Source organism: Anolis carolinensis, chromosome 4 (genome assembly GCF_035594765.1).
Source record: "Anolis carolinensis isolate JA03-04 chromosome 4, rAnoCar3.1.pri, whole genome shotgun sequence".
NCBI classification, from domain to species: Eukaryota; Metazoa; Chordata; class Lepidosauria; order Squamata; family Dactyloidae; genus Anolis; species Anolis carolinensis.
Window position 1 is genome coordinate 168,673,469 of NC_085844.1, and position 144,179 is coordinate 168,817,647.

The window sequence follows — 144,179 nt, forward strand, 5'->3', positions numbered from 1 at the left end:
AGAAATACCCCCCTTGGAAATTCCCTCCTGGAAGAGTTATCATGGAGAAAATGGGTTTCCATTGAGGCCCCTTCCACACAGCTGTATAAAATCCACATAGAACTGGATTATATGGTAGCGTGGACTCAGATAACCCAGCTCAGAGCAGATATTGTGGATTATCTGCCTTGATATTCTGGGTTATATGGCTGTGTGGAAGGGCCTGTCCTTATTTCCGCAACAAGCTAAATTTTTCAAAGACCAGTTATCACAGGGACAGAAAATAAGGTGAACTCTTCTGAACATGGGCACAGACAGCAAAACAAAAACCACAGGGGTGTTAACCCCTATGCTATCCAAAGCTAATATCTATATCAGTGATTCTCAACCTGAAGTCCCCAAATGTTTTTGGCCTACAACTCCCAGAAATCCCCGCCAGTTTACCAGCTGTTAGGATTTCTGGGAGTTAAAACCAAAATTATCTGGGGACCCCAGGCTGAGAACCACTGATCTATATCTATATGTAAGTCCCTGTCCCGAATTACATACAAATTCAGCTTAAGAACAAACCTCCAGAACCGATCTTATTCACAACTTGGGGACTGCCTGTACTTTATTTTCTCTTGACATAGGGACTCAAGGTGGCTAACAGCAAACATGACACAGTGTAATACAAATGAAAAACAAAGTAAAATGCATAGAAATAGGGTTATAAAAATGTCAAAACAACTAAATCTTTGGGGTGTATGTACAAATTAAACTACAATAACATCACGATTAACTTACAGTTAAAACCATATATCCCCCAAAATGTCACAGCATGATGAAATTCCATATCTTGAACCTGCAATTAAATTAAGATCCACCTAAAAACAAATCATGGCACAGCACATAAAAGGCCTCTTCTTCAGAACCTAGTTTGCTGCCCAAAGCTTTGCCCACTCAAATGTGACCTCAGAAGGGAGTTCCATATTTCTGGATCAGTTGCCATGAAGCCTTAGTGTCCCCACCAAACATACCATTTGAGGTGATAAAGGGAGTTAAAGGCCTCTGTGAGACTAATGAATTGTTGATGTGTGGCCTCAAGGTATTCCAGATTTACAACAACCCCATCATTGTATTTTCTCCACAATTTGGTTCAGTAAGCTTGCCTTTGCCTCCCTTTGAGGCTGAGATACAATGACCTACTCAAGGCTACCCAGTGGGATTCCTTGACCAAGCAGGATTTCAAACCCCAGTCTCCAGAGTTGTGGTCCAATGCTCAAACCAGTGCTTCCTTATCACACTAGAGCTGAAAGAGTAAGCAAAGAATGTGCAATCCATCTAAAATCATTGCTGCCTCCTGCAGAATTCTGGGACTTGTAGCTCAATGACACCCCAGATCTGCCTGCCTGAACATTTTAAAGGCATCTCCCCTAAACTACAAGTTCCCGAATTCTGCAGGAGGCAACCACAGAATTTCAGATGGGATGCATTCACTCTTTCAGCTCTAGTGTGACACTATGCTGGTCTTTTACTTTTGCACAAACAATGTTTGCACAATAACATTGCTTGTCTCCACACTATAACTCTTGCTGTGCTTTCTCATAAAGGTCCACTTGCACATCATATATTTTAAAAGGATACTCACTTCAAATATGAAAGATCTGTAAAGAAGTCTTGTAGCCAGGTTCCTATTTATTACAATCTAGCATAGACTTCTTTTTATAGAGGATTGTTAATAGAAGTCTTACGACATAGGCTTTGTATACCTAACCAAAAAAATCCACTGCATTTCCCTGGTCACTATTGATCCCACAATGAGTCCATTAACATCACACACATCATGATGTGATCACCATAATCAGGCATACATCTTTCTAGTAGTGAAAGGAGATGGACAACTATCTCCAATCTTTTGCACTTTTTTGGCCATATGGTTGCATATGCTCTGCATTCCCCCCTGTCATGCTTTCAAATATAGCTATATCCTGTTAGGTGGGATGTTCTTAATCATGTGTTTGCAGCTGCTGGTCAACCTCCACTCACTACTTCTACTCTCCTTCCATTTCATCCCAAAAGCATCAGCTCCTCACTTCATTTGCCACCACAAAACCTTTCACCTTCTACTGTCAGATTTTAACCCCCTTCCCCAAAGCTCCCTGTTCTCCGCATTCTGCTAAAGAATCTCATGTGGCCCAGGACAGCTCCCATCAACTTGTTTCACCCACTAGTAATTCCTCCACAGCAATACAGTGCAGCCTTGGAGGGCTGGCCACATACAAAATAATAATAATCTGTTTTTTCTGGGAACCTGTGAGGTAAAAAGCAATGGCTTTTTGAACTGAATTAAAGCCCAAAGAACTGCATTCTAAGACAATCACTATGAACATTGTGTGTCCAGATCACAGCAGCTGTGATATGATTACAATTTGGAATGAGGACATATGTTTACAAATTATGTATTACAAATTTATAACAAAAACAGGCTATGATGAGAATCAATGGCATGGATTCTAAATGTATCTCCCTCTGTGAATCATCTGGGGAGGCCCTGCTCTCGATCCCACCTCCTTTGCATGCACGACTGGTGGGAGCGAGACAGGGCCTTCTCAGCAGTGGCCGCATAGCTATGAAACTCCCTCCCCAGTGAAATTAGATCTGCTCCCTCCCTCCTGACCCTTAGAAAGAAAGTGAAGACATGGATATGGGACCAAGCCTTTGAACAGTCATACTCAGTGGAATAAGTAAGTATGAATAGTGCAGTTAACAACCGGAATGGCTCGTGGAATATGCTTTTGGATTGCATGGTTTTAATTAACTTGTCTTAAGATTGATACATTTTAATAAGTTTTTAATTATTTGGTTTTGATTATATAGTTGTTTTATTTTATGTATATGTTGGCATCAAATTGTACCTCTGTTGTGAGCTGCCCTGAGTCCCCTTCAGGGTCAGAAGGGCGGGATATAAATGAGGTAAATAAATAAATTGATTCCAAGTTATTACATAATATGCAAGGTTACAAAACAACATTCTTCCCAGCCCCTTTTAGCTGCATTCTTAGTGAGAGACTTTGATCAGTTTGATTGGGAATGATATCCACACAGAAAACAAGCAACCAAAACTGTAAGGCTGTATGGCAGAGCACTGATATAGTCAATGGCAAGTTCTCCTAAACCTCTGGGAAAATATATTAAGATAATTATTAGTATGGATGTTACAATAGTTGTTACAATATTTGTACAAATATTGATATGTAACATTTATGTAATGTCTATATGTAAAAAATATCAATATGTAAGGTGTCAGTATGTAATATTTATGATGTGAAATATAGGTAGTTGTATTAATTTGTTTTCCAGTTACTTGAGAGAAAATGTGGAAGGATGTTAAAGTGGTTGTTATCCATCAAATGATGGGTGCAAGAAGAAAAAACGGAAAAAAGCATGGTGTAGTGGTTTGAACATTGAACTATAACTCGAATCCCTATTCAGCTATGGAAACCCATTAGGTGATCTTTGGCAGATCACACTCTCTCAACCCCAGGCACAGGCAAGCTTCCTCTCAACAAATCTTACCAAGAAAATGTCATGACAGATTGACAGGGCTGGGAACTGACCTCTGATTCAATTTAGGACCCCTGCCAGTATTACTGCTGCCATCTGTCACCACTTCACCCTGCACCCCACCAAATAGCTCTACAGCTGTTATTTACTCATCACAGGGCGGGTGTATTTTTTCTTCAAAGCCTCATGGCCTTGCGGTGAAGTGGAAGAACGATTTCATCCTGGCAACAGCTGGTGAATGAAACAATAAAGCTCTCCTTCCTGGACACAGCAGTGTGAATAACAGTCTTTACCCCCTTCTGCACCCGTAGTTAATTAGGGGGGAAATGAAGCTGTAGCTGCATGGTACATATTCAATAGAATGTGCAGAATATCTCCTTCAATGAAAAAAGTTGAAAACCATCTTTGTTGCACTGTTCAACCTTGACTTCATATTGCAGTGCCATAAAAAAAAAAGTAAGACCTCTTAATTGTCAGAAGGAAAGCTCTCAGAACACCTCTAATATGTATCATAAAATGTGGCTTACAGAAATGCTTTAGTTCTGTATGCCCCTTACACTAGAATCCTATCCTCCAGCATGTCATAGGGATAAGATAAGCTATGTTTATGCTGGCACAAAGTCTTGACATTTCCTATAACTGCTTTGGTTTAGAATGGGGGAAATACAGACCAAAACACAGCAGTTTTAACAACCACGCTCTCAGCATGCAGACCATCATTTCCAGTGCCCCTCCAGCCATGGTCAGAGTAGCAAAGACATTGCAGATTAGACAGAAAGACACTAACAAACAATCTCAATGCACATTAAGCTTCAGATTTCCTTATACCAGTGTTTTTCAAACGATCTGATGTTGCTGAACTTGCAATTTTTCCTCTAGTATGCCTGTTAATCTCCAGTTAATCTCCTGCCACCCCACTTAGTCAGCTGAGTTTAAAATGTCCCATTTCCACCCTTCTCCTCCTCCACCCACTCCCCCCTTTTGTCTTCACCTTGCTTCTGTTGCTACAAACTGATTTTGAAGTGCAGAAGTAGTTTGCATTCAATAAACTCAATGGGGAGAGATGAGAGTTGGTGGAATCTTGCCCTTCCAGATTGAGACAAAAGCAAAGGACTGCACCCTTTCTTAGTTGTGTGTCCTTCCTCATTAATAGCTTTTGCCAACTTGACCACAACCTGATGTTACTTGGTCACATGTGTCCTGCAGACCCTCATAGACCATCACCAGTCTATGGACTACCTGACTGGTATTACCATGCATTGCTCACAAGTGTATTTGTATATTCCGACTTATTTAATAATGAACCTTTCTCTTAACATGAGACTAAAGACAGCTTACAGCACAGATAAAAAACTAACTTTAGCTACAGGCGTAATGATAAAGAAACCAAATTAGTTATTCTATAGGACCAGCACTAATTTATTTAAAAGGCATAACAGTAAGTTTTGCATGTATCGCATGCAAACATCATTAAAATACCCCTTTGCATGAATGAATGAATGTATTGGAGCTTGCAAGAGTAAAGGGACCTGTCTAAAACAGCTAATTTGGCAACCTGACAGAGGAACAGCTGGTCACTTGCTGCTGCTCATGTGCTGGGCTTTCATCATCATGGTCAGTAGAGAACAATGTGTAGACTGGACACATTTATTAAAATACAACCTGTGTGAGACAAAGACATTTTTCAGAGAGGATAACAAGCAATAGTCAGCCATTTGAAGGTCCCTGGGCATACAACAAGCATTTGTAAAGAACAGTCTAATTGCTCTGCCGGTGGCCATGTGTTGGGCTCAGGGCTCAACATAGGGAAAGGGGGTTGTAGTTCTGATATTACTTAGCCTCCTACATATGTGCTAAAAGGAAATGCTCAGTAACATCCATGCATTCAAGATGTGGTTGTGTAAAGTTAAACTGCATATGCAATTTTACATATGTGCTTTAGACAAGACACAGAGTAGACATCTGAAACAGTTGCAGTATGGTCACCCGCTTCCCTTGTTTAGGAAGCAGTACTTTATCCTTTCCTGCCAGGTTGCAGCAGCTTGAGTAGAATGTGATATTCCCACATTCTCTCCACGCCTTCACATTATTTCCATAATGCCATAATATATCATCTCCATCCGCTTTTTGTCTAAATGTGTTCAGCTGGCAATCTGTTTGAGGCAAAAGGTCCTTTTCTCCATAATTCCCATCTTCTGCATTCTGTCAGTGCATTACATGAAACCAACGAAATAAAGCCATATATGGTGAGTCCTCTCACCTGAATTATAGGCATCCTGTTATGCATATACAGCTCTACGTCCATTAAAGAAGAAAATATGCTCCTGGACATTCCTTCTTCAACAGGAATTTTGGTGCCAGAAGAATAAATAAAGGGGAAGAATAGTGGTAGATTCATATGGCACACAAATAGAAGAATAGTTCAACATGTTTCAATCAAGTGTTTATTTGAAAACTAACATCATAAATGCATGAAATAATACAACTACGTCACATAAGCTTTGCATAAGCTGACAAGAAACACTAGGCATTTAAAAAACCATACTGTGGGAGCTGATGAAGCAGGCTGATATGTCTGTTTTGGTGTTTACACATGCTTAGAAAGAGATTTGAAGCAGCTGCTGCTACTTTGCCTGTTGTAGGCAGACAGTCACAACTAGAGTAGGATTGATTGAGGAGCACGCCATTCTTTTCCCATTCAAACTTTGGACCTCATCTTACTTACTAAAATCAGCGTCCTAGGATGCTTCCACACCATCTTCAGGACGGAGCCCCACTCCAGCCATCACACAACGTTGTGTGACTTCCAGAACATGGGAGGATTCCTGTGTTGTGCTGACTCCAATAAAGCCTCTCCATGTGGTGGGAAAAGCGTTGCCACGAGGGAGTTGCGCATGGGCCGATGGATTCACTCCACTGCTTCTCTTCTTTTGTCACAGAGACCAGGTGAAGTGGGATGCTTTGCCTACCCTTTCTGATGAGGCCCTTTATTATATTGTTCAATATAGATATAAACAATATATACTGCATCTGAAAGTCTGTATTTCTCCAGTTCTTAGCCCACCTCCCAGTTTCTATGCTGTGAAGAAAGCTTCCAGCAAGAAAGACAGCAAGGAAGAGCTAGGTGGGTAAAAAGGCTTCATAAAAAGGAACTTCTCTGTTAACTGAAGTATGCCTGTATATGCAGGTGTTGAAGTACTGTGACTGAATGCAGAATTATGCTATGTCCCATATTCTATTATAATTAAATGGGAGGAGTAGAAGAAAATGGGGCAGTGATTCTTTCCCCTCTCTCTTCCCCATTAAATGGAACAGAAGAAATTTTCATTACACAAGTAGGATTTTAGTATCTCCAAAAAAAAAAACCAAACCTCTCTTACTAAAACAGCCTCACTGGCAATTGGTCTGCTTCTGGGCAGAATTAAAATGCTGTATAGTCACATATGGCTTAGCCCAGACTATCTGAAAGACCTTATCTCCTTATGAACCTACCTAGGTTATGAGAAGGGAATGCTATGCTTTTTAAAAAAAAATGAAGAATTTTGAACTTTCATTATTTATGTTTTTTCACAAAGATTTATTTGTGTTTTTTTTAAAAAATTAAATAATGACAGCTATTTTTAAGCCATACCCATATTGGAAGAAAGGTTTAAGATAAAGTAAGAGAAGGTCTGGGCATAAAGTGGCCTGGAATTTGATGTCTAATGCTTTCCAATTCTGTACATATTGTTCCCATCTCTCTTCTTTACTTTGCTAGTTGTAAAATTATAGCATAAAGAGCAGTACAATATAGTGTCTTGACATGCATGCAATTACATCAGCATATTTCATATGTCACCAACATGCACTCTACTACTGCCACAATTCCCCAGTGCCTTAGGAGTTGCATTTTGGTTAAATAATTTTGCTGTTTCATCAACTTAATCAAATGCAACTTTCTTCCATATAAATACAATAAATAAAACATACAGTTGCATGCACCAATGCTTTTAAAGGTCACAGTTCTTTTTCGGTTACTGTGGTTCTTTGATTTACCCCCATTAAGGTATAACTAATAAACATAATTATGTATTGAAAATTACCATCTGAATTACAGTACCTAAATGAATAGGTAACACCTTGTTATCAAAATGGGAATAGTAATCACTTTGACCTTTTCTGTTGGTATTAAAATAAGTGGGGTTTTTTCCACTAATCATCCGCAAACAACAATATTTTACAATCAATCTCTCCAAATGTCAGCCCAGGTAGATGCGATGGTCAGGAGTGCTTATTACCAGCTTCAGATGATACAACAGCTGCACCCATTCTTATATTTGGAGGACCTAAAATGAGCTGGGAACTTCAAGGTTTGACTTTTGCAATGCACTTTACATTGGATTACCTCTGCACCAAGTTCAAAAATTTCAGCTAGTTCAAAATATGGCAGCCAGATTGATTACTGGAGCATCTAGGAATGAGCATATTACACCTATGCTAACGTCATTCCACTGATTACAAATTTCTTTCTGGGCAAAGGTTGGTTTTGACCTTTAAAGCTCTATATCAGGGGTCCCCAAACTAAGGCCCGGGGGCCGGATGCGGCCCTCCAAGGTCATTTACCTGGCCCCCGCCCTCAGTTTTATAATATAATATATTGTATATACATATAATATTGATAATAATCTTATGTTATACAATATAATACTAATAGTAATACCATATAATAATATTAATTATATGTTATATATTACATATTATATAATAGTATAGTGGTATAATTCAATATAGTAATATATAATGCTAATATTGTGTTATGCTAATAATATAATATATTGTATGTACATACAGCTGCTCTAAGTCCCCTTCGGGGTGAGACGGGTGGGATATAAATGTAGTAAATAAATGCAATAAATAAATAATTAATTTTAGACTTAGGCTCGGCCAAAGTCTGACATGACTTGAAGGCACACAACAACAACAACAACAACAACAACAACAATCCTAATTAACTTGACTATCTCATTGGCCAGTAACAGGCCCACATTTTCCATTGAAATCCTAATAGGTTTATGTTGGTTAAAATTGTTTTCATTTTTAAATATTGTATTGTTTTTTTCTTGTTGTTGTTGTTGCACTACAAATAAGACATGTGCAGTATGCATAGGAATTTGTTTGTATTTTTTTTCAAATGATAATTCGGCCCCTCAACAGTCTGAAGGATTGTGGACTGGCCCTCTGCTTAAAAAGTTTGGGGACCCCTGCTCTATATGGTTTGGATCCAGGTTACCTACAGGATCATCTTCTCTCATATAATCCATCCTGAACTCTAAGATCCTCTGGGAGATGCTTACTCCAACCAGCATGAACCCAACCGTCATCCAGAGGACCTTTTCATCAGCTTCCCAAAGACTGGGGAATGACCTGTTGGAAGAGATGTGACAGTTAAATGAGCTGTCAGAATTCAAGATGCAACTAAAGATCTAACTCTTTACAAACAGGCCTACCCAGTCAATCCCACAGATCACCTATTACAATGCAGTCTGAGCCCTGCCACATGCACAATGGAGGACTTTCTTACAGCAACACCAGAGGCACTCCAAGTGGCCAGCTACTAGTCAAAGGACATTTAGTATAATGCCAAGTTTTTTTAAACTTTCTTTGTGTTTTCAAATACATTACAACTTGCGCCCTCGGTTCGCTTCTGACACAATAAATAAAATACCCAGTCAATCTTAACTTAAATTTTAACTTACATTTTATTGTTGTGGTCTTGTATTTATTTTAATAGTGTTGGGTTTTATAGCTCTGCTTTAACCCTGTTGTACCCCACATTGAGCAGGGGGGTGGATGATGATGATGATGATGATGATGATGATGATTGCTATTACAAATGTTATGTTAAAATGTTTGTAACATTCACAAGGTGGTAGTATATCCAAATGGAACACAAACAGTGATGTTTAAAAGGGCATTCAAGTGGCATGTCTCTGGTTTACTTGTTTGGAGACCTGCAGCTCATCTGATAGAGTACCTTGATGGAGACAGACCATTTTATGTATTGTCATGGATTTTATTTAAAAAAACATAAAGCAGGATGATGATGACAAAGTGAAAGTCACTGAACTAACTTGTTATCAAGACACAAAATATCCCTGTAAAAACTGTAATTGGAAGCTGTGAAGCAGACTCTCGCTAATTCTCCCAAATGAATTAGGAACCCTGCTGTGGATTTCCAGATTGTGCACATTACAGAATAAACAAACAAGCTGAATCGTAATTGCAATCCTGGAAGTCATGCTTCTGTGAAGAAGTGTATAATTATATTTTGTTTATAGATGATATGTGTATTTGATTTTGTGTAAACAGCCAGGTTTGGCTAAGTTAAAATGGTGAGTATTTGAATTGACATTATGTATGGGGGAAGGTAGCCATCTTAGAATGCTAGAGCAGGTTACCATAGCAACAGGGGCGGAGCCAACCGCCGCCTGGAAAGAAAAAGGGGGAATATTTTAAAACCCAAAAGCAGTTGGGGATTCTCTAGTCATAGAGAAGGATCTGATTCTTGTGTGGAGAATCAGGCTGGCTTAAATAGAGAGATTTGAGTCAGATTTAGGTTAGACCAGACTAGGCAAGTTAGGTGATTTGTCTAGGGTCAGTTATAGAGTCTGTGGATTAGGGAACATTAATCCCAGGGGATCCAGTAGGATCAGGGTTTAGTGTAATCCAGAGAAAGAAGTATTTTGAAAGTTTAACCACCTTATAACTGTTTGTAACCATTAAGCGAAGTGCCTTTACCAAGTTATCTGAAACCATCAAGCTCTGTACCTGCAATAAACTTGTTTTGATTTTATTCAAATCAAGCCTCTGTCATACTCTTAGATTAAATTAAGTAACATCAACACCTGAAGTAAAACATATAGAGAAAGCTTATAAGAGCCAGTACCATCTGCCTGACGTCTCTTGGTGGCAGCGAAGAAGATAATCAAATAAATCATTAATTAACATCATCTCTCATAAAACATCTTTATTAAGTGGTGGTATCTGTGTGTGCGTGTGTGGGATTCAAAAGGGGATTCCATCCTCCGCCACCTCAGCTCCTTACATTAATTGGTGGCAGCGGTGGGATTCAAAGAGGGATTCCATCCTCTGCCACATCAAGTCTCCACATAAATTGGTGGCAGCGGTGGGATTCAAAGGGGGATTCCATCCTCTGCCACATCAAGTCTCTACAGCTTCTAATTGCATTTTGTGCTCATTTAGGTTAGTGTAAGTTAGTGTTGACTATCAGTAAATGTATTTACAGGATATATTGGAATTTGTATAAGTAATGGATGTTTTAGAAAAATCTGACACCTACTTCCTGTTGTTTATGAAGGTAGGAATTTAATCTAAATACATAATCAAAAATATAAGAAGTCCCCAATAAGTTGAATCCAAAATAACTTAAAATGCAAAATTTGATACTAAGGGCAGAATACAGAATCTTGACAATCTGAGCATTTCTCAACATACAAAGGTAAGATTCCAGCCATGAAAGAAAATATGAAATTACTATTAGAGGTCTTCAAGTTAATGGTATGAATCAGAATTATTTCCAGTGGGCATCAGAACAAACAGCTTTGGTGGATGAATCTAAAGGTCCATCCAGTTCAGCATGTTGTTTTAACCAGGTATAGCTCCAGAGATGCCTCCGGAAATACAACCTGAATTTGAAAGCCTGAACCTGCAATTCCTTTTGACAGAAGTGTCTTTTATAAATATCTCTAATTTGTAGTTTTCGTGTTGTGCCCATCATCACATCTAGTAGCAGGTAACGTAATAAATTCATTAGGCACTGTATAGAGTAGGGTGGTATATTTTCTGTGCTGATTTTGCTTTCAATTTTAATTAGGTGATCTGATATTTACTCTTATAGAAGAACATGATAAATATCTCCCACCCCTTTCCTTCCTCTTTCTTAATTTCATGATATTGATCTTTCTTTGAGTTCTGAACACTTAGCATTTTGTCACCGAGAATGCGCTTTAGCCCATTGATCATTACCTTTTTTCCATCCTTCCTGATTTATGATAGAGTTTGATAGCCACAACAGGGGAATAATCCAAATGTGGGTGCACTATAAATTTGTACAAAAATGCAGTTAATAGCATTTTCAATTTTTTTCCAAGTCATCCCTAGCATGTAACTTTGTTTTTTCATACCCTTCACATACGGGGAGCATCTCTGGCTCTTGGACCTCTATGTAAATGGTTATGTACAATTAGCCAGCTTACTTAGACCTAAATTTCCCCTCATAGCTTTGTTGCTGGCATTCCCCTTGAAATCAGTTAGGTAAAGGTTTCTCCCTGACATTAAATCCAATCATGTCTGACTCTGGGGTTTGGTACTCATCTCAATTTCTAAGCCGAAGAGCCGGCATTGTCCATAGACACCTCCAAGGTCATGTGGCCGGCATTACTACATGGAGCGCCGTTACCTTCCCACTAGAGTGGTACCTATTGTCATGTATATGTACATTGTGATCTGCCCTGAGTCCCCTTCGGGGTGAGAAGGGCGGAATATAAATACTATAAATAAACAAATAAATGAATAAATAATGCAGAAGTACAAGATATCTTAGATGTCTCCACACTGATACACACACATATAGATTTTATGAAGGAGTGCTTTCTCAGAAGCTGCAACTTATTTTACTCCTTAGTTAAATATACATTAAAACACTCATCTGAACCAGCCAGAAGTTGCAATGCATATTTTTCCCTAAAAAATTCACAACCAGGCATGGATATGGTTGCAATCAATACTATAGCATTTATTTCATTTATTTATTGAATTTCTACACCAACTTTCTGCCATACTTAATTTAATTTGGAAATTTAACATAAGCATGGGCTTACCTGCAATTGGGTTGCAATCCTAACGCCCACTAGAAAGTAAGCCCTCTTGATCAATGGGATTTACTACTAAGTATGAATTCATAGGATCAGCCTTAACTGCCAGAGTGGAAATGAAATGCTGCATGTCCCTAGAGAATGTTTCCGCACTTACGTGGTCAAATCTACAGTTAGGCTCCAGTACTCCAGTCTGTGTGGTACATTATCCATCCTATTGATGAGTCAAAGAATATTTAAAAAATCTTCTGAATTTATATAATACCGTACATTATGGAATGCAGTGATTCTTGGTCTACATAGTATTTTTATGTAAATGTTTAGCATAGAAGTGAAAGATTCTAAGACGAGTCTTTTTGTTCCATCACTGATAGCGGTCTCTTTTTAATTATCTTAGCCAGGTAGGATTGTTGTAACATTTCAGGTAAATTGGCTATGGCATATATTAAACAGATCAAAGCTCTGGGACGGGGAGTACAACAGTGTCAAACTCAGCCAGGTCAACAGATTGAAAAAATCTTTAAAAACTAGTGGAAAATGCCAATCATTTTGACTTAATCAGGAACCGATAAACAGATTGGTAGCACAACACTATGTCAAAACATATATTTCAATTGCCAAAAGAAAGTGGAAAATGTGGGCTGCTGTGGATGGATTGTTTGCTTAAAGAAGACTTTTGTCACAACAAGCTGTTTTAAGAAAAAGCCAGTCTCTGATACTACAAATGCATACTTGAGGCCATATCATTTGCAGATTTTCCATGTTAATCTGAAGAGAAAATTGCTCAAGGAACATTTTGTGTGCACTGAAGTTATTATATAGCAAATGTGCCTTCATTCCTCAGAGTTCCACAAACTAGAAGAAGGGCAGAAGGCATGAAAGAAACTGATGGAGTGAAATTGAAACTGATAAGACTTAATGTGTCTTTCCCAATAAACTGACAATGATAAGATTAGGATTCAGCACTCAGACGTGCATCTCTGAGGTAGTGGTGGAGATGAAATGTAATAGGATATATAAATAAATATATACATATAAATATATAAATATATATATATAAATATATACACACGGAATATCTACATACATCTTGCATATTGCCTCAATTGCCCTTTAGTGTATGCAATTTTCCGGCATTATGGAGCATGGATGTAGATGTAAAGCTCTTGATGCAGCATGGTTAAACTTAGTGTTTTTCTTGATGACATTAAAATTGTTATTGCAAATAGAAAAACATTTTAGTCCTCAAGCCCAACCATGAGAGAAGAGGACTTCAGTTGGAAGCTCAACATTGCATTTCAGAACTAATTTTAATTGTTTGTTTTGGCAACATAAACATATTGTACAACATGAAGCATCTGTTCTGTTAAAACATTTTTCTTTTATGAATATGAATGGACTGGAATAGATGGTTTTATTGGTTTCTTTGTCTTTTGTGTAGAAGAAATAAAGGACTTCTGGATTAGAGCTTCCTTAGTTATGCTATGGCTAATCTGATCTCTTTTACTAATCTGATCTCTTTTTTCGATAGAGTTACGAGTTGGGTCGATACAGGGAATGCCGTGGATGTAGCATATCTAGATTTCAGTAAGGCCTTCGACAAAGTCCCCCACGACCTTCTGGCAAACAAACTAGTAAAATGTGGGCTAGACAAAACTACGGTTAGGTGGATCTGTAATTGGCTAAGTGAACGAACCCAAAGGGTGCTCACCAATGCGTCGTCTTCATCATGGAAAGAAGTGACAAGTGGAGTGCCGCAGGGCTCCGTCCTGGGCCCGGTTCTGTTCAACATCTTTATTAACGACTTAGACGAAGGGTTAGAAGGCACGATCATCAAGTTTGCAGATGACACCAAACTCGGAGGGATAGCTAACACTCCAGAAGACAGGAGCAGAATTCAAAACGATCTTGACAGACTAGAGAGATGGGCCGAAACTAACAAAATGAAGTTCAACAGGGACAAATGCAAGATACTTCACTTCGGCAGAAAAAATGGAAATCAAAGATACAGAATGGGGGACGCCTGGCTTGACAGCAGTGTGTGCGAAAAAGATCTTGGAGTCCTCGTGGACAACAAGTTAAACATGAGCCTACAATGTGATGCGGCAGCTAAAAAAGCCAATGGGATTTTGGCCTGCATCAATAGGGGAATAACGTCTAGATCCAGGGAAGTCATGCTCCCCCTCTATTCTGCCTTGGTCAGACCACACCTGGAATACTGTGTCCAGTTTTGGGCACCGCAGATGAAGGGAGATGCTGACAAGCTGGAAAGCGTCCAGAGGAGGGCAACTAAAATGATTAAGGGTCTGGAGAACAAGCCCTATGAGGAGAGGCTTAAAGAGCTGGGCATGTTTAGCCTGCAGAAGAGAAGGCTGAGAGGAGACATGATAGCCATGTACAAATATGTGAGGGGAAGTCATAGGGAGGAGGGAGCAAGCTTATTTTCTGCTGCCCTGCAGACTAGGACACGGAACAATGGCTTCAAACTACAGGAAAGGAGATTCCACCTGAACATCAGGAAGAACTTCCTCACTGTGAGGGCTGTTCGGCAGTGGAACTCTCTCCCCGGGGCCGTGGTGGAGGCTCCTTCTTTGGAGGCTTTTAAGCAGAGGCTGGATGGCCATCTGTCGGGGGTGCTTTGAATGCGATTTCCTGCTTCTTAGCAGGGGGTTGGACTAGATGGCCCTTGAGGTCTCTTCCAACTCTACTATTCTATGATTCTATGATTCTATGGCTATAAAAACTGTAACTTAGATTGACAAATGTGTCATGATTCACACTGTCTGTCTAGAGAAAATAGGATGGCAGCAGATGCACTAAAGAGGCAGCACAGTTAGAATGACTGTATGTTAAGACAGATTGTATAATGAGACAAATAGGGTTTGTCAGCAAAAGTGTTGAATTCAGCAAACTAGTGACAAATGATGACTCCCATCTTGGGGAGATACAGTTTGCTCCAATTGAAATCAGGAAGAGAAAGAAACAGAGAAATTTTTAAAAGAAGTTGAAAAAGTGGGAGGACCGAGGATTAATCAGGACTATTCTTGCCAAATCAGGACAGTTGGAAAGTTTGTCAATGGCTGGCTGAAGCCACCTAAGTATAAACTTTGTGGACAACCCAGATCAACACGTCTGTAGTAAAGAAAGTGGTCCAGATGAAGCAACATCAAGGTGTGAATAAAGAAAGTTATGCTTCCTGGTGTGTGATAATATCTAGATTATATGATTAACAAAATTCGTCCATAATGGACTTGGTAGCAATGCATCCAGGTTTTGGATGCTTCACATTTATCCATACATACAGTGCATAAAAGCACTCAGGCAAATACCAAATACTGTAGAGTACATTTCTAAAGTTTTCTGGAAACCATTGCAGTAGACATTTTGAAATTTCAATTATCAAGTATTTATAGATATTATCTATATAAATATATTTGTTTTTCCCCCCACACTTTTCGTAGGCAACACCAGTGTATACTACTGCCATACACTGCATTTGCTGTTAATTTCTTAATTATTTTCCTCCCATTTATTTAAATAAGTGTTCAGTTTTGTTTAAAGATTTCTAGAGAAGAGCTTACTATGCTTCGTACAGTAATATTCTTCCTAATGTTTAGGTGGAATTTATTTTCGTTTTATTTAAACCCATTAGTTTGTGTTCTTGTCTGTGGAGCAAGACAAAACAAGCTGACTCCATTTTCTATGTTACATCCCTTTGACATCTGAAGATGGTTATCATGCTACTTCTTAGACATCTTTTTTCAAGGCTAAACAAACCCAGCTTCCCAAGCATATTATCACTGCATAGTTTCCAGATTTTCAATAATTTGATGAGATATGTATGAAGTACAGCATGCATACATCTTACTCAAGCTCAGATATATACAAAGTACAATGCCCTTTCAGACATATGGATATTTTTAGTGTGGCACTAATTTGAACTGTATTTCAGCAAAATGTTGTCAGCAGCAACTCTTAAAGAAAAGCATATTTTGGAAAATTTGAGGTCATTTCTACCTCCACATTCTTTTGTTCTGAAAGAGTAGGGGATTTCTTTCTCGTACTATAAGTACAGATCCCTATACAACCATGCAGATTGTCCCAGTTTTCCACTTTCAGCAACAACCCATGCACCCTAAAGGTTAGAAATACATATGATATTAGGAGCAATTTCTCTGACAACTAGTATTTGTTAAAATTCATCAGTGGTGGAGACCTGTTTAAAAGAACATTTCAAGAGTGCCTGAAGCTATTCTGGCCCAAACATCTGTTTTTCTGAGGTTGCATTAACAGAGCCATAAGTGCATTAGACTGGAGCACCAAATTCAATAGAATTGAAGATAATGTTAGTGTTCCTTCAGAGATGATAGTTGAGAGGTAGAAAACTCAGTTAGCAGAATCACCACCAAATAGAAAAAAAACCCTAGGTTTTACTATATACAGTACTTTCCTTGATGCACAACTAACCAAAAGTATTACAAAGTAATCAAAACTTCTGTATCATAAAACAAATATTGTTATTTTAAGGTGCTACAGTAGTATCGGTTGTTTGTGGAACAACAGTAACTCTTCTGGAATTTATTTGACACATATCTGCTCAAGAGTAAGTCTCATAAACTTTATTCATTTAAATTTAATTCTGCCTTTCCTTAAATAAACTCAAGGTGGATTTTCATGGCATGCCCGTCCAGTCAGCCTAATATCAATACTAGGAACGATTCTGGAGCAGATAATTAAGAAGCTGGTCTGCAATCACTTAGAAAGGAATGCGGTGATTACTAAAAGTCAACATGCATTTCTCAAAAACAAGTCATGCCAGACTAATCTCATCTCTTTTTCTTCAATTAAGTTACAATCTTAGTAAATTCAGGGAATGCTGTGGATGGAGCATATTTTGATTTCGGTAAGGCTTGACCTTTTTCCAAACAAACTAGTCAAATGTGGGCTAGGCAGTGCTACTATTAGGTGGATCTGTGATTGGTTAAGCAACCAAACCCAAACGGTGTTCACCAATGGTTCCTATTCATCCTGAAAAGAAGTGACTAGTGGGGTGCTGCAGAGTTCGATCCTGGGTTCAGTACTATTCAACATCTTTATTAATGACTTGGATGAAGGTTTAGAGGGCATGCTTATCAAGTTTTCAGATAACACCAAATGAGAAGGGGTAGCTAATACTCCAGAGGACAGGGCACCAGAAAACAGGATCAGAATTCAAAATGACCATAATAGATTAGAGAGCTGGCCAAAACTAATAAAATGTATTTCAAGAAGGACAAATGTAAGATTCTACGCTTACACTTACACTTAGGCAAAAAAAAATGAATTGCAAAAATACAGGATGGGTGATGCCTGGCTCGACAAGAGTCTATGTGAAAAAGATCTTGGAGTTTTCATGGACAACCAGTTGAACATGAGCCAGCAGTGTGATGCAGCACCTAAAAAAACTAATGGGATTTTGGGTTGCATCAAGAGGAGTATAGTGTCTTTGTATTCCGTTTTGGTTAGACCTCACCTGGAATACCGTGCCCAATTCTGGGCACCACAATTCAAAAGAGATATGGACAAGCTGGAAGGTGTCCAGAGGAGGGTGACTAAAATGATCAAAGGTCTGGACACCATGCCCTATGAGGAGCATCTTAAAGAGTTGGGTCTGGTTAGCTTGCAGAAGAGAAGGTTGAGAGGAGACATGACAGCCATGTATAAATATGTGAAAGGGTGTCATAAGGAAGAGGGAGCAGACATGTTTTCTGCTGCCCTTGAAACTAGGACTAGGACCAATGGATTCAAATTACAGGAAAAGAGATTCCACCTGAACATTAGGAAGAACTTTCCGACCACACGTGCTCTCTGCCTCAGAGTGTGGTGAAAGCTCCTTCCTTGGAAACTTTTAAACAGAGGCTGGATGGCCATCTGTCAGGGATACTTGGATTGTGTTTTTCCTGCATGGCAGGGAATTGGACTAGGTTGCCCATGTGGTCTCTTCCAGCACTACTATTCTATAATTACATGATTCTATGCCGTACTATAACAATGTTTTGAGAAAAGTCAAGCTGAGACTTATCCAAGATCACCTAACATGTCTCATGGTTTACTTGAGCTAGAACTGGGACCTCCTTGTTTCTAATAGGATGCTTTCACCACCACATCATATATAATATTAAAAGTTTAGTGGGATATACTCCCACACAAGGGTTAATATTAGGATATTAAAAAGTATTTTATGAGTAATTCCTATGCCAAAGAATTAGCACAGTATAAATATCCACACACAGATATATATATTATGCCAGTACTATGAAATCCCCATGCATAACAGCAATGAGTTGCAGGACATATCAATGACTAGGTGTCACTGTGCAATACACAACTGCTACACTTCTTCTGTTATTGTGATCATAATACTTTTGGAATTCAACCAAAAGTCTGTAGTCCTCAGTGAGGAGCAGATAGATAAAATTAAGTTAGGCTGATAGAGTCCCACTCATTCCTGAATGTCTGTTGATGTGTCTGTTCTCTCTCACCCACTATCCTTTCTCTTCCTATCCTAATTGTTGGCATAGACAGAGTTTCTTCAGGATGTATGTTCCTTTGTCTTAAGATCCAAGAAGAAATTCCTCATGGTATTCATTCATTTATTCATTCTGTTCTTTTCAGTCTGTGTCTCTACCCAATTGTGTGTGAATGGGAAAATGTAGTCTTTAGAGATGTTTCCTTTTAAAGTAATGGAATTAGAGAGAAAACTCAGACCCAATCCTTTTCTGTCAAGAAATGCAGTTCATATCCTTTAATAAACCTTTCTGAAACTTATTAAGATTGAACTCTGTATCTCGTTTCCTTAAGCTCAAGAATTCTTTACAGCCTCACTATTGCTTTCCACTTGTTGTGAGCTAAAATGCTATACTGTTATTTTTGTTTTTTTAAATGCTTTTGTTGTTTTGGGGAAAAAAATATAACTAATACCTCCATTATGCTATTTATATTATTACTATAGCATAATGTCAGTAAAGCAACAGTCCTCAAACTTTTTAAATAAAGGGCCAGTTCACAGTGCCCCCAAATGTGTGTGGGTGGGTGGGTGGCAGACTATAGTTTGAAAAAACAATTCCTATGCCTTGGAGGGCCACATCTATGCTGCAGGCCGATGTTTGGGCGCCCTTCATTAAAAGAATGCTAGTCATTATTTGACTAAAGGTGACAGAGAAGTTGGAGGGGAACAGATGTGCTATTTTTAAAAAAACCAGGTGGGCCCATCCAGAGATAAGCAGAACCTTTGCTTTCTTCTGAGGCTGAGAGAGAGGGTGCCTTACGCAGTAGATTTCCATGGCCACATGAAGATTCAAACACTAGTCTCCAGAGTTCAGTGCTGAAGCCACTACATCAAATGGATATGATAGAGATAATTTTGAACACTGTTGCTTGCAATTCCTTAGCTAGATATACTGTTTTATACAAACTTGTAAATTAAAAAGCCATAGATGTGGGCGAAACGTCAGGAGAGAATACTTCTGGACAGAGCCGGCCCTAGGTATTTTTCAAGTGTAGGCGAACAGAATTTTGGCGCCCCCCCAAACCAATCACTGAAAAATAAAAGCATTGGATAAGCAAAAATGTTGGATAATAAGGAAGTATAAAGGAAAAGCCTATAAAACATCAAATTTCATTATGATTTTAAAAATTAAGCACCAAAACATCATGTTTTACAACAAATCAATAGAAAAAGCAGTTCAATACATGGTAATGTTATGTAGGAATTACTATATTTGCAAATTTAGCACTAAACATTGAACAGGGATATAGGGCAGTGTGGACTTAGATAACCCAAATAGCCCTCAGTATTAAAAAAAAACTCTAAAATCAGGACAATAAATAAAGAACAACACTCTGAAAACAGAAGAAATCCAGACAGTAAACAATCAGGGACAGCTAACTCCTCCCAAAAAAAGATTCTCCCAGGCAAGAAGAAGCCAGGCCTTGAAGCCACAGGGCCATTAAATGCTAATCAAGGTGATTAATTACAACATTCACACCTGCTTCAAAGAAAAGTTCTTTCTCCCACCCTGGACCTTCTACAGATATATAAACCCCGCATACCTAGCTTCCAAGTTCCTACAGACCTCACAATCTCTGAAGGCCCCAAAGGTGGGCTTGCGTGGTGCGAAGGTGGGTCTGCGCTGGCCGGAAGGCCCAGCGCGGCCGCTGGAAGGCCCGAAAGAGAAGGAGGTGGAGAGTGGTGCCCTCCTCCCAGGACGATGGTGCCCCCGGGACAATGGCGCCACAGGCAAATGCCTATTTCGCCTTATGGTTGGACCGCCTCTGCTTCTGGAACATGGCCACACAGCCCGAAAGACATACAACAACCCTGTGATCCCAGCCATGAAAGCCTTCGACAACACAAAAATAAATATTTACAATTCTCTGAAATGTCCTCAGAGCTTATGAGATGGATGTCTGTTTTTCCCATTGATAATTTTTTTCATCTTGACCATAAACAGAGGTTGCCTGGCCACATATGTCCTAATCTTCATCATTAAATTCTGGAGAGCATGCATAGGTCTCTCAAGGGCTGTCACTGTTTAATACATTTAACATTCAAAACCATCCTCACACTGCAATGATAGCTGAATTAAGGGTTCCTTCAGCAATACAGTCTGACACCATTTTAACTCCCTTGATTCCATAGCATTAAGTAAAGGTAAAAGTTTCCCCTTGACATTAAGTCGAGTTGAGTCTGACTCAGGGGGTTGGCGCTCATCTCCATTTCTAAGCCGAAGAGCCTGCACTGTCCACAGATGTCTCCAAGGTTATTTGGCCGGCATGACTGCATGGAGCGCCGCTATCTTCCCACCAAAGCGGTACCTATTGATCTACTCGCATTTGCATGTTTTCAAACTGCTAGGTTGGCAGAAGCTGGGGCTAGCAATGGGAGCTCACCCCGTCCTGCGGATTCAAACCACCAACCTTCCAGTCAGCAAGTTCTGCAACTTAGTGGTTTAACCCGCTGTGCCACCGCATTAAGCCATGGCAATTAAAGTGGTGTCAAGCTGCATTCATTATACAGTGTAGATGCATGCTATGTCTCTCTTACCTCATCTCAGAAACTTTTGGGATATTTGGAATTTTTTATTACATTGCCAGGTGGAGGCCCTTGCAAGTGATGCACACACCAAGTCATAAAAAAATTTCAAGGAACACCATAGGAAAGGTATGGATAAATAGTAAATATAGCTACCTACTTGACTACTTTGTCTTGTGTTAATGAACTGTCATTTTACATTCTGGGATGAATCATAACATCGGGCTAAATTTGAATCCATCACAAGTAATTAAATATTTACCCATAATTATGTTGTTTTCTATCCTAATCTCTTTCTCTCCACCCTTCTCCTTTGGCTGGATCTACACTGCCCTATATCCAAGGATCTGATCCCAGATTATCTTCTTATCCCAGGTTGTCTGGCAGTGTAGACTCATATAATCCAGTTCAAAGCAGATAATCCGAGATCAGATCCATACGGTAGTATAGATCCAACCTTTGTATATTTAAAAGATAACGCAAATGTCTTCCTTGGATTGCCCTCAGTCACTTACCTCTGCCACAAAGCATTCCAGCTTTCTGATGTCTTATTAACAGTGGAAGAGTTCAGCTTGGCTAGCCTTATCTAACACTGCCTTGCAAAGGAAACTAAAAGCAGGTTAATGAGTCAGGCAGATCGAGGCTCCCCAACGAGCTGTTTTCTTCTCTAGGAAGAAAATTGCGGCAGGTGATGCAGAGGAGGATGGGGAGGTGTTGATTCCAAGTCTTTTCCATTATGAGGCTTCTGTGAGTGGGTTATGAAACAAATGACTAATTTGGGCTGAGACTTCACAGGGCTAGTTATTCAAGAAATGCCATAATAGGTTTTTTAGTCCCCTTCCCCCTCTTTTCTTTTGTTGTCTCTCTTACAAATGACAGAATGTGGAGTTGCTTGGTGATTTTAGATGAAGAAGAACCAGATTTTGTTTAATTGTGCCAATTCGTTGTTTAAAATAGTTTTAAGGAAGTGTTGTCGAAGGCTTTCATGGCCGGGATCACAGGGTTGTTGTATGTCTTTCGGGCTGTGTGGCCATGTTCCAGAAGTATTCTCTCCTTCTGGAACATGGCCACACAGCCCGAAAGACATACAACAACCCTGTGATCCCGGCCATGAAAGCCTTCGACAACACATTGAACATCTCTACGGGGAGAAATTGTTCCAAGACACACGGAGATTGGAAAAACTAAGGACCAGGAAAGCACATCTGCTGTGCTCCCTGATCTTCCTTCTACGCTGCAGAGACACAGATACCATCCCACAATTTCTTGCGGCCAAAAGGACCTTCAAAACACCACAGGCTCATCGTATTTACAACCGCCTGGAACGCAACCTCTTAAGAGAGAGAATCCACACCATCCGTAAAGTTAGGAGAGAATACTTCTGGAACATGGCCACACAGCCCGAAAGACATACAACAACCCAGTTTTAAGGAAATTGCTGTATAGCGTTTATTTCATGCATCTATTGAACAATGCCTTTACACCAAGTGGGTCAACAAAGCTGCATCAATATTAAACATGGAGCATCAAAAGCATTACAGCTACTTTTAAAATAGCCGTAGGATTCTGTATGTTACTAAGTGAGGGTCCTGGCCGGCTTATATTCAGGTAGGTTTATACTTTAGCATATAGGTAACCAGAGTTGGACAGTCTTATCTTATTAAGGTCTTATTATCTTAAATTGCAGTTTTAGGTAAATATTCAAAACATTAAACCTACTGATGCCTCAATTAATGTAATTGTATTGGTATCTATTTTTATTTTTATTTTTGAAATTTACCAGTAACTGCTGCATTTCCCACCCTCGTCTTATATCCAACTCAATAAGTTTTCCCAGTTTTTTGGTAGTAAAATTAAGTGCCTTGGCTTATATTCAGGTCAGTTTATACTCGAGTATAAATGGTACATCTGTGCTTTAAACTCAGTTTGAAACAACTGAAGCATTTGATAAGGACAGGGTGACAGGAGAATGGCAGAATCTTTCCCAGAAGACTCGGGTAAAAGCAAACTGCTGCAGCACTTCTTAGCTTGTGCTTCTTTGTTTATTACTTTTACTATCTTGACCACACTCTTTTAATGGCTGACAATATGTGTCCTGCTTTTCATGTGTGAAATGCTGAAGGATATGCCAAATCAAGACGATTGGTGGGTATGTAACAGTAATGTATGGGATAGTCCTAATTGAAGTAGAACCATTCAACTATTGACTGTTGAATCAACACATAGGTAAATCCCACTAATTCTGGACCTACTTTGGTCAGGATTAATTTCAGCATTTAGGATATTATGTTGCTTTTCAGATGTAAAGCCTGAATGATAATCCCATGTCTCTATACCAGAGGTTTACAAACCTTTTCAGCCACAGGGCCCTTTTTGAAGCAAAAGTTTCTCATGGAGCCACAAGAAATGTTTATATATTATATACTATACTATCTATATATATAAAAGGCTTTTGGCATCACGGTGACTCACAAAACAACAAAACCCAACACCCCTCAAACTCTAAAATTGGCAACACAACCCATCATCCCTGCCTCCAGTAAGATACAACACAATCACACAAAAAACACAATCACAACACCAAAAAAGGCCAAAACCCACAACAGGCAATATACGCATGCGCGCGGAACTCAAAGTATTTTTCGGGACAGCATGGCTGCCCAGGATCAGCTCGCTCCCTCTCTCAGGTCCCCCATCCTTCTCTGTGAACACTTACCAGATGCCTCCTGGCCTTTTCCCGGCAGGCCCCGGCCCCTTCCTTCTGCCAATTCAGGCTGCACCCGGTCTCCTCCGGGACCTTGGGCCCCACACCTTCCTGCACCCATGGGCCTCCCTATTGTTCCTCCACCGCCGGACCTCCTGGCCCCACCCCTTCCATGGCTTTCCAACTCCCAGGGCCATACCGGCATCCATGGACTTTCCGGCCTTCCCTTCCAGGGACAGAAAAGGAAAAGCAAAAGGTAAGCAAGGGTCTCCCTCCTCCTCCTGCTCTCTCTCTTCCTTTGGAAGAATTACCGCTCCCCCTTCAGCCGCCCCATAGGGGCGAAGGAAGAAGAGGAAAAGGAGAACGAAGGGGAGGAAGAGGGAAGGGGAATGGGCTTCCCGAGCGGGAGGAGGGAAGGGAAGGGGGGGTCACACTCCCTCCCCCCTCCCTCCTCTCCAAACAAAATATAAACAAAGGCAAGGAAAGACCCGACAATAGGTTGGGAAACAATGAAAAACAGGACTAGGAATTACAGGAGGGGCTTTATTCGAGAGGGGGCTACCATGGGAGGGAACTTCTACTATTCTTATTCTTATTGCCATGCTTTCTATATTTTGTAATATATAAAATACAAAATAATAAATACAGCCAGACATTGGAGCTGCAAGGATACGCCACAGCAACGCGTGGCCGGGCACAGCTAGTATTGTATATAATGTATATATATCAGGCATGGGCAAACTTTTTGACACAAAACACCCAAACAGCCTTAATAATAATAATAATAATAATAATAATAATAATAATAATAATAATAATAATAATAGTCAGAAAAATTCTCAAAAGCAAGCTCAATGGAGGCAACACCATCAAGGCCATAAACACCTGGGCCATGCCTGTCATAAGATATACTGCTGGCATTATAAACTGGACACAGATGGAACTGGACAATTTGGACAGAAAAACAAGAAAACTCATGACCATTCATCACTCACTGCACCCTCGCAGTGATGTTGACCGGCTATATCTGCCTAGAAGATCAGGGGGCAGAGGACTCTTACAAGTCAAACAAGCAGTCAAAGAAGAAGAACATGCCCTGGCAGAATATGTAAAGCAAAGTGAAGAACCTGCTTTGATTGAAGTCAAAAATCAGAAACTCCTCAAAGCACAGCAGACAAAAAACCAGTACAAGAAAGCCACACTACAAACTAGAGCTGACAGCTGGCACAACAAAACATTGCATGGAAAGTTCCTTGACAAAATTGAAGGAAAAGCTGACAAGGAGAAGACCTGGCTCTGGCTCACGAATGGGACCCTGAAGAAGGAGACAGAAGGCCTGATCCTTGCAGCCCAGGAGCAAGCCATCAGAACAAATGCAATTAAGGCCAAGATTGAAAAATCAGCTGATGACCCAAAATGCAGACTGTGCAAGGAAGCTGACGAAACCATTGATCATCTCCTCAGCTGCTGTAAGAAAATTGCACAGACAGACTACAAACAGAGGCACAACTGTGTGGCCCAAATGATCCATTGGAACTTATGCCTCAAGCACCACCTCCCAGCAGCAAAGAACTGGTGGGATCACAAACCAGCAAAGGTCGTGGAAAATGAACACGCAAAGATACTGTGGGACTTCCGAATCCAGACTGACAAAGTTCTGGAACACAACACACCAGATATCACAGTTGTGGAAAAGAACAAGGTTTGGATAATTGATGTCGCCATCCCAGGTGACAGTCGCATTGATGAAAAACAACAGGAAAAACTCAGCCGCTATCAGGACCTCAAGATTGAACTTCAAAGACTCTGGCAGAAACCAGTGCAGGTGGTCCCGGTGGTGATGGGCACATTGGGTGCCGTGCCAAAAGATCTCAGCCGGCATTTGGAAACAATAGACATTGACAAAATTACGATCTGCCAACTGCAAAAGGCCACCCTGCTGGGATCTGCGCGCATCATCCGAAAATACATCACACAGTCCTAGACACTTGGGAAGTGTTCGACTTGTGGTTTTGTGAAACGAAATCCAGCATGTCTATCTTGTTTGCTGTGTCATACAACATCGTTGTGTCAATAATAATAATAGTAATAATAATAATAATAATAATAATAGTAATAATAATAATATATTATAATATAATATAATAGGCTGTATCTGCCTAGAAGATCAGGTGTGAGAGTTAGTACAAGAGATTGACTCTCCAGGCCGGGTTAGTTAACAGGAAGAATTCTAAGGTATCAAAACATCTGGGCGTCCCCTGGGCAACGTCCTTGCAGACGGCCAATTCTCTCACTCCAGAAGCAACTCCAGTTGCTCCTGACACGAAAAAAAATCATTAGTAACATCCCGTCACTATAAAAAAACCTTTTAATAAACAGTTGTTTGGGAGACAGGGGTGAAAGCAGTGTTGGCAGGAGTGGGAGCAGTTTACCTCAAATACCTTGGAAAATTCCTAAAACCTGTTAGGTTGGTGGCAGCTTTAATTCAAAACAAAGTTTAAAAGACAAGCAGGGTTCACTTTACCCTAACACATAACCATCATCTTCCTGCTATCATATTGTAGGCACAGGGGTGGGATCTTTTAGGTGTGTGGAAAGGTCTGCCCTGTCTTAATTATAGTTATCCGTGTCCGTGATCTCTCTTCCCCTTTGTGATACACAACTATGTGGCCCAAATGATTTATTGGAACTTATGCCTCAAGTACTACCTCCCAGCAGCAAAGAACTGGTGGGATCACAAACCTGCAAAAGTATTGGAAAATGAGCACGCAAAGATACTGTGGGACTTCTGAATCCAGACTGACAAAGTTCTGGAACACAACACAACAGACATCACAGTTGTGGAAAAGAAAAAGGTTTGGATCATTGATGTTGCCATCCCAGGTGACAGTTGCATCGACGAAAAACAACAGGAAAAACTCAGCCGCTATCAGGACCTCAAGATTAAACTTCAAAGACTCTGGCAGAAACCAGTGCAGGTGGTCCTGGTGGTGATGGGCACACTGGGTGCCGTGCCAAAAGATCTCAGCCGGCATTTGAAAACAACAGACATTGACAAAATTACGATCTGCCAACTGCAAAAGGCCACCCTACTGCGATCTGCACGCATCATCCGAAAATACATCACACAGTCCAAGACGCTTGGGAAGTTTTCGGCTTGTGATTTTGTGGTACGAAATCCAGCATATCTATCTTGTTTGCTGTGTCATACAATGTTGTTGTGTCAATAATAATATTAATAATAATAATAGGAGCAACCCTAGGGGCAATCCAATTCAACTCCCTTCTACCATGCAGGAAAAGCACAATCAAAGAACCCCCTGAGCAGTGGGAGGGAAACAGTGTTTTGAAAGCAAGCAAGGTGAGGGGGGAAATATCTGAACAGCAAAGGCAGCAGGGGAGGAAAGTTTTTGGGGGACAAGGGAGGTAAGGAAAAAAAAGGCTTTTGTCGACAAGGGAGGTGGGGGAAGGAGCAGGAAAGGAGAGGGAAAGCTTGGAAGTGATGAAGGAGGAGAAGAAAGGAAGCATGGAGCCCCTCAGTGTGCTTTGTGGAGCCCCAAGGCCTCCACGGACCACACTTTGAGAACTGTTGCTCTATCTATACCATTTCCACGAGGCTTCCTTATTTTATTTACTTATTTGCTTACTTTATTTATACTCTGCTTTTCTCCCATGGGGACTCAAGGTGGCTAACAATCACACAATTGATCACAATTTAAAACAAAGTGAACACAATTAAAAAAAAAAAAACCACACACACACACAATTAAACAGTGTTGTCAAAGACATTCATGGCCGGAATCACTGCTTTACTATGAGTCTTCCAGGCTGTTTGGCCATGTTCCAGAAGCATTCTCTCCTGAAGTTCCGCCCACATCTATGACAGGTATTCTCAGAAGTTGTGAGGTTTTATATAATTAAATAGTACAATTAAATAGTACTGTGTGGGTTTTGGTTAAAATACAGTGAAATATATAATAAATACACAAAATTGCACCCCACCCCTCAATTCCATACAGGTACCAAAGTGCTCCATATATATAAAGCTTGAAAACTACTCTGTCAGATTTGGGATCAACTCTCTGACATGCTATTTTGTACATGTAGGAATTAAAAATATTTTATGGCTGTGGGGGAAGACTTTGGCATTTGAACTCCGCCTGCAGTCAGAAGTCATGCAGCCCAAATTGGCATGTTTATGACCTCATTGAAAAATACATCACTACTTACCTTTTTAATTCTAACAAGCCAAGCAAGATGATTATATGCATATATATATATATGTGTGTGTGTGTGTGTGTGTGTGTGTGTGTGTGTGTATGATTTAATCATGTTGCTTGGCTTGTTAAAAACTAAGTAGTATATACAGTAGAGTATAAGTCTCACTTATCCAACATTCTGGATTATCCAACGCATTTTTGTAGTCAATGTTTTCAATATATCGTGATATTTTGGTGCTAAATTCGTAAATACAGTAATTACTACATAGCATTAATGTGTAATGAACTACTTTTTCTGTCAAATTTGTTGTATAACATGATGTTTTGGTGCTTAATTTGTAAAATCATAACCTATTTTGATGTTTAATAGGCTTTTTCTTAATCTCTCCTTATTATCCAACATATTCCCTTATCCAACATTCTGTCGGCCCGTTTATGTTGGATAAGTGAGACTCTACTGTATAAGAAAAATGTAGAATTGAAAACTGAAATTTAATCCCAGGTAAACAGACACAGTTACTACTCCTAGCAATACTTACAGTTTTACACTCACAGAAATGCTGCAATGCTTTGTACATTGGTATTCTGCCTTTCTGCAGAGTTTTTTTTTTAAAAATCATGTTCTGTTAATGTCTTAATTATGTTTTAATATATGTATTCTACAGGGTGTTTTTAAATGATTTTGTGTTTTGATTATGTGCTTTAGCAATGTTGTAACCCACCTCAAGCCGGGTAAGAAGGATTATTATTATTATTATGGAGCCTCTGGTGGCCTAGGGGATAAAAGCCTTGTGACTTGAAGGTTGGGTTGCTGACCTGAAGGCTGCCAGGTTCAAATCCCACCCGGGGAGAGTGCGGATGAGCTCCCTCTATCAGCTCCAGCTCCATGGGGACATGAGAGAAGCCTCCCACAAGGATGGTAAAACATCAAAACATCCAGGCGTCCCCTGGGCAATGTCCTTGCAGACGGCCAATTCTCTCACTCCAGAAGCAACTCCGGTTGCTCCTGACACAAAAATAATAATTATAATTATAATTATGGCATTTGCCACCTCACTGAAGGCAAATAGAAATTTGCTTGCCATAGATGTGAGTGAAACATCAGGAGAGAATGCTTCTGGAACATGGCCATACAGCCCAGAAAACTCACAGCAACCCATGAAGTTCAGGCCACGAAACCCTCGACAACACAAGAAATAAAATATGTTAGCGTCCACTAGATGGCAGACTAGTGTCACAATAGAAGCGAGAAGGCGGGACGGGGGGGGGGGGGGGGAGAGAGAAGGGAGATCTACACATGTCTTTTTCATGATTGAGCTCATATTTTGCTCAGTTAGAAAGGATAACTTCATTGTTTTCCCAGTGTAACAGTAACTTATTTAGTTGCCTTCATAGTTTAATGGCATGTTGCCATTATTAGATATTCCAGCAGTTTGTGAAATTTTGATGTTTTCAAAAATTAGTGAGAGCAACCATTTAGTTACTTGAACAAGTAAATGTTAAAGTAAATAAATGGTAGCTCTCACTAATTTTTGAAAAAACAGAAGAAAACAAAGTGTTAATTTGAATTTAAAACTGGAACAGCAATTAACTACTTTGGAAGTTTTTGAAGATGTTCCTATGAGTAATGACATCATAAAGTAACTTGAAAGTTTTATCAGAGGCTTTCATGCCCAGAATCACTGGGTTGTTGTGAGTTCTCAGAGCTGTAAGGCCATGTTCCAGAAGCATTCTCTCCTGACATTTCACCAATATATGTAGATGAAACGTCAGGAGAGAATGCTTCTGGAACATGGCCATACAGTCCGGAGAACTCACAACAACCCAACTTCCAAGTTCTGATTTTTAAAATGCACCTGCTTCATTAGCATGCTTTAAAAGAGCTAGGATGGCCATTTTGCAGAAGTGCTTTTGCTGCTTATTGCCCTCCACCTGTATGGAAGGTGCAACCTGTCATCAACCTCAGCCTTTAGCACAGCAAAACCACAAACTTCATGCAGCTAGAGGAGGGTGTTGTGTGTCTGTAAGGACACCAAGCAGAGAAACTGGCGAATGCAGGACTTGAATTGCTTTTGAAAACAGTTAATAGGCCTGTGCAATAAATGAAAAACAGTTTCAATATTGATTACAAAATTGGGGGGGGGGTGTTGTTTCTAAATTTTTTCTGAAATTGGATGGGGTCCGTATCATAGCTATAATGAGTTAACTTTTTTTTGTTAGGGTAAAGGTAAAGGTTTCCCCTGACGTTAAGTCCAGTCATGTCTGACTCTGGGGGTTGGTGCTCATCTCCATTTCTAAGCTGAAGAGCCAGCGTTGTCCGTAGACACCTCCAAGGTCATGTGGCCGACTTGACTGCATGGAGCACCGTTACCTTCATTAAATAATTGTGCCAATGGGGAAATGTCAGGGGTCCTTTCTTCCACATTGTTAGAGCCATTGGCAAGAAACTTGCTATAATTATAGAACACATTTACCACTGTTAGAACTTCAGTTTAGAGATTTCTTCCCAGCCTAGTATAGATTTACTTACTAGTGCTGAAGTCCTCCTCTTTGCAGATTCAACAATTTATTGGAATTCTGGCTGCTGCTAAAAGGAACAAATCTCTCTATCTTAATTGGGGCTTTCTGATGCTGAGCAGAATTCTGGGAAATGTAGTTTAGTTTAGTTTCTCTGCCATAGGGCTCCTTGCCTTCTCAAACTACATTTCCCAGAATTCTGTGCTCTCTCAATCTTGTTCCTGGATCACTCAGCTCATCCCGCACTGCTGCTTTCCTCTCCTTAATTTACCTCTTCTTAATTTAAAGAGGAATGGTAGCCTTTTTGGCTTCGCCTGACTTGTGCTGAAACTGAAACTGTTTTCCGAGCATTACCGAATTCAAACAAAAAAGTATTGGAGAGTTTTGATTCTTAAGTTTTTGTGTGGGCACCCCCCCCCCCCGGTTTCTTAATATTTGTTTGTATATACAAAACTTACAAATTAGATAATTAGATACAACTTACAATTTAAAAACGAAGATTTGCACACCCCTAGTAGCCAGCAATGATGAGGAATTCCTTCACTTTGCAATGCTATGTTGAGCCACAGAGCAGTACATCAAACAGGCCTAAATCAATGAAGCCCCATACCAGGCATGAGTGCCAAACTGCAGTCACTCAATGGCATAAAAGGGGGGGGGGCACTCCCATCCTATAGCCAAGGATACATATCTTGTATAGAAGGAGTTTGAGCCAGATGATGCTGCAGTACTTTTCAATGTGGAATGCTTTTACATTTTTTAAAATGGTTCAAGGGGAATTCTTGGGGAACGTTTCACCTACATCATGGTTAGGTCACCTACATCATGCATGTTCCCCCTGACATAAAAGTTCTCCTTCAGATCTTACAAATAAGTATTGTTAGATTATGGATATGTAAGGGGATGTCTTTTTGACAAAACTTACTATGTTGGGGCATTCACAAATCGCTGATTTTATGCGCTAAATCAGCAGCTACCGTGCTGTTGTTTACGAAAGTATCTATTGCAAGAATTGATTAACTATCAAGAAGCACTGATTTGACAAATTACTGTCTAGCGCCATTCAACCTACTCAATTACTGCCCCATGTTTGAAAAAAAATCAACATCGAAAAGAGTTTGGAATTAAACTGAGTTTCACCTGTCCAGAATTACTGAATAAACAGCCTTTTAATCCATTTATAGAATTTATACTTTGGTGCAACAGCCAAAAGAATAATCCAGGTTTTCTCTGGCATCTCCCATTTCTAGCTGGAAGAAACCCACACCTATTGACAGACTATAAGCTAGCTGGCACTGCCCCCCCCCCCCCCCCGATGTGCGATGGGAAGTTGCTACAAACGAGGAGATAAATAAAGTTGAACACTGTGAAAGCCAACCACTGCATGGCTATCTGCCTTCTCCCAATAGACTAAAATCAAGGGAAAGCTTCATGAGAACCAACACTCCTCTTAATGTTCCCCCAGCAACAGCAAGAGTATCCCTTTGGGCAGCTAAACCAGGAAATCCCAACTGGAAGGTCCCCCATGAGGGGGGTGAGCTTGGAAGTCCCTGAACAGACTTAGAAGTGGAGTGGGCGGATCAAAAGCAACCTGGCAAAATGGTACTACATAGAAGAGTCCTCCACTTTGTGCAGAACAAACAACTCCGCATTTGTATGCTTGCCCACAATGCCCTACACCATGCACAGAAGAACTGTTTAAAGCTACACACAATGCAGTCAATGTTGCCCATTTTTTGGTTAAAAAATTATTTCGTTGCTTGTGTTCCCTCTATTGTATCAGTTTTATACTTATTTATGTAATGCTTTTGACATGAAATAAATAAAGCTTGAAGGAGGGGATTTTTTTTAATTAAATGGTGCCTAAAGTGAATGTGCAAGTCTTCCACTGGGAACTATGTACAGAGTGAGCAATTTGCTGGCCAGTATGTTGCTTGCACCTCAGAAAACAGATGCTGGAGGGTAGGGATCAATAGTGGGGCACCATACTAGAGAACTGTGCATATGTTAACATGCTTTAATGCCCTCACACAAGCTAGTCTGTGTTTTTGTCTGCTGGATGATGCTGTCTCATTGAAATCAGATGGACAGAGGCACTATTTGTATCCTCTGATCCCAAAGCAATGGGAAATAAGGTTTGAAGGCTTCTAATTTCATGATGGTTGAAGGCATGCATATTTCTTTTATGATTTAATTAAAGCCCCAAGGCCACAAAATGTTAAAGTCCCAAGGTCAGATTCTACTTCATCTATGTCAAATAGTACCATGTATCAGTATCACTCTCCTGCCAACCTAGCAGTTCAAAAACATGCAAATGTGAGTAGATCAATAGAGACCGTTCTGGTGGGAAGGTAACGGCGCTCCATGCAGTCATGCCGGCCACATGACCCTGGAGGTGTCTACGGACAACGCCGGCTCTTCGGCTTAGAAATGGAGATGAGCACCAACCCCCAGAGTCAGACATGACTGGACTTGAAGTCAGGGGAAACCTTTACCTTTACCTATCAATATCAATACAAGATGTTTGTGGATTTGTAGCTTTGGGATTGACTGCTTAACAGTTAGTTGCATAACTTTTCCAGCAATATCCACCCAATAGAGGGAACATGAGTAAACTATCCCTACTGTTTGTAGTTTTCTTCTCCATGCTATCTAGAGAATGGGCAGTTGATACTTACTGTAACATTCTTGTATAGCCTGAAAGAATCCCCCCCACCCACCCACCCACCCAAGATTATGGCTGCATAAATACATTAACCATAAACAGACAGAAGAGCAAAATATAGATAAGGTATGGGTCTGAAGTACATGTATAAATAAGAAACATTTGTTTATGCACACTATACAGGACTATTGTAGGCTTTGGAAAGAAATTGATGTGAAGCTCAGGAATTAATAGTGTAAATGAAATAATGTTGGATATCATCATCTCTGAAACTGATCGACTGTTTTAATCTGTGTTTTGTTATAGTTTCAGTTGATGATATTTTAATAGCTTGCTGTTTTATGTATATATTTAACCCCCCTGAGTCCTTTAGGGGAGATAGAGAGGATTATAAATCAAGTTATTTATTTATTTATACTCTCATTCAATTTTTAGATGCCTTCACAATTGTGGGTTTTACTCTCGTTAACTGTCTTATAGATAAATATGTTACAGCATGTTACGGTATACTGAAAACAAGGTAAGTTTTAAAAGGACCAACACCAAAGGATGTATATGTTAAAGAAAAACTCATACTGTTGATCATTATGTGCAGGTGCTAATTTAGGTCAGCAAGTCAGTTTGGACCACACCAGTGTGTGTTTTAGGATACATGTCTGCTCTCTCCTTTGGAAGAAGAAGCCATGTTCTTTGCGTTTTGTAATGCTTACAAGGACTATGTAGGTTTGTTACACTGTGAGATTTATTTTTGATGCAACACTGCAGATTTATGTTTTGACTCTGCTGAAAAGAGTTAAGTTTCTGTTTCTCCTCTTGCAACTGTGCAAAGTTACTTTGTTGGACTAGAGTTCATTCCACTTGAAGCACAACATAGCACACTATCACAAGAATACAAATATCAATCTCTTTTGTTAATACGCTCCTTGCCCCATATTGTGGTGGTCAGGCGGTCATTCCATTTTTGTAACTCCCCAGCTGCTTAAAAAAAAATAAACAGAGATTCCACACAAAGAAAGGGTACAAAATGTCATTTGTAATACAATCTCAACAGTAGACATTTTATTCACAAAAATAAAATACAAAAGTACTCTGTCAAGTATTTGAAAGTATGAACCAAACGTATACCTCCAGCAACTAAGAGTATAATTCAAAGCCTGAGTCACAGTTTTGACAAAAAATGACATTGCAAAACATCCCTATTCACAGACTAGTGTGAAAGATTAACAGAGTACAATTCCATAGACACACACAGCGCATATAAAAAGCCGTATAGTACTTGTGATGTGGGTCACTCACAGTTTGAAAAATAGAGAGTACTAAATTAATCTATAGCATTAAGCTGCAAATGACCCATGATAATAAATAGCATGTATGAATTCAGTTTAACTGATTTAAATTCTAGGAGGTTAGTGGAAATGACTCACAGATGCATGTTCCATCTGGATGCATATTCACGTGTGACCTGGATAAATTATGTAGCAGTCCACAAAACTTACAAACATAGTGCCAACATGGAAAGAATGAACCCTGGTTTGCATTTAGCAGTGGCTGAGGTATATTGGTACAGAGGAGTGGGCTCAGAACGGCAAGTCAGCATCTATCTTGAATATTTCCTGAGCAAAACCGTAGACTCAGATTTACATGCAATTGGACTCAGTGTTGTTTCTTATTTGCCAAGACTGTATGAACATAAGCCATCACCTAAATGGGATTCTCTTTGTATAATGTAGTCCATATGTGTTGCTTCTCACATTCCTGTTCCACATGTTGCCCTGCCCCACAATGTGATAGTCAACATTTCCTCCATTTCATGTTTTAAAAGTTATATCAGCCAAAATTAGTGAATTATCATGCAACAAGACAAATAACTTTGTAGTGGACACCTATCAGATTCAGTGTAACAAACCCACAATGCATGTACAACTGGACATATGGTTAAATTACTTCTCTTCTGCAATATATATCTGACACTATGGTTCAGATTTGATAGTATGGATCATACAGCTGTAGGAGATGTCCTGAAAAAACTAGAAAGCTATTCTGATATCTTTTTAAACATGTGTTGTTGCAGACATTTAAACAAGTAGAGATAGTAAAGATAATCATAATTTCTAAATTGCACAATTTTAAAACAACAAAATATCTGATGTGCCACATGTACTGAATAAGGCATTTAGAAAATTACAGAAGCAGAGGCATAAGGCACCATTTTGACATCACCTGATTTATACCAAAAACGTTTTAAGAAAAACAAAAACATATTCATAGTAGGTCAGTCACCACATGAATCCATACAGCGTGTGGCAAAGTAAAGAGGCTAAGTACTGCAAAAGTGCTTAAGAAGCAAGTAGATCTCCAGCAAGCCAGCTAAGCAGTTGCTATGGGTGAAGGCACTCCTTCATAGGGATCACTGCCATTGTATCCTGGCTAAAAAATTCCCTTCCCCAAAAATACTGTAATTATCCACACTTTGGGGAATGTGTGCATGTAACCCTTCAAGAACTAAGGCATGTAGAAACACTCTAAGGCCATTGCTACTTAATGAACCATATTTGTATTGGGGGTCATATTTGTATTGGCTTTCTTGAATCTTTAAAAAAGACATTATAAAATCTGAATACTGCCAGAGATAAGTGTAGTTGTAACTTCATGAAATAAATACATAAATACATAGGCAGGGCGTACAACTTTCTTTGGGCAAGGATATTCTCTGTCTTTTCAGTCCCAGAGACCCTAGCTCAGTGGTTCTCAACCTGTGAGTCCCTAGGTGTTTTGGCGTACCACTCTTAGAAATCTCAGTGAGTTTACCAGCTGTTAAGATTGATGGGAGTTGAAGGCCAAAACATCTGGGTACCCACAAGTTGAGAACCACTGCCTAGCTAGTATAGTCACAGAGATTAGAGGATTTGTAACCCATCATAGAGTCATCCAAACTTTGGAATCCTAGATTTTAAAATTGAGGAATGACAAGGTGATAGAGAGAGGGGTGGAGTATCAGTGAGGTTGTCATTATGTATATATGTTTGAAAGCATGTGCCTTCAAATCACCTGTTGTCTTATGGTGACTCCCATGAATTTCATAGGGTTTTCTTAGGCAAGGAACTCTGAAACCACATTTACACGGCAATATAAAATTCAGATTATCTGCTATGAACCGGATCATATGCCAGTGTAGACTCATATAATAGTACAAAACTGATATGGATTACCTGCTTTGATAATCTGGGTTATATGGCAGTGTAGATCCAGCCTCCAAAGTGGTTTTGTTGGTTCCTTCTTCTGTAATAGCCAGCAACATTCAATGGCAGTCTTCCATCCAAGCACTAACCAAGTCCCTCATCACACTAGAGCTTGGATCCACTTTAAATCCACTTTAGGGAGGGGGCTTTAAATAGCTCAGCCAGAGAGGATCTGGGACTCACCAAACTACAAACTCCAGAATTCTGCAGGAGGAAGAACCCAGATTTAAAGTGGATCCATGCTCCGGTGTGATGAGACAGCAAGACTACTCTGCTTAGCTTCCATGTTCAGAGGGCAACTTGGATGGTGTGCAAAGCAAATTATGTGACAGTGGAGCATGAGATAATGTCTTAAAATTCCTGCCCACTCATTTCTCTATATAAATAAATCCTATGTGTGATGCTAACTGGCCCAATTAGTATAGGACTTTGGCATTCTTCCACCTGTGACTGTGCATCCTAACATATTGCATTTTTCTAACAACCCCATCACTCCCTAAAAAACTACTTTCTAAATAAATGCTTACAAATAATTGAGAGGTACAAGAGAACCTGCTTACAAAAGAACCTATTCACACACCATTTAACATTCTTTTATAACAGACCATGAATTGGCTATGCACTTTAAAAGGCATAGATCAGATCTGCCATGGGCCTAAAAATCTGCACATCACAATTCAGTGTACATTTGGCTATGCGTAATGTTACTTCCTCGTGACCCAGTCACCCACACAAATTCTAATGTTTAATGCAGATTTCAAGAAATTGAACAGTAAGGGGACTGAGATGAGGATAAAATCTTTCACGACCCAAAGTCCCAAATTAACTGGATTTCCATACTTCCTTTAGAATGTACAAAGTATTTGAATTCATCTGAAGGGTTTATTACCCGATTTCCTTGAATGTCCCTGGACAATTCAGAAAAGTGAATCTGTAACTATATTTTGTTATTCACCTCCACATCTTTCCAGGTAATCTGAACTCTGGGATTTTACAAGTCTTATCACAATGCTCTGAAATAAGGTAGGTCTCAGGTGTAGTTTTATTTTAAAGGTGAGTAAACCAAGCATAACCAGAAGCTATATTTCTAATTTTCACTGCTGGAGACTTTTTATCAGTTAGTCCCTTTATCTTCAACGATTGTACAATATTAGCTTGGAACATAGATAGGATGTGAAAGATGGCAGTTTTGGGATATAGGTGTTGTAAATTTCATCAGGTCTGGGCAGGGGGATGATGTGCAAGATTCAGTGTCACTTTTGAGATTCAGTAGCTATTCTAGACAGTATGACATATATCACTTCTGCCTGTTTATGTTGCGGTTTTATGAAGGAAAATAATCAAGCTACTGAGAATGGGGAAAAATTCTCGTCTTTTGATTATAATTGAAACCATCAGGCTGGATCCAGACTTGACTATAGTTGCAGGTGACACACTGACATCGAGACTACCCTTAATCTATTCTCAATATGACTAGTCTAGATCCAACTCAGAGCCACAAATTTGGTCCTAAAATATCAACACCTACACTTGATTTTGCCCAGAGATGTCTGTACATTTCTGAAGGGGACCCTGTATTTTCTTAACAAAAATTTGAAGATACCGCAGTTAGCAAAGCATCGTAAAAATAATTGTAAGGCACAGTGTTCAGAATTCAGAGGCACAACAATAAAAAATAAAGTGCTAGTAAAGAGTAGTGTTTTCTGAATTAAAAAGCTAGAATTCGAAATAGTCGTTTCATGATCATTTGCCATGTTTTTTCATAAAGAAAAGATAGCGCTTCACCTGCTTGTAAAACATTAGGGTGTTAACATACTCACAAATCCGTGAAACTGTTCATTGATAAATCTAACACACAATGCACGCAGGATGAATTTTGTCCCACATGAATTCATTATAAACAGCAATCTGTATTCAACTTCTAAAACTATAAAACCTTTTTGTCTGCACTGACTTTTGACAGCTAAAGTTAAACAGAAACAAAATATTTACAATTGAATAAGTGTAAGGTTAGTCCTACTTAGAGCAGATCTGTTGAAATGACAAGCGTCATTAATTTTAGTGGGTTTTTCTCATTCAGATTTTAGTTTTATCCCAGCCTCCCTCCCTCTCTTTCTCTAAATGTGTATAGTCAGTGACAAGAATCTTTTAACGGAAAAGACTGACAAGAAATAGAAATAAATAGCAAACCAATTATGACTGAGTGTCACAATAATTGCTACATTTATTTAAATTATCTATTACTAAACCTCTCATATAGAGCTTTTCAGCTATTTTTTTTAAAAGTGGGTACATTCTTAATTCCCAGTTATGGGATCTCTATAAAAGACTTTTCAAGTACACAAAACTGAATTGAAATGTTTTGTAATATCTATAGAGGTAATGCTGTGACATTAGAATGTATGGGTGTCAATTGCACAATGGTAGCCAGAGAAGTGACTGACACACTACAGCTCAATGTGCAATTTGCAGTGATGCCCACTGGGGAACTTCCTGATGTGCATCAGGACACTGGCTGGGAAGTCTTGGAACACAACAATACACATCAGAAGTGCTTAACAGTGTACATTTTTGCAGTTCACTAAGGACCCTCATTATATGTAGAATTTTCCCCGTTCTACACACTTTAAAATCAGAGTCCCACGGAGGCCATCACATGACATAATGACACCTCCGGTGGGACTCCGTTTCCACAGCGCATGGAAACAGAGCCCCAACCCCATCTTCAGGAGTTGGTTAACACCCGACTCCAAAGAGAGAAAAGCAGGAGAAAGCGGAGAAAGACACACAATGCAGCAAGGTCGTGGGATGACTGGCCATTGCAGAAGAAAGGGAAACATGACAGGGAATGAGGTAAGACAGTTCCCTTCGCTTTCTCCCCCTTCATGGCATGAAGTCCTAAGAGCATTTATTTGCATTTCTCTAATGTAGCTACTGATTTGTATAGTTACAAAAATATAGACTGTGAGGTAGAAGCTCAGGCTTAATTTTTAAATAGGCGCTTTCAAAGCGTGAAAACTCACAAAACTTTGAAAACCCACAAAAGGTACTGAAGGAGAGTACTTTCCTTTATCTTGCCATGTAGCAATTGCCTGGATTTGAATGAGACATGGCTATTTACCATTGCTCTGCTCATTGTTGAATAGACCTAAGGGTTTATTACAGATTCATAAGAATAATTAGTTGGATGGAAATCCCACAGCTCACCATGCGTCTTGTAAGAATGTAGAGATATCAAATTAATTATTAAGGGAGACAGTCCAAAGTGCTTTGACTTGAGACTTTATGTGTATCATCATTCATACCTTGTTTAATGTATCATTGGCTTTCATCTTTATGCCACACCTCTTTACATTGTATTGAAGATCACGTCCAAAGGTGACTTTCAATAGTGGCTTGTAATACCGCAAGTTAAGGGGAAGAGGCATGTGAAACAGAAGCTTTGTTGTATCTACCTAAATCCTCCCTATGTTGTCTTCTACTACTGAACTTTAATGGTCTATATTCTAGAGTTAAGAGGTTTGTTGTGTCCACAGTGCCATACCTGGTTGCCTGTAAACACTGGATCAAACCTGCCATTGGTTAGACACATTAATTTTCTCATTACGTGAGTCATTAGATTTTTAGGAAATGGCAAGAAAAACTTGCTAATGTTCTACTTGTTCTGGTTAGATATTTCCTAGAAGCTATTCTTCCTCCACTGGCCATTAAGGGCCATTTCCCACCTTGTCTATCAAATGATATGTAAAGCTCATACCTGATTTTTGCTGCAAGCTTGCAGAGAGAGGAATGACATTGTGCAAGGAGCTCTGTGGCCATAAAGGAACATAGGTAAAGGTTTTCCCTTGGCATGAAGTCTAGTTGTGTCTGACTCTGGGGGTTGGTGCTCATCTCCATTTCTAAGCCGAAGAGCCAGTGTTGTCCTTAGATGCCTCCAAGGTCATGTGGCCGGCATGACTGCATGGAGCACCATTATCTTCCCACCAGAACGGTCTCTATTGATCTATTCATATTTACATGTTTTCAAACTGCTAGGTTGGCAGAAGCTGAGGCTAACAGCGGGAGGTCACCCCGCTCCCCAAATTTGAACCGCTAACCTTTTGGTCAGCAAGTTCATCAGCTCAGCAGTTTAACCTGCTGCACCACTGAGGCTTCCAGTATATATGTATATAAAGGGACATGCTGTACATATACATACAAGTGCATGTATGTTACCAATAGGATTCCAGCCAATATTGAAGTATTTTTGCATTGATAAGAGATAAATGCAACTGTTAATCTCAACTAAAAATGAATGTTCAGTCAACATCTCTGCCTTATTACCTAAATTAGATTACTCTTTTTGATAACTATAAACTAGCAGTTGGACTTCATCCATAAAAACCACAGTGTATACAACTTTTTACACAGACTCATAGTAGATTACAATAAGCTTTGGCTTCTTAATATATTCATAGCTCTAAGGAATATTGCAGAACAACAACACATGGATCTTTGGAAGTTCTATTTTGTATACTTGCTTTTTCAGGTGGGATTGCTATTTAGGAATATATTTTCAAATATATGAATTTAAATGGATAAGCCCGATTGCAAAATAGCATATCTAATAATTTCAACAACAGTAGGACCCTTTTTAGTCAGTTCCCATGGTTTATGAATCAGGGATTCTAAATCAAGAATTCCAGTATAGTTTGATATTTTAGAACTCTGCTTTTGGCATTTTAAAATGTCAATTATGTTAAATTATTTACTGAAGGGTTATACTGTATAATAATCCATCAGTGGTGTATCAGACAAACTACTAGATTTATGCTATTATCCTAAACCACTTGTAGATAATAAGCCCTACTGAGATTTATCTGAATATAGCAGGTTTCTATCCAAATTAATAAGGCATTCTTTTTGTCCAGAGCATGATTTGCGTACTTCTTTGAACATGACAGCACTTCTCTGATTAAAAGTGGTAATGTGTTGTTTCATATTAAGATAGCCGAATCAGAATAGATACAGAGCAAGCGGTGTATGTATGAAGGGGGTGCACCTATGTACTGCACAAGTTTGCCCTTAGCTATCTTTTAAAATATTGAAAAAGTATACCCATATCAATAGACCAGATCCAACTCCTATACTAACAGAACCCATAATTATGGTAATCACAACAGCTAGCTGATGTAGGTCAAGCTGACAAAGTGTGGCTAACCCAAAGTTTGTGTATGTGTGTGTGTGTGCATGTGTGTGTCAGGAGCAACTTAAGAAACTACAAGTCGCTTCTGGTGTGAGAGAATTGACCGTCTGCAAGAACGTAGCCCAGGGAGATGCCCAGATGTTTTACCATCCTGTAGGAGGCTTCTCTCATGTCCCCACATGGGAAGTTGGAACTGACAGACAAGAGCTCACCCCGCTCCCCAGATTCGAACTGCTGACCTTTCAGTCAGCAATCCTACCAGCACAAACTCATTGTGCCACCGGGTCATCTAGTGAGTTTAAACAGTGAGTAGGATTGTCTTGCTTTATCCAAATAGGGCTAAATAGGATGTTTATTTAATTTAATGTATGTCTTGTCTTTTCCACACTACAAGAACCAAAAAGGCTCACAATCTTTTGCTAAACATTGTATGGAGAAAGCACTGCCAACAAGGAAATGAAATTAAAGGAGTGTGTTTCAGACAGGATGGACAAGTTATTTCTTGATTAATTAATAATACTGCAGATATCCCCCCTCCCTCTATATATATATTCCACAACTTTTAATCAATTGCATTTTCCACAATATTACTATTTGGTGGAAGAATCTGACCTCACCAATAGAACAATAAACAAAATATTGTTTGGTTATCATTCTTCAGAGAAATGTATTAACTTTACAACATCCTTGAGGGAAAATATGTGGATTGTCATTTAAAAAGGAGTACAATAGAGCCCCGGTTAACCGAGCCCCGGTTAACCGAGGCTCCGTATCATCTGAGGCGCCGCTTGGGGCACCCCTCCCTCTCTTTCTCTCAAGTGAAGAGAGCTCAAGAGGAAAAGAGGGAGAGGGAGGAGGAAGCACCCCGGAAGCACCCTGTGATCGCTGCTGTAGTAATCGCAGGGTGCTTCCCAATGGGCTCAGAGCCCTCGCCCCTTGGGAAGCCCCCCACGAGTGCGGCTAGGCAGCAGCGCTCGTGGTGTGCTTCGCTGGGCCGAGCCCTCGCCCCTTGGGAAGCACCCCACATGGGGTGCTTCCCAAGGGGTGAGGGCTCGCCGAGGAACGTCTCCCTGGACCTCCCTCGGCCAGGCCCTTGCTGGAGGAAACTTTCCTCCAGCAAGGGCCTGGCCGAGAGAGATCTGGAGCGCGCCTTGCGGTATTCGGAGGGACAAGCCCTTGCTCCAGCTGGAGCAAGGGCTTGTCCCTCCAAGAAATGAGGAGGTGCCGTGGGTTTTCCTCGGCCAGGCCTTTGCTGGGAGATCCGGGGCCTCCCTATTAACTGAGGAGTTCGGTTATCTGAGATTGGGCCCACCCCATTATCTCGGATCACCAAGACTCTACTGTGTTTTCCTATTCCCTGTGCAATTTACCAATCTTGTCACAATAACCGCAGTCTCGATTTTTTAATTAGACCCAATAATTTAACTTCATCTTAAATTATATGGGTAGCATGTGTAAGTAAGTAGTAACTTAGGCCTTGCCACCAGCTTTCTCATGCAGTTTAATTGCAAGAGGTTGAAACTGCGGCATGTATGATATGAAAGTCTGAACAGAGGTTTCGTGCCTGCTAATAAAAGGATTTAGGTTTAGATTAGATGCTATATTCTGAGGAAATCTGATGCTTCCAATAAGAGCGCTGGTGTGGAACTGACATGCCATATTTGAACTTTCTGTTAAGAAAAGATCTGTTTCTTGTCTTTCAAATGGACTCATCCCTAAGTAGAACATGCCTCCCTCCAAACTGTCTTCCCCAGTAAAAGCTTTATCCTGCTCTGAAAGTTCTGAAAAACCCTCAGATGAAACAGAAAGAGAAAGGGATTTTCTGGGAAGTGTTTGATGGCATTCAGGTAATATCACAAATCCTTGATTTCCCATTGCCCAAGAACTGCTAGAGAAAGAAGCTGAAGCTAAGGAATGATGGCCAATAAAGCCTCTATCCAAAGAACTGCTTAGATCCTTTGGTGGCTCATAAAGCCCTCCGGACATAGAGTTGGTGATAATAGTGGCGTATTTTACATTAGACTGTCCTGTCATTCCTCTACTGGTTTCCACATCACAAACACTCTCAGACAGACTTGCACTATTGAAGTGGCCACTAGAACAAGCTGAATCGTGTTCAAGGTCTTGAATGGTTGCAAACAGTGAGTCAATAGCTCGTAAGTCTTGTTTTTCTTCATTATTCCTTGCTTTATCAATAGTCACATCTTCCAACACTATTTCTGGCTCCAGAAGTAGAGGACCAAATGACAATGCTTCAGGATGCTTGAGAAAGAGATGTTCAAAGGTTTCTGGCTAGAAAACAAGACACATTTTAATGCTCATGTAACAATTAACAGCTTGCATTGAATTAAAAAAAATTGAAAACAGGAAACACATGAACATTTTGCTTTCATTTTATTATATTTGATCTGGCAGCTCATTTAGAAGCATGAGTTATTTTACTTTTTTTTTAGACAAAAAGAATACATTTTGGGGGGGGGGGGGGGAGCCAAATGACTGTGTTGCTTTATTGGAAGCAGAATGCATACAAATCTTAAAAATGTAAAGTGGTTAGGTTTGAAAATAATTACCAGTAAATTTTAACACATTTAAAGCTCTAAGATGCCATAGGAAGTACCAAATTCTTTTCAGTTCAGTCTCTAACAAGCTTACATAAAGAAAGGAATAGCAATTTATTACAGAAGTTACTCTGAGCCAAATCATTTCATACTTAAGTTTTCATTCTTATCAACAAGGAAGAGGTATGCATGCATTACATCTTCCTTTTGGAAAGAATGAGGAAAAAAACAAGATGAAGGAAGAATAGTGCTTACAATTAATAAGGCAAGAGATAAAAGCTGGTTATGGGATCAACCTGGAGGTATCATTACAATCTCGACAAATAAAAGACTTACCATCCTATATGCCAGTGGTTCTCAACCTGCGATCCCCAAATGGTTTTGACCTTCAACTCCCAGAAATCCTAACAGTTGGTAAACTGGCTGAGATTCCTGGGATTTGTAGGCCAAAAACATCTGGGGACCCCAGGTTGAGAATCACTGCTATATGCATGTATCTGGGAGTAAACCCTATTAAAAACAATTAGGCTGGCATCTATGTAGAAATATATAGGAACACCTTGCAAAACCTCTATGTTTTATGACTTACTGCAATGTTTCTCAACTTTAGTTCTCGACCTTGGTTTTGAACTTCATGTCCCAGATCTCAGAAAGACTGTTTTACTGGGGTTTCTCAGAATTAGTGTCTAATAGGCTTGTGCATGGATTTGTGATGGAGTTTGCCTTTGGCATGTTTGGTTGGCTTGGAAACCCGTAATGACATGGGTTCTGCCACCATTTTTACCAGCCTCAACAGAACAGTGGCTGTCAAAAACCGGCTGCTTTCGGTTACACATGGAGTGTGGGGAGGGAGGCAGCCGCTAGAAGTAAAAGCACGAGGGAGAAAAAGGCACCACTCCAGCATCTCCGAATCAAGAGAGAAGAGAGGGCTCTTTAAAGAAATCCCAGGATAGGAAACCTCCAGGTCGATCCCTCTTCCTTCCCTGGGAAATGGGAAGTATCCTTAAAATATCTTGGGAAACTACCTGCTGCAGGGAGAGAGTGTGCGCTCCTATCTCTTCTAGAGTAGAAACAGCTTTAAGGAAGCATTAAACCCAGTCTCCTCTACAGACAGAAGAGAAAGGGTTGCAGAAGGAATGTTATCTTAATTTTGATGCTTTTAATCCAGGTCTTAATGAAGGATATATGGACAAACAATGCCTAAAATGACAGGAAGGGGAGCCTGTGGGAAGCCTCCCCCAATTGCCACTAATGGGCCAAATAACAAAATTATTTTTCAGCTTCCCGGATCAAAAACAAATTTCTGTCCTCCCAAATTCAGGAGGCTCCCAAAAAAAGGATCAGGACCCCCATCGAAATTCAGGACACCAAAACGGATTGCGGTTTACCCAGATTGCACAAGCCTAGTGCCTAAGACATTCAGAGACTAGTTTGCAGGTTGAGCATGATATACCATAAAAACAATGATACAATGTATCTGCACAACCTGCTCCTCCAGGTTCAAGGGAAATAATGACAGTTAATATGTCTATCAGCAACAGACAATCTATACCAACTTCTTGCAGTCAATCACCCTTTTGCTCTTAGAAAATCAATAATATCTGCTCAGCCAAATATCAAAAATGGTGAAACTTTGCTTCCTTGTTTGGCTATAGCCTACTTCCAGAGTTTGGAAAGGACCTGTATCTTGGAGATTTCCACTTTCTAGAAAGAAGTTCTATGAGCTCTCAAGCCCTTAGTTCTGTCAGACTATGGCTGTATTCACACTGTTAAATCCCAGCAATTTAACACCATTATAACTGCTACAGTTCCACCCTTTGCTGTCCTTGTCAGAGGTATCTCACAAAATAACAAATTCCAGAATATCGTAGTATTGAACCATGGCAGTTAATGCAGTGTCAAACAGCTTTAATTCTGCATTGTACATACAGCCTATAATGTCATTAACCATGACACACAAGAGAGACATGAAAAGAAGGCTTTCCAAATCAAATAAGCTGTATGTTAACATAATTGGATATGGATTAGAATATTAAAAATCAAAATGGATTAAATGCTTAGCTGGATACACCGAAGACACTATTTGCTAGTAAAACATAATGCTGTGGTTATAAAATAATTCATGCACAAAAGTAAAATGAGTCAGTACTGCTGTAAAACATTTACTTTCAAATACAAGTATATGATTGGAGTACCATGAAAGTCTTTTAGAGAGGTTTACTAAACTTTGTAAAAAATAATAACCTACAGAAAGGGTCCATTAATAATGTCATCTGCAATCATATGCAATTTAATTTGAATCCATTGGGAAGATAATGACTGCAATAGGTGGTATTTTCTCAATTGCTTGTATTAACAACCCTACTGATCACAATGAAAAACTGAATGAAGGTAGTGTTTGCAGAAATGCAGTGAAGCTGCTAAAAAGAACCTCCTTGGAATAATCAAGTTAAAACCCAATAGAAAATCATATCGCCATAATAGAAGTTTAGTATTTATACATCTGAAAAAGCAGTGGAGTCAGTGCACAATGGACACAGCAAAACACATGAACATTTTGCTTTCATTTCATATGGTCTTTTTTTTTTTTTTTTGATGCTCAGCATTCAGGAAGACAACTAGTACGATACAGGGCAGAAGTTTGCAGGTAAGAGGTATGAATGTTGGCCACAACTGGGATTTCCTCTAAGCTTGTGGCCATGATTGAGTTGGCAGACATCCAATGAGTTGTGTCCTGCTAGCTCACAGGCTGACATGTACTCAACACCCAGATGGAGTTGCTTGGATAGAGGTTTTCACTCTGATCAGATGACTGAAAATTTAAAGGCATGTCAGAGTGAGGCGTATGGTTAATGTTCTATTGTCTAATTTGTCACAATTTTGCGGGGCAATTGGCATGGGTCTTGTATTCCAGATTGGGTTACTAGTGTATTTCCGACATTGTTCTGCAAGGGGTGCCATCCAGGGGACACAAGGTCCTTCTCAGAGGTGGGCTGACACTTCCACATGCCTCGGGGGCTAAGAGACCAGGGCTGAATCTAGTTGACCTGATGCATCTCATGCCATATCTAAGGGATCCGGCAGGAGCAGGAAAAGTGTTGCATGTTGGTTGCCCAAACCTTTTTATCACTACTGACTCTTTGCTCTTGAGGAAAAATAATTTCTTTTTTAATTTAGTGGTTTTATTTGCTTCTGGAAATGATCAATGCAGCAAACTACAGAGCAAAATAACATGTAACTTTTATTCAGGGAAGAGGACACTAGGCAGTGGTTTTCAACCTGTGGGTCCCCAGATGTTTTGGCCATAAACTCCCAGAAATCCTAACTCCTGGTAAAGTGGCTGGGATTTCTGGGAGTTGTAGGCTAAAGCACCTGGGGACCCACAGGTTGAGAACCACTGTACTAGGAAGTCAGCTCACAGCCCAACTAAGGGCCCCTTCTATGCAGCTGTATAAGTTCCACATTGAACTGGATTATATGACAGTGTGGACTCAGATAATCCAGTTCAAAGCAGATATTGTGGATTATCTGTCTTGATATTCTGAGTTATATTGCTGTGTGGAAGGGCCCTATATCCCAGGATCTGATCCGAGCTTACCTGGCACTGGGGACTCATATAACCCAGTTTAAAGCAGATAACCTAGGATCAGATCCTGCAAAATAAGGACAATGCAGAAGGGGTTGAAGTCCACTGATTGCTGCAGCTTTAGTGGTGCAGCTTCCTCCTGTGATTTCCCCATGAGATCTACTTGAGAGGAAGTGTGGTATGTCTAGTGGTGGGTGGGCAGGGAAGAAGTAGCACAGCAAGTCCACCCATTCTGCTCTCCTGCCTGGAAGCAACAGTTGCAGGAGAGGTAGCCAAAGTGTAAGAAGAAAAGAACCCCTTCCCCGTTGTTCTTTCTTTTAAAAAAGAACCCGAACTACCAATTTCTTAGTCTGCAAATCCACCCATGCTGTGCTGCTTTTTGCCATTTCACACCAGGAGGTGGTTGAGTGCAAAAGAAAATGGGAAGTGCTTTCAGAATTGGCTTAAGGCCTCCTGGTTACTTCCTTTTCTGCACTAGAGTGGGTTATGCTTGTGGAAGAAGAAAGCAGGGAGGGAACTGTGTTTTGTTGCAAAGCATAAAAGATGGAGGAAAGAGCTTGGGCAATCCAAAAATATAATTTATTTTGTTTTATTGCTTATTAAGTGTTTGATGAATTAAGGTTATTTTATAATGAAGTGACTAGTTTTCAGCAATTTTGAGTACTTCACTAATCAAAAAAGTGGCCTTCAGCTCCATTGCAGTGGACCATCTTTGCTTTAAGAAGATCACAGGCACCTAAAATAGATGAGATGTCCACTACCTTACAGTTCCAGACTTGAATTTTGATATGCTGAGATCCATTCTACTGGCTATCATTTCAAAGGTCTTTGAAATTTCAAGAGCTGCAATATCAGAGGAACTGGATAATTTCCTCATTAAAACTAGACTCAGAATTTCCTTCTGACATTTCTTCCTTTTTGAGAAGTGATCACTTTAACACTCACTTACATCTTCACTGCTCTGTGCTATAATTTAGCTGAGGGCAAAATCACATGTTTCTTTTTCTTTTCTTGTAAAGCAAGTACAGGAAGAAGAATCTAGGATAAAACCCAAAAGTGTGATGCAGAAAGTAGAAGAACTGGGTTTTCCTGACTAATAGCTCTAACATGCAATCTGAGAAAAGAATCTCATCAGCATTCTCCATTCACTGTGCTTATAAGGAAGGAGCGTGTGGGATCATTAGACCCTTATACTCAGTTGTCTCCTACATGTCTTCCTTTCTTTGCTAGATTTAGTTGTTAGCAGCGAATCATAGGAAGTTTTGGTGCTGTTTTGGGCAGTTGTTATCATCTGAGTATGGTCTCGGACCTTATCTCACATACTCATGACCTGTCTGACACTCTTTGCTTACTGGTGCCTATGGCTCCTATTATATGACACAAAGTCCATTATGTCAGACACTTTATGGGCACTTGTAGGCAAAGAATCTACAAGTACTTTTAGTAAAATGGGAAACAATTAACTTCACTCATGTCTAACTTCTCTGGCTGCATAAGCGTGCTTTTGTATGTGTGATAGCACACCCATCTGCAGCTCATCTTCCATGACAGTGGCATGCCTTTTGGGACGGGTTTTGGTGACAGTATTTTTATCCCACTTGATTCTTCTTTGACAAAACAGCCGGCAATACACTTCCAGTGGAAGTAAGAGAAAAGCTTTGCTGAAACAGCTGGCAATACACTTCCAGTGGCAGTCAATTGAAACTGTGCAGTTCCATAAGAACAGAAATATTTAACATTTCTCCATGGTAATTAAAGTACAGAGTTGCACAAGATCTCCCCTCCCCCCCCCCCCAAATAATAATTAACCAACAGGAAGAGTGTGATGAATGGGAATATAAAATGGATTGGGAGTCATCCCTCTGCTGTGTGGTTAAGTCAAGCACACTTCATTTAATTAGATAAGGAAAGGAGAGAAGTATGTGTGATGGGGTGAGTATCTAGTACTCATTTAGCATTTTAAAACAATGGTTTGCCTATGTAAAAATGAATTTTCTGATGTATGTGTGATCTCTCTGTTTTAATTCCCCATTTTTCTTACTTAGTAGCATATCTTAATTCTGTTTACCTTTCTTATTATTCTGAGTAGTACGGTTGGCCCTCCACAATTGTGGAGTTGACTTTTGCAGGTTTGATCATTCACAGATTTGATTAAAATGTTCTCTCTTGTAAAATATCTATATTCCTCAGGGTGGCTATATTGTCAGTTTCCCACAGAATCATACTGGAGGAGGGCATAGAGCAGTGGTTCTCAACCTGTGGGTCCCCAGATGTTTTGGCCTACAACTCCCAGAAATCCCAGCCAATTTATCAGCTGTTAGGATTTCTGGGAGTTGAAGGCCAAAACATCTGGGGACCCACAGGTTGAGAACCACTGATCTAGAGTGAACACTTCTCCAGGAATCTCTTGCTCTGCCAGAGTGATTCTATGGTCAATCCATCCTTTAAAACAAAGGACGTATTTTATTTCCTATTTGCCGAAGCAGGCAAGCAACTACCCTTTTCATTTGGAGTGTGCTGCCCCTAGGCACAGAATGAGGAATAATGGAAGATTTACTCTCAGGAAGACTTTTAAAAAGGTTGATGATAGTGGGAGAATGCCTGCTTCCCATGTCAGGAAGGTTCAGTTTTAGCCTGAAGATCAGAGAGGGAAAACGAGACAGCATCAAGAGTACTATTATGACAGACGTAGCTCCCGAGAAGGAAATCTGAAAAATCACAGAAAAGGCTGGGGCCAGTTTGAGATGGAAGTGGACACCACAGTGCTCTCTTCCTTGGCAGTAGATAGCAAATGCGCAGGGGTTATTCTCCAGGGCATTACAGCACTAGCAGCCTACAGAATCAAATGGTCTTGCAACAGGCAGAAGCAGACAAGTTCTAGAAATCAGGCAGCAGAGGCAAGTCTCAAAAGGAAGCAGCAAACACTGTTGAACCTTCAAGTGACTTAGGGTCATTCCAGACAAGGCCCTATATCCCAAGATCTGATCCCAGGTTTTCTGCTTTAAACTGGATTCTATGTGTCCGTACTACCAGATAATCTGGGATAAACAGAAACCAGGGATCAGATTCTGGGATCAGATCCTGGGATATAGGACCTGTCTGGAATGGCCTCAGATGCTCCATGCCAAGATGTTACATTAGTCACTATGGAAAATATGAGGTGGTGAGGAGTACAGATCAATAACATAGAGGTTTTTAAAACGAGCACATATCAGCAATAACTTGAAGGAAATCAGTAGCTGTCAGGAAAAAGCTCCATAGTCACCACTTAATTCCTTATAATGCACCACTGAATCACATCAGTTAGAGTGCTGGAAGAATAAAACAGAAGTACTGTCTCTTCAAGAAAGATGTTATTTCATATCACAACTAATCCTTAGCTAAATATTAATAAATGCAATTCACTGATGCTCTATAATTGCCATCTCGACTAAAGAAGCATCTGAAACCTTTTATCTGCTTGCCCTCTGCTTGCTAAATATTGCTGTATACATGCCTGATGCTCACTACTTCTACTCTTCTATGTTGGGAGAGGAGGATGCCTGTATTGCAGTAAAGTACATCAATAACAGGGGAGAGAGGCATGGCAGAAATAGCATGGATACTCAAGAATGAGCAATCAACAACTCATTGTCTTTCTTGAAAAACAGTAAAATTTGTAAAAGCCAAACAGAAAAACTTCTTTGTCTACCTGTTGAAATATAATCCCTACTTTAAATGCGATCAGCTCTCCCAATTTATGCAGATGTCTGAAGAACAAGAAAGCCATAGACATTTTGATTTCCCAAAGCAAGAAAGTAAAGGGGGACGAGAAATCTGGATTTCTGAATCTCAGTTTAAACTCATGATTTGAATGAATCTGAATTTGTACCAAGTCTGAATCACCAAATCAGGAGCCCTGTGCACACAAATGTATTTCATAGTATGCCTTGGAAAATTCCTGTTAAAACTGACATAGCAATTAAGTATACTTAACAAAGTCATTCAGACTGAGCAAATGTGACAGAATGAAACCATTCTAGATGTTTCTGCCTTACAGACTCCTATAACTACCATTGAAAACCAGGGGTGGGAAATAACACTTAGATGAAAAAATAAGTTCGCTTCCATCTACTCAATTCTTTCTGTTATTTCAACACCATGTAACAGAGTCTATCACTAATGAAAATGTCATCTAAAGCTGGGTGTTTAGAGAGAAAGGAAAACAGCATGGTACACACTGTCTCCTGCCTTCAATACCCATGTGCTTTTTTCTTACACGTAACAAACCTTGATCTGGGCTGAGATATTGGCAGTGTTCTCAGAACTGTATGTCATTACTGAACAAAATTATTTCCAACACTAGGAAACAAGTCAGCACATAAAGAAATAACGTGTAAGTAATTATGTCTTCTGAATTCAAATAGATAATTCTTCTAACAACTCTGTACGGGAAGCTTGGGAGCTGTCACAATGGTTCATCAGGCAGTGACCATGATTAGACTTCAAAGAATGTCCATTCTCTGTTTAAATGAAATGAAATAAAATTAACAATGAAGATGAGAAAATAAAGATTGCAATGGGAATGAAAGCTACGAAAATAATGAATTATTTTTAAGCAAGCATTCTTCCTGATCAATGAGCACTGCTGGTGTGCATGCATATATTTTAATATAACAATGGGGTTTCCAAAGCGAAAACGTCTAAAGTAAATATTGCAAAACAAAACAAACAAAAAAACCAATGGTGAACAAACAAATCAAACTGAGGTTACCAAAATGAATTAAAATACGACTAATGGATTATATCCATTCATTATAAGAATGATGACAGCTCAATGGTACAACATAGATGCTGCACTCAGAAAGTACAAAATTCAATCTCCATTGGGTTGCTGTGAGTTTTCTGGGCTGTATTGCCATGTTTCAGAAGCATTCTCTCCTGATGTTTCACCCACATCTATGGCAGGCATCCTCAGAGGTTGTGATGTGATGCCTGCCATAGATGTGAGTGAAATGTCAGGACAGAATGTTTCTGGAACATGGCCATACAGCCCGGAAAACTCACAGCAACCCAGAGATTCCAGCCATGAAAGCCTTTGACAACATATCAATCTCCATTCTCTTCAAATTATTTATTTACAACATTTCTACCCTGCCTTTCTCACCCAGGGGGACTCAAGGGGGCTTAGAGAGATTGGCAAATTTCAATGTCCAGAACAAAATTCAATAAAATCAAGCAACACATTTAAATCAATTAACAATACTTAATAAAAAAACATTATACAAAACATAAAAACATATAAATACTTAGGTAAGATCTGATAGGATCTGCAGGAAATACTGAGCTACCAATGGACATACCATACAACTAACTATAATTCAGCTTCTAATGCTCCTATTCTTCAGGGTCCATAGTTTCAATATTACATGGAATGTTCTGTATATGTGAAGAATCTGACTGTCTTCATAAGAAACTCCACACAGGAGCATCGGGGGGACTCCCTTTCACCAGTGAAGTCAGAAGGCTCTGGAGGCAAAATGCTACCACAAAGGAATCTGAATTGGGACATTCTTGGGGACAATGAATCTACAGATTCATGACTAAACCTTTTAATTAGCTATACCTTCCAGAGAGTAGTATTCAGAAGTGACTGAATCAAGATTTCAAAACCATGCCATAGTTCCAATTCATTGTAGATATTAATGGAAGTTCCTTAAATGGGTGCTAACTAGCTGACCATATGCGACAATGGTATTCAAACGAAACACGTTATTGACATGCATAAAACAAGAGTCCATACCTTTTGAAAATTAACTCCTTGTGCCCAGGAGCAATTCTTGGGGTTTGGAACATCATCCCAAAATAACGTCTTCATTCTGAAATATTCAGACACAGTATTGATTTGGCATAAAGGCTACATAAAAGATATAGTATTTTAAAATCTTTCGAAGAATGCTTCAATGAACACATATGTGAGTTCAGAGCTTTCATTCCCTGAGTTGCTGTGAGTTTTCCAGGCTGTATGGCCATGTTCCAGCAGCATTCTCTGACATTTCGCCTGCATCTGTGGCTGGCATCTTCAGAGGTTCTGTTGGCAGTGAGGCAAGTGGAGTGTAAATATATATCTATGGAATGTTCTGTGTGGGAGAAAAAAACCTTTTCTGTTCAAAGCAAGTGTGAATGTTGTAATTAGCAAGCTTGAATAGCATGAGTAGCCATGAAGCTGCAAAATCAATCAGTGAGGGTATTTGAACAGAGGTAACCTGGCTTCTGTTGCCTGGGGACATCCTTTGTTTGGGAAGTGTTAACTAGCATTTATTGTTAGCTTTCTGAAGTCCTTCTGTTTCTAAGTGGTATTTTTTGTTTACTGTCTTGATTCTGGTGTTTTTTAATATTGGTAACCAGGTATTGTTCATGTTCATGGTTTCCTCCTTTCGGTTGAAATTGTTCACATGCTTGTGGACTTCAATGACTTCTTTTTGTAGTCTGACATATCATTGTCAGAGTGGTCTAGAATTTCTGTGTTCTCGAATAATATTCTGTGTCCAGGTTGATTCAAGTGCTCTGCTATAGCTGACTTCTTTGGTTGAATTAGACCTGGGCGATGGTTGGAGTTTTTATATAGGTATCTATCAGTGTGTGTATGTTTTCTGTAAACTGTGTGGTCCAATTGTTGATTTGGTTTGCAGACTACTAAGACATCTAAAAATTGTAGTTTTCCTTTGCTTTCTTTTTCCATGGCAAATTGGATGTTTGGGTGGATGTTGTTAATATGGTCCAGGAACCTATTTAGTTCTAAACATCTACTCAAACATCCAATTTACCATGGAAAAAGTGAATTCATAAGTGCTATGATTGGCATGCCTATAGACATAAATTCCTTCACACTCCTAGAAAGTGAGAGTAACACTTATCTGTGGAAATTGTTGAATTCCCAATTACTCATCCCCAGATAAAATGTATTTTCCATATATAAATAATCTTATGACCATAATATTACTTGATGTTAACAAAAATAACTATGTGAACAAATATGGATTATATAGAAAAGCTTTACCTTTGGTGCAAGATCAGAAAACCTCCAAACAGCAAAACTGAACATGAAATGACTAAGGGTAGAATCACATAGACGTTCACATCATTGTGGTTTTCCATTTCACCTGAAATGAATAGTGAACGGTGAGAACTATCACTGTCACTACCAAAATACGGTATATGTTTATACTCACAGTGTAGTCCTTGTACATTTTGTCAGAGATAGATCAAATGATGTTCAAAGAGTTTTCCTCTAGGTAAGCCCATATTGAAACATAAAATACTTTTGAATGGTCATAAATCTTCCCCACTTAGAAGTTACATGATCTGGTGCACATTTGGAAATAAACCCCTCTGAATCTAGTTGTAGCTGGAGGGAATAAAACTCTAATTCGAGATTTTACAATTGAATTACAAACTTCAAATCTATTGTAAGTCTATTGCTAGTCCTGACTATAGTAGACCCATTGAATCAGTGAGATTTGCCAATTGCCTGAACAATTTATTGAATGGAACTGCTCTACTTGGGACTAACCAATAGAATGCCATCCATTGCATATTATAACTTTACTCAATCCAGAACAAACAAGCAAAAAAAAATATCCAGAATTTATCTGAAACAGTTGCTGTATTATAATATGCTAAAATATATCATAGAGATATATGCAGTTTGGAATAGCTAGAACAAATGGAAATAGAAATAAAGTCTAAAACCTTTCCTTCAATCTAAACACATGAAGATATTATTGTTGCTACATTAGATCTAGTGACAATATAATAATCTTTTATAACTTTAATAAATATATTCACATGCTTTTGAATAGAGAGGATGTGTAATCATCAAAGATAGTGGACATTATAATTTATATATCACTTATATATAATTATTACAGTTATAATTATAATTTTTGGATTGTCATGGTTTTCTAATCAAGGTCAGATGTAGATGATTCACATATGTCTTGCTGCTAATACAGTGCATACAATAGCTATCTCCAATGTATTAACTACATTTTTCCATTAATGGTTAGAGTAAGAATTTCTTTCTGAAGTGAAAAATAAACTTCAGTCACCTTTGGAGAATCCATCTGTCACATAGGGCTTCATCACTCCTTCACAGGTTATTGGATACAAACTAAATCTGTATTTGTCAATGAGAATGAAATTATCTGGAATAAAATAATATATTTTTAATTTTTACACTCTTTCTTTTCTGCCCATTTTTTATCTGTAAGCCTTAAGTAAAGGAAAAGGTTTTCCCCTGACATTAAGTCTAGTCATGTCCAACTCTGGGGGTTGGTGCTCATTTCCATTTTTAAGCCGAAGAGCCGGCGTTGTCCGTAGACACCTCCGAGGTCATGTGGCCTGCACGACTGCATGGAGCACTGTTACCTTCCCGCCAGACCGGTACCTATTGATCTACTCACATTTGCATGTTTTCAAACTGCTAGGTTGGCAGAAGCTGGGGGTAACAGTGCTCCCCGAATTCAAACCACCAACCTTTTGATCAGCAAGTTCAGCAGCTCAGTAGTTTAATCCGCTGCGCCACCGGGGGCTCATTAAGACTGTAAGCTTTAGCATCAATGAAAAACTGGCACCTCCACACACAATTGAAGCAGAAAATGTGACTACATATATAGAATGATCTTCGTTTTCCTAAAACTTTTTTCTCTTTAAAAAGCACACAGCAGGTAATGTGGGTTATCCTGCCTTGATATCCTGAGTTATAGAGCTGTGTGGAAGGGCCCAAATTCTTTCTCCTTCTCTGCCAAATAATGCTGGAAAGTGTCCAGAGGAGGGCCACATCTAAGGCAGGCATCCTCAGAGGTTGTGAGGTGTGTTGGAAACTAGGCAAGTGGGGTTTGTATATCTTTGTTGAGAGGTGTTAGCTGGCCCTGATTGTTTCATGTTTGGAATTCCCCTGTTTTTGAGTGTTCTTTTTTACTGTCCTTTTTTTACTGTCCTTTTTTTTTTTTTTACTATTTATTTATTTATTTATTTCCCATACTTCTGTCCCGCCCTTCTCACCCGAAGAGGACTCAGGGTGGCCTCACAACTGGCAACAATTCAATGGCCGACATACAAATTCCAATAATATAATGACAATTAAACTCAAACATTAAAACAAAAACTACTAAAAACAACAATTACAACCACATAAGTTCAAAATCATAGTCCAGAATCAGTCCAGTGGTCAATACTTAAAAAGTCCTCAATTATTGCACTGCTAGGAATAATGCTCAATAACCATAACCATGTCTAGCAAGGCTATTCTATGCTAATCAAGGTGATCAACTGCAGTTATTCACACTTGGCCTTCATATTATCCAACATTTTTGCTTATCCAATGCTCTGCTGGCCCGTTCATGTGGTTTGGTGTGTGTGTGTGGGGGGGGGGCACCAAAATTTCTATTCGCTTACACTTGAAAATTATCTTGGGCCGGCTCTGCTCATAAGTCATATCAATGTGGATAAAACATACACCCAGATGTGTATAGAACTGCTGTATAAAAAAGTACTGCATCTACCATTTAACAAAAGAACTTGAAACCTATGTTCCACAACTACAAAATAGCTACAATAGACTCTTAGAATTTCAGTATTGAGACTTTTCAGTCTGGTATTGTACTGCCTATCTCCACTGTTTTGCAGCAATTCTTTATCCACACCTTATTTCTGAGCATTTGCCCTTCTCATCCTTTTACTCCAACACTTGTCATTTCAAATTCGTTAGAGGTCTGTCAGTACACTGGAGATTTTTATATAACCACTCTGTACAATGCTGTTGCAAAGCATCAAAACACAAGAGAGGAAAAAGGAAGTCGCAAATACAAACTCACCAAAAATGTGGTGCCTTCTAATATCCGAAGGAACCATTATCCATTTTATTTGCTCTTCCCCATTCAGGTTTATCCATTCAATTACAAATGATGTGATAATATAAGACACGGGTGAAAGGGTCCAAGTCACAATGACACAACTGCTGTTTACAGGATAGGTCCTCAGAGATTCCACAATGTTTACTGGCAAAAATAGTAAAAACAAACAAAAACAGAAGTTGGAAGAGATTCTACACAGGATAAATAATACACTAGACTACAGAATCATAATTTTTTGTAAGGGAATTAAGTCAAAATTCTCATAAACATAAATAAGTATTCTGATATCAATATAAAACAAAGAATTTAAGTACACCTTATCAAATTTATTCCATGTGAGTCAACTGTATTTTTATGGACTACTAAATCAAGGTCCATTCTATTTCTTGTTACTTTTATCTCTGCCAGTAATTCCTGTGACTTTTTTAAAAAAATTGGTTATTTTCATTATTAAGCATACATATGACAAGCTACTTTCAAAATATTTACAATATCAGAAAACTATGGTATGTTACATAGCAGTTCCAAGCAGGGTATTTAATATTCATTCAGATCAGGGGAAACAGTTTCCAAGTGAATAGATTAAACTGAATTGTTAAGTTTCTAAATTAGAATAATAAGCTCTGCTATGCATAAGGAACCTAATATGTCTCATGACTTAAATACTACTTATCAAAAAATTAACTATCTCATAAAATAAGAACCTTTTTGTGACAACATAGAGCACAAAACTACCCTAAAACTTTTCTCTTACCTGTGCTCATTTGTTTTGACAGAGTTAAAATAAAATTCACAGAAGAAGCTCCAATTGAGTTGATGGCTATAACCTTAATGGTATGTACATCTTCAGCCCATGAAAATGTGTATGTTGTGTCATTTTCAACGTAGTCTGACCAAGTAACATTATCTGAAGTTGTATGCTCTACCATATATCCTAGCACGCTGCATAAGGAAAGATTCTTCATCAGTGGCTGCAAGAAAAGTCAGCATATATTAGACATTTAATTCTGGATTGAGCTTTAGCTGCACAGAATACAGATTCTTTTTTTTAATTAACACTGGGATATCACTAACTCATTTTTATGTCAGATAAGCTACAAACTATATTTGAGCTGTGTTTTTGCTAATCATATTAATCTCATCTTGGTTACCCTTTGGAGTCAATATATATATATATATATATATATATATATATATATATATATATATATATATATATATCAATCACCTTGCAATTTACCAGTCCCACAGAGTTTCTTCCCTTTTAAAATTTTGACTTTGCCTCCAGAGATATTTAGATCATACTCCTCCTTATCTAATGAACTCACCGATAAGAGGTTATACTTAATTTCTGGGACATATAATACATTTTTCAATGTTCTATCTAAATGTTTTACATAAACATCTCTCTGCCCCTCAACATGGTAACATAAACCATCTGCGAGAGAAACTTTAGCACATTCAGGTTTTTCAAGGATAGAAATCAGCTCTCTCTTATTTATAATATGTTGAGAGCACCCAGAGTCAATGAAGAAAATGTCCTCATCTTCTTTACTTCCTTTGGACTGGACCACATTGGCATGTGATGAGCCCCTCCTCTGGTTCATCTTCTTTTTCTGTGGCTTTGGACAGTCTTTTTTTTAGATGCCCTGGAGATCTGCAGTTGTAGCACTTCTTTCTGTCTATGTACGTCTTTTTGGTCTCTCTTTCAGGCCCTGCCGCATCTGCTTCTGCTGACCAGCTTCCCTGATGCTCCAGACTGAGGTCTTTCCTCCTTTCCCAGTCAGCTGTTAGTCTAGTACATATATATTGCAGGTTCAGCTGGCTTTTAGGTAGAGATTCTAAGGCATTGGTGAATCATCCATTGAGGACAGAGCAATATAACATTTGTTCTCCTCAGAGAGATGGAATCCTCCATCTTTGAGGTTTTTCTTCTTGCCAATGCACAGCTTTGCCAAATTACAGTTGCTGCCTTTTTACAGTGACATTAAACACAAGGAGGTGTTTAAATGGTTCAAATTGGTGGTAACACTGGGCCCATAGCCTATTGTTGGTTGTAGAAATAAATAAATAGAAGCTTTACCATAGTTTCTGAATCAAGATAAACCCTGTAGTATAATAAAGCATCACTCAGGCTTGTGTAACAAGTAACAGTATCTTTACTTCAGTTCAAAAGTTCAAATAGGGCAACAATATATATATAGCAGTCTTTCTGAATTCACACAGAGAAAATAGAGAATAAACAGTCCCTTTAAACTATCTTTAAATATGCCTCATTTGCCTTATAAATAATCAGGCTTCGGAGAGTATGGCAGCCATTTCCTTCTTAACCATTTTTAGTCCGCTGCTCTCCTCCCTCTCTGAGATGAAAGTGACAGTTAAAACTATTTGCCTCAGCACCAAGCTAGAGACAACAGCCAATCAGAATTCTGGCTGCTGACTGGCACAGCCAATCAGCTGTCGCCACATGCCCTTTCCAGTCAACTCACCACATCATGGTGCCTCTTTTACAAACTCTCACAAGGTTGACTACCCACAAAAGGCATGGCAACAAGCCTCCTTACTGTTGCTACCCCTCCTCCTCTCTCCCCCTGAGCGCAGCCATTACATGTGGCACCTGGAAGCGAGGGCACCTTGGTGTCTTTGTTTTTAGGCCTGTTCCTGGGGTTATTTGAGATACTGATTCAGAAAATTGCAATAGATAGACCACATCAGCTCTAGATTATTAAATATGGTTTTCTCTGGGCGAGCAGATGGTGACTACTGGATGGCATATGTTCTGTATCAGAAACTAGAGCTGATGTGGTCTAGCCAATGCAATTTTCTGAATCAGCACCCCAAATAACCAAACCGAATCTAAAGTTGACTGATTTGCAACCCTTTTGGTACTAATGTTGGAGAGTGGTCCCTGGTCAAGAAAAGGTTGGGAACCACTGTTCTAGAAAAAACACAGGACATAAACTAAACCATTGTAAACTAGTTTTGGTACTTTATCCAACATTGCACACATAATACAAAACAATATCTGTTTTTCTTAAATAAACAAATCTAATGTTCAACAACTGAATTGGAGCCTTTTGCACCAAATGCCCACCAGGTATTGCTTTGGATAACGTTAATAAGTATTACTGAGATTTTCTTTGCTTTTGTTTCTATCAGTATAAACTCTGATGATCTACTGAAAGATTTATGTGCAGAAACAGCTGCTTGTGGTTTTTAAAAAATGTTTTGTTGTTTCTTAATCCATCACAGACTCCAACTGTAAACACATGTTTCACCGCTAACAGAAACTCATTTCCCAGATGTCTGGGCGAAGCTCAACTGAGATCTGCCGCAATCATATAATCACATGTTACAAAGAGATGTCTACTATCTGATCTGTCTTGCCCCATCCCCATTTGTTTTACCTTCCAAAATAGTGTTACATTGTTCTGATTCGTCACTGGATCTTCATCAACAATTCTCCAGAATTCAGGTCCTCTCAATGGGGCTGAAATGGGTTGAATTTTAAGAAACAAAACTGTGGTCTGTTTGTTTACATACATTCAGTTAAAGCAAGCAAACCAATAAACAATCCCACATAGTGGAAACCATACAAAAATAAACTGACCTTTGATATCCTTGATAACTGTATATGCAGGTCTACTCCAGTCACTCCAATAACCAACTCCATCAGTCAAACTGCAACGCACCTGAACAATATAAACTGTGCAGGGATCTGGCACAATTACAATGGCAGAGCTAACAGATGGAGTAGAAATTTCCTGCATCTGTTTTAAAAGAAAGAATGCTTAAACTAATGTTTTCATATTGAAAGAGACTGAGAAATGCTGAACAGGTTATCTGCTATTAAATTGTTTGAATGCAACCTATTATAATACTTATTTAGCAAAACAATAATTTCAAATCCTAGTTAAATTAACTAAATAATGCTCCACGAATCCTCATATATTTATTAACAGAACACCACTGCATGCAAAGCTTTGATACAATGGGTAATTTAGATTATGTCTCATCATACCTCCCAATTAATTTTGGTTCCATTGGCAGCATACCGAATCTGAAACTGAAGATCATACTTTGGAAACTCTGGGTTATTCCATCTCACAAGGAGCAGCCCCACTTCCTCTGTTATTTCGGCTTTGACATTGGAGGGAGAAAATGGCTTCACTAGAAAGTTAAACAAAATAAGTTTGACTGGTTTATTGTCAAGTGGTGAGATAGATTCCATGAGTCTCAGTTCTCTCCTACTGAAGTGCCATTAAACAGACAAATCAGAAGAATTTCTGTCTTTCCTTTCACACAACTGATTGTATAAAACAGCATTTTCCATTATCTGATCCTGCTGGTGTTTTGGACTCCAACTCCCAGAATCTCTGACCACTGGACAAAATGACTGAGGCTTCTGGGAGTAGAAGACCCAAATAGCCTGGAAAACCAGTCTGGGAATCATTGATTTGATGGCTGATTCTTATATAACCTTTGTAATGTAACCTTATCACTCTTTCCCAGTGACCATAGGACACCCAAATCCACACAAGTGATGCTCAAGCTTCAGTCTTTTTTCAATTCAGCCTTTGAGAAGTAGCTTAAAATATAATGCTGTTCATAGAGGAGAGCCACTGTAGGTTTCCTCGTGGGCTGTCACCCAAATGTACTGGAAAAAATATTGGCACTGCAGCTTCTATATTTCAAAGGAGTCTTCTACATTGACATCAAATTCTGGGAAAGATTCTGGAGCAGATCACTAAGGAGGCAATCTGTAATCACTTAGAAAAGAATGCTATGATTACTAAAAGTCAACATGAATTTCTCAAAAATAAGTCATGCCAGACTAATCTTATCTCTTTTTTTCAATAGGGTTACAAGCTTGGTAGATGCAGGGAATGTTGTGGATGTAGCATACCTTGATTTCAGTAAGGCCTTTGACAAAGTTCCCCATGATCTTCTTGTAAACAAACTAGTAAAATGTGGGCTAGATAATACTACTGTTAGATGGATTTGTAATTGATTAAGTGACCAAACCCTATTCTATCAATGCAGGCCCAATTCGATGGTCTGTGGTTCATAAAAAACAGTTGGACATCTGTACACTCCTTTGAACCGTGTTTGACATTTAAATCATTAATGTTTTGCTTTTGCTTTCCCGTATCTATAGCCAGAGTGCAAATACAGCAGCAAAACGGTTCCTTACATAATCTAACAAGACTACAGGAAGGTGTTCCTCAAGCTTATAAGAGGATGTAGTCTAATTACATATGATATTCTCTACCTATATGTAATAGGTTTAGTTGGAGACAATGCATAACAAGGAAGTGGTGGAACTAGGAAAAAAAGATAAGAAGCATTGAAATTGTAAGTCTTTATTTTAAATGTCATATTATTGCATGCCCTAGTGATTTCAAATGGTTCTTCATCCACCTAATTTCCTTTAGTTCAATAAAACCAGCTATCTCTGCTTTCTGTACAGTTTCACTGACTGTGGCTCATTGGCTAATTAAAGTACCTAAAGCAGTGGAAAACTGGGAAAAGCCCCTGCGCACTACACCAAAAGATAATGGAAGCATTTAAGGGAGGAAGCATTTCTGTGGGAAAACAACAATTCTGCTTCTGCAGTTGACAATTTGCAAATTAAAGTCTTAAATAATAGAGGCAAATAATGTGTTGTAATTGGGATTCATCGTATTTTGTACATCTTGATATTGTGACTCAGCTAGCTTTACTCACCTTTTAAAGTCATACAAATCTGTTAACCATGAACTTTAAAAGTTATCTTACGGTCTACTTATTTACCACAAGCCACTAAAAATGGGTTAAAATACACATGTTTTTTGAGGAAGGCAGCATGATGTAAATTTATAAAAGCACTTGATACAAAAACAATGATATTACAGGTTATGTTTAATAAATATGATTTGCAAGCAAGTCTTTAGACAGGGTGTTGCGTTGCCAGAATCTCAACATTATGAGAGGCATCCTGGCAGAATAGTGAGCGATATCCTAGATTCCTGGCCATCTTAGAAGAAGTCGAATCTCAAACTAGTATTTTTATTCAAAACCCCCTCCATCCTGCTCACAAGGAAATGGTCTCATTGTTGCACTCAAGAGAGCAATAAGAGCTTTACTATCTTGTTTACTTCCATTTAATCAAACCCTGCCAAACTGGCTTAGATCGGAATATCTCTCCCCACTGTTGCAGTTTCCGAAGGTTGGGCAATTCTGTTTGCTTCTGAAAGTCAATACATGTTTATACTCATCCCATGTGTTGCAACTTTATTATTTTAATCTCTTCAGATCATCTAATAATTATCAGAAGGTAACAATGCCATTTTTGCATACAAACCCTTTTTGCACATAAGGCACAAGCTTGCACTCATAATTTTAAGAACACGGGGTCTTTATAATAAACTCTTCATGGAATAACATTAATATAATGTTTTGCTCCGCCCACATATGTCTCCACTCCGCTAGACAGCCCTCAAGTTAGGAATGAGTTGAATATAGGCAAAAGGGCAAAGCAAAGCAGAATCTGTAAAGGGGCAAACTGAAAGAAAAGCAGGTTTTTCAGCACAAGAAATCTCCAAAAGTTTCCTAGCAAGAGCAACAGATTATCCAGCAGCGGAACCAGTAGGGTCCCCAGAGAAAAAAAGATAGTCTGCAGAAAATCTTCTTTAATGACAGTCCTCTTCAACAGGATTAAAAAAAAATACTTGAGACTCATGATTGCAAAACTGAAATCAAGCAATGATAAAGATTTTCACTTACCTACTTCTTTAGGAAGGATACACACTGGTTGAGATGTAACTGTCCCTAATGAATGCTTAATCTCTATCCACATTGTGTATCCAGAAAGAAGGTAAAAAGGTTGAAAGATGCACTCATAAGAATTGTTCCTTTGGGGCTGGCATTCTTTTATCTTTGAATAAGAAGAAATGGTCGGAGACTCTGAACAATAGACATCACTCCTTAAAAAACATCAAAGCATTGAGATTATAGTATATGCTTCTAAAAGTTACCAACATATGACTAACACTCCCTTATATTAATGTCTATGAATAATTGTTTTCTTATGTTTAAAAGAATATGGATCACAGGAGCCTGGTCATAAAGTTCCACAATTTCTAGAATTAAATTCATTTAATTTAGTTTAAGAACTTCTGTGTACTCTTCCGAAATGAACATTAATGATATTATTTCAAAAATAGTTATTTAAAACAATTTAAGAAACCAATATGTTGTTCAGAACAATAACAACATTGTATATATTGGAACAGAAGCATCACCCAGTAGAAATTATTTAATTTCAGCAAATGTTGTTTGTCATGCAATAGGAAAGTATGGAAGGGAGTATTGCCCTTATTTCATCTGGCAACTCTAAATTCCAGCCAAGATCATCTATTGTCAGACTTAACTATGACAATGGAGCACAATTGTAGTAATGCCTCACAATACCATACCCCCAAACATATCTTTTCAGCTGGACATTTGCTCACCTGAAGGGTTTCCAAGGCATTAGAGTTTGGGTTCTGGAAAAGGACATCTGCGTTGCTCTCCTAGTGATGGAGCATGTCAAGTGACAGGAAGTTGGGCAGACCAGTTGAGGTTCTGCTACAGCCTCTATTCTCAATCCATCCTAACAGAGCACCTCAGACATCACTCCCAGTCCCCTGACCTGCAGTGTCCCAGAAGCCCTACAACTACCACGTTCTGCAACTGACTAATATTACTTTCCCCATCTATCAAGGATTTCATGCATGTGACTCTGGAGTTAGACTATGATGCTGGAGACCAGGAATGACATCCCAGTTTGGTCATGGAAACCCACTGGGTGACCTTGGGCAAGGCATACTCTTAGCCTCAAAGGAAGACAAAGGTAACCTCGCTCTGAACAAATCTTGCACAAGGTAGGTTCACCCTAGTGTGCCGTAAATTGGAAATGTTGTGAAGGCAAACAACAACAATATATGAAGTGTGTTTCCCTTAGCAAAAATCCTGTATGCTCCACATTGTGAAAATTGCCCAGGCTTCACTCAGGGTTGATGAGATTACAAGATCATTCTGAGTCATTCATATTTTGTGCAAGAATGGTGTAAGCTGCAGAACTTGTCACTGAATTTCAGACAGACAGGATTTTTTCATCTAGCCATTATAAATCAATATTCATGAAAAAGTCAATTGTGAAAAACACTGGAAAAGATCTTGCACATCTATTAACCCATGAGACAGATATGAGTAAAACAAATGTGAGATTTGTAGAACAAGTCTTCCTACATTGTTGGAAATTATTTGTCTCCTTTACCTAAGCTATAGATTTTATATCTGTTTGAAAAAACAGGTAGGTGTATGCAGCTTGCAGTTTCCTGTTTGTTATTCACAAATGGTCAATCTACCAATCCCACAGGGGGAGGGGGGGTAAGCCTCATACTTTGATTTAGAGCCTGTTAAAATCAGTGAGAATGTTGAACATTAATGGAAAAGGAATTGTAGTGATATGAATTATTCTAGAAGCAAGCTCAAGTTTGTGTTTGAAACTTCCATAATGAATAAATTGTTTTGTGTAGGTACATGACCCCGGATGGACCATTATACATTTCTGAAAAGCTAAATGTGGCTTTAATTTTAATATAAAATAACACTCAGCTATACACGGTGGTAGTGGAAGAGAGATTGCTTTGCTAGCCTCCATGGTGAGAGGCCAGATTTAATTATATCTTGTGCCGGGACAATTGGGAGAGGAGGTGTGGCTTGGCTAGGTTATTTAAGGCAGCAATGCCTCCATCTCTTCTTCTTTGGAGATCATCGACCCACCCTTCTACCTAGTTTCACAGTATATGTCTTCCAATTGCTATAAGGATGGATAGGATTTTTTTCCCCCATTACGGGTTTTTCCCCCACCTAACCAACCCTGTTATGGAGGACTCCTATTTATGATGCTGAATCATATCAAATTGGGGAGATATGGTCTGGTGAACACCTTCTGGCATACATTTGGTAAAGGATGGAAATTTGGAACTGTCCCTGAGTATCAAGCAATCGATGGATCGGGAATAATTTACTATCCTCAGATCTGGTCTCTGGGTCTTTGTTACTGACCATGCAAATAATATGTTTGGTGGTCTCTCATTCATAATTTGAAGCTGTCTTGACAACAATTAACAACAACAAAATGGTGATCCTTTCCATGGCCATCCTTTCCTATTGTCTTGCAGTACAGAACAGGGCAGAGAGTGTACATGGAGGTGCTGGTATTCAGTGACTATTTTAGGAGAAAGTCATTGGGGTTTGTAGGATAAGGGAAAACAAAATGCTTTCATCCAATTTGCCAGAGTTTTATTATACATCATCCTGCTCCTTAATCTGCTCAGGATTAAAAAATACAGAACCCCCATTCCACATCCAATTTGTCAACCATACAGAAGCCAATGGAAACCAACTGAGTAAAGTAGTACTATTACCAGAAGTTTCCTTGTTTTCTGAGTGCCTTAGTTTTTCAGCTGGCCCTTGTATGAAGGAATAAACCTCAACACATTGAAAATGATGTCCTATTACGAGATCTTTTCACACTATAATGCTTTGTCCCACCTTAATCGTTATTGTTCCATCCCACAGAATCTTAGGGCACATGTGAATCTGCTTATATTTATATTAAGACATTTGCATGTGTCCATATATGGTCCAATGCCAAATGTAATGATTTTTTAAAAAACCTTCCACCGGATGTCCTTTGCCCGCCTTCCATCTTGTTCTGACGCAGAGGAAGCCTTTGAGGGCAGTGGGGGAAGAAATCCTAGAATTAACAGGTCTCTGTGAGGATGTGCAGTCAGGACCCAGAATTTTTTACCCCCCATTTAAAACACAGATTTTGGTCTTGTCTGGAAATGCCCTTAGAGATGCAGCTCAAGGAAGACAATTAAAGTTCTTTTCCATAGTGCTATAATGATCACCAAAAGATAAACCTCAGAATTAAAAAAAAAAGCCAGCAATAGGTGTTAAAGTGGAAACATAGTGCTATAATTGTATATCGTAGTGTGGAAGGGTCCCTGACCACCTCTGCAGAGGAAAAGCAAGGTAGAGCCCAAATTTGTTCCCCTCCTCCAAGCAAGTGATTATTCATTTCCAAGAGGACAATAAGAATGAATACATTCACTCATGGGAAAAATTTGTTTAGCAGTTTAATGACTGAAACACACAGTGAACCCAAAAGCTATGATGTGATATCAGTCAAGAATTGAGCCAGTAAGCACTAACTACAGGTGAAACGTTTAGGATGAAGACAACCTGAGGTACAAAAACAACTCAAAACTAAGCTTCCACAGGAGAAGTCTAAATGAGAAAATGACTGTTTGCCTTTGGTATTAAATTCAAACAACTGGATGTTTGATATTCAATTGCAATAGCTCCTTCATACATTTAACCACCATCTTCTTAAAAAGTAATGGCTTTCCTGAATATAAGTTAAAATGAATATTTACCTGTAATATCTCAACAACAAGGTGCACTCTGAAAGCAGTGGGTCTCCATTGGTGAACCATCTACAAGTCATTTTTTGTAAATTACCATCTGTTTCACATGTTATGCTGATATTAACATCTATTTGAAAGATAAAATTGATTAATATAAAAACAGAGGGGGGAAAGCTACAAATATTTATTGTGGTTTATTAAAAATAAGTACATTTTTTACCTATGATATACAGTTCAGCATAATGGTGATTGCATTCCTTGTTCTCATTACAACAGTATAAGGCATTGAAGAGAAATTTCCCTCCAGGGTTCATTGCACTCAGGTTGACAAGTGTAACTTTGCTAATGTAGTCATTCACAATTGTATACTGACTTCTAGGGATCTCTTTTGCTAAATTCAACCACCAGATTATCTTCCGAGATGAAATTATTCTGTCTTTGGTTTTAGAGATACAGTAAAATGAAACATTTGTTCCAACACTTGCTAGGATCTTTTGAGGAAAATACATTACATCTGTTTTTTAAAAAAAACACAACAAAGAGAACAATTACAAACTTGAAAAAATTACAACTTAAATATATCCAATACTCTACATTTTCATTATCTAACCTTGCTGGAAATTATTGGGTTTTTTGTGTGTGTATTTAAAAAAAAGAAAAACGTGTTCTCTTGCTATTCTGTTAATATATTAAATGCATTTTTAGCTTTTAAACAAATGTTTAAGTGAATTGTTTACTTAATTTCCAACAAGAAAATTAAAGTTACCTGGGAAGGCCAAGAGCTTGAACACTGTTCCCATCCTAAATATCTCGCTGTCACCTTATATCGAACACTAACATTTAGGAAACACTGTATGAACACCAAGCACAAAGTAGCTGCATGCAATAACATTCTGTGGAAACTTACTGGCAACGCATGGGGTGCAGACCCAAAATTAATAAGAACATCAGCCCTGGCCTTATCTTACTCAACTGCTGAGTATGCCTGCCCTGTTTGGCACAAGTCTGTCCACGTGAAGCAGGTGAATATAGCACTGAATGAAACATGTAGAATAATCACAGGATGTCTCAAACCCACACCTATTGATAGACTCTACAAGCTGGCTGGCACTGCCCCCCCCCCCCCCGATGTGCAATGGGAATTTGCTTCTAACTCTGAGAAAAATAAGGTTGAACACTATGAAAGCCATCTTCTGCATGGCTATCAGCTTCCTCCCAGTAGACTCACATAAAAAAAAGCTTCATGAGAATCACCACTCCTCTTAATGTTCCCTCAGCAACAGCAAGAGTATCCCTCTGGGCAGCTAAACCAGGAAATCCCAACTGGATGCCGCCCCCCCCCCCCCCCCCCACAATGGTTTGCCTCCAGAATGGGCAACTTGGAAGTCCCTGAACAGACCCAGAAGTGGAGTTGGCAGATCAAAAGACAACTTGGCAAAATGGCGCTACCTAGAAGAATCCTCCACCTTGTGTGACTGTGGAGCAGAACAAACAGCTCTGAATCTGTATGCTTGCCCACAATGCCCTGCCTCATGCACAGAGGAAAAACTGTTTAAAGGTACAGACAATGCAGTCGCTGTTGCCTATTTTTGGTCAAAATTATTTAGCCGCTTCTGGTCCCTCTATTTTATCAGTTTTTTTACTTATTTATGCATCAACTTCAACAAGCCACTCAGAAATAATTTAGCATTAAACTGCTAGGGCAAAAAAACAAACAAACATATGGTCCCCTCCCTCACAAATATCTTTGCTTGGAAGTAAAAATACTGGCAAATTTCAAAGACAAAAAAGAGCTACATTTAATTAAGAAAGGTAGGTGCACTGATTTATCCACTTCCATATGTTAGAACTGGACTCTTGCAAAGTTTAATTGCTAACCAGTAGTGCTGAAATACAAAGGAAATGTAAGGAGGAATAAAGTCCTACAACATTTATTCAGCAGAATCAGTCATGTCATCCACAGGAGCTCCAAGGTAATTAACATATCCTCAATGGTCAGGCAAATGAACAAAATGGATCAGCATATAGGAAATCAGAAAATGAGGAACATAACCAAGCAGAGACCAGAGACCACTTTAATTTTCATTGATGTAGTTCCAATTTCATTTGTAATTTAAATGGTAACATTTCTAGGGAACATTGTCTGCGTTTCTGATTAAAATTAAATGTCTCTGTTGCATGAAGCTCTTCTGTAAAAAATCAATGTGTTTTACAAGGTTCATATCTATGCTATCAAACAAGTAATGCAACTAAGTTCAGTAAAAGCTAATCATTGGTAAATATATGTAGGGTAGTTGTGATGATCTTAAAAACTGGGTATTACATTATGCATTGTTTTTCTCCGTGTTTTTGTTTTATGATAAGCTCTAGTACTTGAAGTGATATATTTCATTCTATTGACATAAACTGTGCTGCATTTAAAATAACACAAAGTGGTTCTCTTTTCAAAATTATACTATTAATGAACTCCAAAGAAAGAGGCACCAGGTCATTCAGAAAAATACGTATATCTGCAAGTCCTAAAGCAGAACTATGTTTAGAAAGTAAACATGTCCAATATAGATAAAGGGCTTTATGGTATGGAAGCCAAATTGATGAGAAGTCCATATCTATATCTATATATATAAAAGAGTGATGGCATCACGGCAATTCACAAAACAACAAAAGTACAGGCCCCCCCAACCTCAAAATTTGACAACACAACCCATCATCCACGCCTCAAGGTTGATACAACAAAAAGAAAAGAAAAATAAAGTCCTAATTAGAGGGAGAGCAATAATTTTTTTTATCCAATTGCTGCCAGTTTAGAGGGCTAATCTCTGCCCACTTGGTTGCCTAGCAACCGAGGGACAGCCAGGTTTCAGTTAGGGGACAGGCAGATTTAGGCCTCACTTAGACTTCTTCCACAGATTATCTAATTTGCACTGGATTATATGGCAGTGTAGAATCAAGGCCCTTCCACACAGCTATATAACCCATTTATAATCTTATATTATCTGCTTTGCACTGGATTATCTTGACTCCACACTATCATATAATCCACTTCAGTGTGCATTTTATACAGCTGTGAAGAAGGGGCCTCATATAATCCAGTTCTAAGCAGATAATTTAAGATTATCAATATACAGTAGAGTCTCACTTATCCAACATAAACAGGTGGGCAGGTTAAGTGAATATGTTGGATAATAAAAAGGGATTCAGGAAAAGCCAATTAAACATCAAATTAGGTAATCGTTATACAAATTAAGCACCAAAACATCATATTATACAACAAATTTGACAGAAAAAGTAGTTCCATGCGCAGTAATGCTATGTAGTAATTACAGTAGAGTCTCACTTATCCAACACTCGCTTATCCAACGTTCTGGATTATCCAACGCATTTTTGTAGTCAATGCTTTCAATATATCGTGATATTTTGGTGCTAAATTCATAAATACAGTAATTACTATATAGCATTACTGTGTACTGAACTACTTTTTCTGACAAATTTGTTGTCTAACATGATGTTTTGGTGCTTCATTTGTAAAATCATAACTTAATTTGATGTTTAATAGGGTTATCCTTAATTCCTCATTATCCAACATATTCGCTTATCCAACGTTCTGCCGGCCCGTTTATGTTGGATAAGTACTGTACTGTATTTACAAATTTACCACTAAAATATCACAATGAATTTAAAACACTGACTACAAAAACATTGATTATGAAAAGGCAGACTGCGTTGGATAATCCAGAACATTGTATAAGCGAATGTTGGATAAGTGAGATTCTTCTTTAATATGAAATAATACTGGGATAGAATAATGCAGAACAATATAATCTCTAAAACCAGGACAGTAAATAAACAGGGGAATTCCACACAGGAAACAATCGGGGCCAGCTAACCCCTCCCAACCAAGTATTCCCATCATCAAAGTCTGGCAAATCCTGTTTTCTCAGGGCCACAGACAGTAGAAGCACATAAAATATCGCAAGCAACACCACTCTGAAAACAAGGGAATTCCAGACAGGAAACAATCAGGGCCAGCTAACACCTCCCAACAAAAAATTCACTCAGGGAGGAAACAGCCAGGCTTTAAAGCTGCAAGGCCATTACATCCTAGTCATTTTTCCTAATTGCAGCATTCATACTTGCCTCCAACAAACAAACAAAAAAACAAAAACCAATCAGAAATATTGTATATTCACAACCTTTAGGAAATAATATCCCCTGATGGCGCAGCGTGTTAAAGCGCTGAGCTGCTGAACTTCTGAACCGAAAGGTTTGACTTGGGGGAGCGGAGAGAGCCCCCACTGTTAGCCCCAACTTCTGCCAAACCAGAAGTTCAAAAACATGCAAATGTGAGTGCATCAATAGGTACTGCTCCGGCGGGAAGGTAACGCCGCTCCATGCAGTAATCCCACATGACCTTGGAGGAGTCTACGGACAACGCCGGCTCTTCGGCTTAGAAATGGAGATGAGCACCAACCCCCAGAATCAGACATGACTGGACTTAACATCAGGGGAAAATGTTAACCCTTTACCTTAACTACCACCAATTCCTCAATACTTTATTTCCCATAACACCAGACTTCGCCACAGCAACGCGTGGCTGGGCACAGCTAGTATATAATAAAAGTGAATGTTTGTATGCGAGTATGTATCAGCGTTTTGATTGGCCTGGCGGAATATGTATCAGCGTTTTGATTGGCCTGGCGGAATAAGTATCAGCGTTTTGATTGGCCTGGCGGAATATGTTTCAGCGTTTTGATTGGCCGGCCAGAATATTGGCCAGCTTTCTGATTGGCCTCCACTTTCACAGGCCACTGGGACTGCTGAGGCAAAAACTACTACCAACTGGCTTCGTTTGGCCTACTTATCTCCTCAGAACGACGCTAGCTTTGGTACTGTTAACAGCTTTTGGCCCACTCACACATTCACAGCATTCTGAATCCAACTAATGATGGAAAATAATTATGTTTTAATGCTTCCTTTGTTTATGAAAACTTCTACCCCCTCACCTCACCCCCCCCCTTCAGCGCTTCTACTGACAGGCCAAGGCCTTTGCAGGCTGCTAGGCCCTGCTAGGCCGCAAAGGAGGGGGCCATCTTCCCCCCTCAATACTGTTCCAAAGACAGGTTTTCCCTGGCTCATTGGGACACAGTACTATTCACAGCCGACTAAAGAGAAAATAATGACTATCTTTTTATTCTTTCCTTTTAAGGATTGTTTACCCCCCCCCCCCCCCCCCCCCCAGTTTTTACTGAGGCAAAACACTACCACAGAGCAGGCTTGGGCCTACTAACTCTAACAGGCCTGACACATACAGTTCCCATGACCTACTATACACCCGGGCACTGTTTGGAGTGGGATGGACCATGGATGATGGACTTGCATATGGGAGTTGTAGTTCACCTGCCCCCACTGAACCCTGCTATGTCTTATTTATACTACTATTGCTTGACATTACTTTTATGTTTTATTTATATGGTGGATGTTAGCACGTGGCTTAATGACCTTGCAAGCCAAATATCAGAATTAAATAAATAAATAAATAAATGTCTCAATGGTATGTATGGTTGGAATGACCTTCGGTCGGGAGGGCTTGAATGGTCTCTTCCTTTGTGGCAGATGGGGCTGGACTGGATGACCTTCAGAGACACCTTTCAAATCTAGGACTCTATCTATCTCCCAATCGTATTTGTGACTGGATGGCCATCTGTCAGGAGGGCTTGGATGGTGTCTTCCTCTATGGCAGAAGGGGGTTCAACTAGATGGGCACCCCTTCTAACTCTAGGATTGTATGGAAGCCTTTAAACCAGGCACGGGCCAACTTGGGCCCTCCAGGTGTTTTGGACTCCAACTCCCACAATTCCAGAGAGCCTACCCCATGATGCGCTTTATGTCCTGGTGCCGTTTGCGGAATGATGGACCATGGGTGATGGGATATGTAGTACTTTCAATCGCTACGATTCCCACAGACCACTGCGATGCCCACCAGTGACGGAACTGGACCAAACTTGGCACACAGATGGGACATGCAGTACCTTCACTCGCTTCTTGAGACCACAGCAACTGCTACATATGACAGAACTGAACCAAATCTGGTATATATATCCCAAATCACACACTTTATATGTTGCAGCAGTTTGGGGGAGGATGGACCAAGGACGATGGGATTTGCAGTACCTTCATCCAATTCACCTCCCACAGGCCACTGTCATTCCCATGAATGACAAAACTGTACCAAACTTGATACAAAGGTGCAATGTGGCCCCCTTTATGTCCTGATCTGGTTTGGTGCAGGATGGACCTTGGATGATGGGATTTGCAGTACCCTTATCCGATTCACCTCCCACGGACCACTGTGATACCCATGAAAGACGAAACTGTACCTTACTTGGCAACAGGTGCAATGTCACACAATTTATGTCCTGGTGTGGTTTGCAGGAGAATGCACCAAGGATGACGGGATTTCCAGTACCTTCATCCAATTCAACACCCACAGACCACTGTAATGCCCATGAATGATGAAACTGTACCAAATTTGACATATAGGTGCAATGTGGCCCACTTTACATCCTCCTATCATTTGAGGGAGCAACAGACCATGGATGATGGGATTGACAGTACCTTTACTCACTTCCCCAGACCACTGCGACCCTCACCAATGTCTGATCAAGACCAAACTTGACACATCGAGTCCCCATGACCTGCTTTACATCCTGGAGCTGTTTGGAGGGGGATCGACCATGGACTTGCATATGGGAGTTGTAGTTCACCCGTACCAACTAAAGCCAACTGACACTGGATCGAGACTAAACTTGGAACAAAGGCAAACAATTCAGTTCTCAAATAACCCGGGCACCGCCGGGTCCCCAAGCTAGTATATATATATATAAGTCACAAATTGGAGAGTAATGAAATGATGGCAAACATCATGATTATCCTAAGCTTTCATCCAAATAAAGCCCATCTAGTGAGCTCTCTTTTTTTATCACTAATAGACAACATATTGCAATGAAGAGTTTCACTGTGGAGATCTAATCTGCCAACTACTGTCTGGTGACTCTTTAATAAAAGAAGCAAACTTCCCAGGCAGTTAGGAAGGACTCCCCACAAAATAGGCTCCCTTATAAAGCAATACATAGCTTGACCAATTTGCCTTAAGTATAGAGCTCCCAGTTAAATCAGATCTCAATATAGGAATAATTAAATGCATAAAAATATAATGTCAGTTCTATCATTTTGTACTCCTGATATTAATATCCTAACGTGAATGCAGAACAGTATGTTTGTTGCCACTATCTACATTAATGATTTTACTGTTCTTCTATTGGTTTACTATTAACATTAAGCCAGTGAGCGAATATATCCCTGCAGGGAAGAAATTGTTCTTCCTAAGGTTGACATCATCATGATTAGAACATGATACGTGACTACTAGAATGGTTGTTGGCTGAATATTAATATTTCATCTTACATATTAGAGGGACAGCCATATATTACACAATACATTTTTCTCATACTTTGTAAGAACAGGCAGAAAATATTTCCTGAAATGTACTACAAAGCCATTTCAGGTTTGAAAGGTGATGGAGTTCGAAAACCTGTTGCTAAGTAAGAACAAGCTATAATTCAAATGCTGCTTTTCAGAATTTTGAGCTATCCCATACTTCTCCAAATTTAATAGTGCCTCCAGGTCCTGCGCTGGTGAAGCTCAAGTTGCTTAAGTATATTATAGCATATGTGAATACAGAGTTTGTTCTAGTATGCACAGAACTGACCAGAACAGAACATCAATTTTAAGCGATCAACATCACTCACATAATATGTGTTTCTTGGTAGGATTATTATTATTTGGAAGCACAATGAGGGGAGACAAAAGAAATGTGGATGAGGGCAAATTGTGTGAGTTCACAGGCAAGACTTTTCTTGTTCTTTATCACGTGTGGGTACCTCAAAAAGCATTACTCACTGGATGATAGCAAAAGTATTACTTTAACATTATAGAAAATACCACTTTCCAAAACTGTTCTCCTGCCTTGCTCTCATATCAAAACATTGATTTGATATGATTTGATTGAGTTTTGGCTGTTATCCAGAACTCCAGGAAAAAAGGTACTTCAGCAAACAACATACCAGAAGCTAGACTTGCTGGATTTACTATGGAGACTCAGTGAGTTTGGTTATTTGTCTAGTTCATCTAATAGTTTGATTGATACTGTAATGTACTCAGCCAACTGTTACTTGGAAATTAGGACACTATTCTGCATGCCTAAATAGAAGAAATCATCTAGCAGAAAACCAGAAAAATCTAGTACAGTTAATATACTGAAGCCAAAGCTCTCTGAATGTGTAGCAAACAGAGTAGCATTTCCAGTGGTAAAGACAAATTAAGCAGGAAAATAGGAAAACCTGTGTGCTACAAGACATAAAACATCGAGAAAAAGGTAAAATATGGTCTCTACTGCTTTCTATAGAGGACCTCTTTCCAGGACATCTGCAAAATACCGTGTTATGAAGGTTGTTGATGCCAAGCAGATTATTTGTTTGAAGCTATAAATCTCATCATATTATTCTGGTTGTAATCAAATTTGTCATCAAACTTGTCATTAAACCTTTTATTTTATGATTTTATTTTATTCTTGTGTCATCTTTTTCCTAGCATAGGAGCCAAAGTAGTTTTTGTTGTATGCTTTCAAGTAATTTCCATTTTATAGTAAACTTGAGAGCCAGAGAGCATTTCTTAATGCAGTCCTTTCAAGATGTGTAGTGGTACAAGCCAGAGACAACTTGAAGACATGCAAGAACAAAGAAGCATCTATCAGTGTTTTACTGATAAGATTTGTTCTCAGAGGGGTTTTCTTTGCCTTTCTCTGAGGCCGAGAAAATTTTATCCAGAAGTTTTCCATGGCAGAATGGATATTCAATCCCCCCGCCCCAATCATAGTCCAATGCTCAAACAATACTTCACAAATACAAAAAAGGATAAGCTAAAAACCTGATAACAAAAGAGTTATAAAGCAATTAACCGTTCAACACATTAAACACTAGTTCATTTTTAAAATATGAAAAACATAAAAACAACAATATATTTTGTGATGCAAAGTGATGGCTTCAGAAATAGTCTTGTCCTTGAAATCAGCCAGATAATGGGCAGAATTAGTGTGTTGCTCGGCAACAAATGAAACATCAGTATACTTCTATGGAAGCCTTCATGGAACTTTTCTAAATGATATAACTTTCTTCCAAAAAAATTCTGATAGGCCTACATACCAGCCTGTTGATTAGCAATCCTGAAGAGCAGGCTACAACAGAGTAGAATTGGCATTCTATAGCATCAGGCTTTGAGCCTTCTTTGTCAGCTAAAGTAGGAAAACTCCAATCTTTATCCTTCCCTTGATCGAATTAACCAAAGAGTACTTGACAAAAGATTATGTCCCATATCTTGGACCTAATAGAGATTTTTAATTTTTCTTGACATGACTGTAGTTGCCAAGTTTGATAAGTCATATGAATAATGCAAGCATAAGAAGAGCAACTCACACAATGTACCCCACAAAAAATCTCAGCCTTTCACATACAGTGGAGTTGCTTTTGCTGCTACCTCTAGCAAAACAGAAATATAGAAATTGTGGTTTTCTGTACATCCTCAGTAGGAGACAGGTCTGGCTCCCATATCCACTAGTGTAATACTTCCCATCAAAGGAGGATATGAAATCTTGAAGTGCACCCCAGGAAGAGACAGAATCAGAGACAGACAGAAAGTCATCACCACCAGTAATGACTTGTGATGTGATTCCAATTTGAACAAAGTGCGTATTTGGGTTCATGAGTTCCGACGTTACTCCCATAAGTACTATCTACTCTGACAAAAAGTTACTGGAATAACTTTCACAAATTGAGCAGTGGTGTCAGTTGCTGTTTGCACTATCACATATCTCTCAGATTTCTAAACTGTGTATTTATCAGCTGCACCTGAGTTGGTACTAAGGCTACTGTCACCATTGCAGAAAGTGAAGCACACTGAGTGGATGGTACTTGATATGTGGCAAAGACTGCACTTGCACAGTACAGAAGGTTGGTATTATTTCAGTTACAACAGACTGTAAAGCTAACAGAAATTCTGGTGGATGATCAGCTGTTAACATGATGAGGAGATCAAGGTCTGTTGCAAGGAGGAAAATATCTGGACAGCTAGGAAAAGGAAGTCTACTTTCAATTATGGTAATAAATCTGGATTTCCAGTGGTGTTGGGTACCATGCAAGAAATTTATCCTACTGATGTGGAAACAATCCCAGACATTGTGACTCAGCAGACTCATCCAGAAGTAATGTCTACTATAATTTCACCTTATTAATATAATCTTTAGGGCATCATCTTGGAAAGGACATAATCCTGAAGAGGTCTTGCTGGTTAAAAGATTGCTAACTCCTTTAACACTAGAGTAAAGTAACCTAGAGAAAGTAGTGGAGAAATATGGGTATCAAGGAATACATGGCCAGATCCATTGCTGACTTTTAACTGGAGATTATCTTCTATAACACTGGAGTAAACTAAACTAGGGAAAGTAGTGGACAAATAACAAGGAATGCATGGTCAGATCTATTGCTGGAATCTAACATCAGGACAAGTATATTCAAATTTGTACAGGTTTGCAAAGCAGTTCCATTATCCATAGAAGTCATTTGAGAAGGGGTAAATGAGTATTTGTTCATTCAATTCCATGTTGTCTCTTGGTTTTTTTTTCTCCTTTTCCTTTTTTCTCCTTTTTTTCCTTTTCCTTACTACAGTCCAGTTGAGATCTCTTTCAGAAGAAGCAGATGAAATGGCCCAGCTTAATGGGTTCAAAATTCAACAGTAATAAAGTTGATAGTAACAAAGAATGAGGAGGAATTCTAGGCACTGAAGTTGTGGATGTTACAGATTCAGAATCCTTAGAGACCAGGTAAAGTACAGTCATAGATACAGCCTGGAATAAAATACCTGCTCCATGCAAGTGCTTTAAGAAAAGGCCAAAGTTATTATAAGGTGAAGGGCTTGAAATGTGCTGTGTGATATCTGGTAAATTGCAGTATTTGCCTTTATAGTAACGGTTTCATCCACACAACTAAGAAAGTGAAATGACCATTGGAGATCACAGCTAATTTCTTAAAGTATTGTCTGAAGAATAGAAATGTCCAGGTAACAAAAAGGACATTAAGGGACCTTTCCAGACAGGCCCCAAAATGTGGGACCTGTTGGGCTTTTACAAGAGGTGTTCAAACAACGCCTCTGGTAAAAGTGAATTAATTTGGAATAATTACTTGTCTAATGGGGCACCAGGAGGCAAGGATGAGACTGGAGTGATTTTTCTCCTGTCTTCTCCCCCCCCCCCCCCCCAAACCTCCTGGCACATCATTTCTACACACCAGGAGGACTGCAGGAGCAGCTTAATGGCAGCCTGGCAAGTTTTTTTTAATGTTAAGGCAAGTTTGGGGGGACTTCGGGGGGAGGGGTGGATACCATCTCACACCTTTGGGCTCCATTCCCCAAAGCACCTTAACAGCGGTCCGGTAAGTTTTTTTTAGAATTTTAAGGCTAATTTGGGGGGGGGGGGGAAGGAATTTGGATATCTGGGTAACCATCTAGTAGTTACCCGTGTTTTAGGGGCAGGTGTGGGGACAAAACCCACACTGAAGTGGGTTTTTTAAACCCGCTGCGTCGTGGATTTTACCCCTGTCTGGAAGTGCCCTGAGAGCAAGGTAAGAGGATGGCATGGAAAAGTAATCTGAGAGAATATACTATAAGAGAATGAGCGGAGAGCATATTAAACAAAGGAAAAGGTAAACAAATAGGAAAAAAAGATTTCCATGCGAAAAAAAGAACTACAAGGGCTCTGTGAGCGAGCTGCTGAAGCAGCAAGCAGGCAAAAAGGAACTGCCCAGACACACACACAGGATGGGTGAGGGTCCCATCAAAAACACTACACTCAGCTCTGTTTAAAGGTTCCAATCATTCTGCAAAGAGACCAAGCTGTCTACGTGTGCAAATCGTATCTATGAAGAGAATATGTGTCACCATTCCCCAGCAATTACCATTCTCCTCTTTTTCACTCTTGAATTTGGTATCTGGTTTGAGAGGATAGGAGCAAAAAATATAATGCCAAGCTCTGTATTAAAAAGTACTTGCAGAAGGGAAAGAGGGAACATTGTGCTTGCATGCGCTCGCTCTCTTTCTGTCCCTGTGACACACACACACACACACACACACACGCTGTTCTCTTTCAGTAAAGGTTGGACATTGACAAAGAATTAGAGAAGAATTAAAGCATATTGTTTTTCTCCCCATATTTCTGGATAACAATAGTTTCATAGGTGACCTAACACCTCAGGACACTAATAAAGTGGGAACTTAATCTTCTCACTGAATCTTCAGTGCATGTCCTAATGTCAGAACAAATAGACAGAAGTCACAAATGGGAGCAGCTTCCCACTTGAATTAGCCTATAAGCAATCACTGCTCATGTGAAACCATACTTAGAATAAATACAAGTAGCGTATAGAAATATCCTGCCGAGAAAGATTATTAGTGACAGTACAGCAATAGCAAGGACATGTTGGCTACAGAATGTCTAAATCTATGGATTAGCAATGATGGTACAAAATTCTCACTCTAAGGAAATAAATGAAGGACTCCATGTTCCAATGTCTGAGTATGACAGGAAGGAACAGGAGGCCCTCTGAAATGCCCTTAAAAGTATATAACTGCAAAATGCAGAGCTTAAACTGAAATGGCTTGAATGCTGGACGATTACTCTGGAGACCAGGGTTCAGAGTCCTGCTCAGTCACAGAAACCAACTGGATGACTTTGGGCAAATCACACTCTCTCAACATCAGATGAGGTCAAAGACAATACCTTTCCCTCTTTAAAAAAAGCACTGTTCTACAATGGAATATGCTCCTTCAAAATGTGGTGGAGTGTTTTTCACTGGAGCTTTTTAAACAGAAGCTCTATGGACATCTGTTGGGAGTGCTTTGTATGTTGCTGCACCACAGAATGTGGTTGGCCTGGATGAGCCTTGTGGTCTCTTCCCTCTCTGGGATTCTATTATTCTATTATTCTGAATCCTGTCAAGAAAACCCCATGATAGGGTCACATTAGAGCAGTGGTTCTCAACCTATGGGTCCCCAGATGTTTTGGTCTTCAACTCCCAGAAATCCTAACAGCTGATAAACTGGCTGGGCTTTCTGGGAGTTGAAGGTCAAAACACCTGGGGACCCACAGGTTGAGAACCACTGCCTTAGAGTAACAATAAGTCAAAAACAACATGAAGGCACACAACAACAAAGTGCAAAATGACAAAGTAATAAAAAGTCTTTTGTGTTGTGTATTCTGCCATTTCAGCTATGAACAGCTTGTATTCTTGGCACACAGCATCATCTGAAAGTTCCGAGATCTACAAGTATCTACAAAGCTATTGATTTATGTATTTTTAAAGGTTAGAATTCTTTTTTCCCCTCAAAAACCAACAGGGAAGTATTCTGCATTTCAAAAATATTACTAAAAGAATAATGTTACATATTACAAGCTAAAATATAATGATTTTAGTCATAGAGGAATTGCATCTATAATGATGAAAGAGAAGGGTTGTGTGCTTATCTCCTACATTTTTTATCAGCTTGCATTCTCATTCTTTTTCCTCATTTATTTTTCTTTCTCTGCCTGTAAATGCATAAATGTATGTATTTTAATATCAGTAATGAAATTTACCACCACTTTAGCTCTTCCAAAGTATGTTACCTCTATGCATTTTTAAAAGGAAAGAAAAATATGTTTTGCTTAATGCCCTTTTTACCCTTGATTTATTCACATGTCAAATCAAAATCCATAATTTTGAACCCAAAACCTGATAAATTATCTGATGTTTTGTCCCAGCATACCATTGAGTTGCCCTAGAGCAGTGGTTCTCAACCTGATGTTTTTGGCCTACAACTCCCAGAAATCCCCAGATTTTTTTGGCCTACAACTCCCAGAAATCCCAGCCAGTTTACCAGCTGTTAGGATTTCTGGGAGTTGAAGGCCAACAACATCTGAAGACCTCAGGTTGAGAACCACTGCCCTAGAGGATCTAGAAACTCCTAGAGTAGTATTCTATTTTCTAGGTCCTTCAGGACAACTCTATAGTAATGTCCAAGGGAAGCACACCATAGAATCCCTGGAGGACTTTCCAAATTTTGAGAAACAAATTTTGACTCCATGAGCGGGTAAGTGAAACCACATATATAGGCAATCCCATTGTCAATAAATACATGAAAATTTTAAATATTAGATCTTGCGTCCAATACATTACACCTTATAAACTGGTATATGTTGAAGTGTAAGTGGTTTAACAGTAGCAGATTTTCTTTAAGAACCTACCTTGCAGATTCATGCTATAAGGTATGCTCCAATCACTCCAAAGGCCTGATCCATAATGTCTTTTGCACCGTACTTGAATGTTGTACGAAGAATCAAATAGAGCATTGTTAATGATCAATGAAGTTTCCAAGGTAATCTGAACCACCTAATTATTTTTTGAAGAACAACAACAACAAATTAACATTGCTCATGTGCCACTGAAAGTACAAAAGCAGAAGTCAAACTTACATTGAAGCTAATGCAAGTGAAAAGTGTGGGCATTCAAAGAAATGAGATGAAGGGGGAACAGTGGCAGTAGACACACTCTTGCCCTCCTCCAACTGCTTCATATTGGCAGGGAAAGTTTGCAATGGAGAAGTAACAGCATTAAAGTGAACATGGCAACCACAATCTGCTTAAAAGGGACTTCTGCTAATGCAGGGTTCCTAATTATGCCAGACCATTCACATTTCTTCCCTCTAAAGTTGCCAATGAGGCTGCAACACTAGAGGGAAAACTGGAAGCATAAGGGACAGGGCTAAAGAATGATGGCCTCTTTCCCTCCATGCTTTTAACTTTTTTGCATGCCAAACCCAAGCTATGTAATACCCAACTGCAAAAGGCTGAACTCAAGATATTCACAAAGGGCTTTCCTAGCTTTCATTCCCCATTCAACTCCTTCAGAGCCCACAATATGGTTTTATGAAATGGTATGCAATGTTTGGTAGGATATATCTGTGGGAAAGCAGGAATGCTTGGTGGTGAACAGAGATGCAACTTCTGAACATGAACGTAAATCAAGTGAGGCAATTCTGGCTGAAATCAAGCCTACATAAAATGAAAGTTCAAAATTATTTGGAGGTTCTTCACCAATATAGGCAAGTGGTATGTTGTCATAGTTCAGCATTATATTTGCTTGACTCTTAGTTTGTTAGTACAACTCATGGTATAGGATCCCCATGAATACACACAGTTGAAGCTCAATAGTACAATTATGCTAATATTAATTTCTACAGATAATATTTTTCACCTTAATCCTATGAATTTGACAACTTCACAACTTCTCTTCACTGGATTATACCAGATATTTCTGTACACTAGCTGCCTATATATATATACACACACACACACACACACATACATACACATTTATATAAATCTATCTGCATGCACAACTATGTGACTGATTTTTCATAGATTCTTCCAAGTTTAATTATCATTATTATTTAAACTTACATAAGGGTTTACCAAAATGAGAATTTAAAATGCTGCTTAGGCTTACTTACCTGCCAGACATTTTTAGTTGAATTGGCAAAGCATTTTATTTCATACTGAAGTGGATATGATTTTGATGCTGGGCTAGACCAAGAGATCTTTAACTGTCCTTTGTCTGTCATTTCCATTTTTAGATGTAATGGAGGCTCAGGTTTTACTGTAAAACATGAAAAGTAATCAGGGATTTACAATTAATATGATCATTAATTGTAAATACTGGTCATTTACAATTAATATGATCATGGATCATTGGCTTCCCATTCCTTTAGTTGGTCTTCTGCAATATATGCATACATTCAACCACACTGAATTGATCTACACAGAGATGCAATGTGGTTATTTCAGAACCACTGGCAATTATCTTCGAGAGTTCTTGGAGAACGGGAGAAGTCCCAGCAGATTGGAGGAGGGCGAATGTGGTCCCTATCTTCAAGAAGGGAAAAAAGAATGACCCAAACAATTACCGTCCAGTCAGCCCACGTCAATACCAGGCAAGATTCTGGAAAAGATCATTAAGGAAGTGGTCTGCGAACATCTAGAAACAAATGCAGTCATTGCTAATAGCCAACACGGATTTACCAAAAACAAGACATGCCAGACTAATCTGATCTCTTTTTTCGATAGAGTTATGAGTTGGGCCGATACAGGGAATGCTGTGGATGTAGCATACCTGGATTTCAGTAAGGCCTTCAACAAAGTTCCCCACGACCTTCTGGCAAACAAACTAGTAAAATGTGGGCTAGACAAAACTACGGTTAGGTGGATCTGTAATTGGCTAAGCGAACGAACCCAAAGGGTGCTCACCAATGCGTCGTCTTCATCATGGAAAGAAGTGACAAGTGGAGTGCCACAGGGCTCCGTCCTGGGCCCAGTTCTGTTCAACATCTTTATTAATGACTTAGACGAATGGTTAGAAGGCACGATCATCAAGTTTGCAGACGACACCAAACTGGGAGGGATAGCTAACACTCCAGAAGACAGGAGCAGAATTCAAAATGATCTTGACAGATTAGAGAGATGGGCCGAAACTAACAAAATGAAGTTCTGTTGCCCTGCAGACTAGGACGCGGAACAATGGCTTCAAACTACAGGAAAGGAGATTCCACCTGAATATCAGGAAGAACTTCCTCACTGTGAGAGCTGTTCGACAGTGGAACTCTCTGCCCCGGACTATGGTGGAGGTTCCTTCTTTCGAGGCTTTTAAGCAGAGGCTGGATGGCCATCTGTCGGGGGTGCTTTGAATGCGATTTCCTGCTTCTTGGCAGGGGGTTGGACTGGAGGGCCCATGAGGTCTCTTCCAACTCTACTATTCTATGATTCTATGATTCTGAGTAAGACTAGACCAGGCAACATAAGCCATGGGTCTGATACAAACCACTTGAGGAATATCATTACATTTCTCAAGTGGTTTGTATTAGCCACATGTCTTATGTTTCCTGGTCTAGTTTTGTATCATATCATATTGCTATAATTGCCGCACTCTCACCACAAGAAAGGCAAGAAAAGGCTTAATCCTTTTATACTGAATGTGAATCTTAACACCCATACTAAAGTGTATTACTAGAATGGAATTTCTACCATTCTGGGACATCTAAATTTCTTTTTAAAAATAGTTCAAATATTAGCTCAAAATAATCCCACATGCAGGCAGAAAAATTAATTGTGGTTTGAGTAACATTTAGTAGCAATACTCTAATTAGAATGTTATGAAATTTAATCTTTATTTGGCAGGTTCCTGGCCAATGGTGGACTAACTTACTGTAGCTTATTTGAATCAATTAAACCAATGGTTCCCAACCTATGGGTCCTCAACTCCCAGAAATCCCAGCCAGTTTACCAGCTCTTAGGATTTCTGGGAGTTGAAGGCCAAAACATCTGGGGACCCACAGGTTGAGAACCACTGAATTAAACAAACACACTATCATTATCATTATGAGCATCTGCAGCAGTGTTTCCCTGCCTTTCTAGAAAATTCCCAAAGCAGTTCTGAAATGTAAAAAAACAAACTACGAGTGTGAAAGTAATTATTTAATATTGATTTTTTCCCCAAAAAAGGAGCTTCTACTAATAGCTTTAACAAATTGGCACAACACGGCCTGAAGAGAGATCTTTTCTCTCCACTCTTGACTCCTGATGCCAAATGCTCTCATAGGAACTATTATTATTGCCAACAGTAGCAGCTTTCTTCCAGAGTTCAATATTGATCAAGACTGTAATAAAATGGATTAACATAATGCACAGTTTGCTCTTTAGTCACTGAATCCAAAATTGAATGCAAAAATACACAAGCTTAGTTTCCCCTAGGAAATGTACTAATCCTATTCAAACTTGGACTGACTTAACTGTGCAGTTCTATGGACGCTATTCCACGGAGGGATGGAAGTGGGGGAAATGTATTTGTGCTGTTACTTTTGTAACGTTGTGAGCCGCCCCGAGTCACCACGGGGAGATGGTGGTGGGGTATAAATAAAGTATTATTATAATTATTATTATAATTATTATTATTATTATTAAAGCGAGGAAAAGCATTTGGAAGAGTTGGGACTTGTCTTACCCCAGCAAGATTCGCCTTTAGGGATGGTAAGTTCTTTCTCAGTCTTCTTCCCGCTTTCCCCCACTACCCCCCTCTTTCATCAATCACAATGGAGTCTTCTCTCCATTTTCATATGCTGGCAAGACAGATTCCCACAGGCGGTCACCAAAAGTGGCCATATATCATGGGATGGACTCTGTGGAACTCCATCTTACTGGTGTGCCAAAACGGGGAGAAACGTACATGAGATAAGGTCCTTTATGTGTCTACACATATGCAATCCCCGCTATGTCCATTGGATGTATGTAAATGTATGTATGTATGTAAATGGCTGTAACTAGATGTAGCCAGTGACTACGATCCAGTAAACCTTGTTCATGCAGGAACCTATTTTCCTTCAACCAAAACAATTACTTGCATCAAGACAGGACACTACGAAACCTCCTAAGAACTTTCAAATAGTAAATCGTGACATACTATTGCTTTAGATTAATGATTCTTAACCTGGGGTCCCCAGATGTTTTTGGCCTTCAACTCCCACAAATCCCATCCAGTTTACCAGTTGTTAGGATTTCTGGGAGTTGAAAGCCAAAAACATCTGTGGACAAACAGGTTGAGAACCACTGATCTAGCGCTGGTAAACTGGCTGGGATCCTTTTTTATTTTTGTAGCAGCAAAACAACAAATCTTTTTGTTTGGAAAGGTATTAATTTAAATCTATGCACACACGATTGCTGTGTCTCAGGATTCAAAAAGAAAAGCTTCAGCTCTTCTGTGACACAACATCCATTTCAAAGTAGTTATACAATCGGATGAGATTCATGCTCTTCTGTGTACAGAAAAGATTCTTCATTGCTGCTTTTCACACACATGGGAAATCTGCTTACAAAAATCACTGAACTCTCCACAGAGGGATTCAACATGGTCCTAAGTTCTGGTGCTGGAAAGCAAAATTAGCAGCAGCTTGTTTACACAGGCCCTTTTAAAAGCTTCTATTTTTGAAAAATCATGAGACCTTACATAGTTGTTTGATGTGAAATGAATTCCACCTAGTGCCATTTTTAGTGTTACTAGAAAGACCGTGCAGCTCTAAAACAGCAAACCATTTAATGGCATGATTCAAAAGAATCACTGTCATTATTCCTATAATCCCATCATCTTTCAGAAGCATTAATCTAATTTGTACGGAAATGAAATATGCACTCTAAAAGGTTTCAATTAATTCTAGGAAACATATGTTAAGGAAAAACAGATTATGGAAATGTTATTTTCATTATGGCAAGAATGTAACAACTAAACAGTTCCAAGGACACCTAAATGCTTATGAACAGCTACAGAAAAAATACTAAATGCATCCTTCATATGATTATATCAATAACCATGGGCTGGTTACATAACCGAGGTATTTCATTCATCTTTTGAATGCTCAGTATTTAATTCTATGACAAGAAGTGTTATAATAACTAAGTAATTGATAAGTAATACTTTCCAAGTATCTTAAATTTTAGCGTCTTCTGCATGTACTGCAAAACCTTGCTGATTTTATTAGTGATTATATTTAGAGTTATTCAAAGACATAAATGTGTTAGTATGCAAATACATTTTTCTTTTAGTCTGAAGGTGCTACAAAATCAATTTGCGCACTTAGAGTAAAGTGGATGGGAATTGGGCTTACCCTTTATGTTAATTATTTTGATAGGAATATTTTGTTTTGAAATTTTTACTGGTTAACTTATATCTCTTCATGAAAAACCATTAATTGCACCCCTATGAATAAATCTAAAAAAAACCCTTGTAATGTCCTATTTTTAGCCTATGTTGACTTATAAGATATCAATTTCAGTCCAACTTATTATATTTACCAATATTACTAAGTTGTTTTTTTTGTGTGTGTCAGGAGCAACCTGAGTCGCTTCTGGTGTGAGAGAATTGGCCGTCTGCAAGGACGTTGCCCAGGGGACGTCCGGATGTTTTGATGTTTTTACCATCCTTGTGGGAGGCTTCTCTCATGTCCCCACATGGAGCTGGGGCTGATAGAGGGAGCTCATCCGCACTCCCCCCGGGTGGGATTTGAACCTGGCAGCCTTCAGTTCAGCAACCTAACCTTCAAGTCACAAGGCTTTAATCCACTAGGCCACGGGGCTCCTTATATTACTAAGTACAGTGTTCCCTCACTTATTGTGGGAGTTACTTTCCAGGACCACCCATGATAAATAAAAGTCCACAAAATAGGGACGCTATTTTTATTTTTATACCTTATTTTAGTAGTTATACGCTATTATGGCTGCCTCCCAACATGGAGTGGGCTGGGCCAGCGGTGACATCCCTCCAACCCTTCAGAGAAGAAGATGAAGATGAAGATGAAGATGAATATGAATATGAAGAAGAGGCTTGTGGGAAGAGGAGGGGATTCCCTTCCTTCCTTCCTTCCTTCCTTCCTTCCTTCCTTCCTTCCTTCCTTCCTTCCTTCCTTCCTTCTTTGCAGTCCCTCTTTGCCATCTGCTTCTAGGGGGGAGGAGGAAGGGCTTGGGCGGTCTCAGCAGAGCCTCTGTCTCTGCCACTTCTGTGTGAGGGAGAAGGAGAACGGCAGGGGAAGCAGAGGCACACGCACACACATGCACACACACACACGTACCGTGTATCTTCCTTGGGAGAGGAGGGGAGGGGAAAAACTGCGAAACAGCGAGTCCGCGAAAAGCGAACCGCGAAGTAGCAAGGGAACACTGTATATAATTACAAACATTTTATGATTTTTAATTATTACCCCAAATGGTAGTTACATTTTGATATGTATTTCAAAATCATATGAACTTTTAATATGAATTTTTCAAACTCTTTATACTGTATATATATTATAACGATTGTGAGGTATAACCAATGAAATGAATCTTACCAATATCTATAGGCTTGACGGACATTAATGGCGACTGTAGCAATGCTATTCCATTTGTGATCTTGAGCCACATAATGTAAGTATGGTTGAGTTTTACTGAAGATATCTGGCATGCATATTTTTGGTCTCTTATAGAATTGCAGTGAGTAACTGTAAAATTGTCCTTTAGTGAATGTGTAGAAGTCGCTTCCAATGATACATCTGTTCTGAATTGGAAAAGAAAAAAAGAAACTCATCAGGGTTTTTTTAATAGCATGTCCAGAGCATTTTACTAGACATTCTTTCTTCAAAGATGCATTATTTCAGACAGAAGATGGGTCACTGAAAATGCCAGAGCTATCCTTTTACCTGTACAAAGACAACATGTAACACTTGAGTGAACAGCAATTTTTTTTCTTGGAAAATAACAAAATTTTGCGGGGGTGAGGGGGGGGGGGAAACTTTTAACATTTAGTCCTTACTTAGGAGCAATACATAATTGTTGAAGGTTGCATATAATGTAACATTTCCTCAATGATTTCCCTGAATACATCTTAGGACATCCAGCCTTCAAAACTGTAAATTGTATTATTCCCAGTACAGCCCAAGCTCTGCATAAATCTCTTTTTGATGGCAATGTGGACAGGTGCTTACTATAAAGCAGTGGTTATTACCCTGTGGGTCCCCAGGTGTTTTGGCCTACAACTCCCAGAAATCCCAGCCAGTTTATCAGCTGTTAGGATTTCTGGAAGTTGAGGGCCAAAACATCTGGGGACCCACAGGTTGAGAACCACTGCTCTAAAGGACCTTATCAGATGCAGTCTTCTCTGTATCTTCTCACTGTTTGTCTACACTGCTGAAACAGAATCCCACGGAGTCCATCACATGATGCAGGGCAACTTCTGGCAGGACTCCATGGGGCTCCGTTTCAGCAGCATGTTACCTGGCACAAAGCGGGAGAAAGACAGAAAGGATGTGGGATGAGAGAAGAGGACCTCGATAGGAGGGAACAGAGTAAGATAGTTCATACCACTGTCCCATGCTATCCCTTCACTCTTCTGATAAGGTCCTATGAAGCAAACCCCTTTCCCAATACACAATTGTATTACTTTAACTGACATGGTTATATCCTATGGAATCCTGACATTTGTAGTTTAAGGAGCAGTGTTTAGAATTCTCAGGGCCTTTCCACACACCCACATAACCCAGAACATCCCACAATACCTGCTTTGAACTGGGTTATCTGAGTCCACACTGCCACATATTCCAGTTCAAAGCAGATATTGTGGGATTTCCTGCCTTGATATTCTAGGTTATATGGCTGTGTGGAAGAGCCCTTAGTCTGAGAGCTCTAGTGCAGTGGTTCTCAACCTGTGGGTTCCCAGGTGTTTTGGACTACAACTCCCAGAAATCCCAACAGTTTACCAGCTGTTAAGATTTCTGGGAGTGGAAGGCAAAAACATCTGTGGACTCACAGGTTAAGAACTACTGATCTAGTGCCTCAACAAACTACGAAATTCCATAGAATATTGCTATGAAGGTTAAAATGGAAGCACAGTGCTATAACTGTTGACTGTGAAAAGGTCGAGCAGTAAATAAAATATAGCCCAAGTGCAATGTGCAGCATTCCATGGTTATTCATGTGGTCCTCAATCCATCCAAACTGTCCTGAATGCCCTTTTTATGGGAATTCACATCTTGAATAGGTTGTAGAAACTCCTGTATTGTTGAAAAAATTAAAATGCAGCCATTTAAATTGTCTCATAGCCTTCACAGGGCCCCACTGGCAGAAAACTATCTCTCCCATCAAACCTACTTCAGCTGACTTCTTTTGCTATAAAGCAATGGCTCTGAAAAACTTTCTCATCAGTCATAAAAAGTTACATCTGTTTGCAACAGAAATCTGTTTCTACCTAATTATATGAAGACCACGATGTAGCTTTCCAGACAAATTAACCTCAAATAGTTCTGAAATATTACTGTCAGATTTTTGGTTAACTTTGAAATGAAACTATAGTTTTCAAAGTATTAAAACTATTAGCTTTAAAAATAGTTTGTGAAAGAAGTAAAATCATCTATTTCCCCAATTCCATGAAGAAAATAAATGTTTCATATTTAAAACCTGTCACTACAACTGTTGCTTTGGACTTGAGCATGGAAAATATTCAGCTTCTGGCTTTTTAGCATTCTGTTTTGTTCCCCACTAGAACACTCAAACAAGCCCAAAACATCTTCCTTGGCTGACCTCTCTAAATAATTTTGTTTTTGTGCATTTTTTCACATAGTTGAAAGCACCACAAAAGCAAAGCAACAATCCTTTTTTTGTTAAAAAATATGTACTATTTAGCACAGATATTCAAAATGAAAAGCACATAAAAAGCATGATGAAATTTATGTAAAACATAAATTTATTAGACATACTACAAAAATCAATTCTATAACTATTCCAGAAATATGAGATGAAGTCCACCACTATTCAGAGAAATTAATTTAAGAAGCACAGCCCACTTTCAGCACCCAACAAGCCCTTCTTGATATATAACTTCTGAGGTTTAAAAAATGTATAAGCAATACTATATATACTGCTTCAAAGTTAAGCATTATTATTATTATTATTATTATTATTATTATTATTATTATTATTATTATTATTTATATCCCGCTTTTCTCTCCACACAAAATCAATGGAACAATTGCTCTGTTACCTCCATCACCATGGAGTAGGCTTTCAAATACACTCTAGCCTGTCCTTGGTCAGATTCACTCTGAGTTCTCCGCTAACATCACTCTAGTCTCAGTCTCACTAACTCCATCGCCACCAACTCCTCGAAAAACCAAGAGGTGGGAGATAATAAAGCAAATGAAAGTAAAGATGTAGTTTAAGCCTACTTTCTATTTTATAAAGCCTACAACAGCGTGAGCTTCACAGACAAAATTGCTATACATTGAAATAATATCCCAAATATGTAGAAGCCATTGCCACTGATACAGTGCAATACTCAGAAGTGAGATACACTGAATTCAATTGGATTTATTCCCATGTAAAAACCTATAATTCTGTGATAAGATATCCAGAAATAAGGCTGTCCAGGGAATCTGGTAGACTACCAATGACATGCTTTATGGAAGGAGTAGAGATGGACACCATTTGTTCAGCAGGGAAACTGAGTCAGAGCTGCTGCCACAGTCCTCATAGATTTGGCTACTGAGGAAACTCAAGATAGCAACCACAAGTTCTGCCTCCCTCCTTGAGATTGCTCAAGATGCATGGTTACCCATCACTTGAAACAGCCTTTCAGTGAAAAATAGAAATATTTGAACTTAGATCCTACTTCCTCTGCCTCTGAAGCAAAGGCATACCATGCCTCTCAACTGAAAGAGCTGGGCAAAGTGGAAGAGCGTTCTCTCTCATGCCTGAAGCCATCCATGACTGCAGCTAATACTAACCTAAAAAGACCTCAGAAAATGCCTGCTGGGCCAATTCTCCTCACAGTTGAAAGGATATGAAGTAAACTAGCTTCAAAGACACACAGTCCTCTCCAACTTGACCCTTAAGAGGCTTGTATCCCTGCAGGCTAACTCCAAAGTCCAGCTGCTCAGCTGCATTCTGCTCCCTGCTGCTAGTATTGTGAGGAAACACGAGATCAGTGCATAAATGCAGACCTCACCTATGTGTAATTTCATATATCTGATTACAATTATATCCTGCCTTACCTTAAGACTGCATGCATGTCCATCTCCTATTTCATCCTCACAAGACTCTTAAGTTATAAAGTAAGGTAAAGGTTTTCCCTGACGTTAAGTCCAGTCGTGTCCAACTCTGGGGGTTGATGCTCATCTCCATTTCTAAGCCGAAGAGCCAGCTTAGGCTCCAAGGTCATGTGGCCGGCATGACTGCATGAAGCACCGTTACCTTCCCGCCGGAGTGGTACCTATTGATCTACTCACATTGGCATGTTTTCAAACTGCTAGGTTGACAGGAGCTGGAGCTAACAGCGGGCGCTCATTCCACTCCCAGGATTTGAACCTGGGACCTTTCGGTCTGCACGTTCAGCAGCTCAGTGCTTTAACACACTTCGCCACCGGGGCTCCTCTTAAGTTATATAATGTCACATAAGGATATTTGAATCTTTTGTTGGATTTCTATGTCCAACACTCTAACCCCTATGCCATAATAGTTATTTCTGAGGAAGATCAGATATACTTCAAAAAGATAATCTAAGATGCACATGGCACAGATTTAAATAATCAGAAAGTTCAAATGGCATAAGAATGCTGGTTCATTAACAAAATCCCAACCTAAAAGAAAATAACTTATGTTATATATGAATCATCTATTTTAATCTAAACCTTCCTTGTTTAGTTTCTCCATACCTCACAACCTCTGAGGATGCCTGCCATAGATGTGGGCGAAACGTCAAGAGAGAATACTTCTAGAACATGGCCATAAAGCCCGGAAAACATACAACAACCATCTATTCTTAATCTGTCAAATCATATTGCATTCAGTAGTCCAAAGTAACATCAATAAAGCAGCAGAAAATGAATATTATATTGCTTGTCACAAAACAATGGCCTAGACAAAACAGTCCACAAGGAGCAAAATGAAAATGAGCCAACAGTGCAATGCAATGCAAGAAATATATCCAGGTGAAAAATAACATCAATTCTGTATTATTCAAGATTATGTGTGAAGAATATAATTTTGCATTTTTAGAAGTACATTGGTTAATCGGAATAAGCTAAGAAGATGAGTAGAATGGTGACAAATCTGGAAATTAAAAGTGAAATTCAAAAAGGATACATTGAATCATTGAGAATTGGTGACTTATCATTCAGCAATTGCTTCAATTGATCTATTCCATGCATGGGCAACCTAAGGCACTTACCTCAGGCCCTCCTCATTTTTCGTTTCCTCTTGGCATAAGGACATGGTGGCCCACCGCATCCTTATGCAAAGGAAGGCACATAGCAGCTAAGAGTCCTCTGGAGCACTTTCAGCCATGGCATGTCTCGTCCTCCTCCCGGCATAAGAATTGTGTCCTTATGCTGAGAGGATGTCCCAAGAAAGGCACATAGTGACTGAGAGCCCACCAGAGTGCTTTCAGCCATCACCTATCTCACACTCCTCCCAGCATAATGCTGAGAGTATAGCTCAAAGATTTGGGGGGGAGGATCAGAGAGGCGGACCGAAGCAGTCTCTGCATGTCTCGTTTTCCTACCAGCATAAGGACGGGTCAAGCAGCCCCATCCCTATGCCAGAAGGACAATCTGAGAATGACCCGATCCCTTCCCCGCCCCCTCCCAGCTCCTCCCTCTCACAGGCTCATACTACTATCCTGGCCTGGACCTCTCGGTCGAACCAAAATGCAAAAAGCAAAAGTTTGCCCATGCCTGATCTATTCTGTTTGAATTCAAGCCCATGAACAATAGAAAGAGGTGATTATGCTTGCCTCAGACAAGAAAACACTAAGGAAAAACAAAATATCTGAAGGCTGCTATGCAAAGGATGCGGCAGACTTGTTCTCTTTTGCTCCAGGGAGCAGCTCGAGAATCAATAAGAAGAAATTCATGTTAAACCTGAAGAAACATGGCAGCAGCTGTTTAAATAGCATAGCAGATTACATCAGGGGCATTGAGCATTCCTACATCAGAGATTTTAAACAGAGAGTAGGTTGCTATCTGTCAGAAATGTAAATGCACGCTGAGTTGCAGAACTTGAACTGGGAAAGAAGCTGGAAAAAGTAGCTCCTCTCCAAAGCTCCTTCAATTTTTTGACTCTATAAACAGCGAAACGTCAGGAGAGAATGCTTCTGGAACATGGCCACACAGCCCGAAAGACATACAACAACCCAGTAGTTTATACTGTTTATAGGAAAAAGGAAGAGGGGTTGACCAAGGGCAAGATGGATGGATGTTATCCTTGAAGTGACTGGCTTGACCTTGAAGAAGCTGGAGGTGACAACAGCCAACAGGGAGCTCTAGCATGGGCTGGTCCATGAGGTCACGAAGAATCAGAAGCGACTGAACGAATAAACAACAACATAAACAGTAGTATATTTAGGTGGGTTAAAATATTCAGATAGTAAAGTATTGCAACTATAAACTCGTAGAGGTAACAACTGAAGTGCAAGTTGCCTCAAATATGTGACTTAACAACACATTATCATCAAATATCTAAAACGTTCTAGTAGTACCATTTTCACTTTTTGTCAAATTCTCATGGGCAAGTCACACTCTTACCCTTATATTTCTATTTCTATACAGACTCCAGAATGACTTTTGGAGAAAAATAATTTCCTCTTTTAAAGCAATCTGTACTGCATGGAAAGAGAAACTCTTTGAATAATTTACTGGAATACTTCCCTCGTTATCAGTGAAAGATTCATATCCTACATACATTTGCAGTCTTTTCATATTGAAGACTTTCTTTTTGTGCTCCAAAAGACACAGCATGTAGCATTTTCAAGTATGCAGTGCTATGATATTACACCCACTTTGAACAAAAGTGCCTAGTGATGTGTGTAGGAATGAATCCAACGTCTTCCTTACTGTTAGAGAATTTCTGTTATGGAGATCAGGTATAAGCTATTTTGTTCAACATATTTCACAGAAACATTTTTACCCGATTAGATAGTATGAGCTCAATTTGAAAATCCTAAAAGATACTATTGTGTGTATTTTTTCCTAACTTAAAGAAATCCTGAAGAGGCAAAACTAATCAGCAAATCAAGCAAGTTGCTTTATTGTCTGGAACAATTGCATTGGGCCATTCTCTAAGGATGAAAATGATAACATTATTATGAAACTACCTGCATCCTACTCTTTACTGCTATCTGGACACTAGAGGTTTGTCAATAACTCTGCTAAATGTTGGTCATGTGCTTGATTACACACACATTTTTAAATGCATCTTGTGTAACAGATGGCCTCAGTCAATGTCACAGTAACAGAAGTACTGCCAATTTTTGGCTAGGCCATGAAAAGATAGGAAACTTAGAGGAAAATGTTAATATGTATTATCACTCATCTGTTATCTTAGGCTGGATCCACTCTGTCATATAATGCAGTTTCAATATGCAGATTAACTGCATTGGATTATATGGTAGTGTCAACGCACATAATCCAGTTCAATGCAGTTGATTTGCATTTTGAAACTGCATTATATGGCAGTATAGATCCAGCCTAAGATAACAGAGGCACCTTTCTTCAAATTCAAAATTATACTTTCAACAGACTTTTAGAAACTGACTATTGAGGATTTTAATAGTATCATGTTTTATTTATCTAAATGAGTGTTTTGATTTTAATTTCTATGTAGAAATCAATTGATTCTTAATAATAACTTTTTGTAATTTTTAATTTCTTATTGTTAAAATGTTTTGTGTGTGCTTTAACATTTCTAAGCTATTTAGAGCCCCAGTACTGTGGAAGTATAACTGGGAAATGAAGAAACAAATGAAAGAGATGTATTCTAAAGGCTATACTTTTGCAATGAAATGTGATAATCGATGACTTCATGTTTCCCTTCCCATCATGATGCCAGGGAATACTTAGGAAATAGAAAGCTTTCTAATGTGTTTCTAGATACATCAACCATACTCTTGTTATAATAGCCATCTAGGTACATCAACCATACTCTTGTTATAATTGTTGAAAATGGCACTTTATTGAAATCCGTGGCATAGATGCTTTTTAACATCTACATGAAACCACTGGGAGAGGTCATCCGGAGTTTTGGAGGGCGTTGCCATCTCTACGCAGATGACACGCAAATCCACTACTCGTTCCCATCGGACTCCAAGGAAGCCCCTCGGATGCTGAACCAGTGCCTGGCCGCTGTGGCGGACTGGATGAGGAGGAACAAGCTGAGAATCAATCCCGACAAGACAGAGGCCCTCCTGGTCAGTCGTGCGTTGGATCGGGGCATTGGGTGGCAACCTGTGCTGGACTGGGTTGCACTCCCCCTGAAATCACAGGTCCGCAGTTTGGGGGTCCTCCTGGACTCAACGTTGACGCTTGAAGCACAGGTGTCGGCGGTGGCTGGGAGGGCCTTTGCACAACTCAAACTTGTGCGCCAACTGCGACCATACCTCGTGAAGTCTGACTTGATCACGGTGGTCCATGCCTTAGTTACCTCTAGACTGGACTACTGTAATGCGCTCTACGTGGGGCTTCCCTTGAAGACGGCCCGGAAATTACAATTGGTCCAACGCTTGGCTGCCAGATTAATAACGGGGGCAAGTTACAGGGAGAGATCCACTCCCTTGTTTAAGGAGCTCCACTGGCTGCCGTTCATCTTCCGGTCCCAATTCAAGGTGCAGACCATCATCTATAAAGCCCTAAACGGTTTGGGACCCACCTACCTCCGTGACCGTATCTCCCTCCATAAACCTGCCCGATCTTTACGATCATCCGGGGAGGCCCTTTTATCACCACTGTCTATATCCCAGGCCCGCCTTGTGAGTACAAGGGAGAGGGCCTTTTCTGCTGTGGCCCCCCGACTATGGAACTCACTGCCTACTGAAATCAGGCAAGCTCCCACTTTGTTGGCTTTTAGGAAAGACCTGAAAACATGGCTCTTCCGCTGTGCTTTCGGTGAGTAATTTCTGTTATATATTTCTGTGTTACTCCCCCCCCCCCCCCCGAACATCTATCCTCTAAACTGCCCCACTCTCATATGTCCCTGTCCACATTGGAGTACCCCTCTGTCCCTCTCACTCCGGGTTTTATCTTTGTGTTCATGCGGCCTGCTCTTGTTTTACTGTTTCTTGATTTCTTGATGTGATGTCTATTATTATCTATTGTATTACTTTTAATTATGTTATGATATGCTGTTTTATATTTTATTATATTGTAGTGCTTTGGGCATGGCCCCATGTTAGCCGCCCCGAGTCCCCGCTGGGGAGATGGTGGCGGGGTATAAATAAAGTTTTATTATTATTATTATTATAGATACCATAACAAAAGGATGCCAGTCTGATGAAAAGCAACACAGTGATGACTGCTATCATCAAAGCCACATAAGCATTTGTAACATATCTAACGTTCATTTCATTGACTCTTGAGGTAATTTCTGTGTGATGTAATTTCCTTAATCTTCCTCTGAGATTCATTTTTTGGGAGGATTGTTAAAGGCAACAAATCTGAGTCAGTACTTGGTTAGTATTTTGGTAGAAAACCTAGGGCCCAGCTAAGTGATCTCAGGGGCCTTATACAGCCTGCAGGCCTTGTCATAGACAATAAAACCGGTGCAACCTCAGTTTCGGGATCTAAATGTTTTCTTTTGAAAACAAATTCTGTAATCATATAGAGACTGGAAGTAGCCCAAAACAGAAGGAAGGTGAAAGGAAACAGCAATAGGGGGAGATATGTCCAACTAAATGCACAATTCCAGAGGTTAGCCAGAAGAGAAAAGGAAATATTTTTAAACAAGCAATGCATGGAAGTGGAAGGAGACAATAGAATAGAAAGGACAAGAGACCTCTTCCAGAAAATCAGAAACATTGGAGGAAAATTTCAGGCAAAAATGGGCATGATCAAAAACATATATGGCAAGGACCTAACAGAAGCTGAAGAGATCAAGAAAGGGTGGCAAGAATATACAGAAGATCTGTATAGAAAAGACCAAATTGCCAATATCCGCTGGATAATGGAGGAAGCCAGGGAGTTTCAGAAAAACATCTATTTCTGCTTTATTGACTCTTCTAAAGCCTTCGACTGTGTGGATCATGATAAACTATGGCATGTTCTTGGTGGTATGGGGATATCAAGTCACCTTGTCTGTCTCCTGAGAAATCTGTATAAAGACCAAGCAGCCACAGTAAGAACAGACCACGGAACAACAGACTGGTTCAAGATTGGGAAAGGAGTACGGCAGGGATGCATACTTTCACCCTACCTATTCAACTTGTATGCAGAACACATCATGCGGCATGTGGGGCTTGATGAATCCACGGATGGAGTTAAAATTGTTGGAAGAAACATTAACAACCTTAAGTATGCAGATGATAACACTCTGATGGCTGATGGCAACCAGACCGATTGATAACTGGCAAATAGAGTGAGAAAATGTGGAGGCAGTGACAGACTTTATATTTCTAGGTGCAAAGATCACTGCAGATGCAGACTGCAGCCAGGAAATCAGAAGACGTCTACTTCTTGGGAGGAGAGCAATGGCCAACCTTGATAAAATAGTGAAAAGCAGAGACACCACACTGGTATAGTTAAAGCAATGGTATTCCCCATAGTAACCTATGAATGCAAGAGCTGGATCATAAGAAAGGCTGAGCAAAGGAAGATAGATGCTTTTGAACTTTGGTGCTGGAGGAAAATCCTGAGAGTGCCTTGGACGGCAAGAAGATCCAACCAGTCCATCCTCTAGGAAATAATACCCGGCTGCTCACTGGAGGGAAGAATATTAGAGGCAAAGATGAAGTATTTTGGCCACAGGAAAGCTTGGAAAAGATCATGATGCTGGGGAAAATGGAAGGAAAAAGGAAGAGAGGCCGACCAGGGGCAAGATGGATGGATGATATCCTTGAAGTGACTGGCTTGACCTTGAAGGAACTGGGAGCGGCGACGGCTGACAGGGAGCTCTGGTGTGGGCTGGCCCAGGAGGTCACGAAGAGTCAGAAACGATTGTATGAATGGAGAAGAAGAAATCATATAGAACAGCAATTGGCCATATATAATATATACTTACAATGCATAATGCAGATTAACTGTAAGGTCTTCATTCCAGTACGGTGACTTGGCAGACAATTCCACAATACACAGTAATTCCTGTGTGCTTTCTTGAGTCCAAAACTGTAGATTCCACAATGAGTCTAAATTGAAAAATATTTTTCAAAATGTTCTTTTGTGCCAAAATATAGTTTGAAAAAGGTTTACAAACACAAACAAACATTTCCTCTTAACAGTGACTATAGAACTTCAACCCATGCCAATTCCAAGTGCCAATTCCAAGTCATTTATATTTAACTTCAGAGTTAATTCTAAGCAGCTTCTAATATTCAGTAATTACCTCCCAAAGATAGAAGTAACAATTCTCTGTCACCCCATACCTCTTTACACCCTAGGATTATGGTTATGTGAATCTACTTCATAACAGAAACCTACTTAGTATGTTATTTCATCTTTAGTTAGCCACAGATCTTTCCCTGTCTGTAAATAAGTTCATTTGTCTCAATCCTACTAATTTCAGTGAATTGTCCTGTTCTTACAATACTACTCTTTCCTATGACTTAACTAGCCAGAGTTTAGTCCAACTCTAGTTCTACCTGTGTATGTTTATAATTAAAAAGATCAACATAATGGGAGGGAATATACTCAAATTATTTCACATATCTCTATAATTGAGTGGCTATTGGACATGCTATTTTGAAATTATGGGGTGTGGATAGTATGATTATATCATATCCATCCTTGCTTAGTTTCACTAGTTTCCAGCCAATTTAAAATGCAGTGACTGGCCTTCATATTCCTTCACTCCTCCAGTGCCTTGGGTTCTCCCATCAGGTGGTTACTAGCAAAATAAACTTTTCAGGAATGGAAAAAATCATATGAGACCTACTTTGGTGTCATTTCAGCATCAAGAAGAAAATGTAATTATTCTTCCAGGCCTTTTAGCCTAACTAATTTGATCTGTCATAATTTTTATATGCATTATTGATCTGTTTTATTATGTGCATTTCTTATTCTTGAAAGCAACAATTGTAGACCTCAAATAATCACTGTAAATCATAACAATAAAAAATTTAAAATCTTCCACAACCACACCTATTTGATGAGATGATAAAGCACCAGGTTCTGAATAAGTAAGTGTTCTGGCTTCCATTTCTGCCGTATATATAAAACAATTAATATATATTTCACTCCAGTGGCAACAAAGAAATTTATCTTCAGCTGCCAGAGCTGTTGCATTGATTTTACTTGTACCATGCTCTTTGTTTGAACTAGGACTATTCTCCACAATCTCAGGGGACAAAGAAAAGTTAGAAATCTTCTGTGGCTGCACGCAAGGTAATTGAAAGCTCTGTGGGGGAATCTGATACACCATGCAGTGGGAAATAGCCATTTGAAAGAAATCTGAAAATACAAACAGAAACAGTATTCAAACTTTGCACAGGATAAACACAAAACTTTTATTACAGATTAAGCATGCCTTGTCTGGAATTCAGAAATTTGAAATACCGTATATACTTGAGTATAAGCCGGCCCAAATATAAGCTGAGATGCCTAATTTCACCACACAAAACTGGGAAAACTTATTGACTTGATAGAAGTGTGGGAAATGTAGCAGCTAATTTCAAAAATATAAATACATACCAATAAAATTACATTAGTTGAGGCATCAGTTGGTTAAATGTTTTTGAATATTTACATAAAACTGTAATTTAAGATAAGACTGTCCAACTCTGATAACCTATATACTCGAGTATAAGCCAACCTAAATATAAGCCAGCCAAGACCCTCACCCAAGTATAAGCCAAGGGGAGCTTTTTCAGCTCTAAAAAGGGGCTAAAAAACGTAGCTTATGCTTGAGCATATATGGTACTCTAAAATTAAACATTGTTTTCATGGGCAGCTGAGATAGTAACACCTTTGCTTTGTGATGGTTCAAGATATACAAACTGTGTTTCATGCTCAACATTATTAGAAATATTGTGTATAAAATTTTTCTTCTGGCTATGTTTATGAAGTTTATGTGAAACATAAATAAATTGGGTGTTTGTTTAGACTTGGATTCCATTTCTAGGATATCATATTGCATACATGTTTACAAATAAAGGTATTCCAAAATCTAAAAGAATCTAAAATCCAAAACACTTCTAGTCCCAAACATTTTGGACATGGAATGCTCAATCTGTATTACACAAGAAGCCAATAAGATTACTGAATAAATTACAAGTATATGTGTAAAATTACACAAATTCTTCTTTTAACCTTAAAGGAAGGTTTTGCTCACTTCTCACTTTCATTTTTGTAATGCTTTTAAAACTTGTCATTACACACACACACACACACACACACATATATATATATATATATTCCTTAAATCAGTATCAATGTCTATAATCTCGTGTATCTATAAAAACTTCAATAGAAATTCTATCCGTTTGTGCAAATAACTTTGGCATCAGTTCAACTCTCACAGAAATGCACAAAAGTTGGCCATTTTTGTTTTTGCATGATGAATCACTGTACTTTAAAATATTATGGTAATGCTTCCCTATAAAAATGAAATTACTAAAACCAGGACAATGCAATTTTCAGAAATATAAATTTGTTTGCAAAATTGTATGCAAACATGTAAAATAGCAAAACATAGTGAAACATTCACATAGTAGTTTATCATATAGCAGTCCTTTAGTAGCTGACCATTTCAATGCTTCAGTGTCTTGCAGATGTTTTTACCACCCCACTGACTATTCCATATTTTGTTTTGGCTTTTTGTTACAGTTTGGAACTTAAATGAATATCATCCATTTACCTCTGCAAGACAATGCATGTCTCCAAGGGGTCTTCCACACATGCATTATAAACCAGATTAAACTGAGTTAAAAGGGGAATGGCTAAATGATGTTTAGCCAAGATGCAGGCTGAATTGAGTTAAAGGCTGGAAAACTTGTGTTTAAAAGTTGCCTTTTAAACCTGGTTCTTCCTAAGAAACACACATTTTTCCATGTCTGTGTAAATTTGCAGGCATGAAAAACATGTGTTTTCCTTCCTTCCTCCTTGTCTGGACTCCCTCCTGCCCCCCATTTCCCTCTCAACTTACCAGAGGAAGCCTTTCCCGCAGGGCTGCAGCCTTTGCCTCTCTTCCTCCAAGAGAAGATCCAACAGGGGGGCTTGGAGCACAGATCCCCCTCCCCTACCCAAAGGCATCTTTCTGCTCTTCCAAGGTATGGGGGGTGGAGGGAAAGAGACTTCAGGCCTGGCCAGAGTGGAGTCTTCCAGAAAGTGCAAGGGGAAATGGAGGGAAGGGAGGAGGAGGCTGGCAGTGCCCATGCCTAACCCTGTTGATCTTGGATCAGCAGGGGTGAGTATCTGAACGCCCCCCCCCCTGCAAAATCCCAGGTCTTAAGCCAGCTGTGTGGCTTCCATCCCAAGAAGAAGTGGGAATTAAAATCCCAATTCCTCTTGCATTTTTTGCCTGCCTGTAGGGGCCCCAAGAAACAGGAAAACTCACGGGCTCGGGGAATAGCTGTAGGATGTCAGTTTCTAAAGCAGTTGCCTCAGCCTAATGGCAGGGTTGGCCCTGATGAATGTACCAAACAGGGGTCTTCGGCACTTTTATCCAAACAGCTTAAAAAATTTACAAGTAACTTACTCAATTGTAGAAATCCAGTCAAAATATTGTACCAATTCATCTTGCTCTGAATAAATGATCTGAGGAGGAGACAATGAAAGGAACAGTGAAAAAGTAAATTTCATTTTGATATAAACAGAAGAATAATGATTTCCTGAAGAAAAAAACTTTAGGTCCAACTGCAAAGAGCAGATGCTGGGCTATGGATTCCAGCTAGGACATTGTATGGATAAAGGATTACAATTCCCTCACTACTCTGCTCAAGTTCGAATGTGGCAAAGCCCCCCACCCCATGTTTGCAAAGAAAAATTACAGTAATACCTCGACTTTCAGGGGTTTCACCCTTGCAGTTTAGATTATTCATAAGCTTGTACTGCCTGGCCTCTCGAAGATGAGTCTGCTAGGCATAGGAATATCTCTGAGCAGAAATGGCGTGCCACTGCTGCAGTTTTCTGAAAATATTGTTAGGTTAGCAGATGTTGGGAGCCCCCGGTGGCGCAGTGGGCTAAACCGTTGAGCTGCTGAACTTGCTGACTAAAAGGTTGGCAGTTCAAATCTGAGGAGCGGAGTGAACTCCTGCTGTTAGCCCCAGTGTCTGCCAACCTAGCAGTTCGAAAACATGCAAGTGTGAATAGATCAATAGGTACCGCTTCAGCAGGAAGGTAAAGGAATTCCATGCAGTCATGTCAGCCACATTACCTTGGAGGTGTCTACGGACAACGCCAGCTCTTTGACTTAGAAATGGAGATGAGCACCAACCCCAGAGATGGACACAATTAAACTTAATGTCAGGGGGAAACCTTTACTTTTACCTTTACCTAGCAAATGTTGTGTTATTCAATGCATGTATATGTGAATAGAATTCCACAGGCAAATGCCAGATTCAAAAGTTGGGTTAAGAAGATTTTGCATAAACCTGGTAAGTTTACTCTATATACTCATGTACACATCTAGATATATTAATCAAAAAATTAACTCCAAAAGTCTGGGTTGATGGATCCATGTATCAGTGTGAGTACTATACCTTAACTCTAAAGGTAAAGGTAAATGTCTGACTCTGGGGGTTGGTGCTCATCTCCATTTCTAAGCCGAAGAGCCGGCGTTGTCCGTAGACACCTCCAAGGTCATGTGGCCGGCATGACTGCATGGAGCGCCGTAACCTTCCCACCGGGGCGGTACCTATTGATCTACTCACATTGACATGTTTTCGAACTGCTAGGTTGGCAGAAGCTGGAGCTAACAGTGGGTGCTCACTCCGCTCCTGGGATTTGAACTTGGGACCTTTCGGTCTGCAAGTTCAGCAGCTCAGTGCTTTAACACACTTCGCCACCGAGGCTCCAACCTTAACTCTAACACACACAAAAAGGAATCATCCTATTCTCTGAGTAGAGTAGCAAAAGACAAGAGGTCTGTTCATTCCGGAATAACCTAAAAGAAGAACCGGCCCCTTCTTCTCTCCCAGCCATGGCATTGCTTCTGGCCTTTTTGAAAGTCTGGGTGGGGTAGTGGCCATGGTGGACAAGGCTAGCTGGCCCGTCAGCATTAGTGTCCTCCATCTCTGTCGAATGACCCTCAACTTATCCACGGATCATATCAAAATCCATAATTTTGGCCCCAAAATCTCCCCTCAAGTTATAAAGTTGGCATAAACATGAGTATATATGGTAAATAGAATATTGTTTACAAAGGAACCCAAATTTACTCTGGTGCAGGCTTTGCATTATATAATTCAAGGCTTTAAGCCAGGAAATTGTAGACATCAATGAAGAAGAGTGAGAGCATTCCCCAGAGCAAGAACTATTGATTAAAAAGTGGGTTACTTCAGTTCTTTGGGTACAAGAACTGATTTGGGTACAAGTTACAGATTTTTCATCAATCATGGCTCCTTCTGTCATATTGATACCAGGAAACCAAATAACAAAGACATAAGCAAAAAAAAACCCTGTGCATTCTTTTATTTTTATGAAATGAAAGGAAACTATTAGTAATTTAATAGAATGTTCATCCAAAATATTTTATGCTAATCCTGCATTGATCTACAATTGTCTTGTGTAGTCATGGTCCCCCTCCCTCCCTCACCTTGGAAAACAAATCTTTATGAGCAAAATCTTAAAGCTACGGCATTCCGTGAAAAAGATATCAAAATCGGAACACCAAACTGAAGTAAATAAACTTGATTATTTGTCCTGTAATTGACAAACTAGATGTCCTCCTCTTTCTCATTCAATGCTAGAATCAAAAATAGAGGGACAGAAACATAATGCTACAAAAATGAAAATACTTTTTGCACTCATTAACATTCAATTAGATGCTATTGTCACGGATACCACACAACAATATTATAGCTTAAGAGTCTTCAAGGATTTCTGTTGATTTAAATTCAGATTATTTGTCTTAATGGCTAATGACATGTAAAATACAAAAGAGAGTGAGTTACAAACTATTTCTTGTCATATATGACATTTAGGACATTTCTAAGCATCAGAATGTATTAAATTTTCTAAGTCTTAGTATCTAACTACCATATAGTTATAGACTAAGGCCATTTCCACACAGACCTAAAACTGGCATTTTAAATGTTGGTTTCGCTCAGGTTTTAGGCCAAATAGCAACCCAAACCCACACCATTTTGGCAGGTTAGTGGATTTATATGAATTAGCCTGAAAAATCATCTGGATGCCTCAGGCTAATCCATTTCCCAGACCACGTTATAGGGCTGTGTAGATGGGGCTTTAATTTATCATTGTGTAATAAGAAAATTGAAAGCAGAAGGGTGGATAGACTCGTGGCCTATCTACCTTTGCCAAATACCTTAATTCAGACTGAAAGTTGCTCCTGGATGTCTAAGGCCCCTTCTACACAGCTGTATAAAATCCACATTGAAGTAGATTATATGGCAGTGTGGACTCAAATAACCCAGTTCAAAGCAGATATCATGGATTATCTGCCTTGATATTCTGTGTTATATGGCTGTGTGGAAGGGCCCTAAATAACATCCAGGAATGCAATCCTTAATGTGGAGTAAAACATGTTAGTAGAAGTCAGAGAATGCTCGAAAACAGTCCTGCACTTCAGGGTTGAACAGCTGGGCTGGTTCAAAATCAAACCAGCCCAACTGTTCACACAGGTCAGTGCTAGCATCCGGTTTTCCCTGTGCTCTACAGTGTCAGAAAAAGAGATGGCACTTCTGTTGTTGTTGTTGTTGTTGTTGTTGTTGTTGTTATTTGCTCATTTGCAGTAAACATGGAGCTCCATAGAGTTCCTGGCCATTGAAGGACAACTTTGCTAATAACAAAGGCAACTGCACTACCTGGGGAATGGAGATAGGAAAGGAGAGGGAATCGCTCCTCACAGGCCGTGGATGTATCATGACTTTACCGCCCCACCACCACCACTATCACAGATGGCTGAAACTCCAGGAGAGCGTCTGGGCACTGCAGACCCCCCCCCCCCCCCGAGTGGGAGAGAGCAAAGACATCTTTGTAGATAGATGTTAGCAAAATATGTCTACAATGGTCAAATCTCCTGGGGTTCTGCAGCTGTCCAGTAGTGGTGACAATGGTAGGGGAGGTAAGGTAAGTTGAGGGTCCAGCCTAGTTGATTTGGTTTGGACCCAGATGGACTATGTAGTCGCCACTGGTTAGGTATAGAAATCTCCAGGGCCAATCTGCTCGTGTCTGGCCCCAAAATAATTGGCTGGTTTTAACAAGCTCTAAGCTACAGAAAGATAGATAGGTGGACACATATTATCCCAATGGAGGATCAAATATAAAGTGAGGTAGAACTTTCTAAATCATATGATCACATTAAGTCAAAACTAATTTGACAGCAATTAAAAACAAACATGCGGTTGAAGATTTTGTCACAATTATTTCTGCGAACAATCCTCCAATGACTCTAGCCAGAAATGCTTACATAATTTTTATACATAGTACTTGAAACATTTGCTGTGAATTCCACAAGCTACTAAACAAAAGTTACTACACTTCAAAATTCCCAGTTGTTTAATTAAGGGCTACTTATTCTACACATGACTCATAACAATTGTGACAACCATTGTCGTAGTGTCCCTGGCAAGATTGCTATTAATACCATCATAATGTAGGATGATTACATAATTGTGCCTTACTTTGGCTAGAAGTTTGATATAAACTGTGAGTACATAGAGGCTAAGTTGTAAGCAAGTGTAAAGTTTCATATAGTAAATAGTGCAAAACAATTCTATGGTGAGAGGAGGAGGAGGACTGTCTTAATATCCTCATGTTTTTGTGGATTTTGATTGAAGGCAATTTGGACTTTTCTTAAATCAAATAATTATTTCTAGAATGCCATCGGTGTATGCACTGCTTCAAGGAAAGGAATGAAAGACGACTGGTTAAATAAGTACCCAGGACCACTAGTTGCATGAACACTGCCAGATGGCGGCTTTGTGCGATGTCCTTATTGTTATCAGAGAAAACCTGAATTCATATAAACATTTACATTTATATAATGCTAATATCTATATCAGTGGTTCTCAACCTTTTTAATGCTACAACCCCTTAATACAGTTCCTCATGTTGTGGTGACCCACAACCATAAAATTATTTTGTGTTGCTATTTCATAACTTTTATTTTGCTACTGTTATGAATCGTAATGTAAATATCTGATATGCAGGATGTATTTTCATTCACTGGACCAAATTTGGCACAAATACCCAATACGCCCAAATTTGAATATTGGTGGGGTTGGGGTGGGATTGATTTTGTCATTTTGGAGTTGTAGTTGCTTGGATTTATAGTTAGCCTACAATCAAAAAGCTCTCTGAACCCAGCCCACAATGGATCTGCACCAAACTTGGCACACTACCTACATGGCCAATATTGAATACTGGTGGGGTTGGGGGGACTGGTTTTAAATTCTAGGAATTGTAGCTCACCCACAATCAGACAGCACTCTGTACCAAACTGGTGATGGAACTGGTTAACTTGCCACACATATCCAACATGTCAAACTTTGAATACTGGTGGGGTTTCAAGGGGACTGACCTCAGAGGTTGGGAGTTATAGTTCACCCACATCGACAGAGCAATGTGCACCCAACTGATGGATCTGGAACAAACTTGGAACAAACTTGGCACAAATATCCAATATGAGCAACTTTGAATACTGGTGGAGTTTGTGAGGGGGGGGGGCTGACTCAACATGATGGTAACTGTAGTTCTCTCTGCATCCAGTCACAGCAGGAGGAGGGTTTTTGGTGGCAGGATTTACTGTCTGTTTCCAAAAAGAAAAAAAAGGACAGGCAGAGCGATCTTCAGCCTTCTCTGCCAAAGAGGTTCCTAAGACCATCAGAAATACGTGTTTTCTGATGACCCCTCTGACCCCCCCCCTGCAACCCCCCCAGGGGTTCCGACCTTCAGGTTGAGAAACGCTGATCTATATGCAGATCCTCTTTTTCATCAGCAGAGCTTGTAATCTTTTGACCACCAAAATAAAGCTAGTGAGCAAATGCAGGTTTGATTTTCCCTTTTTGACCGTCCCCTTAGTAAATTAGAAGCCTCCCTATTGCATTTACTCTATTTGTGGCAACAGATTTCAAACGTAGAGGCCAAAGTGCAAATGCTGGTCTCAAATAGAGCGAAATGAAGTAAGTGCTGATTTATCATTAAGCAATTGATTTAATGTGTTTATTCAAGTTGTGAGTAGCAACTAGACATGAATTGCTATGTTCAGGGACACTTTCACATTGATCCATCTTGTAAAAAACCTGTACAGAAAAGAACTTAATTTAGAATGTTTTCTTAGTTGACTTAAGGAACAACAACAACAATAATAATAATAATAATAATAATAATAATAATAATAATAATACACTTTATATTCTGCCCTTCTCCCCTATGGGACTCAGAGAGGATTACAGCATTTACATATACAGAAGAGTCTCATTTATCCAACATAAATGGGCCAGCAGAATATTGGATAAGTGAAAATGTTGGATAATAAGGAGGGATTAAGGAAAAGCCTATTAAACGTCAAATTACGTTATGATTTTACAAATGAAGCATCAAAATACCATGTTTTACAACAAATTGGCAGAAAAGGCAGTTTAATACACAGTAACGTTATGTAGTAATTACTGTATTTACAAATTTAGTACCAAAACATCGCAATGTATTGAAAACATTGACTACAAAAACATTGACTACTACAAGGCAGACTGCGTTGGATAATCCAGGACATTGGATAAACTAATGTTGGATAAGTGAGACTCCACTGTATAGGCAAATATTCAATGCCTTTACAATTACATGAGACACACAAACAAATATTAAATAAATATTAAGCATTAAAAACATTTAAAACCAATTACAATTATTAAATCAATTAAATAGTACATTTCACTAAGCTCAGTCACCAGTAATAAACATGAACCAGTGAGAAAATTAAGTAAAATATACAAAATAAGTAAGTAAATAAATAAATTCTGAAAACAAAACAAAAACGAAAGTCCCTACTAAAGCCCAGGAGAAACAGAGTCAAAAGTTGAGATTCAGCGGCCCCAATCCAAGCCAAGCCTCAGTTGATGGTCAAAGGGAGGGCTGGTTGGTAAAATCCCCCAAGTGAGAACTCTGGGGACTGAAATGTGAAAAGATGGTGTTGGAGGTGTGTCTGCATCAGAGTCCCAATGATCAGAGGTGTCTGGAACATAAAATCCCAAAAATATGGGATTTTATGTTCCAGACACCTCTGATCATAGGAGCTCCCGATGGTGTAGTGGATTAAAGCCTTGTGACTTGAAGGTTGGGTTGCTACTCTGAAAGCTGCCAGGTTTGAATCCCACCCGGGGAGAGCGCGGATGAGCTCCGTCTATCAGCTCCAGTTCTATGCGGGGACATGAGAGAAGCCTCCCACAAGGATGATAAAAACATCAAAACATCAGGGGCATCCCCTGGGCAACGTTCTTGCAGACGGCCAATTCTCTCACACCAGAAGCGACTTGCAGTTCCTCAAGTCGATCCTGACACAAAAGAAAAAAAAAACTCTAATCATTGGGACTCTGACTCAGACACACCACCTCTAATGGTATAACACTTATTTGAGTAATCAGTAAAAATATTCTCATTACCCACAATTATCCATGTTTGGGAAACTGTGCCCAAATATGGCAAACAGTGCCCTCTGGCTGTATGATAATATCAATGATGAAACCGTTTCAAAAATACACTCACCAGTAATCCTTCTCATTATTGAAACACTCAATAAGCAGTCAATTAAATCTAATGTTAGCCAGGGCTAAATGTAAAATATGGCCAAATTCTTTATTCACCATAATTTTGCAAATACAATTTTGTACTGACACAAAATTGTTTCATTTTATGATCAACTGAATGAAATAATGCATAGTAATGCATAACATATGTGCTCTCTTAACTTCTTAAACCTGTATAATAAAGCTGAGTGTCTTCACAAACTCCTTCACCTTCCTCAGTCCAGATGGTATTTCCATTGTGCTCTCTCAAGTATGATTTTGTATGTTTGTTAGTTTGTGATTTTTTAAAAAAACAAACAAACACACAGACACACACACAATTACGGGATTTCAATATCATAAAACCTAAAGATAAATAAATCTATAATCTCTCCACTCTGAAAGCTAATAATAGTGTGAGTACTGCTTAGCTTTTTAAGGCAGTTTTCAACTGGTTTGGAATACCAATATTTTGGTAATTTGATTGGTTGGGGTGTTTTGTGGATATGTGCCTGAAAAACTTTGTTTTTAAAATGAGTGAATTCAAGACCTGCAAAATGGATTGGGGCCACATAAGCCTGTGAGCCACTTTCCTTAATGCTGCGTTAAAGCACAAACAAACTTAAAGCAGATGCTGTATTCATTTTTACTAAGTATGTTTCTTTTTATACTGTTACGGTTTCCAACTGTTTCTTCCAAGAATGAATGAAGTAGTAAAAGATTTTTTAGAACCAAACTTAGAAAACAATAACACTGAAATATTTCTGGAACTTCCAATGGTAATATAAAGCCAAACTGCAAACAGTGAGAGGCAAAAATGACAAAGCTAGGACGCATCTATTAGTTTCAGCAACAAACTGAAAAGTGAAACTTAATTCTTTTCCATTTATCTACTAACACCAAAGCTTATGAAATGCAAAAACATCAACAGCTGTTCATGTTACTTAATATGAAATGGGAACATAGCACCCAAACTATATTTAAAAACAAATATGAGGCTGCAGCTGCTTTTGAATTTTAAAAAGATGATTCTGAAGACTAAAATCCTACTGGAGTGCATAGGGATATAGTAGATATATCCTCTGTTTTCAAAACTCCTAGCTGTATGCTTCTTCCATCCATTTCCCTGGGACTGGAATTAATCTCAGATTTCTAAAAAGTAGGTCACATCATTTTATAAATTTTGGATGCGCTTACAATGTAGAATTAATGCAGTTTGATACCACTTTAACTGCCATAGGCCAATGTTATGGAATCATAGGAGTTGTAGTTAATTGACTTACAACTGGGTTGCTGTGAGTTTTTTGTGCTGTATGGTCATGTTCCAGTAGTATTCTCTCCTGATGTTTCTCCTGAACAAACCTCTGAGGATGCCTGCCATAGATGCAGGCGAAACTTCAGGAGAGAATGCTATTGAAACATGGCATACAGCCCAAGAGACTCACAACAACGCAGGGTGCTTCCAGACATACATTAACCCTGCTTTGGAGAGGGGTGAAACTAATTGCCTCCTCCCCAAAAGCCCTAAAAACAATAGAAAACTTACTGGGTCACCACGATGCCTCTCTGCAAGCCTCCTGAAATGTACCAATGGCATGCCAGGAGGTGGGGGGGGGGGGGAAGCCAGGAACGATTTGGGTCCCCACCCCCACCTGCTGGCGTGTTATTGGAATGTTCCAGAAGGCCTGCAGAGAGGCATCATAGTGACTGGGTAAGTAATTGGAATGTTTCAGGAGGTCTGTCTCATGGTGACCCCGTAAGTTTTCTGTTTTTAGGACTTTTGAGGGAATATGGGGAGGAAGTGGGTGGCCCTTTTCACTCCTTCAGGCTTCTCGAGCCTGAAGGAGTGAATTGGGCTGTGGGGACAGATTACTGGGACTGCAGAAGCACAGGGCTAATGCCCCATTAGAATCAGGTCTTTCAGGAAGGCCCAGATCTAATGGGATAGCTAAATAATTTGGGACAAAGCAGGTTCTTTTACCTGAGAAGCCCCTGGTGGTGCCATGTGTTAAACCCTTGTTCTGGCAGGACTGCTGACCGACAGGTCGGCGGTTCAAATCCAGGGAGAGTAGGTGCGCTCCCTCTGTTAGATTTATCTCCCCAGCAGGGACATGAGAGAAGCCTCTCACAAGGATGGTAAAACATTTTAAAAAAACATCTGGGCGTCCCCTGGGCAACATCCTTGCAGACGGCCAATTCTCTCACACCAGAAGCGACTTGCTGTTTTGCAAGTTGCTTCTGACATGAAAAAAGCCTCTGACGACACATTAACTTACAACTATTAGACAGAGAAAGCTAAAGATCATAGGATTCCTTAGCATTGAGTCATGGGTGATATCCCACTCCTACGGGCATTTTGGTCTCTGGTAGTCAGTCCCCACAGGCCCAATACCTCATTAGACTTGGGCCTTTCAGTAAGGCCCAGATCTAATGAAGTATTTAATTAATGTGGAGTAAACTGTATCTGATTTGATAATCTGGATTATATGGCAGTGGAAAGGGGGCCAGAGTCACATGGGTAGACATAGAGATTCTTAGGGAGGTACTATTGTCTCAGGTTAAAAAAAACCAGCAATTTTGATTCATGGTTCTTCCATTTTCATAAGGATCCTATGCACCTAACCCCAGCAAATATAGAGGTCAAGCTATCATCACAATTCAACAGAGTTTGATTAGCATATTCTACCATTCAATTAAGGAAATATTACCTGGGCCCCCTTCTACACTGCCATATAATCCAGATTATCAAAGCAGATAATCCGCATTATCTACTTTGAACTGGGTTATATGAGTCCAAACAGGCATATAATCCAGTTTAATGCAGATAATCTGGATTTCATATGGCATTGGTTTAAATAACAGTTTGAACTTTATTCTATGTGGGCTATTTGAAAGAGTAATCCATAATGTCAGAAGGAGTTTTTGTATAATGTCTAAACAAAAACATATCTCTTTGAATATGATATGTTAATATAAAAGAAAAAGCATTCTGGCATGATGGTTTACCATTTCGGCTAGTCAACAAATGACAAAGATCAAACTCTTGCAAAAAAGAGGGGGAAGGATATAATTCAACAAATGGAAAGAGTACTGTTGACTGAATATATGTTCTTAGGACAGACATTTCTGTTTCTCGGAAAACCTTAGGGAAGAAATCAGTGGAGCGCATAAAGGTTCCAATCTGGCATGCTTCTACAATTGTTCTGACAGCCTGCAAGGAGCTCCTCACTTTCAGGTCATTTGCTTTCTTAAGAAGCATTGTCTATAGCTCAATTGAGAATACATAGTACAAAAACAAATCCCTTTACTTCCTCATTTACCCCCTCAAATGTCACCACTCTTAAATTTAATCTGGATACAAAGAAAAACAATTCATTGTTATGAAAAAAAAATGTTATCAAAAATTGTTCAGTTTTTAAAAAAAAATCAATATTCAAATATCTTCCAGGAGTGGGAAGACCTCACAACACTGAAATAAATGACATAATTACTATTAGGATCATTTATTAAATTCACTCCAATTCTCAATTTTCATTTTGCAGATTCTTTAGTTCACTAAGAATTTTGTCAACTTAAACTATTAAGAGATTAGTGGCTAGTTTCTTCATTAGCTGCAGCTAAAATGGCACATGTTTTCTTTGCATATGCAATTTACTATAGACAAGGCATGGGCAAACTTCAGCTCTTCAGTCAGTAGGCTGTTAGGAATTGTGAGAGTTGAAGTCCAAAACACCTGAAGGGCCAAAGTTTGCCCATTCCTGCAAGACAGAGACCTTTACAAAAATGGCTGTTGTAATGTTTTGAATCTTGTGCCCTTTTTTGGTGTTACTGTACTTATAATCAATTTGAAATTAACTTTAACCAGTAATTCAGGAATATGTCTACAATCGAAAGACAATTTTAGGCATCCACAGAGAATGTTTTTCTTCTTTTGCATAACAAATGCCATACAGAAAACTGTTTTGCAACTTTTTTAATTTCAAGTGTCATCTTACCTGAAATGTAGCATGGGATTCTTCTGTTTAAGAACTCAAAGTTTCCTTGAATATACATAGCTAAATCACAATATCATAGTTAAGTTCAATTTAATTCAAAATTATTTTCATCTCTCTGGAATGTTATTTCTGGTAATAATCTGTTATTATTGTTTCCTCCTTTGTTTTTGCTCCAATCTTGTTAAATGATTCCCACCTCAACAGGTTTACAAACTATTTATCTTGTGAAAATTTGCTGTCTTGCTCCTCTTCCTTATGTATCACACATATTCAGTTCTAAAAAGTACAGCAATTAATTTTCTCTTGTTTAAATTTGTGGCTACATGTACTATAGCCAGGAGCCAAAGAGCCGTGAGGCAAACCAAAGGAGGCCTTGGTTAACAGTCTTTCCAGGGCTCTTTGGACCAGCTACCATTTCCAAACATTCTTCAAAGGCAGCCCCAAGTAGAGCATATTACAGTAATCCAAATGGGATGTAATTAAGACATGTACCACTTCTCAAGGAATTGGTACAGTTGGCACACAAGTTTTAAATGTGCAAAGGCATTCTTTACCACTGCAGAAACCTGAGTCTCAAAGTTCAAAACTTCAGGGGGAAGTGTAACCCCATCCAGCACAGGTTGAATCTCAATTCTCTGATCTGCCTTCTGACTGACTAGGAACACTTCTTTCTTGTCTGGATTAAATTTCAATTTGTTTGCCCTCATCCAGGCCACTATTGATGACAGATATTGTTGGAAATTACAACCTTCTTTAAGCTTCCTCTGGTAATTTCTTTATCTATGATTCTGTTTGCTTACTGTTTTATATACAGTATGTGTTCTGGTATGCAGCTTCTTTTGCTCTACATTTCCTGAGAGGTTGTGGGAGGGACTGCAGACCAGATGATCTGATCTGAGACTGCTCAGACCTCAGAGTCCATTTTAGATTCTTCTTAGACTTTGGACTGCTAAGACCAACACATGCCTGCTGTTGTTGTTGAGATCATCTGCACAGAGATTATCTCAAGCATATGTGAAACTGGACTGATAAGCTATGTACCTGTGTTATGCTGAACACATGAAGTTGTGAACAAACCAAATATATTATTCTTACCAAAGCCTATTTCATTTTTGTCTCTTGAGTGCACGATACACAACTAGTTGTTCTTATGGGAGAGTAGTTATATTTTTGGGCAACTAAAAAGACTTCTGAAACTCAGATTCTCTGTTTTCCTAATAGATCAGAGACATTAGGTTCAGTCTAACAACTGAAACCACATTGCTTGCATATTACATTTGGCTGTATACCATATAAAAAGATTCTATTCAAACATGTTTTTGGCTCTTCTCTGAAAGCTCAAATTTTTCCAAAAGGTTGTGATCTCCAAATAGTTGTGAATGCCATTTTTCAAAAGACATTGGTTTAGGATCAGGACAGCTCTCTTGGCTTTGGATGGAAAGGAGTAGTAGAGTTGGATATCATCGGTATCCCAAGTGAACAACACTTTGGATGGCCATCTGTCAGGGGTGCTTTGATTGTGCTTTTCCTACATAGCAGGGAGTTGTACTGGATGGCCCATGTGGTCTCTTCCAGCTCTATGATTCTAACACAAAATACAGTTCATCTAGACTGGCACATGATCAAAAAAGAAGCCTATGAGAGAAAGAGATTCCATATAGAAATTTCCCCTGCCTGGCCCTCTGTGTCCAGTAATGGACTTCCAGCTACTCTCCAGAAGGTTTGGACTGCATGTGCATAATCTCTTAGCAGAACCCCAAGGCCATAATTCTCTATTTAATTGTTATTTGGGACACCTTTATCCCATTATAAACTAAGAATGCATCTTTTTAAAAGGGGAAGTAACAAATAGTCAGGAAATCATACCTTTTTTAAGAAAGAAAGGGGTTATTTTAAGCCAATTTCAAACCTGAAATGGACCATGGGCCTTAAACTAGTAAATTGTATCCTCTCCTTAAGGCTACTGGGGGGGCACAATTTGCCATTTTAGATGAAGTTTATAGGTGGAATTGAGGCTAGAAGCCACATGGCTGACTTGGGGGGAAGGGCTGCATGCAGGTCATGGGATTTATTTTGGCCACATGACATAAAAAGCAAGAAAACCAAATCTTATGACAGATGAGAAAGTCAAACAACTTATGGCTTATGGCCAAGGCAAAAATACAACATTGTAGAGAAGCCTTGTCTCCATCTTGCCATTAAACAGACCAACAATGGTGCAGATGCCTAGAAGAGATGAAAGCTTTGCTCAAGCTAGAGTTCATTCAACAATAATGTAAGTTCCATTGATCTAGCTACTTGTCTCTAGCTGGAAAATCTGCATTTAGCTTTTAATATAGTAGATAACTAAAACATCATTATCTTTAAAGACCATGAGACTACTGATGTTTGTCATGATGATCATCATAGTTGTTATTTCACCTGTAAATAATCCACAAATAATTTACACTCAAGCACTTGATCAACTGAGCTAAAGTGGTTTGAGAGCACTTTAGCAGCACTCAGAGACCTAAACCGTCTCTCTCACTCTCTGCTTTCATTTGAACATTGTTAATTGAAAAGGAAAACATGAAAAACAAATGAGTACTATGACCAGTCTAATAATTTAGTCCAAGAACTTCTGGGTTCATCACAACAATGCTCACAAAATGGACTTGGACAAGTTACTCTTGGGTCCAACTTTGTATTTTTATGATAAAGATTTTAAAGTGAGAAAAAGCAACTCTGTGTATGCACTATAAAGAACACTCTAAAGTAAGGGTAGAATATAAATATGACAAATACCAGTGCAGGCATTCCTTAGCATTTCAGATACAAGAAACCAAACAGTTTAAAAACCCTATATGTGCTTTGAAATGCCAAATTACTTCCAAGCTAAAAAAAAGTTTTCAGCTTTAGTGATACACATTGAGCATCCCTTATTTGAAATAATCTGAAATAGCCCGCCTGAGTGGCTGAGATATTGACACCTTTGCTTTCCGAAAGGACAATGTACACAAAACTTTGTTTCATAGATAACATTATTTAGAATGTTATGTGTATTGGGTCCCATCTCCAAGATATCTCATTATGTACATCTATTTATCTATCTATACACATAATAAAAGTAAAAAGTGTGTATGTGGAGGAGGTGTCCACAGACAGCATCCCGCCTCCACAAACAGCTATAATTCCCACTGAGCAGCTATAATGTCCATTGACATGCAGATTATAGTGAGCACCGTAAACATGTAACCCAAACCCCGCCGCCAGTGTCCTCTACAAACACCATTCTGCTCCCCCCCTCCCAGTGAAGGCTTTCATGTGGGGACAATTTCATCCTAGATGTTCTGTTTTAACTCCAGAATGGACATCCCAAGGTTCTTTAATTTGCATGACCCTGCCCACTGCCTCTCCCTTAACCCTTTCCTACCCTTTCCTATGGCACACAGTTAACAGAGGAATTGATCAGCAACTGAAGAAGAGGTTTGGGGAGAATTCTCCATGATTTACAAGACTTGTACTTGACCTACATCCAGAGAGCACTGTTAACCCAACCAACAATGGATCTGGACCAAACTTGCAATGGGTAATAGGACTTGTAGTACCTTCACTGATACTGTGACACCCCCCCCCCCCATTGACAATGGACTGGGACCAAACTTGGCACAGAGAAACCCCATAACCAACTGAACATACTGCAGGGGTTATTGGGAATGGACCTTGATTTTGGGAGTTATAGTTCATCTGCATCCAGAAAGTTCTGAAGCCAACTGACATCAGATCTGGACCAGACTTGGCACACTGACCCAATATGGCCAACAGGCCTGGTTTGGGGGTGATTGCCCTGGGATCTGGGAGTTGTAGTTCACCCTTATCCAGAGAGCCCTGAACCAGCCGACAACGGATCTGTACTAAACTTGGCACACAGACCCAACATGGACAACTGCGAATACTGGCAGGGTTTGGGGTAATTGCCTTGGGAATCTGGGAGTTGTAGTTCCCCCTGATCTAGACAGCACTGAACCCAGCCAACAATGGATCTGGACCAAACTTCAATGATATTACCTAACGTCCCAAAACATACAATGCTTTCTTCTAATAACCTGGGCACCACCGAGTCCCCAAACTAGTATTTAATAACACCAAAATGTGGCATGTGGTCCCACACATTTCAGATAAGGGACACTTATCCTGTATTCCCAACCAGACCCTTAACCTTGTTTATCATTACTACAGTCTCCAAGTTACAAACAAGATAGGTTCTGGGTTGCTGCAAGTTTCCAGGGCTGAATAGCCATGTTCCAGAAGCATTCTTTCCTGATATTTTGTCCACATCTATAGCAGACTTCCTCAGAGGTTGTGAGGTATATTAGAAACTAGGAAAGTGTGGTTTATATTTCTGTGGAATGTTCGGGGTGGGAGAAAGAACTCTTGTCTGTCTGAGGCAAGTATGAATGCTGCAATTGGCCTGCTTGGTTAGCATTGAATAGCCTGGCAGCTTCAAAGCTTGACTGTTTTCTGCCTGTGAGAATTCTTTGTTGGAAAGTGTTCACTGGCCCTGGTTGTTTCTTGTCTGGAATTCCCGTCTTCTGAGTGTTGTTCTTTATATATTTACTGTCCTGATTTTAGAGGGTTTTTTTAAAAAAAATATTGGTAGCCAGATAAATAAAGAACAACACTCAGAAGACAGGAATTCCAGACAAGTAACAATCAGGGCCAGTGAGCACCACTCAACAAAGGATTCCCCCAGGCAGGAAGCAGCCAGACCTTGATGTGGAAAGGCTATTAAATGCTAATCAAGGTGGCCAATTGCAACATTCACACCTCCCTCAAAGAGACAAGAGTTTTTCTCCCACGCTGGACATTCCACAGATATGTAAACCCCACTTGCCTAGTTTCCAACAGACCTCACAACCTCTGAGGATGCCTGCCATGGATGTGGGCAAAACGTCAGGAGAGAACACTTATGGAACATGGAACTTATGTTAACTTTTGGAACTTATGGAACATGGCCATACAGCCTGGAAAACTCACAGCAACCCACTGATTCCAGCCATGAAAGACTTCGGCAACACAAGATAAGTTCTGTAGGTTTGTTCTTAAAGTTGATTTTGCATGGGAGTCGGAACAGGCACAATTTTTAAGTGTAACTCCAGCCAAAAATATATATTCTTTAGCTCTGGAGAGCATAGGGAAGGGTAAACACCCCTGTGGAGTTTATTTTGCTGCCTGTCCCCTTGTTCTGAAGATGTCACCTCACTTTCTGTCCCGGTGAGAATTGGATTTTGAAAAACTTGGCTGGAAACAAGGCTTGGTGATAATAAAGCTCACCTTCTCCCCATGAGAACTCTTTCAGGAGTGAACTTCCCTCCCGGGGGGGGGGGGGAGATTTCTCTCACTTGCTGTTGTCTCGCCCCCGTTCCTAACTATGAATCGTTTGTAATGTTTGTCCTCCTTTCGCCTCCAAGCGCTTCATCATAGTAGAGCATGAATCCACTAAATCCGGTTTCTGCCTCCTGCAGAATTTTGAGCTTTGTAGTTTGGTGAGGCCCCGGACCTGTCTGGCTGAGCTGTTAAAAGCCCGCTCCCGAAAGTGGATTTAAAGTGGATCCGGGCTCTAGTGTGATGAGGTCCCCGGTCATTCTTCCAGAAACGGGGGAGCCAAGGGAGAGCACCCTTCACCTGCAGTGCTCCGTGGCAGAAACTTTCCAAAAACCCATCCAACAAGAGGGCCAGGTAGGGATGTGGTCCAGACGTGCTGCCGATTAAAAAAAAAACCGCCCCAAGGAGCTGGAGTGGGCACAGGCAGACGGAGGGGCCCTTCATTGCAAGGAGGGTTGGAGAAAGAGAAAAGAGGCATCCCTTGGGATACGGGGCTCAGCTAGGTCGCCAAAAGGCAGGAGGAAGAAGAGGAGGAAGACAGGGCAAGACTTACCTCTGGCTTGACGGTCAGCGAAGTCTCTCTCCCGGGCGGGATGGGGACGGCAGGGGACGGGCCGAGGGCAGCGCCTGAGCCCTCCTCCCTCCCTCCCTCCCTCCCTCCCTCCCTCTCCCCCACCACCTCACCCGCCTGCCAGGGGGACCATAGCGCCTCGCTCCGCCGGCTCCCGTCGGCCTTTCGCCCAGACTGCAGGGAGGCGCGCCGAGAGAGAGAGAGAGGCCGCCCCCTCCTCCTCCTCCTCCTCCAGCAGCAGCAGCGGAGGGCGAAGGACGCGCCTGCTGCCCAGCGCGGAGCGACTGGAGCGTCACATGGCCCGTCCTTCTCCCCCGGCCCTCGCTCCTCTTGCTGGTGTCACTCATCAAGAGAGAGGGAACGCAACACACCTGCTCGGTGTGTTGGGCCACGGTGTGCCCTTGCTTTGGACAGCACAGTCCGCCACTTCCTCCCCGCAGGGAATTCGGACCTCTCTCGCTTTTTCAGGCTTCTCGTGTCCCCTTTGGTGACAGGATGACGCCGGTGATGATTCAGGTACATGTGTCAACCAAAGCACCATTCCCTCCACACGGAGAGGACCTGGAAGCATGTGAAAATACCTTGGGACCATCCAGAGCAGTGGTTCCCGACCCATTAATAAAGTTCCTCATGTTGTGGTGACCCCCCAGGCCTGTAGTGAGGGGGAGGTTTTAGGGGTTCAACCCCTCCCCCCCCCCCCCGAAATTTTTCAGGTTATTAAAAAAAAAACTGGTTTACTCATGAATTTTAACTGGTTAACCAAATCCCCATGCTAAATATATGAGACGCAAAACACTAAGAGTCCCTCCAGGCACTATCTCAAGCAGATATTGACAGGTTTGTAGCGGGGGTGGGGGGTGCTAGGGGTTCAACCCCCCCCCCCGAAATTTTAAAAAAAAACCCGATTTTTTTTCTGGCTACGGCCCTGGTGACCCCCAACCATACAATTTATTTCATTGCAACTTCATAACTGTCATTTTGCTACTGTTATGAATTGTAATGTAAATATCTGACATGCAGGGTGTATTTTCATCACAGGACCAAATTTGGAACAAATAACCCATACGCCCAAATTTGAATACCAATGAGTTTGCGGAAGGGATTGATTTTGTCATTTGGAAGTTGTAGTTGCTGGGATGTATAGTTCACCTACAATCAGGCCCATAGCCAGGATTTTGATTTTGCGGGGGAGGGGGGTTGGGATTTTGGTTCGGTGGGGCGGGGGTTGAGTCTGAGTGAGAGAAAATCAACCCTTTGTATCGTTATCCCAATACCCCCGTGCATATGGTATATATTGAGCATGGTGATCAGATCATGATATGAATAAACATAACCGTTTAAATAATAAATGTAAGGCCTTCTCGTGGACCATCCTGAGAATTTTCCCCGGCTACATGCCTGCCTACAATCAAAGAGCATTCTGAACTCCACCAATGATGGAATTGAACCCAACTTGGCACACAGTACTCCCATGACCAACAGAAAATACTGGAAGGGTTTGGTGGGCATTGACCTTGAGTTTCGGAGTTGTAGTTCACCTACATCTAGAGAGCACTGTAGACTCAAACAATGATGGATCTGGACCAAACCTGGCACGAATACTCAATATGCCGAAATGTGAACACTGGTGGAGTTGGGAGAAAATAGACCTTGACATTTGGGAGTTGTAGTTGCTGGGACTTATAGTTCACCTACAATCAAAGAGCCCCTTGAACCCCACTAACAATAGAATTAGGCCCAACTTCCCACAAAGAATCCCCATGACCAACAGAAAATACTGGAGGGATTTGGGTTCCTAAGACTATCAGAAATATGGTTTTCTGATGGTCTTTGGCGACCTCTCTGAAACCCCCCAGGGGTCTCGACCCCCCGGTTGAGAAACGCTGATCCAGAGTCAGAGGAACTTTTCAGACAATGTATGTCAGAGGGAAAGTATTTACCAAAGATTATCTAGTGATATGGAGGACCCCTCCGTTCTCCAAAAGGCTATTGGAGATTCAGGATTCTCTCTTACACTCATGTATTTAAAAAAACACATATAGTAAGGAGCCAGGGTGGTGCAATGGGTTAAACCAGTGGTTCTCAACCTGTGAGTCCCCAGATGCTTTGACCTTCAACTCCCAGAAATCCTAACTGCTGGGTAAACAGGCTGGGATTTCTGGGAGTTGTAGGCCAACACACCTGGGGACCCACAGATTGAGAACCACTGGGTTAAACCCTTGTGCCAGCTGGACTACTGACCTGAAGGTTACCAGTTCGAATCCACAAGACAGGGTGAGCTTCCATCTGTCAGCTCTAACTTGCAGAGACATGAGAGAAGCCTCCCAGCAGAATGGTAACACTTCCGGGCATTCCCTGGGCAACATCTCTGTAGACAGCCAATTTTATCACACCAGAAGCGATTTGCAGTATGTTCTCAAGTTGTTTCTGACACGATTTTTAAAAAGCCTATATAGTATGATCCTATGCAAGACTACCTGCATCTGACAAAATACTTCTTGACATTTTCTAAGGCTGGATCTACACAGCCCTGTACCCAAGGATCTCATCCCAAATTATCTGGCAGTGTAGATTCATATAATCTAGTTCATAGCAGATAATCTAAGATCAAATCCTGGGGTATAGGGCAGTGTAGATCCAGCCAAAGTCCCTTTGGTGATTCTCTAGTATGCTTCTGCCAAAAGTTAACCATAGAGATCATGCTGCCTCCAATAATACCTGCCTTGGAGACTAGGACACGGAACAATGGCTTCAAACTACAGGAAAGGAGATTCCACCTGAACATTAGGAAGAATTTTCTCACAGTGAGAGCTGTTGAGCAGTGGAACTTTCTGCCCTGGAGTGTAGTGGAGACTCCTTTTTTGGAGGCTTTTAAGCAGAGGCTGGATGACCATCTGTCGGGAGTGCTTTGAATGCGATTTTCCTGCTTCTTGGCACATGAGGTTGGGCTGGATGACCCACAAGGTCTCTTCCAACTCTATGATTCTATGATTCTAAGTATAATCTTTAGGCATTTCCTAGGTCTTCCAACATGACTCTATGGTATGCTTCTGCTGGGAGGCATTTGTTCAATATGTTTTGCTATTATCCACAGTTTTGTGTATCCACGCAAAGACCTGGAACATATCCCCCTGGTAGAGGGGCTTTATTGTACTATTCACGGTGATCACAGACACAATGTGAATTCAAGCCACTAGACATTTTGTTACCCCAAATATGGATAACATGGCACTCTTTCCCAATCCAGGTACAGAACTACTGCCAACTGAATTGTACTTCTGCACTAGTGATCTGATGTTTTTGCCACTATACCTGAAGAAAAAGGTTGGTGTAAAGAAACAGAGTATGTTTTGTGGGGAAAGGAAACATTTGGAGATTTCATGAGAAACAACAAGGAAGGTGGTGTAGCTCATTCTCTGCTTCAATGTTATAATAACTATAATAATATAACAGCTTGATTTTTATATGCCACCACCAAAGGGACTCAGGGTGGCTTACATGTGGGACCAAGCCAAGGGCAAACAACAGAGTTTACCAACCAAAGTACAGTTAAAAACATAATAAATATCACAATTTGATCAAACAAGTAAAACAGCAGGGTATAAAAATATCATTAAAATATAATAAAAACAAACCTTGGCAACCAGTGACCAGGAATATGGTGGGAATGTTATTGCCTTTATTGTCACAGCTCATTCTCTGTTTCAGTGTTGTTGTCCTTATTGTCATAGCTCATCCTCTAGAGTAGGATGATTCAGATGCAATGGAGAAGGTAAATACTGATATGAATCTGCATCTACTGAGAATGATGGTCTTTCTGAATCTGAGGAGCCAAGGATTGAGATTGAGGCTGCAGATGCTGAAGACCCATAACTATTATTGTGAAGAGACAAGGAGAGATTGCACCACTGCCAACAGTTCTACCAAGTAGGAGATGCTGATCTAATTAAGCACCTGTGTCTGGAGACAGATCCCTATAAATCTCCCACCCACTCCCTTTTAGCTTTGCTGCTTTCAACTCACCTTCTTGGTGACTAACAGTGCTCATTTTTCCTGACCTTGACCTGGCTAAGATTTATGGCTCTTAATTTCTTGCTGCCTTTGTTTACCTGGACTCCTGATTCATTGGACAACTTCTAGGTTGGTTGACAACCACTCTGTTGCTTCTCCCTTCATCCTGCTGGATACCTTGTGGATGACATAGATTGAATGAACCCCTTGATAAGTCTTACACTCGAAATACCTGGTTTTGAGTCATTTATGGTGAGAGGGAACCTGGCTGATGCCATTCAGTAATTGGAGTTTCTTTGACTGGGAATTCAACAGTAGCATTAATGGAGAACAAGCGTGGGAAGCAAATTACCTTGTGATTTACCTGTCACAAAACCGAGATATAGGTTCTAATTAAATAGTACTTTTGTATGAGTGAGGCCCGTGTTCAAGAAAGGTGATTCTGACTTACTTTTGGGGTCCTCTGTATCCCCTTTGTGCCCCCCTCCCAAATCGGGTATTTCCCCTGATTATCTGAAAAACTATGGGGGAATTTCAGAAAAAGTCAACAGAAGGAATGGGAAATTATACATTAAAAATGAAACATTGTGTCAATAGGCAAAATAATTGGGAACATAGTAACAAAATGCTGTTTATTTATCCAGTGTAGCAAAAATTGATCTTCTAATTGGGATCCTATTTCATACTACAGTATCACAGTGCTTTAGATTTGGGTGAGATGTAGTGATCTGCGCATGATTTGAATCTCCCCTCACATCTGCCCACTATATATAACATCTACATGTTATATATAGAAAATGACATATGTTATCTTTTCACATTACACAGCTATAGTACTATGATTCCATGATAACTGTCATAGAAACATCCTATAGCATCTTTGCAGCTTGCAGTTTGTTGAAGAATTAGAGCTCTCTGGATGAAAATTGCAACTACCCTTGGATTCCATAGGAGAGCAGGTAATGTGCATGGTGATCATATACTGTGAAAGGTTTCCTGATGTGTACATATAGATGATGCAACTGATTAAGGGTAATATTTATCAACTTGTAATAGATCATAAAACAAAGATTAGATTTTTAGTCATTTTTGGTGTTTTATAAGACTCAGTAAATATTACTCATTGTATGTGTCATGGAGAATTTAGAATACACACCAATCAAGGTTTTATTGGCTCTCTCAGTAAAGAGCTGTTGGATAAATTTAACATGTTTAGCCTCCTCCAGTGAAGAACAGTTTAAAGAAATTGATATGTTTAGTCTGAAGAAAACTGAGCAGTGCTATGATAACCATCTTCAAATATCTGAAGAGCTGTTTCATAAAGAATGGAGCATGGTTGTTTGTTTTTCACTGTTCCATAAGGCAGAACTGAAGCCAGTGAATTCAAGTTACAAGAACAGAGGTTCCATCCAAATGTTAAGAAGAATTTCCTGGTAGTAAGAGCTATTTGACAATACAATATTTCCAAAGATTATGGACCTCCTTGGTCGGAGATTTTTAAACAGAGTTGGGATATCCTGAGTTCCCTTAGACCAGTGTTTCTCAAACTGTGCCCCTCCAGGTACTTTGGACTTCAGCTCCCAGAAAATCCCAGCCAGTTTAATAGCTGTAAGGAATTGTGGGAGCTGAAGTCCAAAACATCTAGAGGATCACAGTTTGAGAAACTGACCTAGACTAAAGCAGTGGTTCTCAACCTGTGCGTCCCCAGGTGTTTTGGCCTACAATTCCCAGAAATCTCAGCCAGTTTACCAGCTGTTAAGAATTCTGGGAGTTGAAAGCCAAAACATCTGGGGACCCACAGGTTGAGAACCACTGGACTAAATAAATGCTGCGTTTTAATAACAATTTCAGCAGTTAGTTGCAAATTCTGTCTTATCAATTTCACCCATTCACTTATGCCAAATTGATTTAATTGGAAAATCCAGATTTGAACCTCACAGAGGAACCATTGCTATGAAAGGTTTGAGCTGATATTGGGATCATTACCTTAAATCAAATACTTGGTGTTGGTGATGTTTTTTTTTTCCTTTTTCAATTTTGCAGGAGTAGTTTAAACTGTATCTGTCAGCTAAATGGCAGTATCTACAACTGAAACATTTCTTACAATCCAGTTTGCTTCCCCAGTATTGCCTTAATATTAGGAACATTAACCAACCAAGCATCCAACTCAAAATTCATTTATATACACTTCTGTTACCTATAAATAAATATGACATGTGGCGTTTATAGTAAGAATGGAACAGAGAATTGGGATGCCCAGTTATAACTCATCAATGGCCATCAATTTTAAAATCTTATTATGCCTGCCTCATAAGTACTAGCCAGCCGGTCTTGAGGTACTGGTGTCTGCAAGACCTGGCTACGATGTCTCTTTTCATTGTTATTCAGACACCTCATGTGTCCTAAAAGTTCTGTGCCGCCCAAACCTGGCTCTACCACTAGGCAAAGGAGGTGCCTATCTTAACAGCAGGTGCTGAAAAGTGGTGAACAGGTAAAGAACTAGAAGACAGAGCTGCCTTGTACGATTATGAATCTACTGCTCTCAAGAATGCTTTTAAAAAAGGATATGCACATATTATTTATTTATTTTATTTATTTACAGTATTTATATTCCGCCCTTCTCACCCCGAAGGGGACTCAGGGCGGATCACATTATAACACACATAGGGCAAACATTCAATGCCCATAAACACATCAAACAGAGACTGAGAGACACACGCAGAGGCAAGTTAACCTTCTTCTGAGGGGATGTTCGATTCTGGCCACAGGGGGGAGCAGCTGCTTCATCATCCACACTGAAGGCACTTCCTCATTCCTGGTCGTAAATTAGTTAATCTTGCCTCCCCACTTATAAGTGGTACCTTATCTCCTACTTGATAGATACAACTATCTTTCGGGTTGCTAGGTCAGCAACGAGCAGGGGCTATTTTTTATTTTTTAATTGACGGGTGCTCACCCCGCCACGGGCTGGCCTCGAACTCATGACCTCATGGTCAGAGTGATTTAAGGCAGCTGCTCAACAGCTGCGCCACAGCCCGGCCCCGATCAAATCAAATCTTATCAAATCTTTAATACTTGGTTAGGATACAGCTCTAATAAAATTAAACACTTTGATCCTTGACATAATGTGTGAAATAAGATGCAACAATCTGGTTAGCCACTCTGTATGAAACAGGTGTAGCCTGATCCTAGCAGTTGTCTGGAATTATATCTTTTTCTGCATAGTCTTCAAACGTGACAATTTGTAGATTGACATACTGCCTTTTCAGATTCAATAGTCTTCATTTAGATCAGTTGGAAGCTAGTTGTGATTATCTTACTGATTTAAATGGGACTAAATCCCATCACGTTCCTGTGCCGCAAGAGGCAATGGTGCCAGTAGTATCTCCCATGTCAGACATTCTTCTACTGAGGAACCAGACTAAATAGCACAAACAGTTACTTGGGTGGCAGTAGAAGTGGGGAGGGGGGGGAGTACACTGGTTTCAGAGACAGTGGCAATGTCACCATAGCTAATATTTGTTACTACTGTGCAATATGCACAGTAAAATCCTTTTTAATGCCTTTTACCATGAAATCCTTATGACAAGGCAATCCAAAATAAAACAAGAGATAGTGCTAGAAGATTAATCTCCAAGGTCAGAAGGCACTCAGTGAGCTACTTGGATACAGCAGACGACAACTACAAGTAGCGCTGTGACTAATGATGCAAATGGACTCAGGCTAAAAGGACATTCGGCGGTTGATGTGCTCAAAGATGAAAGGAAAATCTGAACCTGCACAACTCATAGGAACATGGAATGTGAAAGGCATGAATCGGCGGAAGCTAGACATAGTCAAACAAGATGTGAAGATATAAACCTTGCTGTGCTTGGGTGAGAGAACTGGAGTGGACAGAAATTGGATGTTTTGAGCCAGATATATTACACAGTGTTTTAGCCAGGAACTGAAAGTCTCAGAAGAAATGGGATAGCATCAGAGCCGGCCCTAGGTATTTTTCAAGTGTACGCGAACAGAATTTTGGCGCCCCCCCCCCCCAAACCAATCACTGAAAAATAAAAGCGTTGGATAAGTGAAAATGTTGGATAATAAGGAAGGATTAAGGAAAAGCCTATTAAACATCAAATTACATTATGATTTTACAAATTAAGCACCAAAACATCATGTTTTACAACAAATCAATAGAAAAAGCAGTTCAATACATGGTAATGTTATGTAGGAATGACTATATTTGCGAATTTAGCACTAAACATTGAACAGGGATATAGAGCAGTGTGGACTTAGATAACCCAGATAGCCCTCAGTATTTAAAAAAATCTCTAAAATCAGGACAATAAATAAACAACAACACTCTGAAAACAGAAGAAATCCAGACAGTAAACAATCAGGGACGGCTAACACCTCCCAAAAAAAGATTCTTCCAGGCAAGAAGAAGCCAGGCCTTGAAGCCACAGGGCCATTAAATGCTAATCAAGGTGATTAATTACAACATTCACACCTGCTTCAAAGAAGACTTCTTTCTCCCACCCTGGACTTTCTACAGATATATAAACCCCACATACCTAGCTTCCAAGTTCCCACAGACCTCACAATCTCTGAAGGTCCCAAAGGTGGGCTCACGTGGTGTGAAGGCGGGCCCGCGCTGGCCGGAAGGCCCAGCGCGGGCAGTGGGAGGCCCAGCGCGGCCGCCAGGAGACCTGAAGGAGAAGGAGGCGGAGAGTGGCGCCCTCCTCCCAGGATAATGGTGCCCCCGGGTCGATGGCGCCACAGGCAAATGCCTAGTTCGCCTTATGGTTGGACCGCCTCTGGATAGCATTAATAGTGAGATTTGTAGCAAAAACAATCAAATAACATAATGCGAAGTCTGACTGAATCTTATCAGTAAAACTGATCAGTGAATCCATAATCTAAGTTTATGCTTCAACTAAAGAAGCAGAAGAAGCAGGAAGATTATGTGCTGAAGTCCAGGAGAAAATTAACCATATGCCAAAACTGAACTTGTTTTTAACCATAGACGATTGGAATACAAAAGTAGTAAAAAGAGGAGAATCATAATCTGTAGAAAAATTTAGTCTAGGATCAAGAAATTAAGAAGAGAGCAGCTGATTGAATTTGCCAGGCCAACAGTTTGTTTATCACAAATACATTCCTCAAACAACTCAAGAAGTGTCTGTAAACATGAACATTACATGATGGTCCACATACAAATCAAAGACTACATAATTGGAAGTAGTATGCAGAGAACTACCATTCACTCATAAGGGTTTTTATTAATATTGACGTTTTTAGCCTAGATTTTAAATTTTGTCAATGATTTAGTTTTATAGGAGTTTTATTAATTGTGAAGTATATAACCTCTCGGATTTTATATGGATGTACGGGACTGGGTGCCCTTGATATGAGCTGGTCATTGACCGTAATAAAAGTTTACATACATACCATTCACTCTGCAAAAACAAGATCATGAACAGTTTGTGGCACAAACTGCGAATATCAAAATTGAAAGTAAAGCTAAAGAATAAAGGTTCAACCAACCATCTAGCCAAAATACAACCTGAAGAACTTTCCATAGAATTTCAAGATAAGGTATAAAATAGTTTTGAATTATTAAGCCTATATGACTGGAATTCAGAAGAAGCCTGAGATTTTGTCAGGGAGGAATGCAAAAAGACAAAATCTGCAGATAAAAAGAGAGAGAAGTCTCAATGGATGATAGATTAAACTCTTAAAGCAATTAAAGATAATCAAAAAGCAAAAGTAAAATGGAACAAAAACAGAGTGAGAAATGTGAATACAACTGTTCAATGACTTGAGCACAGAAACAAGAAAAACTAATACAATAATCAATGCAGATAAATATAAACTGAAAACAAAAATGAAGACCGAAAGAAGTCTTCCACAAATGCATGAAATCAATGGGAGTTTATACCAAGTTAACCAGCAGTTACCATCAAAATCTTATCTAACGTCTTTTGAACTTTCCGAGTGTAATTTTTGATTGATTTGAAGTAATGACTATACTTCTTTTGATACTTCTTTATCAATATTGCTTTTTTTGTTCGCACTGGTCTAGAAATTATAAGTAAGAATCACATCAGAAATGTATAATCAGTTCTGGTAAGAAATTGTATATAGACAATCCCCAAGTTATTAACAAGATAGGTTCTGTAGGTTTGTTCTTAAGCTGAAATTGCATGTCAGGCAGAACTGGTACATTTTTAAGGACCTCATTACACGGATGAGGTCCACCTCATTTTCTGTCCCTGTGAAAAAATGTTTGTTGTGGAAACAAGGATTGGTGATAAAGCTTCAGTGGAAACACCTTTTCCCCATGATAACTCTTACAGGAGGGTATTTCCATTCCTAAGGGCAGATTTCTCTCATAAAACAAAAACAGAGGGTTCAGCAGAATGCCCAAGACATTTGTGGGTTTTAGAGGCTGAACAGGTTAATATGGAAGTCTTTCAAATAGCCTCCGCCCATTATAACCTGGACTATATAAGACTTTATAGATCTTAAAATACAGTAGTTGTATGTATTTCCTTTAAATGCATACTGGATCTTACACACACACACACACACACATATCCCATCCATCCTCACAGAATCACAGAATAGTAGAGTTGGAAGAGACCTCATGGGCCATCCAGTCCAACCCCCTGCCAAGAAGCAGGAAATTGCATTCAAAGCACCCCCGACAGATGGCCATCCATCTCAGTTCTCTCTCCTCAAGCAGGACCTTGTCAAAACAATAAATATGGTTTGAATCCATAGCAACATTTGTTAAGAATTAAAATTGTATTTCATTCATCAATTCTTATTCATAGCTCTGTAGTGTCATATGCATTAATATCAATTAATTGAAATACTCCAGTCTAACCAAAGAAAGAAAGAAAAGAAGAAATCACATCTTTCACATGAGGTCTATTGAAATGTGTTTTTCAAGGATTCTTATTTTTCACAAAACAAAAAATACAGAGAGAAGTATAAATGAAAGAGTTCATAATGCAACCCTTATTACCAAGGCCATAGCCAGAAAAAAATTCAGGGCAGGGGAGTCTGAAACATTTTTTAGCGAATCATGAAGAGTAGTTCCATAACGCAAAATAATTTAGAAATCAGGCTCCATTGATAAACTTCAATGGACACTCATGGGGATTTGGTTAACCAGTTAAAATTCATGAGTCAACCAGGTTTTTCTAAACCTGAAAAATTTGGGGTGGGGGGTGAACCCCTATCCCTCCTTTTGGCTACAGCCCTGCTTATTACCATATCATTAGAAGTATCCTGTTACTAAGCAAAACTTGTATAAGCGTGACTTGTGCCTAAATATGTCTCTTTTTCAACAGGCTGTAAAGAGCAATTCTCTAGTCCAGTAGTTCTCAATCTATGGGTCTTCAGGTCTTCTGGCCTACAACTCCCAGAAATCCTAGCCAGTTAGCCAGCTGTTAGGATTACTGGAAGTTGAGAGCCAAAACATCTGGGGAACCACAGGTTGAGAACCACTACTCTGGTGCTTTCTGCTCCATCCCAGTCTTCCCCTCCAACAACTCCCAAGCTTCTTTTGATTTTCAGTGGAGGAAGGCAATTCAACGAGAAAGATGCATCTTCTTTGGACAAGATATTATTCTAAAATCCTAGCCTGCAGAAAAGCAAAATATGCATTAGAAAATAGTGATTTTATGTGTGGATTTTAATTAGGAACAGGTTGTTTTTTAAAATGTATCCTTTTTCACATAAGGATAAATTCATCGTTATCTGAATTGCCACCTGTTTCTTCCTTCCATGACCACCTTGTCCCCATCAGCAAGCAGCAATGGCTCCTTGTAGGTTTTGACAGCCACCAGGCTGGGGAAAGACATAGAATTGAGAAGGTGGACTATTTTGTTCTGCCTGTTAGTTGTCAGATCTAAATCCATGTCTTTGTCTTTCTATGCACTTTTATTTTTATTTCTTTTATTTTTAGGCCCAGATTTTGGGGGAGAGGCAGAATATAACTACCTTAGGGTAATTACTAATTACTAATTGATGCTATTAACTGCTCACCAATTGACTTTGATTGGATTACACTCACTCTCTGAAACAGTGGATGTGCAGTTTTGGATTAATTCCTGGATCCATCTTTCTTATTAATTTCACAAATGACCTCTTCCAATACATATCTGTCCAGTCATTGCATTTTGGTGGGTAGTTTTCACATTCCACCATTGGGATAAGTACATATGCAGACTTGAGAATGGCCCTTCTCAGCAGGAGCAGACCCCTGAGATTTGGCTAGTTTTGAAGTTGATGTCATTTCAGTATCAAGGTTATTTTTAAATCTTGACTCCATGTTTTCACATCTTGATTTTCTAATCTGTTGGAATATTGGTAATGTTTTGGTTTTATTGAATTATTTCATATTATTTTAAATTATTTTATGTTACTGTTTATCTATGCCCTTGATCTTTAGATAAAGGTTTTTCCCTGACATTAAGTCCAGTCGTGTCCAACTCTAGAGGTTGGTGCTCATCTCCATTTCTAAGTCAAAGAGCCGGCATTGTCCGTAGACACCTCCAAGGTCATGTGGCCTGCATGACTGCATGGAGCGCCGTTACCTTCCCACCAGAGCAGTACCTATTGATCTAGTCACATTTGTATGGTTTCAAACTGCTAGGTTGGCAGAAGTTGGGGCTAACAGTGGGTGCTCACTCCACTCCCCGGATTCAAACCTGCGACCTCTCAGTCCGCAAGTTCAGCAGCTCAGTGCTTTAACACACTGTGCCACTGGGGGCTCCAGATACAAAGCTGGCTGGGAATAAATATATGCTTTCTCCTCCTGCTGTACCTCCCTCATTCATTCTTAGATTTGTGGCAGCGAGCATGTTTTTTTTTAAAAAAAATACCCAGACCTAGTTGCTGCCACAGCTATCAGAAGAAGACGTACATATATTAATCTATGAAAACAGCTTTATAGCATTAACAAGAATTTCCTGGAATACGGATGCAATACAGAATAACTTAGAGCTGTACTCATACACAAATGAAAAAAAATCATTTGCATATATAAATGATCATTTTATATGCATGGGGTTTTCCTCTCAAACTAGCAATTTGGAGAGAAACAGTGCTCTGAAAATATTTTAAGGGTCTGCAATCTATTACCTCTATCCATGTAATGATTTTGTCAATGATTTATTCTGTTCATCCCATGATTTGTATAAACAAGGTATTTGCTTGCTTTACATTTTCCTTTAGTAGACAATGTAAGACAAGGCAGAGAGGGAAAGCAAAACCTGAAATTTATTTTGTCATATACTTACGTACATATTTGTATTTCTTTTTCTTTCTTCAAACATTTTTAGTGCTATAATACATAAAAAGGAGCCCCCAATGGCGCAGTAGGTTAAACCGCTGAGCTGCTGAACTTGCTGACAGAAAGGTTGGTGGTTCACACTGTTGTGTGACTGTTGTGTTGAAAGAGAGCCAGGTACTTAAGTTGATTGACAGCAGGCATTGTCCCCTGTTAATTGAGTTTCTGGGAAAGCTTTATTTGCCAGTGTGAGTTTCTGCCAGAGCCTGATCCCAGAAGGGCAGTTGGTTCTCGCAGAAGCAGAGGAAGCAGGAGGACATTTTTGCTCCCTGGCTTCAGGTAGGATTTGGCTAAGATTTGGCTAAGATTTTAAACTGAGTTTGGGCTTGGCTCCTGTGGTCAAAGTCTAACTGTTGTGTGACTGTTGTGTTGAAAGTGAGCCAGGTACTTAAGTTGATTGACAGCAGGCATTGTCCCCTGTTAATTGAGTTTCTGGGAAAGCTTTATTTGCCAGTGTGAGTTTCTGCCAGAGCCTGATCCCAGAAGGGCAGTTGGTTCTCGCAGAAGCAGAGGAAGCAGGAGGACATTTTTGCTCCCTGGCTTCAGGTAGGATTTGGCTAAGATTTGGCTAAGATTTTAAACTGAGTTTGGGCTTGGCTCCTGTGGTCAAAGTCTAACTGTTGTGTGACTGTTGTGTTGAAAGTGAGCCAGGTACTTAAGTTGATTGACAGCAGGCATTGTCCCCTGTTAATTGAGTTTCTGGGAAAGCTTTATTTGCCAGTGTGAGTTTCTGCCAGAGCCTGATCCCAGAAGGGCAGTTGGTTCTCGCAGAAGCAGAGGAAGCAGGAGGACATTTTTGCTCCCTGGCTTCAGGTAGGATTTGGCTAAGATTTGGCTAAGATTTTAAACTGAGTTTGGGCTTGGCTCCTGTGGTCAAAGTCTAACTGTTGTGTGACTGTTGTGTTGAAAGAGAGCCAGGTACTTAAGTTGATTGACAGCAGGCATTGTCCCCTGTTAATTGAGTTTCTGGGAAAGCTTTATTTGCCAGTGTGAGTTTCTGCCAGAGCCTGATCCCAGAAGGGCAGTTGGTTCTCGCAGAAGCAGAGGAAGCAGGAGGACATTTTTGCTCCCTGGCTTCAGGTAGGATTTGGCTAAGATTTGGCTAAGATTTTAAACTGAGTTTGGGCTTGGCTCCTGTGGTCAAAGTCTAACTGTTGTGTGACTGTTGTGTTGAAAGAGAGCCAGGTACTTAAGTTGATTGACAGCAGGCATTGTCCCCTGTTAATTGAGTTTCTGGGAAAGCTTTATTTGCCAGTGTGAGTTTCTGCCAGAGCCTGATCCCAGAAGGGCAGTTGGTTCTCGCAGAAGCAGAGGAAGCAGGAGGACATTTTTGCTCCCTGGCTTCAGGTAGGATTTGGCTAAGATTTGGCTAAGATTTTAAACTGAGTTTGGGCTTGGCTCCTGTGGTCAAAGTCTAACTGTTGTGTGACTGTTGTGTTGAAAGTGAGCCAGGTACTTAAGTTGATTGACAGCAGGCATTGTCCCCTGTTAATTGAGTTTCTGGGAAAGCTTTATTTGCCAGTGTGAGTTTCTGCCAGAGCCTGATCCCAGAAGGGCAGTTGGTTCTCGCAGAAGCAGAGGAAGCAGGAGGACATTTTTGCTCCCTGGCTTCAGGTAGGATTTGGCTAAGATTTGGCTAAGATTTTAAACTGAGTTTGGGCTTGGCTCCTGTGGTCAAAGTCTAACTGTTGTGTGACTGTTGTGTTGAAAGAGAGCCAGGTACTTAAGTTGATTGACAGCAGGCATTGTCCCCTGTTAATTGAGTTTCTGGGAAAGCTTTATTTGCCAGTGTGAGTTTCTGCACCTTTACTAACTATCCTTTGCAGTACATACAGGAAACAAAGCAACATAAACAAATACACAAAGACGTGGTTTGTTGCAGTCTGCACATAAAGTGCGTGCATATTACTTAACTGTACAAAGATCCCACTTGGCCACCACGCTCACCAAGAGATGCAACAAAAGCAAAACATTCCCATCACATGCACCAGCTGTGGCATGTTCCGCTTTTTCACACAAAAACTAGACAACTACATCTGCTCCAAATGCAAACAGATGACTCTGATGGAGCAGAGGATCCAACAGCTCGAGCACCGTATTAAGACCCTTAAGGACATTCAGGCACTCGAGCTCTTCTTGGACACTGCACAACACGCTGCTGTAGATCAGCAGCCTGCATCACACCAACACCACCAAGACCATGATCAGGAACCTTATGGGGAGATCAACTCAAAGGTAGACAACCCTCAGGCTTGGAAGGAGGTCACCCATAGAAGGAGACGCAGGACCAGGCAGCCTCCGCAGAACTCCTCTGCTCAGCTGCATTTACACAACAGATTTGAAATTCTTACATCATTAACATACAATCAGGAAACACATCTTGTGGAGGACCACAGTTTCTTAGATACCACTCAGTGGACCATCCTGGATCAATGCGCAGGGGATAGCCCTGACAGGGACAGTGCATCACCACAGTCACACTTATGTAATCATGCAAATGCTCCACCCCCAATCATAGACCAGGAGCAACAGGAACATCCTTGGGAGAGTAATGGGCTCTCGGATGTATCTCAATGGATTGTCATTGATGAATGCACTGGGGATGTTGAGGAGGAGGACAACACTTTACACCTACATGATTCACTTCAACAGGAACACTCTTCAGGGGACATACACACTGTCTTGCACAAAAGGGACCCTGTCAATCCTCAAAGGAAACAGGTCTTGGTAGTAGGTGACTCCCTCCTTAGAGGAACGGAAGCCATCATTTCCAGACCGGATGGGATGGCTCGAGAAACATGCTGCCTCCCGGGGGCAAAAATACACCATATCACTCAGAGGCTCAGCAGGCTCCTAAAGCCCCATCACCCTCCCCACCTTATGTTGATTCATGTAGGTACCAATGACACCGCTAGGCATACTTTTCAAAAGATCACAAATGATTTTCGAGCTCTGGGAACAAAGCTAAAACTGTATAATGTACATGTGATCTTTTCATCCCTCCTCCCCGTTGTAGGACATGGCTCTACAAGGGCCGGAAAAATAGTACAGGTCAATAACTGGCTCAGAAAATGGTGTCAAGAGGAGCATTTTGGCTTCCTTGACCATGGTCTACTCTTCCAAGAGGATGGACTACTGGCAAGCGATGGGGTGCATCTCACACAAGTAGGAAAACATCTTTTTGCACACAGACTCACAAACCTCATCAGGCGCACTTTAAACTAAATCCACTGGGGGAGGGGAACAACAGCCTGGCGAACACTATATTACCCACGACCACAGGGAACCGCCGTAAGGCTAAACGGAGGGCTGCACAAACACAGCAAGGACCAAGTACAGAGAGCACAATAATCCCAAATAAACAGTTCGAGGGGAGGTCACAGGGGCTTACATGTCTTTACACTAATGCTCAGAGCATGGGAAATAAGCAAGACGAACTCCAACTCCTAGCACAGCACCACACATACGATGTCATAGGCATCACTGAAACCTGGTGGGATGACTCCCATCACTGGAATTTAACCATTGAGGGCTATAACCTCTTTCACATAAATAGAACAAAGGGGAGAGGAGGGGGAGTAGCTTTATATGTCAAAAACAGTTACGTTACAGAAGAAATGCAAGACTGTAATCCGGGAAACCAGCTTGAAAGCATCTGGATAAGAATCAAGGGAAGCGGGACTCAAAAAGATCTTGTCGTGGGTGTCTACTACAGACCTCCGAGTCAGGATGAAGGACTTGATGAAGCCTTCTGTCAACAGCTGACCAAACAGGCACAAAGAAGAGATATAGTAGTCATGGGCGATTTCAATTATCCCGATATCTGCTGGAAAACAAACTCAGCCAAGAGTACAAAGTCCAACAAATTCCTCACTTGCCTTGCAGATAATTTTATGGTCCAGAAGGTAGAAGAGGCAACAAGGGGATCAGCAACTCTTGATCTAATCTTAACAAATGTGGAAGACCTGATCAATACAGTTGAAGTGGTTGGATCCTTAGGGGCAAGTGACCATGTGCTCCTGCAGTTTGCAATACAAAGGAATGCTGAAACTAAGACAAGTCAAACACGCATTCTGGACTTTAAGAGAGCTGACTTCCAAAAAATGAAGGAATTACTGAGCGGCATTCCATGGACGCCGATATTAAAAAACAAGGGAGTTAAGGATGGATGGGAGTTTTTCAAAAGTGAAATACTCAAGGCGCAAATGCAAACAGTGCCAACAAAGAAGAAAAATAAGACAAGTGCAAAGAAGCCAGAATGGATGTCCAAAGAACTTCTAACTGAGCTAAAGCTCAAAAGTGACATGCACAAGAAGTGGAAAAGGGGAGAAATCACCAAAGAAGAATTCAAACGTATAGCCAACTCCTGTAGGGAAAAGGTTCGCAAGGCTAAAGCGCAAAATGAGCTCAGGCTTGCCAGGGACATAAAAAACAACAAAAAAGGTTTTTTTGCTTATGTTGGTAGAAAAAGGAAGAAAAAGGAGGCGATAGGGCCACTGCAAGGAGTAGATGGGGTGATGGTGACAGGGGATAGGGAAAAGGCAGAACTGCTTAATGCCTTCTTTGCCTCGGTCTTCTCACAAAAAGAAAGCCATCTTCAACCTCAGCAACATGGAATGGACGAAGGATTGGGGGAAATCCAACCCCAAATAGGGAAACAAGTTGTCCAGGAACACCTGGCCGCTCTAAACGAATTCAAGTCCCCAGGGCCAGATCAGCTACATCCAAGAGTATTGAAGGAACTAGCGGAAGTTATTTCAGAACCACTGGCAATCATCTTCGAGAGTTCTTGGAGAACAGGAGAAGTCCCAGCAGATTGGAGGAGGGCGAATGTGGTCCCTATCTTCAAGAAGGGAAAAAAGAACGACCCAAACAATTACCGTCCGGTCAGCCTCACATCAATACCAGGCAAGATTCTGGAAAAGATCATTAAGGAAGTGGTCTGCAAACACTTAGAAACAAATGCGGTCATTGCTAATAGTCAACACGGATTTACCAAAAACAAGTCATGCCAGACTAATCTGATCTCTTTTTTCGATAGAGTTACGAGTTGGGTCGATACAGGGAATGCCGTGGATGTAGCATATCTAGATTTCAGTAAGGCCTTCGACAAAGTCCCCCACGACCTTCTGGCAAACAAACTAGTAAAATGTGGGCTAGACAAAACTACGGTTAGGTGGATCTGTAATTGGCTAAGTGAACGAACCCAAAGGGTGCTCACCAATGCGTCGTCTTCATCATGGAAAGAAGTGACAAGTGGAGTGCCGCAGGGCTCCGTCCTGGGCCCGGTTCTGTTCAACATCTTTATTAACGACTTAGACGAAGGGTTAGAAGGCACGATCATCAAGTTTGCAGATGACACCAAACTCGGAGGGATAGCTAACACTCCAGAAGACAGGAGCAGAATTCAAAACGATCTTGACAGACTAGAGAGATGGGCCGAAACTAACAAAATGAAGTTCAACAGGGACAAATGCAAGATACTTCACTTCGGCAGAAAAAATGGAAATCAAAGATACAGAATGGGGGACGCCTGGCTTGACAGCAGTGTGTGCGAAAAAGATCTTGGAGTCCTCGTGGACAACAAGTTAAACATGAGCCTACAATGTGATGCGGCAGCTAAAAAAGCCAATGGGATTTTGGCCTGCATCAATAGGGGAATAACGTCTAGATCCAGGGAAGTCATGCTCCCCCTCTATTCTGCCTTGGTCAGACCACACCTGGAATACTGTGTCCAGTTTTGGGCACCGCAGATGAAGGGAGATGCTGACAAGCTGGAAAGCGTCCAGAGGAGGGCAACTAAAATGATTAAGGGTCTGGAGAACAAGCCCTATGAGGAGAGGCTTAAAGAGCTGGGCATGTTTAGCCTGCAGAAGAGAAGGCTGAGAGGAGACATGATAGCCATGTACAAATATGTGAGGGGAAGTCATAGGGAGGAGGGAGCAAGCTTATTTTCTGCTGCCCTGCAGACTAGGACACGGAACAATGGCTTCAAACTACAGGAAAGGAGATTCCACCTGAACATCAGGAAGAACTTCCTCACTGTGAGGGCTGTTCAGCAGTGGAACTCTCTCCCCCGGGCCGTGGTGGAGGCTCCTTCTTTGGAGGCTTTTAAGCAGAGGCTGGATGGCCATCTGTCGGGGGTGCTTTGAATGCGATTTCCTGCTTCTTAGCGGGGGGTTGGACTAGATGGCCCTTGAGGTCTCTTCCAACTCTACTATTCTATGATTCTATGATTCTATGATTCTATGAAATCTGGAGAGCGGAGTGAACTCCCACTGTTAGCCCCAGCTTCTGCCAACCTAGCAGTTCGAAAACATGCAAATGTGAGTAGATCAATAAGTACTGCTCCAGTGGGAAGGTAATGGCACTCCATGCAGTCACGCCGGCCACATGACCTTGGAGGTGTCTACAGATAATGCCGGCTCTTCGGCTTAGAAATGAAGATGAGTTGGGCATGACTAGGCTTAATGTCAGGGGAAAACCTTTACCTTTACCTAATATATAGAAACAAAATATATGTTTTACCATACTTGTGCATGAGGTATTTTTAATCTCACAACATATATCTGATGAAAGTCACCCAGGGTGCATCTACCCTATAGAATTAATGCAGTTTGACACCACTTTTACTGCCTTGGCTCAATGTTATGGAATCCTCTGAGTTGTAGTTTGGTGAGGCACCAGTGTTTGTTGGCATAGAAGGCTGAAGCTCTTGTAAAACTACAACTCCCATGATTCCATAACATTGAGCCATGGGAGTTAAAATAGTATCAAAGGCAGTTTAGCCCAGTGTAAATGTGTCCTGGTGCATTTCTTTTTGTTCAGGTAAGAAAGCAGTGCACCAGCCTACATCTCAACCCCATCCTGTTGTTACCACTTCCACTCCTATCTTAGCTTCCGGCTATTACAAACACCTCTACTGACATCGGGTTGGAGTGTCTGTGCAACCAGAAACACCCCATCTTCACCCACTTCTTCCCGATCACACAAGTGTCCAGAATTGACATTGGCAGAAGTGCACATGACAACCAGGAGCTTGGCAGGAGATCAGTGGATGGCTAAGAGCAGAGCAGTGGAAACAAGGGCACAATTCATCCCCTTTCCTTACATTGATGAGCACAAGAACAAGGTGATGGCACTTGTGTCCAGTCTGGAAAATGGATTGGGCCAAATTTCACACAACACTGCCTCAAAGCTACTGTTTAAAATCAAGACATACTTTCCCCTTAAAACCAGAAGATAACATGTGGATTCTAGCACTGGGGTGGGGGCGGGGGAGGACCGATCCTTTGTGTCTTCTAAAGTATTTTGAACTGTCCAGCTTTAGGCAGTTAACCATATTTCATTCTGACTAAAGGCATCTACGCCTGGTTCGTGGCTTCAATACCTAGCTGCCTGATGCAAACAACCTTTCAGGTTTTAAAAATCTCTTCAAAAGAATTGGATTTCACCCAACCTGGAATTGTCATTTATTCATTGATTTTTGTCACATATATAATTCATCTTCTGACCAAGTTATACAACTTCTCACGTCACCATTGATTTGATGTAGATTTGACTTTTAAATATCCTTGTATTCCAGGATTATACTAAAATATTGAAAATGCTGTGGAAATTTCAGGAGCACCCCTACTAGTAGAGTTAGTATGGAGAGGGGATTATGTTGGAAAATGTTTTGGACTGACCTCTTCTATTTGTTGTTTCTGATTTATGGCAACCCTAAGGCAGACCAACTACCAAGTGGGTGCAATGGGTTAAACCCTTGTGTCAGCAGGACTGCTGACCTGAAGATTGGGTTGGTGACCTGACGGTTTCCGGGTCAAACCCAACCCAGGGAGAGTGCGAATGTGTTCCCTCTGTCAGCTCCAGCTCCCCATGCGGGGACCTGAGAGAAGCCTCCCACAAGGATGGTAAAACATCAAAACATCTGGGCAACATCCTTGCAGACAGCCAATTTTATCATACTAGAAGTGACTTACAGTTTCTCAAGTCACTCCTGACACACACACAAAAAATCTCATTTCTTTGGGCTTCCAAAAGACTGGAGAACCGAGGAGGGTACCGACTTGCTCCCCAACCCCCCCCCCCAAAAAAAACCCTTAAAATAAGTTAAAACTTACTGGGCCACAATGATGCCTCTCCGGAGGCCTCCTGGCACATAGAAATGATGCACCAGGAGACCTCCGGAGAGGCGTCATGGCAGCACTGTAAGTTTTTACTTAGTTTAAAGGCTTTGGGGGAGGGGTTGAGTGGCCCCGTGCCATCACGGTACATACCGCGATGGCATTGGAACACCCAACCAGGAAAGCCCAAATTTTTGGAAGAGTTTTGGGGCAGCAATGTAGGTTACTTTAACCTTTTTTTGCCTGCATTCATTTTCTGTCTGGAAGCATCCTAACTTAGAGTGCATCTACATTGTGCTAAGTTAGGGTGTATCTACACTGAAGAATTATTTGACTTCAGTACAAGAAATTTTCTTGGATATCCCCATTTTATCCCATTTCTTTGTCATGTAATTGATAATTTCTTATCTCAAAAGAATTTAAGTAACTTCTAGGAAGTCATTAAATTAGCAGATTATATTTATCAATGGAAAGCAATTGAGAAGGCTTCAATAAGCAATATTTGGTCTGTAACAGTCTGAAAATGTAAAGGCTTGTCGCTGAAACAAAGACACAGTACTTTACATGACTGGTGACATAGTGTTAATGTAATTCCATTCGCTGAAATGGTCAAGTTTGTTATTGTAGCCTGAGACCTATTAAAGTCATTTGTTTTGTTAGAAGTATTTACTCTTCTTCCCAGTAAGGCCTGGAAAATCGCACATACTAAAAGTACAGCTGCATTAGGAGACAGAAGTCCTCCAGGGTCCTATTGCAACTGTTTGCCACAAAGCACTTCACTGCCAAAAGAGGGTTGAATGCTTCTTCACTCACTGATCTCCTTCCCAATGCCCTGGAAGTCACTCCATTGGCAGGACTGCTTGGTTTCCAAGGTTTCGGGGAGCACTACAGTTTAAAACAATATAAATGCATTTTTAGACATAACAAGAATAAAAGTACAGCGTGCATACCCCACTAAAAGATCTGACTGTACATCTAGCTAATTGATATCTATTAAAAGTATTTACCTGCAGTCCAAAGGACAATAAAGTTTAGATCAACCTTGGACTTTTTATGTAGGCTTTCTAACCCACCCGGGGAGAGCACGGATGAGCTCCCTCTATCAGCTCCAGCTCCATGCGGGGACATGAGAGAAGCCTCCCATAAGGATGGTAAAACATCAAAACATCTGGGCGTCCCCTGGGCAACGTCCTTGCAGACGGCCAATTCTCTCTCTCCAGAAGCAACTCAGGTTGCTCCTGACACGAAAAAAACAAAAAAACAACAACAAATGGGTCTGTTGAATAACGGCAGTTCATTGCATTATTTAAAAATGCTTGGAATCCTGTGGGCCATGAGTTCAGTGAGGGTTGGGAATGGGGCAAGTAACCCAGCATCTCCAGCTAATCACAGACCATTTTCCTTTGAGACATTCATGCTCTGTGGTTACCCTGCAAAAACAAGACATGCCTTCAGAGACTACCCTTAAGAGATTTAAAACACCAAGATGGAATGACACAGGGATTCTAACTTCTGTGTACAGAAGTCATTGAAATCAGACTTCTGCTAACAATTGAAGCCTTTTAAAAAAAAAGAGTGATGCAAGTGTTTGTGCATGTTTACAAAAAACATTGTACAGTGCAATTTTGACCACCCTTATCGTAGATTCCATAGACCATGCATAAAT

At 40.0% G+C, this 144,179-nt stretch overlaps 1 protein-coding gene across 6 annotated transcripts; it reads right to left on the minus strand.

The window, feature by feature from the left end:
• Positions 1-8,696: 8,696 nt before the first annotated feature.
• Positions 8,697-121,109, minus strand: lepr (leptin receptor). Of its 6 annotated transcripts, none has more exons than XM_062978218.1 (19): positions 121,007-121,102; positions 103,885-103,943; positions 101,331-101,639; positions 100,255-100,378; positions 89,571-89,776; positions 84,156-84,301; positions 82,891-83,035; positions 68,725-69,018; positions 68,514-68,631; positions 64,807-65,006; positions 62,063-62,211; positions 61,652-61,811; positions 61,449-61,531; positions 58,796-59,012; positions 58,003-58,185; positions 56,236-56,331; positions 55,185-55,287; positions 53,928-54,003; positions 8,697-8,928 (listed from the first exon to the last, which is right to left on the minus strand). In XM_062978218.1, exons 2-19 carry the CDS (start codon positions 103,922-103,924, stop codon positions 8,902-8,904), a joined length of 2,676 nt encoding a protein of 891 aa, XP_062834288.1. In that variant the 5' UTR covers positions 103,925-103,943; positions 121,007-121,102; the 3' UTR covers positions 8,697-8,901. The 6 variants fall into 6 exon arrangements, with proteins under 6 accessions (XP_062834288.1, XP_062834285.1, XP_062834284.1 ...); XM_062978215.1 differs by lacking the exon at positions 8,697-8,928 and adding an exon at positions 34,615-44,293 and having other exon boundaries at positions 101,490-101,639; positions 121,007-121,109; XM_062978214.1 differs by lacking the exon at positions 8,697-8,928 and adding an exon at positions 34,615-44,293 and having other exon boundaries at positions 121,007-121,109.
• Positions 121,110-144,179: the final 23,070 nt, after the last annotated feature.

Coding starts and splice junctions, on each gene's coding strand:
- lepr (XM_062978214.1), bottom strand. CDS start 103,924: ATGAATTGGTACAATATTTTGACTGGATTTCTACAATTGA. Junction 61,812..62,062: donor GAACCAAAATTAATTGGGAG/GTATGATGAGAC, acceptor CTTTTAAAACAG/ATGCAGGAAATTTCTACTCC. Junction 58,186..58,795: donor GTCAAAACAAATGAGCACAG/GTAAGAGAAAAG, acceptor TATTTTTGCCAG/TAAACATTGTGGAATCTCTG.